The sequence below is a fragment of the Natrix helvetica genome (assembly GCF_964273705.1).
Source record: "Natrix helvetica genome assembly, chromosome: 2".
Classification (NCBI taxonomy): Eukaryota; Metazoa; Chordata; class Lepidosauria; order Squamata; family Natricidae; genus Natrix; species Natrix helvetica.
The window spans coordinates 106,382,265-106,526,443 of record NC_138552.1 but is presented as its reverse complement, the minus strand read 5'-3'; the positions used below and the strand labels follow the sequence as shown (position 1 = coordinate 106,526,443).

Below are 144,179 nucleotides of genomic sequence, written 5' to 3'. Positions count from 1 at the left end.
GGGGTGTGTGTTACACACACTTGAGACGCAAGACCACTGTAGTGGGCCTTTCCCTGCTGCTTTGCAGTAAATAAGCCAATGGCAGCAAAGCTTGGGTGCATATATTTAGCCGATGTAAATTGTCCCAAGGGCCAGTCATCATCAAGCTTTAGCACCCAGAGCATTCCGGATATCTCCATCTTTCCCCAACTGAAAACTGCACTACATATATTGCCAAAAGTATTCGCTCACAACTGAGTCTGATTATGTGGATGGGTAAGCGAATACTTTTGGCAATATAGTGTATTTCTTTCTCCATCATTCCCCAACTGTCTTTCTTACCCATACATTGGAAGAGAGGTTGGCCTCAAATACCTGTACAGCCTCTTCCTCACTTTCATCTGACTCCACACTCAAAATATTGTAAATAATGACATCCACATTTTTGAGGCTGCAGGCCCTGGATGCCCCCTGGCAGCCATCAAATCCTACAAATGGCAGTATTAAGACATAAACCCAAAGCTCTCTGCATCCCAACAAGATGGCTAAAGCATACTGCAGGGTGCATCCAGCCCCAGTGCCAACAGTAGGAGCATTTGGAAGCCTTATGGTTAGGAAGATATAACACACTTTCTCCCCCCCCCCCAAGGATTTAATGCATGATCGCCATCAGCCCCATTGCTAAACCTTTCTTTCCTCTGAAGTAAGAGTTGTATCTCCATCAGAAGACTTCTTCTCTTTGTTTTTTCTGCCCTTTCAATCCTGTCCAGAGAAGAAGGTGACGTGTAAGGACATCTAGCTAGCTTAGCCTCCCCTTTTTCGAAAGAAGCCAGTCAGCCTGTCAATTTTTTCTACTCTGCAAGGCCCTTGTGTACAAGCAGAGGTCTTCACCCTCTAAGCTGTTGCCACATTTCCTGCTTCAAATGATTTTCTGCTCCAAAGCCCTTGGACTGCTTGTCTTCTCCAAGGGTAGGGCTTCTTCTGATGAAGCGTAAAATGACAACACAAAGTTTCCATCTGTTGGCATATCAACAAATCCACAGAGACAAGGATGTGGAGCACCTTAATAACTCATTGGCGATCTCTAAAATCCATTCCACTCCTCTCATCTCTTGCCACAGATTGAAGGTGCCAATATCAAAACTAGCCATGGTCTGTTGGCATATTGACAAATCCACAGAGAAAGGGCTTCTGCTATTGCCATGGTGAGGAGCTGATAAGACCATAATAACTCATTGGAGGTCTCCAAAATCCACTCTTCTCTCATTTCTGGGGAGAGTTTGAAGGGGCCAATATCAAAACTAGCCATAGTGCATCTGTCAGAGTGGCCACATATAGGGTATAAGAAGCCTGCAGCTGGCCTGCCAATAGGTTTGCCCTGAGTAATTCCTTTATCAAAAGTAGATAGAGGGTAGTGATCTGCCCCTCTGCAAAGGTTTCTCCTATCCTTTTTTCTTTAGGGTTCTATTGCCGCCACTTCCTTGAATCCTTTAGCTGAGAGCGCATACCTTGTCAAATTGGGCAGGGATTTCATATCATGCTGGAGTTCTGGCCTATCCACTGAATGTCTGTCGAAATCTGAAAGTAACAATTGTTCATTTTAAGGTTAGAGTTCTCTGTATGTGGTGGAATGTTGTCTGGATTCCCAGAACAGAAGCTCTTCATTCCAGAGGGCAGAGACTGCAGAATTTGGAAAATGTGGTCGACAGATAGAGGGTCAAAACAGTCCCTCCCTAATATTCCCTAGTATTGTGCTCTCCAACTCATCATGGTCTTTCCAGGAATCCAAGGGGCTCTTATTTAATTTGCTAGGTTGGCCAGGTTCCCACAATGGGAATTCCTCTCATTCCCCCATCTGGTTTTGAGGCGTGAACCCCAGATATTACAAAACCGTCCTTATTCCTGGGAATGAAGATGTGTTTCCAGGATGAGAGTAGCCCTGCTGCCTACCCCATTTCTGTGCCTCTTCAGTCCATAGCAAAAGAAGAAGGTGACATGTCCAATAACATCCATTTAGTTCAGTCTTCCCTTTCTAAGACCAGACAGTCAGGCTGTCTATCATTTTTCCTTTCAAGACCCTTGTGGATAAGAAGCGGTCCTGGGGAGAGGCTGTTACCAACTCTGCAGCTCATAAATGTGTCTGATCATGCCCAGTGTTTAGGAGAAGGTCATGGTACTGTCAGGAGGCACCGGAAGGTCCTCTATATTGGTGTCCATGCAAATAAAAGCAATGAACACCTTTTCCAGACTTTCTGTGAAGAGAGGAGAGAACAGAGATAAATGTGAGCCAGGCAGAAGAGTCAGGAAGGATGACTTTCACCTTTACCCCATTTTCTTGGCATCTGAGATGGCCACACTTACTCCGAAAAACCTTCATGCTGCCATAACCAAGCTAGATTTTGGCATTTCAATCCATTAAGCAAATATAGGTAGCTGTGGCTTGGTGGCCTTTCTTCTCTGCCTTTCATATGTGAAGGTGTCTAGTCTCCAAGGTGGGGTGTGGGAGGAGTCACTGGATGGGTATTATCATAGCCCAATTGCCTGGAGACTGAGGTAAATCTGAGGACACTCCCTCTGCTCCTCCTTCTGACTCCCCAGATTAACCTCAGTCTTCGGCCTAAAAGGAGCTAGAAACTGACTCCGGATTTTTTTCTATTTTTCATTCAACGCCTAACTCTTCTTCCTGCGCCCTCTTCCTGCCTAAGCATGAGCTGCTTGCTGCATTGCTAAGGGCCCCGAGCCACCGGCACCCGGTGGGGGAGGGGAAACCCAACCCTGCGCGCCATGGCCTTTTTTTGCTTACCAGGGATCAACGCTGGAAGAAAGAAGAAGAGGACAACAGGATCGTCCATTTGAAGCGGCACGGCGAGAGGGGAGCGGCTCAGTCAGAGCCGCCCCAGGCAATCGGACCACGTGGTCAGCGGTCGTCATTTTGAAGCCGAGTGCGCATGCCCGAAGCATGGAGGCGTACTGGTTGCAGTCGCCGAGGCTTCAGCACCGCTGAAACAACTAAAGAGAGGACTCGTCGTGCCTGAGCTCCGCCGGTAATCCGGGGAGGGCTCATCCTAGCGGTGCACTGGCTTCAGTTTGGCCCGCAGATTGGCGGGTGGCAGAGAAGGAGCTCCAAATCCGCGCAATAGAAGAGAATCTGGAAGTGAAGCCGGAAGTGATCGGGAGAGATGTAGAGAGCTACAAGCCGTAAGTACTGCGATGGCGGAGGCCACCAGGAGCAGAGGAGCGGCTGCTCCAAGCTCCCCGGGGGGATCAGATCCAGGCGAGGAATGCTTCAGGGAAGTAGGCCCTGGGGCAAGGAGGAGATCCGTTCCTAGAAAGTGCTCCTCCAAGTCTTCCAGGAAGGAGGGGCCCAGGCAGGAGGCTCCCCTCACTAGAGCAGCTAGTAGGAGGGCCAGGGATTTCATTAGTCCTTCCCCAGCCAGATCACGTTCTCCCCGCAAGCCTTCCCCTCTAGCTGAGGAACCTGAATCTCCAGGCCCAGTGAGAAGCCCTAGGGAGGACAGCCCTTTATCTCCTCCACTATCTCCATCACACTCACCCAGAGGGAGGGGGGGACCCCTTTGGGTGCGGGAATACCCCCAGGCAACGCCTGGCCCCTCTATCTCCTGGCATCAGGGATCACAGGGAGCCCCCAAGCTTCTCTCCAGCCTACCTAGAGCTACCTGAGATCTTTCAAAACGTGCTAGCCAGAGCCATTGCTGGTGGCATTGTCACGATGTTAAAAAGTTTGCTAGGCCTGAACTGCCTGAATTGACACTCAAGAGTTAAACTAAGAAAGCTTTATTGCGCAGGTCATAAAACAAAAAAAGGGTTCTTATCTGAAAGTGATTTATTGCGCACGCGTAACACATTCCAAAATTCCTCTCTTCTTTGTTCGGCAGCCAACTTTGGCTAACGTAGCTTTCATTATCAAAATGTAACCAATTAGTTATTTTCTGTTTTATTTTATTATTAAAGTTTGTTTATTAATTAGAATATTTTTAAAGACTTATTTTTCTCAATATCTCAAAAGATATGCAGAAGGGAATCAGCCACGATCCATCGGTCTCTAACAGGGTGTTTTTTTCCCCTGACAACTTGGTAGCAGAGGTTTGGTTGACAACTTGGTAGCAGAGTTTTGGCTTTTGATGATACCAGCTGAGATGGTTACAATTTATGGCTGTATTTTCCCTTCATGCTATCTAAAGATAACCGACTAAGCCTAATTAGCAATGTCGGAGAAAAAGAAAAAAAAGAAAAAGAAAGATGGGGCGAGCACAGATGGATCAGCTTCCTCTGACAAGGAGGCTCCCTCGGACACAGAGAAGCAAGATCAAAACGTGCTTCAGGAACAACAAATTCCTTCAGGTGCCGAGCCAAATATGGGAGAAGGAGCTACAGGACGCGACATCCACGAAACGAGGTCAGTGGTTCCTCCTTCTAAAATATCTCCAGGAGATTATGAATTTTTGGGGGCCAAGCCAAAACTTCCCACTCTGCCAGAGCCACTCCATTCCCAGACCCTCGCAGATTATCAAACGATTGATGAATGGCAACTGCCGGCAGAGTTAAAATCCTCCCACGCAGAAAGCAGATTTTATAACATCTCCCCAGATGGTGAGCAAGAAATGCAAAGCTATCTATATCAAATAGAACGTTTAGAAAAATATGTTAGGGAGGCGAGAGTGTGTTTTGAAGAGATAAGGCGAAGTAGAAGAAGCTCCCCCACTCCCAAAAAGTCTGAGGACGCCATCTTGTCTTCTTCAAAACAACAGCCTAAGACACACCCCACAGAGTTCATTGGTCAATTAGAACAAAGAGACATGTACACGTCACCGAGGTCACGTGGTCCCTTTGAGCCCATTGAACTTCAGCATACGTATAGAAAGGAGAGGCAGCCAAAAAGTGAAGCTGCACTGCCATCTGCTGGCGGAGAAAAATTATTACAGCAAAAGATTAAGCAATTGGACCAGATTTTCAGAGATATGTCTATGAGTCCTTTAGAAGCCAAAACTTTGTCTCCAGAGGTTAAGTCTTCAATACCCCCTGGCGGTGTGGAATTCTCCCTAGATGGAAAAAGGCAAAGCCAGAGGCAAATTCGAGGAAGCCAATTTGATGTTGCCACGCAAAGGCCAATGATGCAACCCCAGCATCCCCTGGTTCAACAACCAGCTTTGCAACCAGAGCAACAAATTGTTCCTCAGCAGGTATTCACAGTCACCCCCTTGACTGGTGAGTCCAAATTAAAGGAGTCAGGAGAGAATTATAAAGCCTGGGTCAGTGAAATTGCGCTCTTGCTTCGAAGAGAAGGCACATATTCCATGGTTTTTGATCCTCCCCGTCAACCCTGGACGCCTGCAATAAGAAACCTTGAAAACAGAGCAATCACGACTTTACTCATGTCAATGGAAATTGAGATCCAAGGTATCTTTCCACCTGATGCAACTGCCCAAGAAATTTGGGCTATTTTGGAAGATTGCTACAGGCCCGTTTCAATTGAATCCTCATGTTTGCTTATGTCTGAGTTCCATGGTTCGAAGTTGAAACCTGGTGAACGAATTGGTGGACATTTGACCAAACTGAAAAGAATGAGAAGTGAATTGAGACAAAATGGCCATGTAATCGATGATATCCAAATGATTAGCATCATCATTAACTCATTGAATTATGAATGGAAAGATGCTGTTGCAAAGATTAACTACGTGCCTATTGCTCAACGCACAGTTAACCACGTTTGCAGACTTTTAGTGGAAGACGAAGCTATCAGGTTAGCTACCCCACATCTGCAACGGCCTCCAGCACCAAAGGCTCCAGCCAGACGTCCCTTCCGAGGAAGAGGCTACGCTCCAAGGATGCCAAAATGCTACACCTGCAACCGTGTGGGACATGACACCCGGGATTGTCCCCAACGAGTTCCAGCTCCCGCCACGTACCAGCCCAGAGGAACAGATTCCAGAGGCAGAGGTAGAGGCGGAAGACAAGGTCGTCGTGGTCCAAGGCGTGATTCACAAGCTCCGCTTGCAACACTGGCCATAACCAACGTTCCACAACCTGATCCAAAGTTCGACAGACGTCTTTTGTGGACTTTAGATAGTGGAGCAGCTGTGCACGTTACCCACAGAAGGGAACTTTTCACAGAGATGGGCGAACCAGAGCCCGAGTATCGAGAACTGTATTCCTTCACCAACCACACTTGCAAGGTTATGGGAAAAGGAACTGTTTACATTGAAGAGCTCGATACACACATCCCTGATGTTTATTACATACCTTCAGCAACCAGTAATTTGCTTAGTCAAAGTCACTTGTCTAGAGAGTTAAAGTTCCAGGTTCACCACCTCGAAAAAGCAAGTTACTTAGTTAAAGATGGTGATATTGTTGCTGAAACCATGCTGATTGGTGGTGTTTATTACTTAAAGCCAAAGCCTAAAGGGCAAGCACAGGCAAGTATGCAAACTCCAAAAAGGCACAACGCAAACCCAGAGAGAGTTGTCCCAGAGAGAGAAAGCGTTACTGTGCCAAAGGCTCCTAAAGCCAACAAACAAAGAAAACAGAAACAGATTGCTCAAAGCAAGCCTGAGGGTCCTCATGAAACTGTTAATGTTGAGAATTCACTAACTGGTAAACCTTTGCATTCCAGGTGTATTCACAAGTGGCACAGAAGATTGGGGCATGCCAGTTTCCGTGTTCTTAGAAAGATGCCGGAGTTCGCAAAAGGTTTGGATCTAAAGGGGTGTAAGGTGTTTTTGGATTGTGCCGTTTGCAAAAAGGCTAAATCCAAGGCGGCTGCAATTCCCAAACACGCTACACGCCGGTCAACACGCATTTTTGATTTGGTACACACTGACATAGTGGGTCCTTTCCCACCAACACTTGGTGGCAGAAAGTATTTTTTAACAATTGTAGATAATCATTCTAGATATGGATTTGTATATCCTATGAGAGAGAAATCTGAGACCTTTCAGATCTTTAAAGACTTTGCAGCGTTTGTTTCTACACAATACCAAGTTCGCATCGCCAGAATCCAGAGTGACCGTGGTGCAGAATTCATGTCTCAGCGTTTCCAGGACTGGATGCGTAAGAATGGAATTCTTCATCAGACATCTACTCCATATACACCGGCTCATAACGGAGTCGTAGAAAGAAGACAAGGGGTTCTACAAACCATGATGCGTTGTCTTCTAGAAGATGCCAATCTCAGTAACGCATACTGGGGTGAAGCAATCAAATATGCAAATTACATTGTCAACCGTACTTGGAGCAGTGTAATCAATCAAACTCCTTTCTACATGCTGTATGGCTACAAGCCTAATCTCAAGAACCTCCATATTTTTGGTTCATATGCTATGGTGAACACTCCTATAACTCAAGGACCAAAGAGACTAAGATTTATGGGTATTGATGATAATTCAAAATGGTACAAATTCATTGATACTAAACATGTGATTGTCATTTCACAATCTGCTAATTTTGAGGAAGACATTGACTGGTCCAGGATTCATTCCAATGATCCTGAAGTTTATTTTCCTAGAGATGGTGTTCCAGATGCCACGCAGCCTGATGACAATTCGCAGGCAGATGTTCCTTCTACCAGCTCTTCACAACCTGATGTTCCGTCTTCTCAAGCCGCGGATGCTGATGCTAGCGACAAACGTGAGGACGAGGATGATGATGATGAAGAAGAAGAAGACTGGACTGATGTTCCTAGACGCTCCAAGAGGGCCACAAAAGGAATCCCTCCACAACGTTATTCATGGCAACTGACAAAATCACCAGTACCTTTGATTTGCAACGTTACTCTTCCTCCAGAGACATTCACACAAATCAAACAGCTTCCTGATTCAGAACAAGACAAGTGGTATGATGCAATGCAGGATGAAATGGACAGTTTAAAGAAACTTAATGTATTCACACCTGCAAAACCTCCAGTAAACAAGAAAGTCATTGGCACCCGATGGGTCTACAGAATCAAGAAGAAACCGAATGGTGAGTCTTTATACAAAGCCAGACTTGTAGCTCAGGGTTTCGCTCAACGTTATCCTGAGGACTACACAAACACTTACTCACCAACAGTCAGAACTGAAAGTGTAAAAATTGCCTTAACCACTGCAACTATTCTTGGTTTAGAAGTTTTTCAATTTGATGTGGACACAGCTTATCTACATGCAGACCTAGATGAAGAGATCTACGTGAGAAGCCCTCCAGGATTCCGAAAGCAAGAAGGGGATACCTGGTTCCTGAACAAAAGTCTTTATGGTCTGAAACAGTCAGGTTTAATGTGGTATTTATGTCTTACTGACAAACTAAATTCAATGGGCTTTATTAAGTCCGAAACTGATGAATGCGTGTTCACAAAAAGATCTAACAATGCATATGAGATAATTCTTGTTTATGTTGATGATATTGTTTATATTGGTCCAAATAAGAAAATGAGTGAGATTTTTGCCAAAAGTTTGCAGAGATACTTCACACTAAAATCTTTAGGACACATTAGCACTTATTTAGGTGTTCAAATTGAAAAGACACAGAAGGGGTTTAGTCTTTCACAAGAAGAGAAAATTGACCACATTCTACATCATTGCAACATGAAAGATGCTAGCACAACAAAGACACCCATGCAAACAGATTTTCACAACTTAACACATGAACCAAGTCCTGAGTTCGAGGATCAAACACTTTATCGTTCAGTCATTGGTTCACTATTATACATTAGTAGTTGGACCAGACCTGACATCGCACTTAGTGTTAATCTTTTATCACGACACGTAGGTAAGGCAACACAATTTCATTGGTCATGCATTAAGAAGTTGTTGAAATACCTAAAACACACTAAGCACATGAAGTTATTGCTAGAACCAACACACACTGATCAACCAAAGTTGATTTGTTTTGCCGACGCCGACTGGGCGAGCGACAAGAAGTCACGCAAAAGCACTTCTGGTTACATGATGTTCCTAAATGGTTGTCCTGTTTACTGGCAAGTGAGAAAACAGAGTTTTGTTTCATGTTCATCTACTGAAGCTGAATATGCTTGTGTTTCAGATGCTTGTAATTCTCTAACGTGGTTTGATGCTTTGATCACAGATATCTGGACACGTCCGATTCGACCAATCACCGTGATGGAAGATAATGTATCTGTTGTTTATATTTCTGAGTCACATTTTACAGGTTCTAGGTCCAGACACATTGACATTCGTTATCAAAACACAAAGCAATTAGTTAAGCAAGGTTTTGTTAAATTGCAATATGTTTCTACACATGATCAGATTGCAGACATGCTTAACAAACCACTCGCCGCAAATCAACACGAATATCTGCGAAAGAAGATGTGCCTTAATTGATGATTTGATGATGTCAGCCCAGACTAGCAAAAGAAGGGGTGTCACGATGTTAAAAAGTTTGCTAGGCCTGAACTGCCTGAATTGACACTCAAGAGTTAAACTAAGAAAGCTTTATTGCGCAGGTCATAAAACAAAAAAAGGGTTCTTATCTGAAAGTGATTTATTGCGCACGCGTAACACATTCCAAAATTCCTCTCTTCTTTGTTCGGCAGCCAACTTTGGCTAACGTAGCTTTCATTATCAAAATGTAACCAATTAGTTATTTTCTGTTTTATTTTATTATTAAAGTTTGTTTATTAATTAGAATATTTTTAAAGACTTATTTTTCTCAATATCTCAAAAGATATGCAGAAGGGAATCAGCCACGATCCATCGGTCTCTAACAGGGTGTTTTTTTCCCCTGACAGGCATTGCCTCAGATATGCAATACCAGTTCCAGGGAACCAGACACAGGTCTACTCGTAGGGCTCCACGAGAACAAGCAGCCCAGCCAGGGCCCTCAGGCTCCAGGGATTTCAAGGCCCCCTCACCCCCCACCACTAGCGAGGGCTCAGAATCAGAGGGGGAGGAGCAGAAGGACATTGGGTTCTCAGAGGATGAGGATGCCATAACCCCAGAGGCCCCAGCCATCGCAGCGTTATTCCCCCCTTCCTTATTCAGTTCCTTGCTACGCAAGGCCAAAGCCACTGCAGATTTAGACCCTGTCTCATCTGCCAGCCAGGAATCCACCAGCCCCAGTACTAACGGGGGAAATAAGAAGGATCCTTTCCACAGACCCCAGGTGGAGAAAGAGGAGATTCCTTCTCCAGACCTATTCGTGGAGGTCCTCAAGTCCCAGTGGTCCAAGCCCGGTTCCTTTCCCACACCAGGCAGTAATGACCGCAGATATTATAACCTAAATGCCTCTTTCGCACAAGTCTTGCAGGTTCCTCCTGTGGATGCCCCAGTAGCAGCCTTAGCTTCTTCCTCTGCCGTGGTGACAGGGGATATATCTAACTGCTTGAAGGCAAAGGACAAGAAAGCGGAGCTGGTCATGCGCAAGACCTGCGGCCTCCAGTGATCCACCGCTTTCCCTCCTGGACCTTCCCACGGTGCTCCAGGCATTCCTGGAGGCGCCCTTTAAGCCCCTCAGAGAGGTCAGCCTTCAATTCCTCACCCTCAGGGTGGTCTTCCTTGTGACGATCACTTCAGCCAGGAGGGTGTCCGAGCTTAACGCTCTTTCTACCAGGGCGGATCTATGCATCTTTCACAACAACAGAGTTGTTGCTCGATCCAGCCTCCATGCCCAAAGTCAATTCTCCATTCCATAGAGGCCAGGAGATAATCCTTGTGGATTTCTGTCCTTCCCCTGCAACAGAGAGGGGCAGGTCCTGGCACCGTCTGGATGTGGGAAGGGCTCTGAGCATCTACATCAAGCACACAGCACCCTTCAGGCATTCTGAGGCGCTGTTTGTCTCCTTCCATTCCTCAGTTCGGGGAGCTAAGGTCTCCCCGACCACCATCAGCAAGTGGATCAGGTTAGCCATCTCCAAGGCCTACAAGGCTCGAGGGCTACCTGTGCCCCAGGGCATCACCGCTCATTCCACTAGGAGCGCAGCCACCTCGGTGGCCTGGGCCACCCAGGCCCCCATCGAAGACATCTGCAGGGCTGCCACCTGGTCCTCACTGTTACCCTTCATCAGGCACTATAGGCTAGATATATATGTGTTCTCGCACCCCCGGGTGCTTGAGATTACAGGACCCTGGTCTCCGGCTGGTGTCGCTTAACGCCAGGTCCGTGGTACATAAGGCTCCCCTCATTTACGACCTCATACAAGAGGGTAGAGCAGACCTGGCATGCATTACGGAGACCTGGTTGGACCATGAGTGTGTGTCTCTTAGCGAACTATGCCCACCAGGCTTCCGGGCGTTTCACCAGCCGAGAGCCCAGGGCAGGGGCGGGGAGTGGGGGTGGCGGTGGTTATCAGGGAAAGTCTCAGACCTCAGGAAGTCACTGTGCCTCAGATAGGCAGGTGTGAGTCCCTCTGTGTGAAGCCATTGGAGCCACGAAGACTCCAGAGGCAGCGAGAAGAGGAAGGAGCGGCTCAGTCGGAGCCACTCTAGGCATCGGTCCACATGGTCGGTGGTCGCCATTTTGAAGAGAGCAGGGCGCATGCGCGGAGCGACAAGGCAACTGGTCTCAGTTGCCGCAGCTCCCAGCACCGCAGGAAGAGGAGAATCGTCGGGCCCGAGCTCCGTGCCGGCGATCCAGGGAGGGCCCAGCGCAGGCGGTGCAGCGGTCTCCACTCGGTCCGCAGATTGGCGGACGGACAGAAAGGGCCCTGATCCGAAGGAGCTCCGGATCCACGAGGTGCAGGGAGACCAGACTACGGAGGCAGAAGGAGAAGAGAGGCAATTCACCAACCGTGAGTACTGCGATGGCGGAGGCCACGCGGAGCAAAGGAGCAAGGGCTCCCAGTTCTCCAAGGCCTTCTGATCCGGGCTAGGGACCCTCCAGGGGGCAGGCCCAGGGCCCAGAGGGAGCTCACTTCCTAGGAAGTGCTCCTCCAAATCCTCCAGAAGGGAGAAGCCTAGGCAGGAAGCCCCCTCTACCAAGGCTACCAGCAGGAGGGCTAGAGATGCCATCAGCCCTTCCCCAGCTAGGTCACGATCTCCCCACAGGCCTCCTTTGCTCTCACAGGAACCTGGCTCTCAACGCCCAGAGAGAGGCTCCAGAGAACGTAGCCCCCTGTCCCCGCCTCTATCCCCATCTCATTCTCCAAGAGCGAGGGGGGACCCCTTTGGTCGTAGGGCAGGAGGCTCCCCCAGACAGCTTTTGGCCCCTCAGGCCCTGAGTCCAGGGACAACAGGGGGCCCCCTATTCTTACCCCGGCCTATCCAGAGCTACCTGAAAGTTTCCAGAATGTGCTGGCCAGGGCCATAGCAGAGGGCATCACCTCAGGCATGCAGCACCAATTTCAGGGTGCAATGGCCCGATCTACCTGTGGGACTCCACGGGATCGCTCAGCCAGGCCTGAGTCTCCAGTCCCCAGGGACTCTCGGGCCTCATCGCCCTCCACTGCCAGCAAGGGCTCAGAGTCAGGGGGGGGGAGGAACAGAAGGATCCGGGGTTTTCAGAAGACGAGGATCTCTCCACCCCTGAGACCCCCTCCTTTGCAGGGTTGTTCCCCCCCTCGTTGTTTAGTTCTCCTCTGCGCAAGGCTAAGGCCACAGCAGATCTGGAGCCTCCTCCAGCTACTAGCCAGACTCCCACCCCTAGTACTAGCGGAGGGAAGAAAAAGCAGGGCCCCTTTTACAGGCCCCAGGTAGAGAAGGAGGAGATCCCCACCCCGGACCTTTTCCTCGAGGTGCTGAAGTCCCAGTGGTCCAAACTGGGGTCCTTCCCCACCCCTGGGAGTAACGACCGTAAATTCTACAACTTAAATGCAGCCTTTGACCAAGCCTTGCAGGTGCCTGTCGTGGACGCTCCAGTAGCAGCCTTGGCCTCCGCTTCCTCCGTAATAACAGGAGACATCTCCAGCTGCCTCAAGGCAGAGGACAGGAGAGCGGAGCTGGTCATGAGGAGGACTTTCCAGGCCGCCTCATGGGCCATCAAGGCAGCGGCGACCGCATCCTTTTTTAATAGATCGACCATCTTGTGGCTGGAGCAGATCCGGGATAGGATGCCTGCCGCAGATGTAAGGCTCCAGCAGGACATCACAAAGTCGCTGGCGGCGACCCAGTTCTCGGCCGACGCAATCCTGGATGCGGTAAAGTATGCCTCCAGGGCTCTAACATCCTCGGTGGCGTCCAGACGCCTTTTATGGCTTCATCATTGGCAGGCCGATTTCCGGGTGAAGTGGCCCCTGGCGGAGGTGGATTACACAGGAGGCAAGCTCTTCAGATCCGCTTTAGACCCCATCCTCGTCGAGGGTAAGAATAAGAGAAAGGTTTAACGTCCACCACCAGACGCACAGACCACCGAGCGGCACCATACTCCAGGAGAGCTTCATACCGACCACCGGAGCAGGACAACCAGACACAAAGGTACTCGGCTCCCAGGTACCCCAGACAGGAGGACAGGCAGTTCTCCAGGGAGAGGTTCAGACCCCAGCAGGCCGGTAAGCGGCCCTTTCGAGGGGGGGGCGCTCCTTCCGCAGGGGTAAGTAATTCAGGCTCGAATCTACCCATCGGCGGTCGCTTCTCCTTTTTCACAGACCGCTGGGAAGGCATCACCTCAGATGCCTGGGTTCTCCAAACCATCAGAGCAGGACTCCACCTGGAGTTCCGCTCCCTTCCACCCAGTAGATTCCGCACCTTTCCCTCCTCCAAGAACCCGGCCAAGTGCACCCTCATGCGTGAAGCCATCCGGCACCTCCTGGACATTAGAGCCATAGAGCCGGTTCCGGAGGAGGAGAAGGGTTCAGGGTTCTACTCACACCTTTTCCTAGTCCCCAAAGGTGCAGGGGGGTGGAGAGCCATCCTAGACCTCAAGGTCTTGAACTCCAGAATAGTTTACCGCAAGTTCAAGATGGCCTCCCTCAAATCCATTCTGGAGGGCAGGGGGATTTCCTAGCGTCCATCGACCTCACGGAGGCCTACCTCCACATCATGATTGCCCCCGATCATCGCAGGTTTCTCAGGTTCTCCCACCAGGGAGACCACTACCAGTACAGGGCTCTTCCCTTCGGGCTGGCATCAGCCCCCAGAACCTTCACCAAGGTAATGGCTGCGGCCGCGGCCTACCTCCGTTCCCTCCCAGTCCGTCTCCACTGTTACTTAGATGACATCCTAGTCCTAGCCCCTTCCGCTCCCCGCGCAGAGAAGGATCTCGCTACCACCATCAGTACCTTGTCTTCCTTGGGGTTCTCAATCAACCTCGAGAAGAGCCACCTGACACCCTCCACCAGCCTCCAGCATTTGGGAACCATTATAGATTCTGTGGAGGGTAGGGTCTTCCTCTCCCAGGAACGCAGGGACAGCATCGTGGAACTAGTCCAGGAGATTCGCAGGCTTCGATCTGTTCCCGTAGCTCTCCACTCCAGACTCCTCGGGAAGCTCATATCCTGCATCGGGATCGTCCCTTGGGCTCGTCTCCATGCCAGAGACCTGCAGTGGTTCCTTCTTCCCCACCAGAGGAACGGAACAGCCGACGCAAACTTCAAGGTCTTAGTGACCCCTCAGGTACTGCTCTCCCTCTGCTGGTGGAGGTCTGCCTCCCTGGCGAAGGGGTCTCTTTTCAGGGAACCGGACAGGCTGGTCCTCACCACGAATGCAAGTCTGTTCGGCTGGGGGGCCCATCTTCAGTCCCAGTTGGCCCAGGGCCGGTGGACACCGACGGACCTGCGAAAGAACATCAACTGGCTGGAGCTCAGGGCAATCCACCTAGCCCTTCGCCGGTTCAAACAGACGGTCGCGGGACAACACATCTTGGTACTGACGGACAACGTGGCGGCAGAGGCGCACATGAACAAGCAGGGAGGTACCACTCCATGGCTCTTCGCGATGAAGCAAAGCACCTGGGGTGCTGGGCAGAGCGGAACCTCCTGTCGATCCTAGCGGAGCACATCTCCAGAGTGGAGAACCAGCAGGCGGACTGGCTCAGCAGGGAGACGGTAGACCACGGGGAATGGCAACTTCATCCCAGCATCTTCGCACAGATCAGCCAGAGATTCGGCCAGCCGAGGGTAGACCTCTTCGCCTCTCCATCGAATGCACAGGTTCCGGATTACCTATCCCGGTTTCCCTCCCGGGGGGTGGTGGACACCGACGCACTACGTTGCAGGTGGCCAGCAGGCCTTCTGTACACTTTTCCCCCGCTCCCTCTCATACCAGGGGTCGTGAGGAAGCTAGTGACAGAGAGGGCAGAGATCATCCTAGTAGCCCCGCACTGGCCACGACGACCCTGGTTCGCGGACCTGGTGGAGCTGTCGGTCCTCCCTCCTTGGCAGATTCCACAGGAGGGTAGAGCTGCGCCAAGGGAGTCTGATCCACCCGGACCCGGAGTGGCTCAATCTGACTGCCTGGCACTTGAGCGGGAACAATTGAGGGTGTCCCAGATCTCTTCCAGAGTCATCAGCACCCTGGAGGCTTCCAGAAGGAGATCGACCACCCGCATTTACGATGCGACGTGGGCTGCCTTTGCCAGCTGGTGCCAGGCCAGGCAGGTAGAACCTTCATCAGCCTCCGTACCCCACAGGGGCATCACCTCTGGCTCCAGTCCAGCCTGCGGCGCTTGCAGCCCCCGCCAGCTCCTCCAAGGACTCCCAGGCTTGGCGCCAGAGCGCCGCCACGAGAGAGGCCGGCCAGGTTGCCCGGGCGGCGGCAGAGGTACCCTTTGTTCTCTCAGGCGGGGGAAGTGGGGGGGAGAGGCCTCCTCCACTCCGTTCGCGTCCCACCTGTGCTGCCCTCACCCGACAAGCGCCCCCCAGATGCCGCACAGCTCTGGTGGGTGGTGCCGTGGCTGAATCCCGGGACGGCAGGGAGGTCGGGCCGGACTCTTCACGGAGTGGCTGGCCTCCCCTGAGCTGGACCGCCTTGGTTGACCCCAACCGGAGGGCTCGGGTGCCAAACACGTGGTCGGGGGAGCCGGGCCGGCGCCGCTTGGCTCTTCTCTGCAGAGCGAAAGGCAGGTGGCGGCAGGTGGACGCTCAGAGCCCCAGGAGCCCTTTCGCCAAGCATGGCGCTCCCTCACAGCTCTTTTCGCCTTGTCTGGCAAGAGCCGTCGGCCCGAGAAGCAGCTGAGCTGGGGAGTCCTGTCCGGCAGTTCGGCTTCCAGAGCGGGCGGTGCGAGCGCCAGTGGGCTCCTCCGGGCTCCCGCCTTCCCAAAGTGCGTCCCTGTTTTTGTGGAAAGCAAAAGAATGGAGAAGAAACGGGGAAGCTTCGGGTATGAAATGAGGCCGTGGAAGAGAGTTTTGCCCTTTGCTGGTGAACGTGGCCTCATTTCACACCCGAAGCTTCCCCGTTTCTTCTCCATTCTTTTGCTTTCCGCAAAAACAGGGACGCGCTTTGGGAAGGTGGGAGCCTGGAGGAGCCCACTGGCGCCTGCACTGCCCACTCTGGAAGCCGAACTTGTGCCCATCCTGGAGGGATCCTACCCCGGGCTGGCTTTCAGAGACGTAAAAGGCTCTTTCCTCAGGCGGGCATCTTTTCCAGGCTGTGGAATTCTGGGAGTTGAAGTCCAGAAGTCTAAAAAAATCGCTGCCTCACCAACCTCACCGCACGTCACTGCTCTGAGGTAAGAGTTGAATCCCCATTAGGAGAGTTGTCCTCTTTCTCCGCCCGTCCTCTACCATTTCAGTCCTGTCTAGAGGAAGAAAGTGAAATGTTTAAGCTTAGCCTCCTTTCCAAGATGAGCCACTTAGCCTGTTCATCTTTATCTACCCTGCAAGCCCCTTGTGAACAAGCAGGGGTCTTCACCCTCTGAGATGCTACCTACTTTAATAGACAGGGACTCCATTCTTGCTGCATGTGTCTCTGGTTGTTAGCCTTATCCAAAGGTAGGAATTCCTCCTGTGAATCCTGAAATAATAAAGCAAACAATCTGTGGCATATTGACAAATCTGCAGAGAAAGGGCTTCTACTATTGCCATGGTGAGGAGTGATAAGATTTTAATAACTCATTGGAGGTCTCCAAAATCCACCCCACTCCACTCCATTGAAAATCCACTCCTCTCATTTCTGGGGAGAGAATGAAGGGCCAAAGATCAAAGTACACTCTTTTTTCAAGAGTGGACGTTTGGGGACTTTAAGAGGTCCACCAGCTGGCCTGCCAATGTGGTTTCCCTGAGTCATTCTTCCTTTAGCAAAAGCAAAAGTAGAGATGCCTCCCCTTGGGAAACATTTCTTCTAGCCTTTCTCTTTAGGGCAGCCTCCTTCTTGGGGGATTCAGAATTCCTCAGCTGAGAATACATACCTCCACAAATATTGAACAGGTGTCACATCTTCCAATCTTGGTTTCCAGGTGGTGGGACGAACACCCATGAAAACCTGAAAGTAACAATTATTCATTTGAAGGTATAAATCAAAGTTTTATGCATGTGGTAGGGCATTATTTAGATTCCCAGGAGGGAGGGGTTGCATTCCAGAGGACAAAGAGACAGCAGAACATGGAAAATTTGGCTGACAAGATTCCCAGTATTTTCCCCACCAAGCCATCAAGATCTTTTCATGAATCTAGAGGATTTTCTTGAGTTTGTTAGGCAGGCCAGGCCCCTCCAAGTGAGAATTCCTCCCTTCCCCCACCTGAGTTTGAGGCCTGAACCTCCACTGGCCATGTTGCAAAACCATCCTGGGAATGAAGATGTTTTTCCATGAGCTGCTCATCCTGTTCCTGTGCCGTCAGTCCTGATCAAAGGAAGAAGGTGGCATGTCAAAGAACCTCCATCTAGCTCAGCCTCTCCTTTCTAAGACTGGCTAGTCAGCCTGCCCATCTGCAAGCTCCTTGTGGACAGGAAGCTGTCTTGGGCAGAGGTTCTTACAGGCCCTGTAGTCCATCAATGGTGCCCCACCATGCCCAGGGTTTAAGGACAAGGTTGTGGTACTTGTCAGGAAGCACAGGAAGGTCTTCTACCTTGGTGTTCATACAACAGAAAACGAATGAACACCTGAGAGATTTCCAGAGGTTCTGTGAAGAGGAGAGGAATAGACGTGAGCCAATCAGAAGAGTTGGGAACATGTCTTTTTCCCTATTACCAGTTTCTTGGCATTTGAAATGGCCACACTTACTCTGAAAAGCCTTTGTGCTGCCACAACTAAGCTAGGTGTTGGCATTTCAATCCATGAAGCAAGAATGGGCAGCTGTGCACAGGCTGGTGGCTTTAAAGGCTAATTCACAACCTTGTTTCCTAGGCAACCAGGGAAACAATGACTACATTTTGTACTACACAAGGAGGGCATATCATATTGGACTAGAAATGGCTGGGCAACCCGGTGGCTGACTCTTGGTGGCCTCTGGCCTGTGCCTTTCATGTTGGAAGCTATCTGTTAAAAAAAGTGCAATCATTGTGGCACAAAGCACAGGTGGAATCAGAATCCTCAGGTAGAAGGGACTCCAACTCCAAAGGCAGGGTTCCTCATACCATCTCAGACAAATGATTGCCCAATCTTTTCTTGAAAATGGAGCACACACAACTCCAGGAGGCAAGCTGTTCCACTGCTTTATTTGATTTCACTGTTAGGAAATCCCTCATTTTCAAGGCTAGCTTTCCGATGAGCTTCCATCACCCACTGTTCTTGTTTTCTTTTGTGTTTTGATGAAGTTGTAAGTCATGCAGAGTCCCCTGATAGTGATCTGGGAGGATATAAAGTTGATTAAAAAATGATTGTTTATTGCAATATTGTAATTCAACCCCCATTTTTAATTTATTAATTAAAAGTTTGGAGGCATATTGGTCATTTTTATCAGGTTCTTGGTTAATTTTAATGTTTTCACTCTCTAAATGTTGGATCTTTTAATGTTTTTCCTCTACCTACGGTTTCACACTACATTTTTATTAATTAATGTAACATATATATTACTGTATTGGAAGTCATAGGCAGCTCCCGTCTGCATTCCAAAAAAGAAAAAAAGTCTGTTCCAGCTGTTTCCGAGTTCTTCATTTCTGTAGTCTGGATTATTGGGTGGGAGAGGATTGCCTTTGGTTCAGGGTTGGGATGGGAAATTTCTGCCACATGCAAGAGCTTGACCTGATGCTGGGCTCTTCTGGAAAGATCCCATGCCGAGAAAATCCAGGAGAACCCCAAGAAGATGAAAGAGCCTTTGGCCTTCAGCAAAGTAGTTGGCTAGGGAAACTATTGAATCCCCTTTGCTACATTGGTTTCTAATGAGATTCAGTCTCAGCATTACAGTATGATCCATGAGCAACAATCTCAGAAATTCACATCATGATTCAGGGCAGAAAATAATGTTCAGAATAAATGCTGACCAGAAGATATTTTACCTTTATTAATTGCTTTATTCAGATTTATTTACAATTTAAGCAAGGCAACATCTTGGATTTTCCAACAGGATTGCAATTAAAGGGTAATACTGAGTGTTCATTGCAAACTCATTCTCTTGGCAATCAGGGAAACAATGGCCACATTTTGAACCTAGGACAGTTCACTTTGAACAAAGAATGGCTGGACAGCCTGGTGGCTGACTCTCTTGGTGGCCCCTGCCTTACATGTGGGAAGCTGTCTGCTCACAAGAAGCACAATCATTGGGGCACAAAGCACAGAGGAAATAATAGAATCCTCAGGTGGAAGGGACTTCTAGTCCAACTCCGAAGGCAGGGCTCCTCATACCATCTCAGACACGATTGTCCAATCTTTTCTTGAAAATCTCCATAATGGAGCACACATAACTCCTGGAGGCAAACTGTTTCACTGCTTTACGGTTCTCACTGTAAGTAAAGTCCTCTATTTCCAGGTTTGGATCTCTCCCCCCCCTTTTTTTTTTTTGCTCTTGTTTGTTTGTTTATTAATTAATATAAGATACAAAAGAAAACAGTAGGAAAGATAGGGGAGGGAAAATGTAGAAAAAAGGGGGAAATGAAAGAAAAGGCATAAACTTCCGACTCTCTTTGTTGCAATAGAATAAGATAATAACTTGAAATCTCAACACAGAATAGAGGAAATTACAGATAGAGTCCCCTAGTTTGGGGCCCTCCAGATGTACTGAGCGAACATTTCCTTCACCAGCACGCTCATGGCTACATAGAAAGGTAGAGAAGGTTCAGGATACAGAAAACTGGAAGATTATAAATTTCACTATAGGGTGCTTCCAACGGTCTTTATCACATTCTGAATAATAATGATTTTTTACTGATTTGACTATGATTTGAAACCTTTTTTTGCCTTGTGCTGGCATGTTTTAGTGCTATAGTAATTGGAGCTACAGACCATTTAAATAAAAACTTGACAACTACTTTCTTGTTCTCTCAACCTCCATACTGTATACATTTCATTCTGGTTTGAAAGAATCTGTATTCACAGAGCTAAATAACAGAATGACAGAGTTTGAAGGGTCCTTGGAGGTTTTCTGGTCCAATCCCCTGCTCAAGCAGGAGACCCATTTCAGACAGGTGGCTGTCCCATCTCTTCTTAAAACCTTACAGTAACGGAGCATCCACAAGTTCTGAAAACAAACCATTCCACTGATATGTCCTAGAATAACAGGGTTTGTATATGCTGTCTGGGAAACAATTGGGAAACAAACAGAAAATAACAAAAATGGGAACAATTCCATTATTTTGCTCACACGTATTCAGTGACCTGCAGATCTGTCTTTCTTGCTCTTTTTGCTTTTAAAACAACAGAAATGAGATCAATTGTGGTCATAAACCAAGGACTACCTATAATCTGCTCCTACATATGATTTAAATCCACTTAGGTTAAAGGGGTGGTTGTGTGAATTAAAATTGCTTCTGCATTTAAAAATACATCAGGTTGTTAACCAGTTTAGTGCTAGAAATGGGTTGCTTTTTTTCTAATCTTGCCATCAGCTGAGATGCCATTGGTGGCACTATAAGGAAACAAAGTTGAAGTTGAAGTTAATACTCAGCAGGATCAAAAGTTGTATGGGATTTAATGGCGTTATCTTTTTTGTTGTTGTTCAGTTTCTGACCTCACTACAGAAAAGTGTAATGGAGTTAAGAAGCCAAAGAAAGACTAAATGGTTGGATGGATTCTATGTTAAGGATGATATATAAAGCTTTAATTCACTGAAATGTTCGTGGCTCCTTTTTTTTATCCTGGGAGAAGCATTAGAGCAAACATGCAGCATCACACTCTTGTTCTTTTTGAACTGTTAAAAGTTTTGGAAAAAAATGATAAACGGTAGCTGAAAACTCAACAATCTTCCAGTAGTGCCACTGTGGCAGCAAAGGAAGGCAGCAAACTGAAGAAAAACAGGTATTCTAGAAAATATTAAAAAGGTGAACTATTATACCTCCCTGGATGAGAAAAGGAGAAGCATGCTCTTGGAAAGCAGCCCCAGAAAGACTGGGCCTTTCTATTTACAAGACAAAAGGTCTTTAGCCAATAGGGTGATAGGATTAGCCCTCACTCAAGATCCAAAGCAGGACAAAGACATTAAACCGTAATATGAATTGTCCCACACACTTTCAAAGCAAGATTCAACCAAGCCTAGGACTCAAGACAACTTACAAAGTTACCCCTGCATAGCCCCATGGGACTCTGACTGCAACCATTAGGATAAGCTCACATTCAATAGGGTATAAATCTCTGTCTTCCGTGTGCTTAATTGCCCAGGACCTCAAGCCATGTGGTCATGTCCAGATTGAACCATCTTTCCAAACAGCCACCATGTTTCCAGTGTCTTTCTCCTACTTGGAACTGAAATGTCCAGATGGACATTTCTTCCAACAGTCGGATCCCTTCTTTGAATGTCCCACCCACATAAATCATTGAGCAGAAATCGTTGAACTAATTCCCGGCATTAGTCTAGCTGGGTTTTTTTTTAGAATAATTCAAAATATTTTAATCGTTGCACCGCGGTCAAGTGTTGCATCAATTTCCCTTTTTACGATCTTTTCTGTAACTGCCGGCTGCTCTCAGCCGATCTTTTGGCTGGTAAAACCGAAAGTTGCAATCCAAGAACCCTAAAAGTGAGAAGAGGTCTTGAGCGCCATCCAGCCCAACCCCGCATTTTTCCCGGTGCCAAAAGGCTCAGTCAAGCCTCCCTTGAGATAGCTGGCAAGGGGAAGATTTGCAAACGGTGTGCTACGTTGCGCAACGCCTCCGTGATTCAAGTCCAAGCGCCCGCAGCAGAACTCCTGCTTAAGAGGGCAATCGGGAAGACTTCTTGAGGAGAAGGCTGCTTCCTCGCTCTCTTTCCCGCTTACGGGACTTGGAGCCTGTTGGGCCGGCACTGCCTGGCACCGCCTTGCCCCGCCCCGTCAGGAAGCAGCTGTCTGATCGCCTTGCGTCGGCCTGCTCCGCCGGGTGTCCAAAGGCGGCTGCGAGCGTTGCCATGGAAGGGCGGCCACAGGCTGAGCCGAGGTAAAAAGAGCGGGTCGCAGCGGTGACGGTTCCGGGGGAACGGCTAGCGTGGACTATCGGGATGCCCATTAGGCAGAAGTTAACTTTTTTCACTTCAGGAGGGCAGCCGCCTTGGAATGTGCCGTAAAACAGGAGAAGCACAACGGTTGCTTCCCGGGCATTGCTCACCTGAACCACTCGCGATGTTTCTCAGGGCAGCTATGCTCTGAGGCTTTGACGCCCCTGATGCATAGCCTGTGACGCAGGAGTGGCCAAAAGGATATGCAGACAGGTAGCGTGGGGTAAAAAAAGAAGAAGAAAAATAACAAGGTTGGCATTTCATTGCTTTGCTTTGTAACCTGTCTTTTTTTTTTCCGGGAGCCTCTCCCCTCCCCCCCCCCAATATAATTCTGTGAGGTAGGCTGAGTTGAGAGGGTCAGTACAACGTACAGAATTTATCCAATGGCAAATTTCGCTTGAAAAGAAGCAGACAGATTTCTCCCCTTTCCTTTTTTTAAAAAAAATAGTGGGACCCCCACGAAAGGATGGGAATTCAAGGCAGCCATCAGTCTTCCCATTTATTCATTTTAATGATAGAATTCACAATCTCCTGGTTTCTGGCAGGAAGCCTGGTTTTGAAATTTTTGAGGTCTCCATTTTGGTTCTTTGGCATAGGGCAGGGGTGTCCAAACTTGGGAACTTTAAGACTTGTGGACTTCAACTTCCAGATGGCTGGCTGGGGAATTCTGGAAGTTGAAGTCCACAAGTCTTAAAGTTCCCAAGTTTGGACACCCCTGGCATAAGGACTGGGATGTTTGTCTAATAATACAAAATTATATGACAAAGATGATAGCGGATATCATAATGAAGAGAAACAAGTGTGCAAATCTGCAAATGTCATACTAATGCTATTAGTTCTTCTTGTATTTCAGAGGAGATGCAGGAGAGGATTTTCCCACTTCTGTTTCTTTTTAGGAACTCTTCCGATTCCTTTTAAGACAGGGCTGAGCAGTCTTTTGGTGACTAGAGGTTAAATGTTGCAACTTTGGAGAAGGCAGAAAGCTGTAATGGGAAGACTAGTTATTTAGAGTCATTGTAGTAACAACTTATATTCTCTAAAACATTTCTCCGTTGTATTATGTAATATTATGAATGTTCAACGTTCAGCTCCTATTTTGCCTAAACTTGTTGGCAAGAGAAGGAATTTAAATTACACCACATCCTCTTGTCTATACATTCTAAAACTTCCTGCCCAAAGAAGAATTCAAAATGTGCACACTTGAGCCATCTTCCTTGTTCCTAATAAAGATGACAGCCAAGAACATATTTAAAAAACAACATTTTTTTCTATTTATTTATGACTTTAGCAGAATGAATAACACCAATTTATCTAAATAAGGCAAATGGAAAAAAATCTTTTCTGCATTTGGCATTTGAAAAACATTATATTCTACTTGGAATTTCAGATAATCTTAGGTGATTGGTCTTAGACTGGTTATACTTTACTGTTCTTAACTGGTGTCTCTTTTCTCTTTTTTTGCAATTAGTATTCGACTATCAAAAGAGCTGTTGTTCAAAGAGCCATGAAATCAGATCATGAGGACAGAGAGGGTCTTCTTGTACCTGGGACATCAAACATGTCACCAGAGGAAAAAATGGCAGACACCAGGAGTAGCAGTTGTGATATCATCAGAAATGTATCTCCATGTCCTGAGGTTTGGAGAAATGATGATATAAAACCTAGCCAAGAAGCCTCCAGGAAAAAACTATGTGGTTACTTATATAAATGTTCTTCTAAAGCACCAATCAAGACCTGGAAGTCTCGTTGGTTTTGCTATGATGAAAATAAATGCTACTTGCTATACTACAGGACAGCACAGGATATTAATCCTTTAGGAAGCATAGAGATTTCCATTGCGAGTTTTGATCCGAAAGTGGGAGCAGATGAGGGTATTTTTGAAATCAGGACGCCCATCAAAGACTTTATTCTTAAGGTATGTATTTGCAGGAAGATAGGGTGGGTGGGTGGGTGGGTGTGGCCTGAATTGGGACCGAAGCCCCAATTGTACTAATACTGTCAGCATCTTGAGAGATATTTTCAATACTGTCCAAGTTTAAATTTGCTACACAAAACATTATAAAGTAAGAAACTGATTGTGTTCTTGCCTATGATTGCTAAACAAATACCCACTCAGTGCTAGAAATATTTAAAGAAACTTTGTATTGAAATATAGCTTGAAAAGTTCTGGCTAGCTGCTATGCTTGCAATTTTTTTCTTTAAAAAAACTGATGTGATATCTTTTTATTGACAATAATATGACATTGTTGGGCAACCTATTAGCTTATCTCTAAACATTCTCAATAGATAGCATTGTTATGAAACATGTCATTGTATGCAAATAAATGTAATTTTTTGCTGGGTGGATAAATATATTCTGTCCAGGACAATCATCTTTTTAAATATCACAGTAGCATAGTCCACGACTTACGACCGCAATTGAGCCCAATATTTCTGTTGTTAAGTGAAACATTTGTTAAGTGAGTTTTGCCCCATTTGACAACCTTTCTTGCCACAGTTGTTAAGTGAATCACTGCAGTTGATAATTTAGTAATCCAGTTGCTAAATGAACTTGGCTTCCCCATTGACTTTGCTTGTCAGAAGGCCACAAAAGGTGATCACATGACCCTGGAACACAGTAACAGTCATAAATATGAACCAGTTGCCAAGCATCTGAATTTTGATCACATGAACATGGGGATACTACAAAGGTCGTAATTATGAAAAATGGTCATAAGTCACATTTTTCAGTGCCGTTGTAACTTTGAACAGTTGCTAAATGAACTGTTGTAAGTACAATACAATACAATAGTAGAGTTGGAAGGGACCTTGGAGGTCTTCTAGTCCAACCCCCTGGCAGGAAACCCTATACCGTTTCAGGCAAATGGCTATCCAACATCTTCTTAAAGACTTCCAGTGTTGGGGCATTCACATCTTCTGGAGGCAAGCTGTTCCACTGATTAATTGTTCTAACTGTCAGGAAATTTCTCCTCAGTTCTGAGTTGCTTCTTTCCTTGATTAGTTTCCACCCATTGCTTCTTGTTCTACCCTCAGGTGCCTTGGAAAATAGTTTGACTCCCTCTTCTTTGTGGCAACCCCTGAGATATTGGAACACTGCTATCATGTCTCCCCTAGTCCTTCTTTCTATTAAACTAGACATACCCAGTTCCTGCAACCGTTCCTCATATGTTTTAGTCTCCAGTCCCCTAATCATCTTTGTTGTCAAGGGCTATCTGTAATTGTTTGGCATGCTATAGATGAATAAGATTCATCTATAAATCACTAGCAAAGTTAATCAACTTGTTAGCTAAGAGTGCATTATGATAGATTAATAAGATTTTTTATTAATGTCTATTCCTTCTTATAAGTTTTTTAGAATTACAGTATATCTTTGTATGCATGTACTGTACGTACAGTGTTTGTGTGTATGTATATATACATACACTGTATATACACATAGGTAGATATATACACTAAAGTTTTTTTATTTATTTAACCTTGTGTATTTTATATTTTTTTAGCTTTTATTATTAAGTGTTTGTATTTTATTTTTCTTATGCTGGTCTAGGAGTGTAATAAAGATTTTGATTAGTGATAAACAAGAATATTAGAAGTGGCATTCCCAACCCATCTGAACAGCAACAATTTTGAAAAAAAACTATTTTAGTTATAAAGACTATATCTTTTCTCTTTTGTTTTGATTTTAAATTGAATGACTGTACAGGCTGTCAACAAACAAGCCATGATGTATTGGCTACAACAACTGCAGCTGAAACGCTGGGAATTTTGTAATAAACAGGCAAAGGGTTTTGTTGAAACCATGCCATCTTTTCCTTCCATGCATGAGGCCCAGCAGAGCAACAGTAAGTAATAAAAGTACACTAGCTTGAACTTGAATTGCAACAGGAGGAGTACTCTTGTTAGAGGTTATGTAGCTCAAGATAGGCAGCTCTTCATCCCTTGACTTCTATGGTGGTACGCTGTTTTTGATTCCCCATCAGGCCACCAGATTGTGCTGCTCAATATCAGTATGACTTTGGACTGTTTTAGAAGAGGGATAGAGTGAGAGTGTTTGGCCCCCAAAGCATCCTGCTCCTAATTTCACTCTGAAAAGGATGGCTCCATCCCTTTTGGTGACATCATATCTTCCTCCCTCCCACCTCTAATCCAGTATCTTTCATACTGTAATCAGTTCAGCATAGCAACATTATTAAACAAATTAATATAAGGTTGCAGAAAGTGTGCTGCAGCCTTCTAAATGCATGGAAGGCCAAGCAGTAGCTTCTGATTCATTAAACTTATGCTTGTCCTGATAAGAGATCAAGATGACCATTGGCTACAGTTTGATTCCACATACTACAGGTCTCCATCATACAAGAATTCTAAATGCATATATTTGCTGCAAATTTTTTAATTGTTGCCCTGCATTTTTTTTCTGCTTCCTCCTTCTGAATATTGGTCATCCTGAACATTGTCCTTCAGTCTTGCTCCATAAACCAAGTAAAAGTTATTTTAAAAACATTTAGTTTGTCCCCAATTTATTGCTAATAGACAGCTGGAGTCTTTCTCAATCTCATATCCCACAATAAACAAGCTGCATGCTGCCTTCCTTGACAAGGATGCATTTTCTAAAATAGGTGTTAATGCCACAGGAGATGTATATACCTAGGCCCAATCCACATACCCCCAAGTTTCCAAACGGGGAAGAAAATATATAAAATCACACATTGAGTTCATGTGGTGTGCCCTGAAACTGATTTAAAGTTAGCTGAAACATTTGATGATGTTTATAATTTGGATTCTGATCTATATATTTATATGTGTGTGTAATAAACTTTGAATTAATGAAGTTTTGTTCACTGCTTTATAGCTTTCTGTTCTTTTCTATTTTATGTTCTTTAGTTCTGGTGTTGTATTTTGTTAAATTTTGAATTATTACAGTTGTTAGCTGTTAGTATAAGTATAATCTTTATTGTCATTGTACTTAAATACAATGAAATTGGTTGGGCCCCTTTTTGTAGAAAATGAGAATGTCAGTGTAATCAACAAAACAGAATTTCTGTATTTCAGCTATTGGAGGCAAAGTAAGAGAAGAATAGGTGTGCCCCTGCTTTGTCATTAAGCAAAAGCCAAACATAGGTTGCCCAACTGCAGGAAGGCAATTTGTCAGCAGCTGAAAGAAAAATGCAAGTTAATTTTAGGAAGTTAAAACAATCTGAGAACTAGCCAACATTGACTTCACCTTCTTAAAATACTGGATTTTACCCAGTCTGTTCCCTAGTAGAATAAAGATTGGTGGCCGGATTTTCCCTTCCCACAAAGCCTCTTTAGATACAGTCTACACAGAGTTGAAGGAGAAGTAGTTACAAGTCATAGGGCAAAGTTTGTTCAAGAGGCAGCTGCAAATACTGTGATGCATTGCAGGATGTAGCTGTGCCATGTGATCTGTAGATTTAGTTTGCCTGACTGCCAGTTGTTAAGCTTTATCTCTTTCTTTGCAGCTGAGGCAGATCAGGATTTTTTACCCCCAGTGAAAACACCCACAGATGTAGTTGGCATAAAGGCAGCTTCTCTACCAGCACCACCGACTTCTGTTGCTCTTCAGAACATCTCTCTCAAACATCCTTGGATTGAAATTCAGTAACTATTTCATTTGTTTGCATGCCAGAAAAATAACCATGCCAAATATATTGCGCTGAAGTAGCCATCTTACTTAACTTGGTGCCCTTTGGACATTATGAATAGAATTGCCAGTCCTTAGGCTATAGTCATGTATTCCATAGCAGAGAAATAATCTGTGAGCTGTCACCCAGTTTTCTTCCCTGTGCAATCTTGACTGGCTTCATCCACTATTATTCACCTCTCAACTGACTACAGTAGTCACTAGCTGAGTGGGGAGAGGGAGGACATACGTTGGTACCTCTGTTAGCAAGGCGTTGATAGTGATTGTGTGGTATTCACTTTTTTTGACTTCTGGCGATTCCCTGGGCAAGTCCTGCAGGTTTCTTGGCAATATTTTGGAATATTGCCCTAGCCCTTGCCAGCTTCCTAAGGTTGAGAGAGAGGGACTAGCCCCAGGTCATCCAGCTGTCTTCATGCTTAAGGCAGGACTAGAACCCAAGCTCTTAAGTTCCAGGCTGATGTCTTAACCACCACACAAAGTTTTTAAACATTTTATTTATTTTAAAACTGAATACTTGTCTTCATCTTTTTTTTAAAGAAAATAATTAATATAGAAATTCTTTTAAATTGAACACTTAAATAAAATGGTTGCTTTTGCCTAGAATTAAGTGCAAACTGACACAATTACAGTTTTAGAAATCCTGATTTCTTTAATTTTGTTCAGTTTTCACTCAGATTATTGTTAAATGCATGATCTAGCTCTAATGAAAACCATTAAGTCTAAAGCACTTTAAGAGGTTTTTTCCCCCTCTAATGTGAGGAAAATGAAACAAGATATGATTCAGCGGTCTTCTGGCAGTGAACAATTTATGCATAGTATGCCATTTCTGAAGATGGTCCTTGATTTATGACTCTGTCGCTTTTGATCATTCAAAGTTACAATAGATCTATCTGTGAGGTATTTATGACCTGGGTTTGAATTTCTGTTAGTCACTGTCCTGCAGTCACATGACTGCAGTTTGGTGGCTGTCACTAGTTACAGTTGTGCTAGGTAAGCCTCCATTACAGTCAGAACTCAAGGACCACCTGTAAACTCATGTAACTTAACCTACAGTTGAATAAAAGGATTACTAAATCAAATATTTGTCCATCACCAAGAGATTTGACGTTTATTTATGTAGCATATGGCATACCATACATGGGCTAGCAATACAAATTAACATTTCATTTGCCACTAAATTACTTTGTCAACAGATGTATCGGAATATGGTAAAATGATTGCACAAAACTCCCCCCCCCCCTTTCAAGTCCGTTTTTGATTCCTGACAACTGCCTGAACAGGTCTGTGCAGTTTATGTGGCAAGATTTTAGAAGTGGGTTGCCTTTGCGTGCTTCATAGGGCTGAGAAGGTGGGACTGGCCAAAGGTCACCTAGTTAGCTTCATGCCTAAGCCTGGACTAGATATCATAGTCTCCCAGTTTCTAGCTTGGTGCCTTAACCACTACACCAAACTGACAGTCTTACACAAAACTAGCCATGAAAATATCTATTTTCTAATATTTGATTCATTTGGACTTTGTTTATGTCGTAATTCAACAAGAGAGTGAGATGCTAGTTGCAGAGTACATGAACAGATTAACGAGCCCTTTTATTTATTAAGAACTGATAAATGAGAGCAGAAAGTGCTTTCCAATACTTTTGATTGTAATGATGTGCTACGTTTGAAAGTACATGATTACCTTTGGTTTCAATCCCAGAAATGAAAAATATTGCTGGAAAAGATTTAAAGTTGCTATTCTGAATTCTGCTTCTCTTTTACCAGGCAAGAAATGAAGGATACGTTATAGGAAATAATATAAAACACTTGCTTAATTTTTCAGCTCTTTATAAAGTTTAAACCTAAACAGCTAAACCTAACCACCAATTACTATAACTGCTGTTTCTCTGCTCTTGTATTAAAAGCAGATGAAATTGAGAAAACAGAAACACTTTGGACCTAGCAAATTCTATAATACTTTGATCTCAGTAAAGCAAACCACATCTTGCTAAACAAAATGACATTTGCAACTATTTTTTTCTCTAGCCTTTTCCTGCAACTGTAGGGCTGCTTTTTTTAGAACAAACAAGTGTTGATACATTGGTTGCAACAAGAATTGACTGACCAGCTTGTCATCCGCGCATGATGTAATGGCCTGAGAGAGTGTGATTGGCCCAAAGTCACCCAGCCAGCTTTCATGCCTGAAACAGGACTAGAACTCATATTCTTCTAATTTGTAATCTGATGCCTTCACTACTAGATCAAATTGGCTCTCATTGAATATTTTAACTTTTCACACCAGGTGGTAATTCATAATGATTTAGTGTTTCACTAGGCAAACATTTTTAGGCATTAAAATACCACATATTGGTTGTAAAAATCTGTCGATTCCAAATCAATTGCAAAGAGTTGGCATTTTCTGGCCAACTATGATGGTGTCTATATCTTTTTTGCCATTTGAGGCTTCGTTGTATTTTGCAGGCCACGCAGAGAAACCCAGTGTGGTTTTTATTTTATTTTTAATTTCTGCTTTTCTGTCTGCAGGGAATTTTTGGGGTTAGTTTGAAGGTATATTCTGACACATGAGTTTCCACAGGCCCTCTGAAATACTGCAGCCAGAAGTGCCTTAACCACTATAGTGAGATCTAGAATTTTGATCTAAGCATTAGTTTTTCTGTGCAATTTTCTTCTTTCAGAAACACAGTGCATAATCTGTGTGGCAGCCGTCAGAACCGAAGAGACAGTGGTAGTTTTGAGGATAATTTTGAAATCATTGTTGATGAAGAGCACCTAAAAGGAGAAACTGAGGATACAGGTACTCACTTTGCATTTATGATAATGTATAAAAGACATTTCCTGTTGCATTTTGTCATCGTATTATGAAGTAAATCTATGAAGGGAAACTCTGGGAGATGAACCCCAAAAAAATAGTTATACAATCTGAATGTTACTTAAAAATAAACCCCGCTACATTGAATGGAACTTATATCAGGGTTACCTCTAATGCAAATTCATTATTTCACTTTGTAGAAACAACAGAACATTTATCTATGGAGATTCTTAGTCATCCAGGTCATGGTTGTCTTAAAGGTGTTTTTGAAGAGGCAACTGGACTTTCTTGTTTTTCTTTGAAGACTTCTCATCCAGAGCTGAAGAAGCTTCTTGGATGAGAAGCGAAATGCCTTCAAAGAAAAACCAGAAAGTCCAGTTCCGCTTGAAAGAACATCTCTGGAACAATATTTACTTCTCCAGTGCCTATACTACATTTGAATTAGCCATTATTGCAAAAATACCTGGGGTGCACAAGACAATTTTATACCCTCTGCTGCTTTCATATAGTATCAACCCTATTACAACATACAATGTTGCCACATTCTGCACAGCAGTACTTAAAATCTTGAGAGAAAATGACCTGTATCACAAACTAATTTTAATGAGCATCTAGACCATTATTATTACCTATTTTATAATTGATTCATTGAATTATTTGTATTACATAGATATAGTTTATCATGTTTTATGCCCATTTATTGTTTTTAACTTCTCTCCATTTAGACTCGTTTTTTAGATTTTTATTGTTATATTTTTTTATGTGATTGGATTTTTGTTTTGTTTTTTGCTTTTAAATTACTTGTACCCTACCCTTCTTATGCTGATCTTTGATCGTAATAAAGGTTTATTTGATTTATTTATGTACTTCCTGATAAACATGCAGGTGATTGCTCATAAATCTCGTTACTTTATCTAGAGCAGATATTAATGTTTTACTAACTTTTCAGAATATAATTCTGAGATCTTCCATTGCAAGAAGGTTATTCTCTATTATTTTTATTTGTTTCAGTCATGGCAGAGATGCAGAAGGATACAAAAATGAGACCAAAGCCATCAACACTCCGAAAATACAAAAAAGCAAACAGCAGTTTTCATTATTTTGTTGAAGGAGCAGAACAGGGAAAAATAGCTTCTCTTCAGGACCAAGTTTTGATTCTTACAGAGGAAGTAAAATCTCAGAAGGTAAGCCTCCCCTTAAAATATATACCTAGTTTAGATCAATCAAAAGATTTTAATCAAGTATCCAGCCATGTAGAAGACAATGTTGGACTAGAAATTGTTTCCTGATACATTTCTAGTGATAATGCAGGTTGTTGACAAATGGAAAACAAAATTAAACTGGAAAAGTTTCTGGAAAAATGCCCTTGGACTGGCATGTTCTAGCCAGCAAATAAACCTGGTGTTTTTCATTGATAAATGTATTTAATCATCCAGGCTGCAAGTTGTTTGACTTTTAATATAAAAGAAACTTAGGTAGTATATTACTTAAGTCAGGGGTGTCCAAACTTGGGAACTTTAAGACTTGTGGACTTCAACTCCCAGAATTCCCTGGCGGGGAATTCTGGGAGTTGAAGTCCACAAGTCTTAAAGTTCCCAAGTTTGGACACCCCTGACTTAAGTATATTAAGAAGAAGTGTCATTTCTTCTTAATAGTATGCATATTTTATGTACTGTGTTAAATTATATATTTTTTATATTTCATGACTTTGGAGTGCTAAAAGGGAGTGGGGGCAGCAAAACCCAGAAGAAAGGAGGCAATCTGTTTTACACAGTTTGTTATTAATGTGTGGGAGAAAATCGAGTCATCCAGCTTCTCTTCTAGCCCCTTTTCCATTTCAAGATAAGGGCATTGGTTAGCATAAATGAGGCTAAAGCTGTGGGCAAAATAGTAACTTTGAACGAAAACTTAAAGATGTTAGACCAAGGGTCCCCAACCTTTGGTCCACGGTCCCCTAGTGAGCCATGAAGTACTTGGCCGCAGAAACGGTGGTGAGTGCAAGTGAATACACATCCCTACTTGCATGAGCAGCGGGTGAGCACTTCCACGTGTGCTCCATTTGTTACAACATCAAGTGCATGTGAAAGATGATCACACAAATGGAGCTGTGAGTGTGTGCTTGCCAGCGACTCATGCAGAAACATAGTCTCTCCCCTCTCCCCGGCTGGTCCGCAAAGCCGGAGAGGTTGGGCAACTCTGTGTTAGATCACCTGCGGGGTGCAATTTAAGGGAGCCAGTTTCCATAAAAAAGAACACTAGTAGGAACACTTTGAGGTAATTGAAGAATAGTACAGTTCAGGTTATGATGACTAACCTTTTTTGCTCCTGCGTGTGAAAAGCGTGTGTGCGTGTGTGACAGCCTGCACTGCATGTCAACACCCATAATCCCCACCCTCTATGCATGCGCACATGACCCCCCCCCGTGCTCCCCCTCCGTGCCCTGTTTTGGGCCTAGCAAGCATCCCTAATAAGCCTCCTGGGACCAAAAATGGGCCATGGGGGGGGGGGTTTCCTCCACCCCGCACTCTCCCCACCACTGCATATGCATGCGCTTCCCTGTGCTCCCCCACCCCCTGCACTTATGTGCATGCTCCCCCTGTGCCCTGTTTTGAGCCTAGCAGGCATATGCGTGCGCCCCTGGAATACAGCATTTTTGGCCTCCCGAAACCCCGCCCCCTTTGCAAAAATGGCTGTGCATAGCCTTTAGGAGGCTTGTGGAGTGTTCCTGGGGGCTAGGGAGGGCAAAATGAGTGGAAAATGAGCCGTTTTTTGCCGCTGCAGCCTCCAGGATCACTCCACAAGCCTCCTAAAGGCTATGCATGTCCTTTTTTTGACAAAAAACAGGGCCGTTTTCGTGAAAAATGGGCCCTTTTTGGGAGGTCTGCAGAGTTCAAAAACTTTTTTTTTCATTCAAAATCTCTTCAAAATCTTGATGCATCTTATACTCCGTTGCATCTTATAGTCTGAAAAATATGATACCCGTACTCAACAGGTGCTAAACAGATTCAACCTTTGAGAACTTAGTGTAACTTTCAAGCTGTGCTCCATAAAGGAGCTCTCCCTTTGCTGAAAAGTTTTACTTCAGCAGGAACATTCAGGATATGCTCCCTGGCCTGGCCTGGATAGCTAATCCAGTTTTAGATGTATTTTGTGGTACGTAATTTTTGTGAGTCATAGAGGATTACTCCAAGTTAGTCTAAATTACTTGTTTTATACTATGCTCATTACATTATCAGTTTTATGCTTGTACCTATATTGTGTTTTTTGTATATTTTGTATTGGTTTTTGTTTTATCTCTGTGTCTGTAAAATATGCTCTGGGTCATGCGAATCAGAGATGTTTCTATGAAGCTTTTTAACGATAGTGGAACTTCTTGTAGCATTTTTTCCCATCCATCGGGGGGGCTGTATCCACCTGGAAACAGCTGAGCTGAACTTTCATCTACCCTCCACCATTTTTGCTACCTTTGCCTTCCCCCTACCACCTGGGATATTTAATCATTTCTTGCCCTCCCCCCCCTGCCTCCAAGCACCAAGTACCACCTGGACACTGGAATATCCCCTACCCTCCATTGAGACTCTTCTATTTATTAACTTCCTACCCTCCACTCCACTGAGACTCTATTATCTACTAACTTTGCATCATCTGCACCCCTACCCTACTGGGACTATTACAACGGTTTAATTTATTCGAGGTCTGACCTGCTCCGCCTGCGGGAGGCCCCTCTTTCGCAGGTATGGCCCTTGGCTCTCTCAAGGGCCAGCCTTGATGACGGGTTTGTGAACCCCGAGAGGTGGAAGAAGAGGAAGCTGAGGGGCTTTTTAGCTAAATGTTTTATATTGTTTTTAGGGGGTTCTGGGAAGGGAGGGGGGGGATAACCAGGCCAGGAGGGAAGCCAGTGCCAGACGAACAGGTGAGTCCAGGAGGGAAGTGAGCGGAATGGGGGGGGTGAGGGAACAAGCTATTCCAGTAGAGGGTTGTTTTATTGCAACGGTCGCGGGGAGGGGGGGATGCGAGGACAAGAGGAGATCACAAGGTCGGTTGGGAGACCGTGGCTGCTGGCTACGCCCGGTCGTTTGTACCAACCCCCGCAACCTAGGTGGTCGGGAACTACAGAGACAGGGCCTGCGGCTGATGCTTTGCAATGCAAGGTCCGTGACTAATAAGGCCCCCCTCATTAATGAGTTGATCTCCGAGGGGGAGCTGGACCTTGCAGGAATAACGGAGACCTGGTTGGGTCGCGAGGGTGGTTTACCCCTCGTGGAAATGTGCCCACCAGGTTTCCATGCATTCCATCAGCCTCGGGCCCTGGGTAAGGGTGGAGGGGTGGCGGTAGTTATACAGGATGGCCTAGAGCCGAGGGAGTTCACTGTTCCTCAGATATCCGGGTGTGAGTCACTTGGTGTGAAATGGGGCCCAGGGAGGCAGTGGGGTTTGCTGATTGTATACTTGGCTCCTCGCTATACGTCAGCAGCCCTGCCCGAGCTCCTCGAGCTGATCTCGGAGACGGCGGTGGAGATCCCCAAACTTTTAGTTATGGGGGACTTCAACCTGCCGTCGACGGGAGCAGCATCCGAGGTAGCTCGGGAGTTCATGGCTTCCATGACAGCCATGGGCCTGACCCAACTAATTCAGGGCCCCACACACGAAGGTGGTCACACACTGGACCTTGTTTTTGTATCTGAGCAGTGGACCAGTGATCTGGGAATAGGGGATTTAGATATTACCCCCCTGTCATGGTCAGATCACTCATGTCTCCGGCTAGACTTCCCTGGCGCTACCCCCCACCGCGAGGAGGCGGAGCCAGTTCGTCCAAGCTGGTACCGCCCCAAGCGCCTGATGGAACCAGATAGGTTCCAGACGGAGCTTGGGCCATTACCTGTAGCCCTGACCCGCGCTCGGTCGGAGGACCTAGTGGCCGCCTGGAATAGGGCGACGGCTGGGGCCTTGGACCGGGTTGCGCCTTTGCGACCTCTCCTACGGCAGCGACTCACCCGGGCACCTTGGTATACCGAGGAGCTCAGGGTGATGAAGCGCCATAGAAGACGTCTAGAGAGCAGGTGGAGGTCCTCACGCTCCGAGTCTGTCCGAACACAGGTAAGAGCCTATTTACGGACCTACCTTGTGGCATTGAGAGCGGCCAAACGTAGACATTGCGCCGCTCTTATTGCGTCTGTGGATAACCGCCCTGCCGCCCTGTTTAGGGTGACCCGCTCTCTCTTGGTTCAGGAGACGCGGGGGGCACCCTTACAGGGAAGAGCAGAGGAGTTTGGAGAATATCTACAGAACAAAGTCGCTCAGATCCGAAGCGGATGGGCCCCCTCCAGTGGTCTGGACGGGCCGTCAACAGCGAGTCTTGTGAATCCACTCTGGGAGGAGTTTGACTCTGTTGCCCCCGAGGATTTAGACAGGTTGCGTGGACGGCTACGACCCACCACATGTTCATTGGACCCGTGTCCCTCCTGGTTGGTACTGGCATCCTGGGAGGTGACACGAGGCTGGCTTCTGGGCCTGGTGAATGCCTCGTTGGGGGAGGGATCCTTACCATCTGCCTTGAAAGAGGCAGTGGTGAGGCCCTTACTCAAGAGGTCTTCGCTTGACCCAATGGAGCTAGCTAATTATTGTCCAGTCTCCAACCTTCCCTTTCTGGCGAAGGTTGTTGAGAATGTGGTGGCGCAGCAATTTCCACGTCACCTTGATGAATCCGACTATCTAGACCCACGCCAGTCCGACTTCCGACCCGGACACAGCACAGAGACAGCCTTGGTCGCGTTGGTCGATGATCTCTGGAGGGCCAGAGATAGAGGTTATTCCTCTATCCTGGTCCTATTAGACCTCTCAGCGGCTTTTGATACCATCGACCATGGTATCCTACTGCGCCGGCTGGAGGGGATGGGAGTCCGAGGCACCGTTTTGCGGTGGTTCGGCTCCTACCTCTCCGGCCGGATGCAATATGTGTTGACGGGGGGGCAGAGATCGACCCTGAGGCCACTCTCTTGTGGAGTGCCGCAGGGGTCGGTCCTCTCGCCCCTTCTGTTCAATACATATGAAGCCGCTGGGCGAGATCATCCGTGGTTTTGGGGTTGAATACCATCTGTACGCTGACGACACTCAGCTGTACATTTCAACCCCGAGCCACCCCAACGAGGCTGTTGAAGTGATGTCCCGGTGTTTGGAAGCCGTTGGGGTCTGGATGGGGGACAACAGACTCAAACTCAACCCCTCCAAGACTGAGTGGCTGTGGCTACCGGCGCCTCGGTTCAGCCAGCTGACCCCATCGCTGGCCATAGGGGGCGAGCAATTGCCCCCTGTGGAACTGGCGCGCAATTTGGGCGTCCTCCTAGATGCCCGGCTGTCAATGGATGACCATCTGGCAGCCGTGGCAAGGGGGGCGTTCCACCAGGTTCGCCTGGTGCGCCAATTGCGCCCCCTTCTGGATCGGGATGCCCTACACACAGTCACTCATGCGCTGGTGACGTCTCGCCTAGACTACTGTAACGCTCTCTACATGGGGCTTCCCTTGGGACGCGCCCGGAGACTGCAGCTAGTCCAGAACGCGGCCGCGCGGGTTGTCATGGGGAGCTCTAGATACTCCCATGTAACACCTCTCCTGCGCGAGCTGCACTGGCTACCTGTGGTTTTTCGGGTGCGTTTCAAGGTCCTGATTACCATCTTTAAAGCGCTCCATGGCACAGGACCTAGTTACTTGCGGGATCGCATCCTCCCACATACATCCCTGCGGCCAATCCGCTCTCACAGGGAGGGGCTTCTCCAGGTGCCGTCCACTAGGCAATGCCAGCGGGCGACGCCAAGGAGTAGGGCCTTCTCTGTGATGGGCCCAACCCTCTGGAATGACCTCCCCCCCGATATCAGAACCACCACAGACTTCCGCTCCTTCCGACAAAAATTGAAGACTCACCTGTTTCGATTAGCTGGCCTGGCATAATTATAATTGTGACAACTGTTACCTCCTGGAAACATATTCTTACCTGGTTATTTATAGGGTACGGTTTTAAATTTAACTGATTTTAGGGTTTTTAGAACCAGATTTATATTCTTCCGTACAGTTCTTTTTAAATTTTTAACCTCCTCCTTATGTGTATTTATATCTGTATTTATATTTGTATTTGATACTTATTGTTTGTTGTGTGGACTGTACACCGCCTCGAGTCCTTTTCGGGAGAGGGGGCGGTCTAGAAATTCGAAGAAAATAAATAAAAATAAAAAATAAAATAAATTTCCAACTTTCCAGTTTGGCCTATAATTCTGTAGTTTTCTGGTGACTTCCATTCAAATATTAACTGGATGATGTCTTAGTTAGCTTTTTATGGAAGCTAGGTGCTGCAATATAATTAGATAGGAGAGGAAAGATCCAAATTAAAAACCCAATTTAGTCAGAACGTTATTCCTAAATAATGTTATTCTGAACCTAACCAACCTGACAGGGTTGTTTAGGAACATAACAATAATGGGGTGAATTGTGTATGCCTTGTAGGAAGGAAATGACGAAAATATTACGTTGATGGGATGAAGGTGTTTCTTGTGAAAGAAACATTATTTTACAAAAATATTTTTATGCTCCATAAAAGCATTCCCCCCTAAAAATATTACATCTAAAGTATGTTCCCTAAGGATAAAATGTTTCAATGTTATTAAAAAAAATTTAACAAGAGAAAAACACGACAAATTTTAGACCAAAAATAAAGAAAATAAAACATAGTGAATAAATAAGAAAGAAAAGAAGAAAGAAAATTGGGGGGGGGGGAGCAAAAGAGAAGAAAAGTTTATTAAAAAACGGCTTCCAATCTTCTTAGCAGCTTTATCATCTCTTTCCAAGATTACATCAACATTTCTTTCCATTCTAAACCATCAAATCCATAAATCATGAGTTCAGTTTTATTACCCTATATTCAGCAAGAAGTCCAAAATGGGTTTCCAGTTATTAGTAATAATAATAATAATAATAATATATTTATTTCTTAGCCGCACCCTCTCCCGAAGGACTCGGGGCGGCGTACAACGAAACATTCGAAATAAATATGTAAACAAAACAAACATATAACAAAGGTACACTAAAACATACATACATACATAAGGAGGAGATCGATTGATAAAAACAATTAAAATACTGTATTTAAAACCCCTAGAAATTAAATGTAATTAAAATACCCAGTTAAAAACCCGTCAGGAGCGATATGGTTAAATCAAAGTTGAGCCAGGCCAGCTGCTTGGAATAGGTGGGTCTTAAGCTTAATACGGAAGGAGCGGAGGTCAGAGGTATTCCTAATATCCGGAGGGAGGTCATTCCACAGGGCTGGGCCCGCCACAGAGAAGGCTCTACTCCTAGGCGCCGCCCCACGACATTGTCTAGCGGACGGCACCTGGAGGAGCCCCTCTCTGTGCGAGTGAATTGGTCGCAGGGATGTATGGGGCAGAATACGATCCCGCAAGTAACTAGGTCCTAAGCCATGGAGCGCTTTAAAGATAGTTATCAAAACCTTGAAACGCACCCGATAGGCCACAGGAAGCCAGTGCAGCTCGCGCAGGAGCGGTGTCACGTGGGAGTACCTAGTACTCCCCATAATTACCCGCGCGGCTGTAAATGAGACTATTTCCCTTTTCCTAATCAGACTATTAGACTCCTGTGTTTGGATGGAACACTGTAGAATCTTTTCACTCCCAGATAATTACAACTCCCAGATTAAGGCTATTTATTCATTTATTCATTTTTGTCATGTGTATATGTATCACAAGCTCTACAAGGATTCCTGATGTTTGATAACAGCCCACTTAAAATCCGTATAAATAATATATAAATCCAGTACAACGTGAAATCAGCCATCCTCCCTGATGTCCTTAATCTAGTAACAATCTCAGCTATTAGAAACTCTACAGAAAAACTGCTAGAATACCAGAGTGAGTTGATTTGTTCCTGTAATAAATTGCTGGGAGCTCAACTTGCTCAACCTAATGTTAAAAGAAGACATAACTTTGCAAGATATTGCATTCTGTAGTTCCTCTGCCAAAAATCCCTGTTGTGACACACTTCCTGCAAAACTACTTAAAACCACCCTTGTTCTTCATTACTTCATAAAGGAAAAAAGGAAGGAGTTTTTACAATATAAATCCTTTTGCTGCTGTTACTAAATACTATAATCATTTTGCTTTAAGAAAATGAATTTATTCACTAGACCCTATGCTATAATTTGCTTTGGTTCACACACATTGTAGTAAGTCTCTCTCTCACACACACATACACACATATACTTTACCCAACATGATTAATGCATTATTCCAAAATGATATCAAATTTAAATGTATGTTAACCCTTCAAAAGAGAAAGATTAGAGAGATAAAATAGCTATAAACATATTAAAAATCCTATACACAGCTATAAACATATTAAAAATCCTATACACAGCTCAGTAGTCCTGCTTTATTCACTAGATTTTCTAATTCCCTCATAATACAATCTTGAAAGAGGCTGTAAAAAAATGTACTTTGGCTAATTCGGCAATGAAATAAAATTACCGTTATTACTGCTACTGATACCTAAACACATATGCTTATAAAGTAGAAAGAACTTCTACTTAGAACTAGAAAGAGTGCAGAGAACAGCAACAAAGATGATTAGGGGATCAGAGGCTGAAACGTATGAAGTATAGTTGCAGAAATTGGGTATGTCTAGTTTAATGAAAAGAAGAACTAGGGACAACATGATAGCAGTGTTCTAATATCTAAGGGGCTGCCAAAAAGAAGAGGAGTCAAGCTATTCTTGAAATCACCTGAAGACAAAACAAGAAGCAATGGATGGAAACTAATCAAGAACTAAACTAGAAATAAGGAGAAATTTATTGACAGATGGAACAAGTAATCAGTAGAACAACTTTCCTCTAGAAGTTGTGAGTTTTGAATTGAATTGAAAGACAAAAAAGATAAGTATAAAAAGTGGAAAGAGGGGGACATAACTAAGGCAGAATATCAGCAAATAGCCCGAGCCTGTAAAGATGAAGTGAGGAAAGCTAAGGCTCACAATGAAGAAAGGCTTGCCACAAAAGTAAAACATAAAAAAAAGCTTCTTCCAACATGTTAAAAACAAGAAAAAAGTTAAGGAAACAATTGGTCCATTGCTGGTAGAAAGTGGCAAGAAGGTGACAAACAACAGGGAGAAAGCAGAACTATTTAACTCATTTTTTGCATCTGTCTTTACACAAAGGGATAAAACAGTCCAACCTATCAAAAACAGCACCACAAAAATCAGATTAGGAACACACGTTGAAATAGGAAAGAAAATGGCAAGTGAGCACCTGTCTACCCTAGACAAGTTCAAATCACCAGGACTGGACGGATTACACCCCAGGGTTCTGAAGGAACTGGCAGACGAGATCTCAGAACCACTGAACTATATCTTTCAGAGATCCTGGAGCACCAGGGAACTGCCAGAGGACTGGAAAAGAGCTGATGTGATTCCCATCTTCAAAAAAGGAAAAAAAAATAGTTCCAGGAAACTATAGACCTATCAGCCTGACTTCAATACCAGGAAAGATTCTGGAAAAGATAATCAAGCAATGAATTAGCAAACACCTAGAAGTAAACAAAGTAGTAGCCAAAAGCCAACATGGGTTTGTCAAAAACAGATCATGCCAGACTAATTTTATTGCATTCTTTGACAAAGTGACAAAATTAGTGGACCAGAGGAATGTCATCGATATAGTTTACTTGAACTTCAGTAAGCCATTTGATAAGAATGTGGGTTAGACAGCATCACCACCAGATGGATTCGTAACTGGCTGACCAACTGCACTCAACGTGTAGTTCTCAATGGAACTGCATCTACATGGAGGGAAGTTTGCAGTGGAGTACCCCAAGATTCTGTTTTAGGCCCAGTACTCTTCAACATCTTCATCAATGATTTGGATGAGGGAATAAATGGGAAACTCATCAAATTTGCAGATGACACCAAGCTGGCAGGAATAACCAATACTCCAGAAGATAGGCTAAAGATACAGAAGGATCTTGACAAACTTGAACATTGGGCACTATCTAATAAAATGAAATTCAATGGTGAAAAGAGTAAGGTTCTACATTTAGGCAACAAAAACGAAATGCACAGGTACAGTATAGGTGGTTCCTTGCTCAATAGTAGCAACTGTGAGAGGAACCTTGGAGTCCTAGTGGACAACCATTTAAATATGAGCCAGCAGTGTGCAGCAGCTGCCAAAAAAGCCAACACAGTTCTAGGCTGCATAAACAGAGGGATAGAATCAAGATCACGTGAAGTGTTAATACCACTTTATAATGCCCTGGTAAGGCCACACTTGGAATACTGCATTCAGTTCTAGTCGCCACGATGTAGAAAAGATGTGGAGACTCTGGAGAGAGTGCAGAGAAGAGCAACAAAGATGATTAGGGGACTGGAGACTAAAACATATGAAGAACGGTTGCAGGAACTGGATATGTCTAGTTTAATGAAAAGAAGGACTAGGGGAGACATGATAGCATTGTTCCAATATCTCAGGGGTTGCCATAAAGAAGAGGGAGTCAAACTATTCTCCAATGCACCTGAGGGTAGAACAAGAAGCATGGGTGGAAACTAATCAAGGAGAGAAGCAACTTAGAACTGAGGAGAAATTTCCTGACAGTTATAACAATTAATCAGTGGAACAGCTTGCCTCCAGAAGTTGTGAATGCCCCAACACGGGAAGTCTTTAAGAAGATTTTGGATAGCCATTTGTCTGGAACGGTATAGGGTTTCCCGCCTAGGCAAGCGGTTGGACTAGAAGACCTCCAAGGTCTCTTCCAACTCTGCTATTGTATTGTATTATATTGAGTGCTCCATCATTGGGGATTTTTAAGAAGAGATTGGACAACCTCTTCTCTGAAATGATATAGGGTCTTCTCCTTGAGCATGGAGTTGGGCAAAGAAAACATGTATAAAGTAATTTGCGTCATTTGTGTGATTACATATTTGACTTAATTACATAGTGTGCATGAGATTACATATTTGTCTAATTATACAAATGACATAAATTGATACAAATGATAGAAATATATGATGTAATAATGTCAAGTGGGTAATTAGGCAAATGATATAAATGATCTCAGTTCATCAATACTGTTTCAGAAAAAAACAGATTTTGCAGCTGAAATCTTAACCATATTTCATCCTGTGGCATTCAAAATCCACTGCATTGCATCCATAAAAATCAAGTTCTTACTGTTTGCAAACAATCTCTCCATTAACTGAAAGTAAGGATTTAGAAGAAACCATGATGAAAGTAAAACTGGACTGACAAACCCAGGTTGATACAGCGTTAAACATTAAGGAGACAAAGCAGAGGTGGTATTCAGCCAGTTCTGACAGGTTCTGGAGAACCGGTAGAGGAAATTTTGAATAGTTTGGAGAACCAGCAAATAGGCTGGCCCCGCCCCCAATGCCTCCCAGCTGATCTTCTTTTGTTGCCCTGAATAGGAGAACGGAGCTGGAAAGCAAATTAGTGGGATGGGGAGGGAATGGGGATTTTGAGGTATCCTTCCCCAGCCACGTCCACAAAGCCACGTCCACAAAGCCACACCACACCCACAAAACTACGCCCACGGAGCCGATAGTAAAAACTTTTTGGATCCCACCACTGAGACAAAGGTACTGTCAAGCAGTGAGGTTGGTGACTTCACCATTTCTCTTGAAGCAATAAAGTGGTAAACAGTTTGTTTCAATAATTGCTCATAACAATGAGGGCAGTGACATTCAAGATCATGAAAACAAAGCATATTGCAATGGCCAAATCCATCAGAATAGTTAAAGCGTTTTTCCCAATAATGTATAAGCTATGAAAGCTGGACACTTCAAAAAATGAGAGAGAGAAAAGTCATTTAGTTACATATTTGGAGATGGCTATCCCAATTCTGATATAAATTAATCCCCAATCACCGCAATCAACAAGTAAAAAACCACACGCAACCAGGCACCACATAAATGCTACACATAGAATTGCCCAAAGCACACATTCTGCCAGAGAGAAGTTCCCTGAGAATGAACTCTGAAAGCACAAGTCTAAAAGCTCTGGCCCTAGAGACTGACCCAGATTGGGTCCTGCAACATTATCCTGGGATATGTATATTTGCCTTCATTCATGATATAAATAAAGCCTAATGTGAAGAAATTATCAGCAAGCAGGAATTCATTGACTGTAGGCCATACTGGGGAATTATAGGAGCTGAAGTTCACACATCTTCAAGCTGCCAAGATGGAGAAACTCTGCTCTAGACATTAGGTGAATAAATGATGGGCAGGAAAAAGATGATAATGCTTGGCAATGGCTAAGGGGCTGAGAATGAATGTCATATAGGTAGGATTAATGAAATCACTGGAATGTCCTTGGATAATCTGTGGGTTGCTACAGAATAGAATACAGAATAACAGAGTTGGAAGGGATCTTGTGGGTCATCTAGTCCAACCCCCTGCTCAAGCGGGAGATCCTAAACCCGGGATGGCTAACCTATGGCACACGTCCCACAGGTGTCATGTGGAGCTATTTGTCAGGGCACACAAGGCATTGCCCTGTCAGCTGAGTTTAGCCTTTTTAAAAGCCATTTTTCACCCTCCCCAGACTCCAGAGGCTTTATAGGGGAGGGCGAAAAGAGCCTTCCCCCCCCCAAGCCTCCGAAGCACAAAAAAACTGGCCCTATGGGCAAACTGGAAGTTCAGGAATGGACTTCCGGTTTGCTCATAGGGTCGGTTTCAGCCCTCCGGAGGCTTCAGGAACCTTCAGGAGGCTTTCCTGAAGCCTCCGGAGGGCTTAAACCGGCCCTTCGAGCAAGCTTATTGCCATTTGTACCTTTTAGTGGAATGAAAATTTGGGTCATCCTTATATGAAAGAAATATAGATTCTTTCCAGATATGGAAATATTTGATTTGCATCTAGGTATGATGTTTCTGTGCTGCACCCCGAACAATTCTGAATGCTGTGTGAAATTGGAAGAGTCCGTGGTTCTCCAGAATGTTAGGCAAATGTGTGTGTGTTTCATTCCTGCAATTTGAGATGAAAGATGGCAGGAATTGATTTCAGCAGGGAGAGGGTCTTGCAACTGTACCAGTGCTCTGCCACTGAATTTTGTGCATACCCCAATAACTGTGACATTTTTATCCCCCCCCCATTCCTCTCCCACATTTTCTCAAAAAAAAAAAGGACTGAAAATGCAATGTTTTTTTCCGAGAATTGCACTAAGAGCTGGTTGTATAACAAACGGGACACTCCCAACTTTTGTGCTAGTTTTCCTAAGAGTTGTTATTTAATGTAACAACAAGTCACATCAAAGTGGCTCTCTGGGATACATCATATGAACATCACAAGCCCAGTGGCTACAGGGAACTTATGAATCAGCTGTATTATCTTAAGATGATTCAAGGAAAACAGAGAACTTCAGTCTGTGTTCTGATGACCTATAGTAACCAAGTCAGATGTACCATCTTTTGATATTGTAATCTAAAATCCTAAAATTGTTTGAGGTAGGTCTATGGCCACTGGAGATTTATACTGTCTTTAAGAATCATCCAGTCATTGTAGTGCCAAAATAATATCAATGAGAAAAGGCATTACATCATCCGAGTGACGGCTGTTGCTGGATTATGCTCAAAATCCCGTGGAGATTGTGCCAATATCTTTTCCCCCCCATCTTCCTGTCACAGCATGGCACATATGCTACTCTGCTATTTTATGTCAGTTTGCTTATGGTCTTAGAAGGAGGGAATGGAAAAACATTTTAAATGGGCCAGGTTCCTTGAAAAGCAAACCTGCCATCATGATTTTTTCTCACCTCACTTTAGATGAAGGTCTGCAGGAGAGCTATGAATTATATCCCTCTATATCTTGGTCCACAACATGATATTTAAGTGTATTTTGATTGGCATTTCACAAGAGTATCTGCTACATGTAGATTTTTTTTAAAAAAGAATATTCTTTTAATAAAAGGGAAAAAAGATAACATTCTGCAAAGCATCAGCTTCAAATGTCATTTATGGGGGCTTGGTGCTTTGTTTTGCTTTGGTCCTTTAAAGGACAATCTCCCCCAAGGTCCCTTCCAACTCTGCTATGGTATTGTAAATGATTTATTATTGTCTGTGCCTATCATTTCAGCCATTTTCATTTCAGCCATTTTCTTCTTAAAACATGCTGCCAAAATTCCAGTTGTGCCGTTAGCCCCATAAATGTAGATATCTTGACCTATGTCTGTTATATGTGTGTTTTTCTTTCTGTAATTAAAGAGTTATTTTGTCAGGGTGGAACTACAAAGTAATGTGTTTTAATGAGAGGAACATCAAAATAGCCCTGCTGAATTTGTCCTAAGCTTAACTAGCAAGTCTTCTGCATTATACATTGGCCCACCAGATGTACCTAAGAAGCCCTAAATGGGAAATCAAGAGATCCTTTCTTTCCCATTGTTGTTCTTTGGCTTCTAGTAGGATTGCTTCCATGGCTCCTACCCAGTTTAGTAGTCATGGATAGATTTGTTCTTCCATTTTTGTTTCCTCCTACAGGAACTGGTCAAACTTCTCCACAAAGCTCTAGAGGCAGCACAGCAAGAGAAACGAGAGTCCTGCAGATATCTGGTCACAGCTACGGAAAAAGACAGGCTGGAATTAGTACGTCACAAAGTGAGGCAGATTGCTGAGCTGAACAGGCAGGTTCAGGTGCTAGAGATGGAAAAGAAAAACCTGGAGCAGGAGGCTGTTTTGAAGGAGGAGCACCTCAAGGAGCTGAGAGAACATGCACAACTCTTGATGGACAAAAATGAAGCCAAACAACAAGTCATCGTCAAGCTGACAGAACAGCTCACTGGAGAGATGCCCCATTCGGTTACCAAGGCAGACCTCATCATGACCGAGACCTTGTACAAGCAACAGGAACAGATTGAACACCTAAAGGTACCTTTGAGAGGAATTCACAACTAGGCTCAAATTGTATAATCAGTGGAATATTGTTGCGTTTTGGCTATATAGCCTTTCACAATTTCATACTTATTGTTTTGCCAATGATATGCTTGTGCGTTGCATATATATGTAGACACTCCTAAAAATAGAACAGGATTGGGCAACAAATTCACCCTCCTAAAAACTACTGACTCATATTTAGTTTACAAATTTGCGGCAGTTACAATAGAGAAAACGTGTTTCAAATAGATGAACAATACCCGCTTGATTTTTGGGAAGCCAGAGATACCATTCAATTAAGATTTCCCTGTCTGACAATAAAAAATCTGATGCTATTGTAGTTCTTGGCTTTTCCCTATAAATGAAAAACAGAGAACATATTTATGTAAATTAGGATACACTATGCATAGTTGTTTACATAAAATAATCCATGTCATTGCACAATGAACTTTGTAAGATTCAGGCAAGCGGCACAGCTACGATAAGCTCACAATTCGCACCACTTATGTGCAGATTTAACTTTTATACATTTATTAGCATGGGGAGGGCATAGACTTAGCGGCTGCAGCCAAAACTGACAGAACTGATGGAAGTCAGTGTGGTCACATGACATCGTGCTTAACGACCTTGCTACTTCGCTTAGTGATGGAGTTGCCAGTTCCTATTGCAGTTGGTAAGCGAAGGCTATCTGCACCGTAGCCTCTTGAAATAAGTCTTAAACAGTATTTTAAATGAACTGATAAAACCTTATAGATTATAGATGCCTAGTGTATCTGCAGCAGTCCACATAAAAGGTTTCTTGTTGATGATCTAAGAATGTGATCTAAGAATGTGTTCCTCTTTGATTGGTCCTAAACCAGAGAAGGCTTTGAACTGTATCTATTGCGTGAATATCCATCAATCTGCCTTGAGTCCTCAGTTGTATGGGGCTTAGTTCTGTAAGTCATTGGTCTATTTATTTGTGTGACTTCAACATTTGTCAAAGTCTACACAGACACTAGAAGGGTGAAGGTTTATGTTACATTTTAGGCCTATGTTCTTGATCAATTTGGAAAACTAGGAAAGGGTCACCACACAAAAATAAAAAGAGCCTGATCCATCCTTCCTTCCTTCCTTCCTTCCTTCCTTCCTTCCTTCCTTCCTTCCTTCCCTCCCTCCCTCCCTCCCTCATTCATTCATTCATTCATTCATTCATTCATTCATTTCTTCCTTGTTGATCCTGGTGTCCATCAATTTATACCTAACTGCATGCGCATTTTAGGGAGAAGGTTACTTTACATGCTTTTTCATGTCTTTTTCTCAGGATGATCTTGAGGCATACAAGACTCAGAACCAATTTTTGAACTCCGAAGTCCACCAGGTTAGCAAAATATGGAGCACAGTGGCACAGAGAGAAAAAAACCTTCTGATGAAGGTAAGAAGCAAGGCTATTTGACTCACATTGGTGTTTTGATTTTCTTCTTCCGTTTTTAATTTGATTTTCAAATATATAGGAAGTTTTCTACTTGTCTGTCAGATACAGGAACTTTAGGAACTCTTTTTATTTGCTCATTTCTCATGTCTCTGGCATATGATTGTTCACATGATGCAGTCTGAGGAGGGCCACTTGATTGGCTTCACCCCAATTTTGGGTTTTGGGGCTAGCTGCGGGTTCAATGTTCACATGTGTTTACCCATAAACACATCTATGTGCAGATTGGTTCAGTGCGATTGCAACATTTCAGGATTCCCTAGATGTAGATAGACAAAATAAACTTGCCATCAAATTGCTGTTACAGTTAACCCAAATGATTCCAATTGTAACATAGTCAACAATAAATGATGCAGTCTGCTAAAAAGCCATTACTTTTGTTCATAAATAAGTACGAAACATGTATTTGGGGAAGATGTATTCAAGAAGAGCACACCTTTTGGGGGAAAAATCATACTAACAGCTAGGTGAATGTAAACTGGAAACCATCAAGTAAACTGGAAACCATCAGTGAATTCAGTGTTTTTCCATTTTTAATTTACAAAATTTGCAATTCTGAGAGGAACCAAAGTTGGGTTGAGAGGCACAACCCAATGGAGACTTATCAGTAAGTAGATACTTGAGTATAGGAGTTTCATGATGGTAAGAAATATCCATCTGTAGATAGCTGCTAATGCTTGTTTTCCCCTCTAATTATGCAATTGAGGCATAAATATCATCCACATATCAAATGCCTAGCCTCATAAACTGATGGTATGAACTATCATCTTCAAATAGAGACTGTATGGGCATCTGAGATAGTTTGACAGATGACCAAGGAGCCGTCACTGAGCAGGGGGCTGGACTTGATTACTTATAAGATCCCTTCCTACTCGATGATAGTATGAATTATCATCTAAATAGGCCCCTAGCATCACATCCAAAATGAGGCAATGCAGTTAAAAGCAATCTTGATGATTAGCGGATGGGATGATCAGTGGGAAAAAGAGAATCCTTAATTTAAACCAATGTTTTACTATCATTGACTGATTGCTAAATTCTTATGAAGAAAATAACATACTGCAGTTGTTACTTTTTGAGAAAATATTGCCAGGGCAGAATTTTTTTCACCATTCCTAAAGCTGACTGGCACCAACACCTGTTGAATTCCCACAGCATATAAAGTGTTGCAAAACCAGCAGTGTGGTGTGTCTCAGTGTTCTTTGCAATACCTCCCATGTATTCATCTCAGGTGGTCTTAAAATCACTTCTCTTCCAAAAATATCATGAAATCCCAATTCAGAAAAAGTTAACAGAATTGCAGATTTCTTGCAAAACTAATGGGGGAAAAAATCCCCATCTAATAAATATGCAAACATATAGGCATGCTACGTACTATATGAGGGGTGCAATGGCCTAGCAGCTGGGCTTGTCAACTGGAAGGTTGGCAGTTCGAGACTTAAATGCTGTGGGATAGGGTGAGCCCCCCTTCTTGCCCCAGCTGCTGCCCACCTAGCAGTTCGAAAGCATGCAAACGCAAGTAGAGAAATGCTACTTCGGTGAGAAAGTAACAGCATTCTGTGCCCCTTGGCGTTTAGTCATGCTGGCCACATGACCACGGAAATGTCTTCGGATAACATTGGCTTCCTCAGGTAGGAAAGGGAGATAATCACCGCCCTCTAGAGTATGGGATCGCATCCTGCCCCATACATCCCTGCGTCCGATTCGCTCTCACAGAGAGGGACTCCTCCGGGTGCCGTCCACTAGGCAGTGCCAGCGGGCGACGCCCAGGAGCAGGGCCTTCTCTGTGATGGGCCCGACCCTCTGGAATGACCTCCCCCCCGATATTAGAATAACTACTGATCTCCGCTCCTTCCGTAAGAAACTCAAGACCCACCTGTTCAACTTAGCTGGCCTAGCCTAACTGTAGTTTTGTATCCCTCTAGCCTGTTTTTTAAATTTTTAGGGGTAGGTTTTTAGGTTGTTTTAATTTTTAACGATACTGTACAGCCTATTATTTAATCTGTTTTTATGGGTTTCTAAAAATATTTAATTTTTGTATATTGTTTTTACTGTGGTTTGTACACCGCCCCGAGTCCCTTTGGGGAGAGGGGGCGGTCTATAAATTTAATAAAATTAAATTAAAATTAAATTAAAGCAGGGGAGTCCTTTACCTTTGCATACTATATACAGGTCAAATGAAGAACAGGACACATGAGTTTATACTAACAAGATCAGATTCCTGTATCAAACAATTGATTTCAATACTCCATATGTTAATCTGTAGATGGTTGCTTTATTCTTTTCAACAACAAAAAAAAACCTTAAAAATCAGAATGCATTCAGAATGAATCTAAGAGGCAGATGGAATAATCCTCTGTTTTGACAACTTTTTTTTCTCTTCGTGCGGCAGTGTGCTCAACTCCAAGCCCACAATTGCCAGATTGAAAGCAAGTACCTGATGTCACTACGGACCCTGCAGGGGCTGCCGGATTTGGCTAAAGAACACATGGCATTGGTGACGGGACTCATTGAAGAGGCGCTGCAATGGGATATGAAGGAAGAAACGCTGATTCCTATTCCGCTAAGCCCAGTCAAGTAAATTACTAATAGGTCCATTTATGGCATGCCTATGGATCAGTGATACCTTCAGTGGGGTGGGGAAGAAAGCAAGATTGGGGGCTTTTCTTCCTGTGTTGTAACATTGCACACTCCTCCAAAAGGGGCGGAGCTTCCAGTGCAATGCCACAATGCTACTTCCAGCATTCTAATGAAAGCCACCAGAGTCTGCAGATGGGATGGTTTGTATTTGCACCAGGGTCACTATGGCTGGAAGCAAGAATTTCAGATTCATTGTTTCAACTGATGGCCCACTGATAATGCTACATGGCCTTATGCTGCTTTTGCAATAACGTAGGTTAAGTTGAGGTAGGATAACTTAGCTTTAGTTGCTGGTTGTCACTTGGGTATTCAAACAGCAGACAAACTTAGATCACTTTGCTTGCCTTATTTTTGATCCGTGTTATTGTAACAGCTAAAAACAAGTAGATCATTAGTCTGACTAATTTTTATTGAAGTGCACAATTATCAAACGCTAGGCTTCCTTCCAAAAGGTGCCTCCATTTAAAAAAAAACATTGTTACAATGTTTGTACAGTATGCTTAAAGATAATTCACATTTTCACTGCCCACGTGGCCTAATAATTTGTCATTTCCCTAATTCTGTTCTTTCCACTGTTTAGTCAATATGATGATTACGGGTTTATGACAGTTCCTGAATATGAAGCTGCAGACTGGAAGCTCTTGGCCAAAATCCAGGCCCTGGAGATCAAATGCACAAATCTGAACAAGGAGACCAATGAGAAACCTCTCTCTGAGCGATGGAATAACCTTGGGGAACTGACTCCCTCCTCGGAACTAAAAAGCTTATTGCGGTGTGGTGTCCCATCAATGCATCGCCAGAGGGTATGGAGGTGGATTATCAGCCATCGGTTAAAGCAAACACGCTGTCCTGGTCATTACCACAACTTACTCAAGAAGTGTGAAAATGCTGAGCACCCAGCTTCCCAGCAAATTGAACTGGATCTGCATCGCACGCTGCCCAACAATAGACATTTTATGTCACCGACTTCCCAGTTTATTCCCAAACTCAGAAGAGTTTTACTGGCATTCTCCTGGCAAAATCCAACCATCGGCTATTGCCAAGGACTGAACAGGTGCCTGCTTACGTTTTTTTCTACTTCTTCGTTTCAGATGTAGCAAAGTTTTTTTAAAGAATCTTCTGGGTCTTCAGCATATTTTGTTGTTGTTTTCATTTTGCTGTGATTTTCAACATTGAAAATTCAGATTTGTGACCATCTGAAGTGTCACAGGTCTAATGTGTAATATGTTTCCTGGTTTTAGTTATAATGGTGTCTTACTCATCCTAGACTGGCTGCCATTGCCTTGCTGATCCTAGAAGCGGAGGAAGAAGCTTTCTGGTGCTTAGTGCATATCACAAATAATTTACTGCCTCACGATTACTACAGCAACACATTAATAGGCTCGCAAGTAAGTCTGAGGCTCCCTTCTGTGCTGAAGAACAGGATAATTACAGAATCTTATACTGTGAGAAATAAGTAATTTTGAGAATTGCTTATATTATAGCAGAATCTATTGGGAGGGTCTACAGAATACAGAATAATAGAGTTGGAAGGGACCTTGGAGGTCTTCTAATCCAACACCTTGCTCAAGCAGGAGACTCTATACCATTTCAGACAAGTTGTTCTCCAGTCTCTTCTTAAAGGCCTCCAGTAATGGAGCATCCACAATTTCTGAAGGCAAGCTGTTCCACTGGTTGACTGTTCTCACTGTTAGGAAATTTTTCCTTAATTCTAGGTTGCTTCTCTCCTTGATTAGTTTCCATCTGCTGTTTCTTGCCTTGCTGTCTGGTGCTTTGGAGGATAGGTTGACCCTCGTCCCCACTTATTTGTGGCAGCCCCTCAAATATTGGAACACTGCTATCATGTCACCCCTAGTCCTTCTTTTTCTGGACCGGCCATACTCAATTCCTGCAACCGTTCTTTATATGTTTTAGTCTCCAGGCCCCTAATCATCTTTGTTGCTGTTCTCTGCACACTTTCCAAAGTCTCAACATCTTTTTTTTTTAATATGGTAACCAAAACTGGATGCAGTATTCCAGATGTCTTACTAAGGTTTTATAAAATGGTACTAATATTTTTTGTGAACGTGCAACTCTCTGTTTATGCCACCAAGGATTGCATTACCTTTTTTGGCGGCGGCTGCACACTATTGACTCATATCTAAGTGACTGTCCACCAGGACTCCAAAATCCCTCTCACAGTTACAGCTTTTGATGTGTATACTGTATATGGATTTCATACACTAAAGTTGATCTTATTGCAATAGCTACAGTGTAAGACTGTATGTTTGTTTCAAAGTGCTGGAAATAATATTAAACATACTTTATATGGTTCCAGACAGGAGTAACTAAAAAACCCTCATTTTTCCATATAGATCTTCCTCTCTATAAGAATTATCAACCCCTTGAAACCATAGAAATTATGAATAGCCTTTCTAACATAGGTGCTTATCACTACGATGTTTTGCCAAATCCAGGTAGATCAAAGAGTTTTCAAAGACATCTTATCAGAGAAGCTTCCCAGGCTGACAGCGCACTTGGACCAACTTCAAATTGACCTGTCCTTAGTGACCTTCAACTGGTTCCTGGTTGTTTTTGTCGATAGTCTTGTCAGTGATCTCCTCTTTAGAGTTTGGGATGCTTTCCTCTATGAAGGTGCAAAGGTAAGAAAGTTATATTCATCCACAAAGTTGGTTAAGTGTCTTCGTATATTTCCCAGCAGCCAGACCCATTTTAGACCAATTTTTTGGATTCCTAACACGTTCATTGAATCTTTACTATCTTTGTAAATTATTCAGGTGTGACTATATCCTTCCAGTAATACAGTACATGAAATCAACCAAGTTTTCTTTTTGTCTCAGGTGATATTCCGTTACGCACTCGCAATTTTTAAATATAATGAAGAAGCAATATTGAAGATTCAGGACAATCTGGAATTCTATCAATACCTTCGTTTTTTCACCAAAACTATCTGTGACGGCAGGTAAACATGTTCTTAGAAGCCAAAGGCAGTTCAGGAAAACCAACGCAGATCAAGTAGTTTAAATAACATATAGCTGAGGCAAAAGGGGATTAATAACGATGGTACAATGGCATCTCCCAAATATCGTGTTGTGCATACTTGCATCTTGTCAGAATGCAAGCACATAATAACAGCATTTGAGAGATAATGTCATTATCCAGATGACACTTTTCCATCATCGTAGTTTGCTGCAGATGCTTTTGTCTTATATAAAGCTTCGATTAACTGCATATAATAAAAGCTTCCCGGGAAATCCGAATTAGTGTGAAATAAGAGAGGCCTTTGGCAGAACAGCACAAATACGTTGATCTTTGGACTGGCACTTTGCAAAACTGCTATATTTTGAAGAAGGATCTTTCTCTTCCAAATGTATGTTCAGCCAGAGTTACCAGGTTTCTATTTCTTCTTTGGCTCATGTAGTTCTCTTCTTTCAGAAAGCTGATGAGCATCGCCTTCGGTGATATGAATCCATTTCCCATGAAGCTGCTTCAGAATCGACGCGAAGTTCACAGGTTAAAAGTGGAAGCTGAGCTGAGAAAACTGGAACAGCTGAAAGCCCAGTATATGAAGGAACAGGCTGAACATGCTGACAGCCAACTAGATGGACCCGCGAGTGAGGAGGAAGAAGAGATGTAACTTTCATTTACTCTCTTGGCATCTCTAAACATTGCCTTGGTTTGAAACACAAAGGCAGCAGTTATTTATGATAAACATTTGGCACCTGGTGCAATGAATGCAGATGTACTGGATAGTTTGCAAGTCCACCACAAATAAGGGTATATCATGCCTTATTTTCATTATGTCTTTTCTGAATATTTTTGTGGTGCAGAAAAAAAATCCTGGATTGCATTCCACTCGAGATTTTCTGCTAGTCTGACTCTAAATCATTAGTATGATGTACGAATACAGACATTATGGTTTGTGAATCCTAATTTATGGCAGGCCTGCACAACTCGTTGAGAAGAAAGGACCATATTGATAAATTAAAAATAATTGCAGGTTGCATAGGAATACCTGATGCACTGATCAGCTAGCAGAGTGGCAGCAAGGCTGGTTGTTGGCAACATCACTAAAGCCTGAAGGCACTTGGCGGTGTGTCTTTTGGGAAAGCCACGGGAGATCCTTCGTGATGGTGATGCTTTTTTGGTGGCAGTGAATTTATTGACCTTTTTGAAAACGCTAGTGGACCTTCACGGCTGCTTGCCGGGCCACATATGGCCCACAGGCTGAAAATGCAGGCTGATTTTGGTTTACTAGTACCCATGGTGCATTCAAGTGTGGCTTTTTCAGCCAACCATGGGCGAAGCAAAATGTGGATTAACCCAATGTTTGATTCATACTTTTATTGTGAATATACTACATTTTCCCTTTTTTGCTTTCCTCATTTTATAACAGGCTTTCTAATCAATCGGCTTTCCTCAGAGATTGGACTGTTTTTCAATCTTAGCAACTCTAACTTCTTGTTGGTTGGGGAATTCTGGGAGTTGAAGTCCACACATCTTAAGTTGCTGAGATGGGGAAACACGGAACTAGGTGATTCTTGGGGGGGGTCCATTTAGAATTACCATTTTGGGATTCTATTACACAACCCACGACCCTTTAGGGTTGTTTCAGAGCTAATTCCTTACTACATTCAGGAATATTGTTTCAGAGATATTTCCTTAACACATTCATTCCTCGATGCCTTTAACAGTGGTGCAGCTTCTAATGTACTTGAACAGGTCTTAAAAATTCAGGGATATATTCAGAGATGTATCTGCCTTGAAAGTAACCCATATTGAACTGTATAGCACAGTCAAACATCCAGAGTTACCGACGGAGAATGTTTTATGACATTTTATATTATGTTTTATAAAATTTCACAAATTTCAATTCCATAGAAGTCATAGTCCCTGGATTTTGAATATATTCTATAAGGTAGCTCATTTGAGGTACCTTGGTTCAAAAAACATTGCCCTATGTGTGATGAACCATTCCACCTAGTCAAAGGTTACGAGAACGAGAATTTTAGTAGCATACAGATAGTTGAATTAGATTTTGTGGGTTTCAGAATGGGAAGGGGAGGAAAGTAACTACACAATCATCTTTCTTAATGAGATTTGGGGATATTTCTTCAGCACTTTGCTGAACAAATTTTCATGCCTGGGGCCAGGGGGGGTGGATTGCTGCCGGCATTACTGCCGGTTCGGCGCACAAAAAACATGTGCAACTTTGCACTTTAAAAGGTCTGCGCAGGCGCAAAACGTTAAAAAGGAAAAAAAATACACTTCTGCAATGAAAATTGTTCTGCGCATGCACAGAACCGAAAATCAAGATGGCAGCGTCGTAGGAGAACCGGTTCAGGGGCGTGTGGCAGGCCTGGGTCGCTGCCCGTTCCTGCGACAAAGGCCACCAAGTTACTGCTGGTTCAGCCGAACTGGTCCGAACTGGTAGGAACCCACCTCTGCCTGGGGATTAGAAAATAGAATCATAGGATTGGAAGAAGACCTTGGAGGTCTTCAAGACAGGAGGCCTTAGACTTAGACCATCCCTGTCAAATGGTTGTCCAGTTTTGGACAACCTCCATGATAGAGCACCCACAACTCCAGGAGGCAAGCTGTTCCATTGATTAATTGTTCTCATTGTGCATCTTCTTTTCCTTTTCCCCCGTTACTAATAGATAATTGTAACACTTGGAATCCAGGTCCTCACGCAAAGAGATAAGAGTCAAGGAATATGTTCCTTAGGTTAAAAGCAAGAATGCAAAAGGCAAGGGGTGGGGGTGAGGGAGTGCCTAGGTTAGGGTTAGCTCCCCCCCCCCTTTGCCCATTGTTGCATTTCCCACTACTAGCTTCTTCCTACAACAGCCTCGGTGGTGTTGCCTGCTGCTGCTTCTTCAATCCCGCACATCTTCCTACCGCCTTGTCACCATTCTGCACTCCGTCCTCTAAATCTTTTCAAATTCATTCAGTCATTAGGATTGAAGCACTTTATTTATTTATTTATTTATTTAAGTTGAAGGAGCAGCAAGTCCGGGTTCGCTCCCCAAAAATCCCCCCCTCCTCCTTTTAACAGAGTGGCCTTAACAAAGCAGAAGGACTTTGTAGTGTGACTTTGAAATTGATGAAAGACACAGGAAGCTGTTTCTGTGTCAGCTAAAAACGAATGGCATGAAAACTTGCAGGGCATTTATTGTTAAAAGTTATCTTCAGTGTCATATCTCCCCCTGCTGATAGGTTGTGGAACTGCGACAAAATACCCCTACAACTGAATAAAAAAATAAAATGGCTTCATTCACTTTGATCCCAACCTTGTCCATGTTTAGAGTGTTGCACATAGCATGCTGTGCAAAGTCCATCCCTGTGGTCAAACAACAGTGGACATAGGAAGAATATTTCTTCATAGTCTGCTCCCATGATGGAACCCTCTAAGGCAGGGGTGTCCAAACTTTTTGTGAGGAGGGCCAGATTTGGTGAGGTGAAAATGTGTGGGGCCGATCATTCAGCCTGACATTCTTTGAACCCTTAACATTAAATGCGAGTTAACTACCGTATTTTTCAGAGTATAAGACGCACCAATATTTTGAAGAGGCAAATTTAAAAAAAAGTTTTTGCACTCTCCCACGAAAATGGGCCTATTTTTTAAAGGGCATGAATAGCCTTTAAGAGGCTTCTAGAGTGCTCCTGGAGGCTGGGGGGCGGGGGGGGGGCAAAGTTGAGCAAAAAACGTTTTTTGCTCATTTATGCCCTCCACAGTCCCCAGGGGCACTCTGAATACCTCCTAAAGGCTATGCACAGCCATTTTGGTGAAGGGGCAGAGTTTTGGGAGGCAAAAAATGCTGTATTCAGTGTATAAGATGCACCCAGATTTTTAGCCTCTTTTTTGAGAGGAAAAAGATGCATCTTTATACTTCGAAAAATACAGTATTTTATGAAAGACTAAACAAATAACTCCAGTGGGGAGAAGAGGCTGCGGGCCGCTTGAAATTTGAAAAAGGGCCACATTTGGCCCCCGGGCTGCACTTTGGACATGCCTGCTCTAAGGGGATTTAACATCTCAAGAATTGCTCTTGTTAGCTTAAGAACCTATCTCTGTGTGTATTTTAATGAGGTAGTTAATTAAGTGGTGCATATCTGTCATTCATTTCATCCTCCTCAATTATGTAAACATTTGCCAGGGACTCCAATCTGAAATCTCCCATTCTATGATGGAGACTTAACTTAACAGCTGCAATTATCTGGGCTCAAACTAGCATCCTGTCTGAGAATGGAAAAGACTACAGAATAGGGCCTGAGGCAGAACTTTCTGAGAAGGCAAAGCCTTATGCAAGTCCTCCAGAATTGGCTGGGAGTTCTGTGCATATTTCAAACAAATCACTTAGCTAAACTTAGCTAAATCTGCTGTAAGCACAACCTTTCTCTGCTTTTCCTTAAAACTTATAGCTATTTGTCTGAAACGGTATAGGGTTTCCTGCCTAGGCAAGGGGTTGGACTAGAAGACCTCCAAGGTCCCTTCCAACTCTACTATTGTATTGTATTGTATTATAGCTTCTATTTGTACAGGTAAAAGTGCTTCAATTTTAATGATTTTAATGTGACTCTTAAACATCCTGTCCTAAAAAGGGAGTTGCTTTCACAGACCAGAAAGATATTGTTTTCTTGTGAGATATGAAACATTTCTTCCGATTTATTTTTGAAGTTTCCCCAGCCCAACTGATCTGTTGACTGAGCAAAAACTTCTGATTGTGCTAGCAAATTGTCTTCAAAAGACTAGTGTAGATGCAGGTTTATGACAGATATTTGTTGCTGGCTTAAACCAGCAGAGAAGAGAGACGGTAGAAAGAATTGATTTTCCTGTCTGGCCAACACTTTTTCTTACCTGGCATGACAGACGCATGGTATTTTATTATTGGCAACTACCAGAATAGCCCAAAAAGTGGCTGCAAAGCAAAATTACCAAAATCCTCCATATCCAGGTCAGTGTGATACAAAACTATCTGAAAAGAACGTAGAAGCAGAAACTAGATGATGCTATTAAAACCAGGCTGTGTGCTTTCCTTGTAACCAGCCATAGCTGATTCTCTATGCTGCTTTGTCATCTCTTGTAAGGGCACTGACTGTTCCTGAGCAACCAGATCAGAGTCGTCCGATGATGCTTCCTTCTTTCCAGAAGTTTCTAACGTTAAGGAGCTTTGCTTTGTGTTCTTATTTACCTGATGCAGAGAATGGATTCTTAAGAGATAGGCCCCGTAACGTTTGTGGCCCAGTGCACTTTCAGTTCAGAGTTGTGGGATATGAGAGAAGGCTACTACCCATCTTCCTGATATGATGTTGCTTTTCTCCCCTGTTTGAGCTAAATTCTATAGTTACATATCTTTGCGACTAACCAGTTTTTTTAAAAAAGCTTTAAATAAACAAATTATAGTTCATGTGTATCTTGTTGGTCTGAATGAATTTTGGCCTGCTTCTTTGCAAATTCCTTAGAGTGACATGTACTGGTCTTGCGCCCCTCTTTTCTGATTCATAAACTGAATGGCCTCCTTTTCTTATTCCATCAAAACAAAGCTAAATTTATTGTTGATTAATTAAAAGGAAAAGTGGAATGTAAATGTAACAATACTAACTATATTGTCATTTAAATGCATTGATTTGATTTATTAAACTAAAGACACTTTTTATTTAAAGTTCCCTTTTAAACCAAGATGGGTTATTTTGTACCATTCCTTGAGATATGTGGGGAGGAGGGTGAAGAAAAGCACTGACCTCCTGAGCTCATTAAAAGCCTGAATTAGGTTTCATTCCCAGCTACCTTGATCTTTGGTTTCAGGTGTCGGTTGAGAAACATAGGATTATCTTTCAAGAACTGCTTTATAAAAAATTGTCATTTAATGAACATTCATTCAGTGATCATTCAAGTTTACAACAGCACTGAACAAAGGATTTGTCATGGCTAGAATAACAAGGACTAATCATAACAACCCCATGATCATGTGAACAAAATCAAGGCTCATGCACATTTGCAACTGCCACCGCCCTTCCCCAGCTGATCTTTGTTAGCTTTGCCTATGTCCCCTCAGTTGGATTCACCACCTTGGCCTCATATGAGGAAGGTGCCTTGGAAACATTCTGCAAGCTCACAGGTGGATGCCATGATGCTTTTTGCCACTACCACCTGGGTTTTTCTTTTGGGAGTCATCTGGGACTTCTTTTCATGAAAGGTGGCTCTATATGGTATGTTAAAGGCCCCAGTGCCACCATTGCAAAAGAAGGACTCGACCAATGGTGGCATGCATGGGGCAGGGGCAGCTGAATGTAGTGGGTAAACGAGCAGCCAGAAGGGTAGAGATGGCCAGCAAGATAGTTAGATGTGGGAAATTTAAATGGAGGCAATCCCTTAGATCTTCCAAGAATGGGTTTCCATTTGGATGGGTCTTCGCCTAAAGACCATATAACATTCTCTCAACAACAGCAAGTGGGATTGCCAGAATTATGTCAATAAGTGGACAGTCTGTGATATTTCACTTAAGAATCATATCATTTAGTGATGGTGTTGCTGGTCCCAAATAGGGTCCTTTAAGTGAGGATTACCTGAATAGGAACAGAGATCATTGACTCATGTAAAGCAGATCTGTCTATTTGGGATGGCATCAACCACACAAATGCAGATTAGTCATTCCCGAAAATCCTTTTATTGTATATGGGAAAAATACTTTTGTTTCAGCTTATTTTGTTTGTTTGATTTGGTTGTAATACATTATCATTCCATGCAGCCATTTGGATAACAAGATGGTAATATACCTGACTACCTCTTACTACTGTTGCCTACAACTTACAAGTTCAACTAACCTGGGTCACATTGAATTGGAAGCAACTGAACACTGAATGAAAACTGAAGAATAATAGCAACAAAGAAATAATAAACTTACCTGTAAAATAAATCTTTTAAAAATCACACACTTGCAAGTACTTGTGCGTGTTTAGTAGTAAATGTTATTCATTAATTTTACATTCTCTTATTAACCATTGATAGTTGTGTTGTTGTTGTTGTTGTTGTTGTTGTTTGATTATCAATCAAAGCATTAAAAACTTGGTTGCCAACCTGGAAAGTGTTGCCGTGACCTCTTGTGCTCATCATTGGAACTCTACGTAGTTACCTAAAAAACCTACCATAAGGATAAGATTAAAAATCTGAATTTTTTTTCAAGAGGCATGAAGACATCAGATGTCTCTATTCTGACTCTATATACGTTCTTTTAGCTTTGGTGACTATTTGAATGTATTACTATTGGTGCCCTGAAGTGGTGTTGTGTGGTGCTAAAATGATTCTATTTAAATTATACTGCATGTGTGAGAGGCCAAAACAATAACCCCCGTTTTTCTCTAATATGCTGTCTTTGCCTTCTATAAGAAAGAAGAGTCAGAATGTTGTAGTGGCTGAGGTGTTATACTAGCACTAGGAGGAACTAAGCCCCTCTCAGCCTTTTTGATCCACAGATCACTACCTTATAACTTTCCATCTGATTTTTCCTGAATATCATCGAATTGCATCTTGTTGCAAAGGCCCAATGTTAAACCTGTCATGATACTTTTAAACCCTGAGCGTATCTTCTTAGTTGTTAGCATTTCTCCCCATGTTTGGGTCGCTTGCAAATCTGATAGCATCCCCCATCATCTAAGATTTATGAACACCATTGAAGAGCACCGCATCCTGCACAGAAACGCAAAGTGGGGGAAAAAAGGTTTCCACCTGACTAGATAAAACAGACAAATTTGGTCTGGGATTTCAAGGGTTCAGCAGACTACCTTGGATTTTATCGTTAAGCAAAGTCTGTAGGTAATATAGCAAGAATTTGGTATACACACATTGCTAGGAATAATCCTTTAGTACTTAATTTACTTATTTTATTTCAATAGCTGCTCATCTCAACAAGTAATTATGGGCAGCATACATCATAAAACATAAAAAAACAACTAAAAACAATTGAAAGAGTACACAATTGGAATATATGGCATCAAGTAAAACTGTTATTATGGATGTTAATACAGGCGGGAAATGGGCCCTTAACTGACTCAGGGCCAAGGTTGGGCATACAACCAAGTCATCACAGCCTTGTAAAAGATCAGGATGGCCAGGATTATGCTGATATTCGAAGACAGAATATTCCAGAGGGCAAGGGCTATGGCAGAAAAGGCATGTGTCTTGGTTCTTGCCAGTCAATATTCCTTGGCTGAGGGACCACAGCATGCCCAACCTGCCTGATTGAATTGAATGGGCAGAAACACCAAGGAGAAGATAGTCTGTAAGATAACCCAGCCCCAATCCATGAAGGGCTCTAAATATGATAACTAGCACCTTGAATTATACCTAAAAACATACTGGCAATCAATGTAGCTGACAAAGCAGTGATGTTACATATATTAAATAACTCATGTCCTTTACTACCTGTACAGTCACATTCTGCCCTGGTTGAAGGTTTAATTTTTGTTACCTCTGAGTCCCCAGCTACTGCTACTGCTTTTAATAACATCTGACTATTTTATGCAGGTTTAATTCTTTCCTTTGTTATTAGAAAGAATTGGGACAGAATGGTCTAGTCTAGTGTGCATTTCCTTGGCTTCAAAGACACACAAGTCTGCTTCTACAAATACAGTAATGGTACTATTTGAGACCTGAGATGTTCTCCCAGGAGATCTTTCAAACTTTTGTGGGAAACACCCAGAATTTCAGAGTATGCTTTTAGATTTGCAATCTAAATCCAGCTTCATGTGATATGAGAGCTAAAGCAGAGGAGAACAAATCTGACTCCCTGTAGACTTTTTCAGATGTCTTCCATAAGTCCTTGACCTGGAAACAGAAACTGGCACTGTAATAGCTAACACCAGTATTAGGAACAAGCTATCCTTACAATAGTTCATTGATTTCTCTTTGTTTGCATACACAGAGCTAAATAAATCATCATCCTTGCCAGTAAGTAGCAAGTTGATAGCTACCAAAATAAATGCTACTATTTAACATAACCCATCTTTACCAAGGTTAATAATGTACTATTCTTTATCTTGACCTAGGGCCTTATTTTGCTGACCCCAAAGACGGAGGTTTTGAGACAGGTATTGAGAGGTTTTAGAATCAACCAGAGACACTAATAATTTTAAAAACTTTTCAACCACTGGTTTTGTTGACCTGTTTATTTCAACCCTTTGTAACACTATTTAATAATTGTATGTATTTTCCTTAAAACTCAAGACAACCCAATCTCCTAGATGAGTAGACTACAACTCAATTCAATCCAAGGTTATACCGTATTTTTCTGACTGTAAGATACACCTTTTTTCCTCAAAAAAGAGGCTGAAAATCTGGGTGCGTCTTATACATCGAATACAGCATTTTTTTGCCTCCCGAAGCCCCGCCCCTTCACCAAAATGGCTGTGCATACCCTTATGGAGGCTTTCAGAGAGCTCCTGGGGCTGGGGAGGGCAGAAATAAGCAAAAAATGGGCCATTTCCCCCCCAGCCCCCAGCAGCATTCTATAAGCCTTATGCATGCAATTTTTTCGTCAAAAAACAGGCCTGTTTTGTGAAAAACGGGCCATTTTTTGCTCATTTTGCCCCCCCCCTACCCGGAGCATTCTGCAAGCCCCCCTAAGGCTATTCATGCCTTTAATTTGAAGAAAACGGGTCATTTTTCCGAGGTTTGCAGAGTGCAAAAAGTTTTCTTTTGGAAAGCTCTTTAACTAATGAGAATTACATTGATCAAGTGTTGTGCCAGCAGAAACAAAGTCTTAAGGTTTTTCATCGATTTCCTTCTCCAACACATGGATAAATACACCTGGAAACATCTACCTACCTACCTACTCTCTCTCTCTTTCTCCCTACCTACCTATTGCATTTCTCTCTCTCTCTCTCTCTCTCTCTCTCTCTCTCTCTCTCTCTCCCCCTCTCTCTCCCTACCTACCTACTCTCTCTCTCCCTACCTATCTACTGTATCTCTCTCTCTATCCCTCTACCTACCTACCTACCTACCTACCTACCTACCTACCCTCTCTCTCCCTACCTATCTACTGTATTTCTCTCTCTCTTTCTATTTCTCTCTCTCTATCCCTCTACCTACCTACCTACCTACCTATCTACACACAGTCTCCGTATCTACCTACTGTATTTCTCTCTATCCCTCTCCCTCCCTACCTACCCTCTCTCCCTACTTATCTACTGTATTTCTCTCTCTCTTTCTAGTTCTCTCTCTCTATCCCTCTACCTACCTACCTATTCTCTCTCTCTCCCTACCTATCTACTGTATTTCTCTCTCTCTCCCTCTATCTACCTACCTACCTACCTACCTACCTACCTCCTTTCTCTCTCCCTACCTATCTACTGTATTTCTCTCTCTTTTTATTTCTCTCTCTATCCCTCTACCTACCTACCTACCTACCTACCTACCTACCTACCTACCTACACTCTCTCTCTACCTACCTACTGTACTTCTCTATCCCTCTACCAACCTACCTACTCTCTCCCTCTCCCTACCTATCTACTGTATTTCTCTCTCTTTCTATTTCTCTCTCTATCCCTCTACCTACCTACCTACTCTCTCTCCCTACCTATCTACTGTATTTCTCTCTCTCTCCCTCTCCCTACCTACCTACCTACCTACCTACCTACCTACCTACCTACCCACCTACCTCCTTTCTCTCTCCCTACCTATCTACTGTATTTCTCTCTCTTTCTATTTCTCTCTATCCCTCTACCTACCTACCTACCTACCTACCTACACTCTCTCTCTACCTACCTACTGTACTTCTCTATCCCTCTACCTACCTACCTACTCTCTCCCTCTCCCTACCTATCTACTGTATTTCTCTCTCTCTTTCTATTTCTCTCTCTCTATCCCTCTACCTACCTACCTACTCTCTCTCCCTACCTATCTACTGTATTTCTCTCTCTCCCTCTCCCTACCTACCTACCTACCTACCTACCTACCTACCTACCTACACTCTCTCTCTACCTACCTACTGTACTTCTCTATCCCTCTACCTACCTACCTACTCTCTCCCTCTCCCTACCTATCTACTGTATTTCTCTCTCTATTTATCTCTCCCTATCCCTCTACCTACCTACCTACACACTCTCTCTCCCTACCTACCTACTGTATTTCTCTCTCTCTCTCTCTCTCTCTCTCTCTCTCTCTCTCCCTTTACCTACCTACCTACTCTCTCTACCTACCTACCTACCTACTGTATTTCTCTTTCTTTCTCTCCCTCTCTATCCCTCTATCTATCTACCTACCTACATTTTTTTTTAATTTGCCTCTTCAAAGCCTTGGTGCGTCTTATACTCTGGTGCATCTTATACTCCGAAAAATACGGGTAGTTCAAAATATTTAGAGGGTATTGTATTGTACTGTATTGTTCTCACATGTATTACACCATAATCTTTAGAGCAACCAAATAAGGTGCAATATGATTTTCGATAGCAGTATGCCTGAGAAGAGAATAACTGAATAAACAGAATTGTCGCTAATATGTGATTTCATTGTTAGTTCTCTGTAAGCATTTTTATCCTCCCTAATGCTTATGCCAATTTGCTTTTCTCATATGGATCACACTAGTTCTCCTTTGTATTCAATTTGAGGAATTTACTTTTTTTGGATAAAGCTGTTCTACTCTATGGTACTAAATACCACTTTTTGTTGAAGGAGTGAATGGAAAAGAACAATGTGAACAATTCAGTCAGAACCATTTTGAATCTATCATTTGAAGACCCCTGAATTGGCAAATTATATGTTAATTGTGACTAAAGTTTCATGATATGAGCTACTCCAGCCTTGACTTTTTGTCCTCCTTCTGATAAGTGGTTGTATAATTTGGACTTTATCACTGATAAGTTTGAAGGAGCAATAAATGCACTTAAGGAATCACTTTTATATATCTATTTGACTTGGAGGAAATCTCTATTTAAATGTAAACCATTGTGTAAACTTCACCAAGAATTCTTTCTATTTTGGTCTAGAAATGTGAGGATGGAATCTGATAAATTTTCTTTAAGAAATGAGTAACAGTGCCCATTTTTCCAAGATATTTCCTAGTGATATAGAGGTAATATACTTCCTGATTTATTTTATTTTTTAAAACAGGAAGGTATGGGAACCTGTGAAGTCCCTTTGTGTGAGAAGGACAATGCAGGTCCCCCCCCTTCTGCACTGAGTCTACACACTGGGGGCCCACTTTACTAACAGGAGGTACTATTGTATTTTTACAGTGAAGTCTCTGGATAATGACAATCAAAACAATTCCCTCACACTGTTTTGTCAGGTGACCAGGGGATAAAGATATTAAGGCATATGGGTTATGGGATCCAGAATGCCAAGAAACCTTAGAAGCAGATAAGGAGGAAGTATGAGCAGCATTTTTTAAAATTTATATTTTGGTTACCCGAGCAGCTCGTTTATGCAAAATGGAACTTTTATAAAACAGCAACACACAAAGAGTAACATTTAGAGTATTAAATATGTTTGTAATTTGTTGTTTTCATTTATGAAATCTCAATATGTTTTGTGAAAATTTTTCCCGATAAGAGTTTGCTCCTAGGCTGAAAGATGTGTCCTGGTGCTTCTCACCTGGAATGAAAAAGGATCAAATTGCAGGACAAATACATGAAGAAAGAGGGGAAGGGGGAGGAGGAAGAAAGGGGAAGCCTGAGCATCTCAAATATGCATAAAATTGAGATCTTCAAATAGGGGCAAGAAGATGGAAGAAAAAAGACAATGTATGAACTGGTGTATAGACATAGTGGAAGCAAGGATGACTTGCAAGATTAAGATCATTGAAAGTTATTGAAACTATTGTAGATATAAAGTAGATTAAAATACATTTCTCTACTTATTTGTCTCACGACCTGGCCTAAATGCCACAAATTAATTACATGGGAAGCTGAAGGACATTGTCTAAAACAGTATTATCCAAAGTGCTTGATATTGACTTCCAAGAATAAACGGGACTATCGTTTCTACACTGATTTTTCTCCATAGTACTATTAGTTAAAGTAGTATTTAATAATTATTTTCATATTAATAAATGTTTTTGGGTTGATGAACAATAGGAAACTTCATGAAGGCGTCAATAAGCAGCTAGTGAGTTTGGGAATTGCTTCTCTAAAATAAAATACAGGAGTTCAAACTGATAATATTAATTACACATTTAAATGGATATATATTTATAAAGCATTTACAAAGTTTTCACGAAAAATGGCCAGTGATGCTTTCATTAGATTTTCCCCCCTTAACTGGATGCTAGCATGAGAACCTAAAATATTTAATATTCATATTACTAAAATATTATTTAAAGTATTTTTTGTATTAAGGTGGAAAAAAGTAAGAATAACTTAAATAGTCTGAGATGTAAGGCTGTAATTTTTTAAGTGGGCTTATCTCAGTGATAACAGTTAACTGAACAAATTGACATTTTAAGAGGGGACTGGACTTTTAAAAAATCAATTTTAAAAATGAAACAAGGAAGGACTGGATGGTGTGGTAAATGGATGAAAATCAAGACATTAGATCCATAATCAATTTATATTTGCCTACATACATGTTGAAAAAACATCACTTAATATGATGACATGTTCAAGGGATTAAATATGATTTCAAACAGCTTTAGGATTTAAAAGCAAATGCCCTTCAGAAATGAGCTTGTGTGCAACCAGCTGAATATTCTACAGTCATTAGGAGGAGGCTTACTTGCTTAATAAATTGGGGAAAATGCCATTCTTGCACACTCACATTGTTGCTGTATATTTCAGCTTTCTTTGGTTAAGATGAATGCCCAGTTCACAATGGCTTTCCTGCCACAAGATAGGAAGCTCTATTCTCAAGATGAAGCTATTCCCAGGTAGCAATTCTGAACTAACTTCTTGGGAGTTTTCCTGTAGAATTTCTGGGCAGGGCCTCAAATGAAAAATGAAACACCCATCTCTTCAGCTGCAAAGCCACATCAAATGAATAGCTCGGCTGGTGCATGCCAGTTTCAAACATCCAGATACTTCACAGAGGAAGTGGAGGAGGTAAAGGAGAAGTAAAACTCCAGATATTTAAAAAAATAATGAGTACACGGCTAAAAGAGAAGTAAAACATGGAAGTTCCTAATTCCAACCACTCCAGTCTCCAACAAGTGCTGTATTCCATTTAGCAAGACTCTGAGTTAGTTAGGGAGGTATGATCAGCAGGGCAATGGGGAGGGAGATGTTTAAAACAATCATAGAATGGCAGGCCTGGAAGGCACCATGGAGATTGTAGGAAGAAAAATCTGGTTTATTTGGTTTCCAGAAATTTCAGTGACAGCAGCAATGTTTCTGGGGTGGCTGACCAAACGGCTGAGCGAGTGGATGAATCTTTACAGGATGATTGAGATGCTCCAGGAGGTTGTGCAATGTAGTGAGCCTTCTGTCTTTTGCTATTATAATGGTGGTGGGTAAATCTTATTATGTCCCAAAGGTCATGTCCCGTCTTTAGACCTGGGTGGGGAATATAGAATTTTTGTTTATCTACCTTTAATCCCTTCTGAGGGAGCTCTTGAGGGAACTTGTTAATGAATAGGCTGGCCTAGATTTATTAATGGGCACAAAATATCCATCTCCAAAGACTTTAGGCATCTACTGGAGGCAGGAAGACTGGGGCTGCTTTCTGCTTTTAAGAGCATGTTTCTTGCCTCTTTTAATATTAAGAATAACAAATATTTTAATCTGGAGAGAGGGAGCTTCCTACAAGATCTTCTAGTCTAACCCCCTGCTCAGGGCAGGAGCGTGCCTATATGACTCAGGCCAGATTTGGAGGTGATGATAATGGTAGAGTTTCCATTCAATGGAGATCTACAAAATCCCCCATTTAGAATATGTAAAAGTTTATTAATGTTTTAAGCAGCATCAGAGCCTGTTTTGTATTTAATTAAAGTTCCTTCACAGTCCTGAGACAGCACATTAAAGAAACGCCTAGTTCTTAGGGCTAGGAAAGTTATAACCAAGGCCCAGGGAAAATTCAGAATACGAAAATGGGCAACCTAACAGTGGCAGATTGGGATTGCACGGATTACCCTTATTTTCCTCTTCATAATTAACCAATCCAGGAATACTGAAATCAATAACCTTGTGCATGATTAGATAAGAAGCAAAGGGCAGCCTTGGATGGGAGACCCCCAAACAAAGTCTTGTTTTATTTTTAACAAGCTCTGCAAAACAGACAATGGCAAAGCATTGACATAGCGGGGCAGAAACCGCACAGCGATGCCAACAGGAAAGAAAGCCCTGTGGAGAACTGACTTCGGAAACTGCAAAATCTTCTGCGTGGCTCTTATTTCTAAGTCGCGCGCGCGTGTGAACGTGTGTCATTCTCAGCTGCAAAATTGTTTTTTTTTTTAACGTATTCCTGAAAGCGTCTGCCCAAACCAAGCGCCTTTTCTGGAGAAGGCCGCTTTCCTCGCAAAGGGGTCAAGGTCTCCCCAACCTGCCTCCCCCTCCCTCGGCCGCAGTGCCCTCGCCCTCCCCGTCAGAGCGTCTCGCTCGCGCACAAAAGAGGAGGGGAAGGGCGAGAAAGCGGCCTTTGGTTTCTTTCTCCTCTGGCTCCGCCCACCCGCTTTCCCTCTCACTCCCAGCTGGCTCGCTCGCTCGCGTTTGTGTGTGTGTGTGTGTGTGTGTGTTCCGCAGTGACTTCGCAAGCGTGCGCCCTGCCTATCGAGCGCGCTTGCTGCAAGCGGGCGGATCTTTCCTATTAGAACAGGCTGTCTTTAAAAAAAAAAGAAGAAGCGGGTGGGAGATTAAAAAAAAAAAGACTCTTCCCTGATTCCCCCCCCCTTTTAAACTGGCGTCTTGCGGTGCTTTGCATACGAAGCTGCGTCTCCAGGCGCAGTATAATGAATGAACGGGATTCTTTGAACGCGCAGCGACACCTGTAAGGGGAGAGAAAGCGCAGGCGGAGGTGTGGTGCAGACGGGATCGCCTGAGATCTTTGCTGCAGAAAGACAAGACTGGTACCAGACGGGCACCCAACATAAAACATTTTTTTAAAAATAAAATCCAGCCTGCATGACCGTCACGAAGGTAGGAAACCGTTGCAAAAAAAGGAGGAACTAAGACGATGAACCTACTCTTGAATTAAACTGCTTATTTTTTATTTTTTTTGCGGGCTGTAAACAAGAGCGGCCGATTTCACACCTCTCTTATAATACTCTGTAGATATAATATTCTTGGTGCGCTATAATAATAATTGTTAAGTCAGAAAGAGCTTCTGCTCCTGCAACTGACCGATATTCACGAGGTGGACAAGACTGCATCATTTTGCATCTGAAGGGCGGGGTGAGGAAAACAATCAAGAGAAAATCCTGACATTGAATTTACATATATTTGACAGCTATGGTCCCTGCGGTTATCACAAAAATATGGGTCTTATTTTGTGGTAGTTTCCTCATCCCAGCCTTTTCTAGACTTAAGAGAAACTGTCTACCAGGAAGTTCTTGGGTAAGAAATGTTTCTCTTCCTGGAAAAGAAAGACATATTTTCTATTATAGTCCAGAAATTAGATCAATCAATTAGACGCATTGATCTGTATCTGCATTTTTGCAGCTCTGATAAGAACTAGAGTTTATTTTTCAACATGGTTGTGCTTGGAGATGAATAACATTTGTTTCTAGCATCAGGAAGTAAAGAGGGTCATAGTTTGCTGAGGTTTCTTGAATTGGGTGGAGCAGGGAATTAAGTGAAGTTGGGCTCTGCTGGCAGTCTGTTCATTGCTTTTCAGACTGGTAGCTATCCTTTGCACCATTGCCTATGGCAAGGTAAGAATTTCCTCCAGGTAAACAGCCAGTGAAAAATCCTTTCATATTGGAAGTAAACTCTCCTTTTTCTATCACAATTTAACAAAAAAAGGACTGTAGCTTTCATGGACATATCTTGAATGTTGAAATATTGGCTTATTTCCAGAACTTTAAAAAAAGGGAATGCTAGCTGATGGATAGCCTTGGCCAGCTGGTTCAGTGATTAGGTCAACAAAATGAGATTTAATGCTGATATATTTTCCCATTTTAAATATCCTGCTTAATTTTTATTTATTTATTTATTTATTTTGCAAAATTAGGTTCTCTGTTTAGTATATGGCTGGTAGAGAAACTTTTCTCCCACCAAGTACCTCTTAGATGTGTCAGACTACAATTTGCATAATCCCAAACCAGCAGAGATATGTGGCTGGGAAGAGAATTTGCTTATTACGGTTATATCCCAGCTTTCGGGATAACAGTTTTCCCAAAGTGGCTTGCAAACCGTGTAAACAGTTGTAAATAAAAATACAGTACTACATCCACTTCTCTTTCTCCTCCTCCTCCTTCCTTTAAAGACGTTTCATTGACATATTTGAGGGAGACCAGAGGAAGGCTGATCTAAATAATGGGATTTGTTGGAGGTATAGATAGAGCTGTTGACGAATGCAGCAGAATGTGTTTATTGCTCTGCCTTTGCCCTGGGGTTTTCGTGCAGAAGGAATGTTGATGTGACTTTGTCCCTGGGTCCAAAGAAGCTAAACTGAAGTGTGCAAAAGGATTGCTTTTTTAAAAAAAAATTGTAATGAGACTTTTACTAAAAGAAAGACTCACACGAATGATGTTTATAATTTATAGATGATGAAAAATATTTTTGTGCTATGAGAAGCTTGTGGGTATCAGGTAGTTGTCGAAAGAGAGACCTTGTTTAGAGTCTTTGGAGGTGATTATTAACGGTCAGGTGACACTTAGCAGCATTGGAAAACATGCGACTTATTTGAACCTTGAAATGATGACTTGGTCTCTGTTTAGCCCAACATATTAGTTCCAGCACTGAGCACTTCTTCATGAAGCTCATAAGCAAAATATGAAGGTAACAGCTACCTACTACATTTACTCTTTACCACTTCCTGCAATTAACTGGAACTTCAGTAATGGATCCAAGAAATATTAATTTCTTTCTTTGTTAAGACATACTATGTTCTCACCCCTCTTTTTCTTTACATGTCCTACTTCTAGAGGCTGATGGCACAATAATAACCATTCTCAGAACATGATACAGCAATCCAGTAAAGTCTTTGATAAATAAAGCTTAGATGTTTACATCAAAATATGTTGTTTATGAAGTTGAACCTTCATTTCTTGAATTCCTACTGCTCCTTCGTGATTCTTGGCCAGCTGCTTTTTCAGATCCCCAAACCACCTTTTTCAAACTCCCTGCTCCTTCAGCTCTTCTTTTGGCCCATCTGTTGTCTGTGCTTGTTTTTTATAGATTCCGAGCAACTGTTCTGATGCAGGGGTAGAATAGCAAGGCTTCATCATTGTGACAGAAATGAGACTCAGTCATTCATCTCCATTATTATCCTTATTCTCTTCATATCCTCTCCTCCAGAAATATTGGCCTTCAGTCCCATAAACCATAATCTGTAGGGTTTGGAAGACACATTGCAGAAGGCTTCACTTCAGTTTATCCACATATGTCATCATCTGTTCAAACAGTATTTCTGGAAATTGCTCAGGATTGAACTCAGTAATCCTCAAGGGGAAGGGTGTTCCAGTTTTCTGAAGTAGCTACAGATAATACAATTTTTCATGGTTACTTGATGTCAGCCTAGGCAATTCCAGATGTTTTGTTTTCCCAGCTACGATAGTTGCAGATCTGGACATAACAGAGAGAAAAGAGACCTTAGTATGAGGACTCTTACCAGATTTGTATAATGGTTTCTGTCATGTCAGTGCTAAACTTGCTAATACTTTCAGACTAGCATAAATCAGTAATGTTTGGCTTGCTCAAGATCCACATGGAACTTGCATAATTCCACCTCCCTCCAGAGATGTAGTAAAGAGGGGGACCCGTAGGGAGGAGCCCCTATTATTCTTGACAATTGAACTAGGCTAGCCCTAAGGATTTTCTGAATTCTGCTAGAATCAAGAAAGTTCTGTTGCCTTTGGAGGTATGGATCAAAGACTGAGCTGTATCTTAACCATGTACTTGCTAAGTTATCAGTGGCAAGCTGGATATTATTATAGTATAAATTATTATTAAAGCCACAAAAGTAGTGCCATTTAACTGTTTAATATCATTAAAATATTTGAATCATATTCTTCATTTCATAGTCACCAGGCAGTATTTTAAACATGTTTTAAAATCCTAGTGGGATGTTTAGTAAAATAAAATTTAAAAAAAACATCAACTAAATCAATTAAAGGCAGCAAACACATCAAATATTCAGCACACATCAATCATCTTAATAAATTAGTTTCAAATGTCTAGACAAAAATCTGATTTGGATGCAGTGTTTTAAAAAATAGAGTGTCAGCATTGATTGGGTGGCTTCTTCAGAGTCTGGGTGCCACAGTAGCAAAGGCACAATACTTTTTCATCTTTGGCCACTAGAGTGGGAAGAGCAGCAAAGATGATTAGGGGTCTGGAGACTAAAACATATGAAGAACGGTTGCAGGAACTGGGTATGTCTAGTTTAATGAAAAGAAGGACTAGGGGAGACATGATAGCAGTGTTCTAATATCTCAGGTGTTGCCACAAAGAAGAGGGAGTCAAACTATTCTCCAAGGCACCTGAGGGTAGAACGAGAAGCAATGGGTGGAAACTAATCAAGGAGAGAAGCAACTTAGAACTGAGGAGAAACTTCCTGACTATTAGAACAATTAATAGTGGAACAGCTTGCCTCCAGAAGTTGTGAATGCCCCAACACTGGAAGTCTTTAAGAAGATGTTGAATAGCCGTTTGTCTGAAATGGTATAGGCCCTATAGGGTTTCCTGCCTAGGCAGGGGGTTGGACTAGAAGACTTCCAAGGTCCCTTCCAACTCTGCTATTGTATTGTATTGTGTGTTGATGTTTCATCCCCTGGAGTGCAGTGCGGAACTTTCCTATTTATTAATTATCATAGATAGAGCTATTTTCTTTAAAAGTTTCCATGTCTTTCTGAAGCTCAAATTATCAAGTGGTTAATTATGAAATCACATTGTGTCATCCTTTGGAAAGTACAATCATGTTTATTCGAGAGAAACACTGGGACATAAAAAATGTGGTTATATGTTATAGAAAAGAGGATGGCCCTGTGAACTAGCAAGCTTGGAGTATATCCAAAAGTGAATTTCCAATTGATGGATCCTGAATATTAGGAGTTGCTGTGATTTATGAAAATTGGATCCTTCTAGAGAAGAACAGTAGGGACAACTCCCTGTTTCAGCAGCAGTTTTATTGAGTTCTGATATATTTCTGTTTTCTTGATTGTGGTTTGGACTTTGGTCTTGTCTCTTGGACTTTTTTATTTTTTGGAAATAATATATATATAGTGAATATTGTATTGTGACATTGTATTGGATTTCAGCAGGGGTGTCAAACTCAAGGACTGTGGCCCTCTCCTCCCTGGACCTCTTTTTAAAGTGACAGAGGCTGCAGAAGGCTGTTGCAGCTGAAAACAGAGCTTGGGAGCCCATTTTCGCTGGGAGACCGCTCAGGCCACAGGCGCCCCCGACACGAGTGATATCAAGCTGGCCACACACCCCAGTCCCTCCAGTTCAAACACAACCCTGATGCGCCCCTCAATGAAATTGAGTTTGACACCCTTGGATTACAATATTACCTGTAATCTAGGGCTGTCAAACTCGATTTCATTGATTGTGTACATTGCTGGTTCTTACAACAGTTAGCCAATTATGTGCTGTACTGGGCTTGAGTTTACTCTAGGTTGCTCCTTTGCTCTCTGTATAATAGTGTATTACATCCACAATACAACATGGGTAGTGAATTGTGGAGATTTCAATAGAGTTTGTCTGTTTACTTAAATATATGAATTCTTCAGCTAGTTCTGTTCCGGTTAATGTGACCAGCAGCAGAATGTCACAGCTTCAGGGGTCTTTTGTAACCAGGATAAAGGCAGAATATAAATCGAACAAATGAATAAATAACCTGGAGACACCAAGGATTGAACTGGGGAACCAAACCATTGTGTTTATATTTGTCACTGAGTGTTTTTCTTTCCATGCTTTCCCCCCCTGTCTGTCAAAATTAAGGGATGGGATATAACATTATTGCAGTATTCACAGGCTGGCCTTGGTTATGAAATGACTTACTATTAAGGAACCTATCTGGTGCAAGATATATAGAATTGTAGCCAACGACAGTTTTGCAAAATGAACTATTGGTTTTAAAGGTTGGGAATTCATTTTTGGCAATTCCTGCTTCCCTGCTAATATGTGGAAATAGCATAGGTTATGGTAGGAAGGGTTGCAGTAGTTATGGGACAGCTAACAAACGAGGAAACTGCATTCTACACTGTGGTAGGCTAGGTGTCAGGGTTCCAAGTAACACCTCTAACGAAAGAAGAGGCTTGAGTTCCCTCAAAGTTCCATTTTATTAAAGATGTCGTATTGGCACATCTGGGAAAACCCAAATCTGAAAGCTTCCAGGTTTTCCCCACCCAATTGAAAGTTCAAGTCCCTGCCCAGCCCCCACATGTCCGTCACATGGCCCAATCAGACCCAGTCCCAACTGGAGATGCCTCCCAGTCACACCACTCCAGGTGCAGGACAAGATGTCCTTGACTCTCTGAGGAAGGAATGCTATTTAGACTATATATCCCCCATACTCCATATAATTCCCCCTCCCATTTTCCCACAGCATTAAGTGTAGCAGGACTGAAGGCCCAATGCAAAAGATGGCTTCCAGGCCTGACACTATGATTTACTTAACTAGGATTTGTGGCATATTTTCTGTTGACTGGCTTCCTATACTCAAAGTGAACACCAAGCACACCATGCCAAAGATCAGCATGTTGTGTTAATCCAGGTCAGGTTTCAGGTGCTGGTTAAATGTCATGTTAGATAATGGGAAATCTGTAACTTGCTGTTCCAGATCTTTTTAAATCAGAGGTCTCAGCAGTTGCAGCCACAGATATAGGCTGGTTCAAAGATCAAAAATGTTGGAAATTGCAGTTCAATACATGGAAGATAACATAGTCACTGTAAAGTCATTGTTAAAGATAAAGAAAGACCTCAACCTACATCCTTCCAACATTCCTTTCACTGTTTTGTAGGGATTACTACCTGTACACACCTATTTTGTAGGTGTGAGTTGGCGGTTGATCATGTTGGAGTGGATATTGTGCTTGTAGCTGTGGATCATGTTACATGATTTCATGTTTCATTATTTAGATCCCTGTCTATTAATCTGTACCAGCTCTAAGCACAGCTGGCTCTGTGGTAAACAAAGGAAAAATGCCGATTCCCTGATTGTTGCTGTGATTGAAAAACCACTGCTGATGTTGCCGTTTTACAATGTTGTGGGCTGGGCCTGTTGAGGAAATCTTAGGTTCTTGGTCAGCAATGACATGTTTGTCTCTGTTGGGAAGATAGAAGAAGACCAAGGTGGAAGATCAAGAAAATTGTGGAAATAGGCAAGTTCCTAGAATAGCTGTTTTCCTTTTTCTGGAAAAGTACGTTCTAAACGGATTGACTGAGTAATGAATGACTCGCTGTATGTTATCTTCTTTTCGGATTGATTTAATTATCAAAATGGAGACAGAGACTTTGGCAATGATTGCCCTCTTATTTAAAAAAAAAACCAAACAATCCACTCCCTCACAGCGCCCGTCTAATTTAATTATGGTCCTTCTGGAAAATGTATTACTCCAACTGTAAGAAAATAAAGTAAAGCGTAAACTAAAACACTTCCGTTTCACTACAATTTCCACTCCCCTTCTCTTCAAAGATGATCACAAATTGTTAGACTGAGAACAAAAAACAAAAAAAACAAAGATTATTCTACCTTTGAGTCACCACTAGCCCTGTAGTAAGAAAACTTTCTTCACTCTCACCCCATTAAACCAAAAAAAAAAAAAAATGTCTGTGCCCTCTTCCCCAGTCTCTTCCTTTATTTCACATTCCATGAATTTGTCTAGTCATATGGACAATAAAATAATAAAATTAAATAACAAAATAATAGAACAAACAAAATAAAACAAAACCCAAAGTGGTTGTTGCAAAAAGGGTGTTGATAAAAATGTCAAATATGATGAAGCAGCAGTTTATGAGCATTGAGAAACAGACATATTGCAAACAATATAGAGCCACAATTTTTTAGGGACAAAAAGTTTCAGATGCACTGTGACTGAGCTAGAAGTAAATTAGTTTACTTGATGAAATCACCTGACAAGTATGGGATTCTAGAGGTCCAAAGCTGCTTTGAAAATGTTGTGGCGTTCTCATTTGGAAATACTTATATTGCAGTGGTGGGTTCCGGATCCCGGTGCAACCGGTACGGTGCAATGGGGCCCGGTGTCTCCCACATGCACATGTGCGCACACATGCACAGTATAAACATGCGTCCTTACCTCTGCCAACGCCTCTGCAATGCTCCAGCTGCTCGGCGGAGCATCGCACAAGCGCCGTATCCTCCGTGCGCAGAAGCTCCAAAGAGTTCAAATACCCTCCAGAGCACCGTACTGGAACAGTACTCGGTGCTCCCGGCAGGCACCGGTACGCCCGTACCGGGGCATACCACCTGCAACCCTCCACTGTTATATTGGGACCATTGCGATAATACAATATAGAAGGTTTTTTTGAATGATAAAATAAATGGAAAATGTTGCTGACATATGTATATGCCAGTCTTAGTACCTCCCCAAAAAAACCTATTCCTAATTAAAATGGAGCAGCTTTAATTAATTCTTTGGTGGCTTCTACAGGTAGTTCTAAACTTACAACCATTTACTTAGTGATTGTTCAAATGACATGCCTGTTTTTCACACTTTACTTACTTACTTACTTTATTCATATTTCTAGACCGCCCCCTCTCCCAAAAGGGACTCGGGGCGGTGTACAGTCAATGGAATACATAAAAGGAATACATAAATACACAAATACTTAAATATTTAAATACTTAAATGCTTAGATGGAGGAGATTATAAAAACTGTACATTCAAGTAAAGCATTTAAAATAAAATATTTAAAAAACGACCCCTAAAAATACCCCAAAGAATTAGTTTTAAAATAGTTACCCCAGAAATTCCCAATTAAAAATATCTGCCAGGAGGTAAAAATAAAACTATGAGTGGGCCAAGCCGGCTAGTCGAAACAGGTGAGTCTTTAGTTTTTGTCGGAAGGAGCGGAAGTCGGTGGTAGTTCTGATGTCGGAGGGGAGGTCATTCCAGAGGGTTGGGCCCATCACAGAGAAGGCTCTACTCCTAGGCGCCGCCCGTTGGCATTGCTTGGTGGACGGCACCAGGAGAAGTCCCTCCCTGTGAGAGCGAATTGGTCGCAGGGATGTGTGCGGCAGGATGCGATCCCATAGGTAGCTAGGTCCTGTGCCATGGAGCGCTTTAAAGATGGTGATCAACACCTTGAAACGCACCCGAAAAATCACAGGCAGCCAGTGCAGCTCGCGCAGGAGAGGTGTTATGTGGGAGTACCTAGTACTCCCCGTGATGGCCCGCGCGGCTGCGTTCTGGACTAGCTGTAGTCTTCGGGCGCGTCCCAGGGGAAGCCCCATGTAGAGAGCATTGCAGTAGTCCAGACGAGACATCACCAGCGCATGAGTGACCGTGCGTAGGCCATCCCGGTCCAGTAGGGGGCGCAATTGGCGCACCAGGCGAACCTGGTGGAACGCCCCGCTTGCCACGGCTGCCACATGGTCGTCCATCGACAGCCGGGCATCTAGGAGGACGCCCAAATTGCGCGCCCCCTATGGCCAGTGATGGTGTCAACTGGCTGAACCGAGGTGCCGGTAACCACAGCCACTCAGTCTTGGAGGGGTTGAGCTTGAGTCTGTTGTCCCCCATCCAGACCCGTACGGCTTCCAAACACCGGGACATCATTTCGACAGCCTCATTGGGGTGGTTTGGGGTGGAAATGTACAGCTGGGTATCATCAGCGTACAGATGATACTCAACCCCAAAACCACGGATGATCTCCCCCAGTGGCTTCACATATGCGTTGAACAGAAGGGGCGAGAGGACTGACCCCTGTGGCACCCCACAAGTGAGTGGCCTCAGGGTCGACCTCTGCCCCCCTGCCAACACACATTGCGTCCGGTCGGAGAGGTAGGAGCCGAACCACCGCAGAACGGTGCCTCCAACTCCCATCCCCTCCAGCCGGCGCAATAAGATACCATGGTCGATGGTATCAAAAGCCGCTGACAGATCTAATGGACCAGGATAGAGGAACAACCCCTATCTCTGGCCCTCCAGAGATCATCAACCAACGCGACCAAGGCCGTCTCCGTGCTGTGCCCGGGTCGGAAGCCGGACTGGCGTGGGTCTAGATATTCGGATTCGTCAAGGTGTCGCGGAAACTGCTGTGCCACCACATTCTCTACAACCTTCGCTAGAAAGGGAAGGTTGGAGACTGGACGATAATTAGCTAGTTCCATCGGGTCAAGGGAAGGCCTCTTGAGTAAGGGCCTCACCACCGCCTCTTTCAAGGCGGTTGGTAAGGACCCCTCGCCCAACGAGGCGTTCACCAGGCCCAGGAGCCAGCCTCGTGTCACTTCCCAGGATGCCAGTACCAGCCAGGAGGGACACGGGTCCTTTAAACATGTGGTGGGTCGCAGCCGTCCACGCAACCTGTCCAAATCCTCGGGGGCAACAGAGTCAAACTCCTCCCAGAATGGTCTCACAAGATTCACTGTTGACGGCTCCTCTGGTCCACTGAAGGGGGCCCATCCGCTCCGGATCTGAGCGACTTTGTCCTGCAGATATTCCCCAAACTCCTCTGCTCTGCCCTGCAAAGGGGCTTCCTGCGTCTTCTGTGATAAGAGGGAGCGGGTTACCCGAAACAGGGCGGCAGGGCGGTTATCGGCGGACGCAATAAGAGCGGCGCAGTATCTGCGTTTGGCCGCTCTTAATGCCACAAGGTAGGTCCGTAAATAAGCTCTTACCTGTGTTCGATCAGATTCGGAGCGTGAGGACCTCCACCTGCTCTCTAGGCATCTCCTATGGCGCTTCATCACCCTCAGGTCCTCGGTAAACCAAGGAGCCCGGGTGGGTCGGTGCCGTAGGAGAGGCTGCAAAGGCTTATGATCATTGCAGCATCTCCATAGTCACATGATCAAAATTCGTGGCAACTGGTCCATATTTAAGACAATTGCAGTGCCCAAGGGTCATGTGATTACTTTTTGTGACCTTCTGATAAGCAAAGTCAATAGAAAAGCCAGATTCCCTTGACAACCATATTACTAACTTAAAACTGCAGTGAATCACTTAAGAACGGTGGCAAGAAAGGTCATAAAATGGGGCAACTTTCACTTAACAACTGTCTCGCTTAGCCACATAAATTTTGGGCTCAGTTGTGGTTCTAAGCTGAGGACTACCTGTATTTCCATATCAAGCCAAGTTTATTTAAAAACAATTCTGTTGAATGACAGGGTGGCCCATTGTTACTGGTTTTTCTTTGCTAGTCCCCCGGAATCGTCCAGCTTATCTGTGTTTCCTCCGCCCTCTATTCAGAACACAGAAACAATGAAAAAGCTCAGATTCCTCTATGATTTTTTTACTTTCTTTGTACCTTCAAGTCAGTGTTGACGCCTGGCAACTGCCTGCCTCTCAGTTTTCTTTGCAAGATTTTTCAGAAGTGGTTTATCCTTGCTGCTTCCTAGGGCTGAGAGTGAGTGACTGGCCCACAATTTTCAGCCTGGCATCTTAACTACTGTGCCAAGCTAGCTTTTCTTTTATGTACCTTTACCACTAGGATGAAGCTGATTGCATCAAGGATGCAAAGCATTTCTATGCTTCCCCTGGGCTTCCCTAACATGGGAAGTAACAGAAATAATCAGAACATTCTAACACCTTCATATCTGACTGGAGGAATCGGGTCTCAATCTCTTCCCTGCATTATGATTCATTGGTTGGTTGATTGATTGATTTGCCAACGCAAAATAAAATGCAGGCCTGAAAGGAAAAGCTGAATACCCGATGGCTTATTATTCAGAAGAGACTGAATCTCAAATTGTTGCAGTTTTAAAAATAGATAAAATCCACAGGAAAATCCATGGGAGAAAGAAAACTCAGCCAAAGCAATAGATGTTACTCATAGTTCCTGAGCATCTTCCCACTCATTAGACCAGGCATGTAGAAGCTGTGACTTTCAGGATCAGCAGTTTTCAAAATGATCTTCAGACCTTTGGTAATCCATGGATATCTGGCATGTGCCTGTTTCCCTTTCACTGCTGATCAGTTGACTACAACTCATTCACTGCCTCAGCCTCTGATTTTCAACGTTCACCCCCAGTCACTTGGTCAGACCAGAGCCCTCTTGCCACCTCAATCCCAACTTCTCCCTCTTCAACACGAATCAGCCCTTCCTTGAATGGATCAGTGGCTGAAAACTGCTTCATGAACACAGGAAAAATGTGCAAAAGCAAATTCAGAAAATGGCAGAAGTCAACAGCTCTTGAATCTCATTGACTGTGAGTCCACAGGTATTCTCTTACGTAGAACAGTGATCTCAGACAAGCAGCCTCAACAGAGACACATAAACTAAGAAAAATGATGATGAATAATGATTCATTATTTTAGATTAGATTAAAAGCCTTGGTGGTGCAGGTTAAAAAAATGTGGTATTGCAGGCAAGCTTTGCCCACAGCCTGGAGTTCGATCCTGACGGGGCTTAAAGTTGACCCATCCTTCCATCAGTAAAATGAGGATGTAGATTGTTGGCGGCAATATGCAAATAATGCTTGCCTCCCAGAGAGTGCTGTAAAGTGCTATGGGGTGATATACTGTATAAGCCTAAATGTTATCACTATTGCTAAAATTGGGATTTTATTAAATGAGAATCATCTTCCCTTCGTTCCTCAAATATTTCTACTGAAGGGCTTTCTTTACCAGCATATTTGTCCTAATAATTTTTAGGATGGCAGGGTTACATAAAATAATTTTAACGATATATAAATTCTTAATTGGGATTATGGCTGATATAGAATTTCATTTTAAAAGATCCTCTTAAAATAGAGGGAATGAAAAGACCTTCCCAAATGCAACTAGACCTATTATGATCGTCACTGAAAAAAATGTGAAGACAAAAACACTGGGAGTACTCAGGGCTGGGTGTTTGATATATTGTATTTGGTCTTCAAACTTTTCTTAGTCCATAATGGCATAACATTTGAGAAACACAGTTTTAGTTCTTTGGGAAAAATACCTGGCAGTTGTAGGCAGCAGGAGAAACAATGCTGGAAACTGTAGTATAATAAACTCTTGAAGACCACATATACCCTAGCTTATATCTATCTATTGATCCCAGTTTCTTACCCAAAACTCCTTGAGGCAATTTTGTCTGCAGATGGAAAAAGCCGATAACTCAATAATGCTCTTTGTTGACAAAGACCATTGTGCTGTCTCTGTCTCTCCCTCCCGCCCCAGTAATATTCATCAATTTAAGGAATTTCTTCTCCTCTGAGAATTACCAGAGTTGTGGGTGAGGTGCATTTTACTTTATGCACTTAGAAAGAAAACTTATGTCAGCAATTCTGCTATTTTGTTGATAATTTGTTATTTCTTTTCTGACTCTCCCCGTTATTTGGATGTGTTTTCTAAATTTTATTTCTATTAATCCTGCCTTTCTTTGCTTGGTGGGATTATCACTAGGGAATTTAGAAGTCATCCAACAATTGCATTCACATTACAGCAAAGAGGCTTTGTTATCGTCTCGTGATAGTTGATGATGGTAGAAGTGGCTATAATCACTATGGGGGAAATGGCTTTTAGTCAGTGGGTTTATCATACATCCACCAGCTGTGGCCCAAAGAGGCAGTGCTAACCATTTTTAAAGGACATGACCTTTGTTTCATACCCAGCTCACAGCAAAAAGCTTTAACTATTTCAGTTTTGAAGTAATGCTCGCCCTCTTTTCCCAACACAAGTCTTTTTGTGAAAATGACCTACAAGGCATCATCAAGAATGCGGGTGATGGCATGGTTAGCATCTGGGATCTGCCCAGCTCTTGTTGCATTTTAAGATACTGTGTTGGCATGCCTCCTCTCCTTCATGTCTGTTCAGCAATTTTCTCCCAGAAGAGCTATAATGATGTGGTGTCCAGTTGCCTGGATCATCTCTCTCTCCCTTTCCTTTCCCTCTCCCTCTCCCCTTCCCTCTCTTCTGTGTGTGTGTGTGTGTGTGTGTGTGTGTGTGTGTGTGCTGCTGGCGTTACTGCCAGTTTGCTGCACGTGTGCGCGCAGTTGCCTGTAAAATGTTCTGCGCATGCACAGAACATTAAAGAAGGAGAAAAATCCATGCCGGCAGCAACTGGGGAACCGGTTCGGAGGCATGGCCAGCCTAGGTCGCTGCCGGTTCTGCGACCCAGGCCAACAAATCCCTACCGGTTCGCCTGAACCGGTAGCAACCCACCTCAGGTGTGTGTGTGTGTGTGTGTGTGTGTGTATTCCTCTTTCTTTCTTTCTTTCTTTCTTTCTTTCTTTCTTTCTTTCTTTCTTTCTTTCTTTCTTTCTCATATCTATCTGTCTGTCTCTGTCTCTTTGTGTGTCTATATGTGTTTCGACAACTTGGTGTGTAAAGAGTTTGCTCCAGCTCTTGTCAGCCAACCTGAAAAACAAGAGACAAGTACTGAAGCTATTTCCATTTCAGTATCCCCAGGGCCTGCTAGTTTTTTTCTCTCCCCAACATGGGTTTAGTGCTTTTCCAGAAGAATGGTAAACCTGTGTTTAAAAATAGTCCTTTAAAAACAGCAGCGAGAGCAGTTGCATTGGTGAAGTGGGAAGATCTCTCACTGGACTGAACAATCCCTTCTCGTTGCCTCATGAAACAGCCTTCTCCACCTGAGGATCCGAGGCACCTTTACCAGGCGGGTTCTGATCAGTGGTGGTTGTGGGAGGATATCTTAATGAAATAGAAAGCCTCTCTTGGTAGGTAGTGTCTACCATCCCATGGATCAGTCGCAAGTCCAGTAACTGATCTACTTTTCTGGGCAGCCCTCATCTACTACACATAGATCAGCTCTCTGAATAATGTGCCAGGTTTTGACAGATAGCTAAAATTGAGGGTCTAGCCATCTATCAACTGGCTGCCCCAGGTTAACCATATTTAGGGTAACTGATTGATAAACATTTTCCTGCCAGTTAGCAATATTAGGTGAGAGGAGAAATGAAGCTTGGAGAGTCCATCAGTCACGTAATACCAAGCTCCTATGGTACAATATTTATTTCACTAGGATTAAGGCCTGGCCATAGGATAGAATAGTATTCATTGCTCCGATGGATGCCTTTCATTGAGACTTGAATATAGGAAATACAACTTTTTGGATCTTGCTTGACTTTTCAGCAGCATTTGGTCCTATTGACATTAATATCATTCTGAATTGCTTGTAAGATTCAGGGTTATGGTGTTTCTTCTCCTTCCTAAAGGAGCAGAGTGATCCTCCCAATGTTCCCTCTATTGTGGGGTCCTCTTCCCCCTTCCTGTTAATATTTAAATAAGTCCTGTCAGTTTCAGAGAAGTATGCTGATAATTCCAGTTGTACTTTGTCATCCAGGCCAGGCCAGAGTCTCTATGGTTAGTCTGGGCCCAAGTGCTTGGAGATTGTGGGGTCTGGATGAGAAGGAACAAGCTGGAAGTAAACCCTAATAAGATCAAGACAGCATTTGTCCAGGAGCCACTAGGCTCTGTGTCTGCTCTGCTTTTATCTTTGGATGAAGAAACAGCTCTTAACTTGAATGTTCTCCTGGACCCATGGCTTCTGTTACATTTGCAGGTGAAGGCTAAGTTTGAGGGGAGCTATGTTTGAGAGTGAACAACTTTGGATAATGTGCCACTTAATGCATTACCAGGCTCTGACAACAGTACTCTTGTTCTCATTAGTACCAGATCAGATTACTGTAACATGCATTGAATACTACACATACCTCAGTGGTACAGGAGGCAGTTCCTGCTATGGCATAGGTGAGAACCATCACAGCCATACAGCATCTAATAAGCAGGCATTACTCTGAATTCCAGTAATTTTTCTGATAGCACTCAAAATGTTGGTTTTGACTTTTGGAGTCTTACGAAGCTTGGCTTACAGGTAGGTATCTGCAAGACAATCTTTTCTAAGTAAGACTGTCCTGTGTAATTTGTTCATCTTGGTCGAGGATACTGAGTGGTACCCAAGTATGAACGGGGCAGTCTTTCTTTTGTAGAATAATCTTTAGCTCTGGCCCAGTGAGCACCTTTTCACAAAGCTGCCCCAACAGTTTATCCATGAAACACCTGATGTCTAATGTTGCTTGATTGTCAAGTTGGTATTAGAAAAATTGTATGTATTTATTGCTTATTTATTTTAATTGGTAGATTGTTGTTATTGTTTGCAGTTTTAATTTAATTTCTTGTTCAGTTGGCTTGTTGTCAACTGCTGTCAGTCACAGATTTAACTGAGTAAAATCCATTTCCCATTGTTGATATAGGCTGACCTATCACACACAGAGACAAGCAAGGAGTACTTTCCAGTAGTAAGGTTTCTAGCATAAACGGTGAAAAGGTCATAGGAAAACAGTTTTTTAGATCTCTGGCCAGAGTTGGCAAAAACTCTCTGTCCTCTTTTGTTTCTTTATAGGCATCATAATGCCTAGAATCTGATAAGTAGTGCTGTATAGACTCTGTACAAAGAAAATAAAAACAAAATAATCAAATGCACTGTTGCAAATCTGGATGTGCACTATATCCAGTTTGTGCTTTTGGTTCATTGATCAGGATAGGGTCACCTTTGAGTACTTCCATGTGAAACATTTCTTATACAATTGCTTAGGCTTGCTTGCAGAATTTTCTGTGGGTTGGGTGCTCGGTGATTACTATCTTCCATTTGTAAGTCTCCAGTGCTTTCCAACTTTTTCATAATGAAGAATCCTAAGAAAAGAAAGATGGAACAGTCGGGTAGAACCTCTGTTGATGCTAATATTGCAACCTCTTACCTTGAGCCTTCGTCTCTCAAGAGAATCCATACAAAAGCACAATTATCTGCACTCAATGGTCGACACCAATTGACTCTAAGTCTAAGGCAATAGTATATCAAAACAACAGAGGAGAATGTGTGGGGTTGTGATATTCAACATATACTGTACATTTTTCACTGGTGCTCTCTGAAATGTTTCTTTTAAGAGTTTTACAGCTGATGGACTCTAATTCATAACTCTTCCCACCTGGACTAAGTTCTTCTCTATCTTTGGAGTATCACTCTGCTTTTCTGTAGAGGTATCTTGACCAGGGCAAGTATATTATATTCCTCCAAACTTCAAGAAAATGACTAAGAAAGAGGAAAAGCTTTGTAAGCTGGGGTTTGCTATGTCATTGAAACTGAAGGTGCCTGATTACTTACGGAGAAAGCTGATAAGGAGCTATGGATTTTTAGCATCCAAGCAGCCAAGGTTAAAATGAAATGAAGCATTGTCTCTGTAGAAGGAGGATTTGGATTTTATTTAGTTTTAATGATTCTTTAATATTGGTCCAGAAAGCTGGAGCGTGAAAGGTGGCATTTATGCAGGGAAAACATTTGCAAGAGACATTCAGATTCTCATTCTGTGTTTTGCTGTACTATATCGGTATCTCATTGCAAAAACCCAATAGCAGAGCTCACTAATTTTAGGTAGCTCTAGGATTTATATTTAAAGATGTATGTTGGGAAGTATATCCAATCTCTTGGATCAAACTTTGGTTCTTTCTCAACTTGGCCTAGTTTTCCTCTTGACAATATATCTGCACTTCTCTAATTATGTAACACCACAAATCTAACATATTCTCCAGATACGTTCGACTACACCTCCCACCATGATAGCCACCATGCCTGATTTTCTGGTTGTATTGAGATGTTTACCTCCTTGCCTGAACTCTGATTTTCACATGAACACCTTTCTCAGTCTTTAGTGACAGAATTAGCCAAGGTGCAGGTAGTCCTTGACTTAAAACAATTCATTTAGTGACTGTTCAAAATTACAAAGAACAAAGTGACATGACTGTTTTTCACACTTAACAATCATTGCAGTATCCCCATGGTCATATGATCAAAATTTGGATGCTTGGCAACTGGTTCATATTTATAACAGTTGCCACGCCCTGGGATCATGTCGTCAACTTTTTCAAGTTTCTGACAAGCAAAATCAATGGGGAAGCCAGATTCACTTAATCACCGTGTTACTAACTTAACAATGGCAGTGATTCACTTAACAATTGTGGCAAGAAAGGTTGTAAAATGGGGCAAAACTCACTTAACAAATGTCTCACTTAACAACATAAATTTTGGGCTGAATTGTGGTTGTAAGTCGAGGACTAGCTGTATAAGCCTCTGAACTTGCTGTGGATTTTTACGACAACCTTGTTCTTTCTCAGTTTGATTTTATGGGCCTTTCCCTTCATTTGTTTATATTGATCTTTTGACATTTGCAGTTCCTTCGTTAGGTCACCATCCTGTTCTAAGCCTTGTAGAGATAACCAGGTCTTTAGCTCCACAGCTTTCCCAGCTCCACTACTCCTACCTCAGTATGACCTCAGGAGAACCTCAATGAAGATGATTCCTTCAAAGTGATCACCTATATCTTTCTAAAGACTAATTTCTAAACTTTGAGATAAGAAGGCAGTGTGGCCTCCAGGATGTACTTAGGGCTCTTAGTAAACATAGTATTGGAAACTATCTTCCTGCTGAACCACATCTGACTCCCATAGGTCTCCTCCACCATCCTCCACAGCCCCTCCTCAATGCATATTTTTCATTTCAGCATTTTCTTTTGAAAATGTTTTCTGTCCAGTTATTTGTATCCAAGCTAATAAGGAACATTGGGGCTTTACAATCTTGTCCTGATAGCTACAGCTCAGAATTTCCCCACAGAAACAACCCCAAGTGGTAGGTTGGACTGAAAGACTGAATGAGTAGGTGAAGGATCCAAATGTCACCTAGTGAATTTCCATGTACAAGAATGGAATTCACTCTGGGTCCTCCCCATAACTTCTTAACTACTATACCACATTGGTGGATATATGTATCTGTTAAACACATATAGAAATGTAGGGATTTCTGTAGAAAAGAATGGGAGGACCTGGGATGGGTTGTTCCCCAGTTCTCAATTCAAAATATAGCCACTTTAAGAATGTGTGTGTCATTTAGTTCTATTGCTATTAAGTAGAGATATCACAATGGGACTACAAAATATGGACAGCTTCTAGAGTCTTGTTGTACAAAGCTTAATAATTTGAGAAAGAGAACATTCCAGAGAATGGAATCTCAGTAATCTCATTCCCCCTCCAGACCCCCCCCTTTTCTGGTTTGAAAGATTTACTTCCAGAAACTGTCACACTACTCCATGTGTAGTCCAGTTCTGTATTAAGTTAACATTTCTCTAATAGGTTTAACCATTCAACCCTTGGATCATATGGAGCAAATAGCATTTACTGGGTTTATTATATCCATAAACCATAATATCATTTTTCATTTTTTTCCCCACAAGCATTCTGTGAACCCAACAAGATGTAGATGTAAACTATGAATTATGAACATAATGTGTGGGCTCAGATACCCTGATTTATTCAGCACCTGAATATACCTAAAATATACTATGGCTTAACATGATGTGTAGCTGCTTCCTAACCCACCTCATAAAAAAAGTGGTGAAGACAAAATAGGATAACCCTCAAGCATGCCAAATTGTACTGCTTAGAGAAATAACATTTGATCTCCTTTAGTAATGCTCAAATCCCAGAGTAATCATTTTATTGGGCCTTGAAAGAGATGGGTGCAGAGTATTATTTTAAAGGGCTTTCCTGACTAGTAAGTGCCCTTAAGTTGGCAGTGGACAAAGGTTTTGAGATAAGAAGAGTATCAATTATAGTACTTTGCTTTTATTGCTCTCCTTTCTCCAAGACTCTCTCTGCCAGTAATTCATCTTGAGGTGGGGAAACTCAGTTGTTTACTTCTCTGTTGATAAGACATTCTTCCTTTCTTTTCCCCAACTCAAGAATTAGAGTCAATTAAAGGCTATCTTTGCTACTAATCAGAGAGGCGCTTTTCTATCTTTGGAACTAGATTCACAGTCTGGGAAAAAAAGTCTACTGTAGGCAAGTGTAAAAGAAGTAGAAGTGCTATTGTTAGACCCCATCCTGGCTTAGTATGCAGCTTGCACCTGGCTCTCTCTCTCTCTCTCTCTCTCTCTCTCTCTCTCTCACACACACACACACACACACACACACACACACACACACACCTTTTTTTCTTTCTCTTGTTCTTCTTTAGACACTTGACTAGAAGTTTTCCAGAAGCCCCTCAGAGTTTCTTTGTTATAGAGTATGGGCTGAATGCCCCTCAATCAAGCTTCCCAGATGTGTCCTAGGATGTTCAGGAACCATCCTATCCAGTGGTGGGTTTCAATTTATTTTACTACTGGTTCAATCACATACTTGCTCGCACGATGCTTCTGCGCATACATCTGGGTGGGTGGGTGGAGCCTCCCACCACTACTGGTTCACCCGATCCGGGGGCGAACCGGTAGAAACCCATCTCTGATCCTATCCTGCTAAATGAATGTGTGAGGGGAAAATGACTCTTCAGATGGAATCAAACGTAGGCATCCATTTGAACCCACAATGATGTCACACAAACTATGACATTCTTGTGATGATGTCATTTGCTTTCTCTCTCCCCACCCCATCCCATATGGATACCTATGGTTTCAAGATTAATTTGTATGCTGCCCAGAGTCATGTCTTGTGAGATGGGCTGCTACATAAATATGATAAATAAGTAATTCATCTATAATGCCATATTGTAGTCCACTGCTAAGATGGGTTGACACATTACCCAAAAGTCAAAATTATTCTTGGCATCTGAGCTGGGTAAGTATAGAAATCAAATGGATGGATGAATGAATGAATAAATGAATGAACGAGAGAGAGAGACACAATGACTTGCTTCACACATCATGCTAAGCTATAAACCGTGGTTTAACGTCATATTGGGTGGGGTCAAGACAATGTGTTAAGTAAAATCAAAACAACCCACATTATGGGTTAATATTATCTGCAAATGAAGCTTTTTGTGACCTAGCTTAGATGTACTTTGAACTTGGAAACTACATTTTTCTTTCTTGGCTCTATCTATCCCGATTCAGCAAACTGAGCCTTATGGTTGTCCTCAGCACTTGCTCAATAGCATGTATCAATCTATATATTTTAAACCCTGCCTTGATATTTAAGGCTCTGGTTTTTGAAGCCCTGGGTACAGTATATATAGTGTTTTGTGTTAAATCAGAAAAATTGAAGATCACATTATGTATAAGGTTTAGAAGAGGCAGTGCAGTTATCCAAGAACCTTTTCTGTCTTGTTCAAGGAGTGCCAAACATTGATGAGATGCTTCAAGCTGCTTTCACAAACATTTCATGATTGAATTGCTTATAAACATGTACGTTAAATAGTGATATAACTCTTGCAGAGTTGTTGGGAACTTGACGTAGTAAAGTCAAAAACCATTCCTTCACGCTAGATCACTCGACAGGTGATAAAAGTAGTGTTGACCCTTGTTCTACAGAATTGCTACAGATGTAAACGGTGGCTGAATAGCCCTGAATATTGCTTGATTTTATGATGTAAGAACTGTGGGAATGCGTAAAGCGTCTAACTTTGAGAACTGGAATTATGCAGCTCAACAGTATCCTCACTTGTGAGAGCTTGCAGGATCTGTGCACCGCAGAGACGTCACAATGAATAACTTGGCTATCCATCGGTATTGATGCCTCGCCCAGCCTGTGGCTGACTCCTTAGCAACTCTGGTAAACAGAGATGATTTCACAGAACTTGTGGTTGGTTTATAAAAACTGCCCTGTCCTAGCTTCTAAGATAAAGTAGCTTCTAAGATAAAGAGGTTACCTGGTAACCTCTTAAGTTCCCAGGTGGGAGCTGGGCCAGGCAAGGCTCTATCAAGAACCTTTTAAAGAAAATAAGTATTGTGTTGATGATTTAAAGAAGCTTTAGGCCAGCCATGATTTTCATTTCCTGAGATAATCTATTGTGTTACACTAAAACCTTGATTTTATAAACACCCACTCAGCAGATTTTGGAATCAACACCAAGCTTTATCCCCAAAGAATGCATGTACAATTTGTTATTTGGCAACTCAGTTTGACAATTTTCTTATATTTGTGTAAATATATTTGACTTATTCTTGCCTGTGTAGATTAGGCAGAACCCTGGATTTGCAGGATATGCTGGATGGCAGAATAGCTATGGGTCTTGTAAGAATGTAAGTAATTTGAAGGGAATCAACATTTAGGCTTAGTTCTCACAGGTATGGATACTAGCTAACTTCCTTACAGTTGAACATTGACTGAGATCCATTGAAAACATTCCATTTCAGATGACAGTACAGAATGGAGGGATGCATAGATGGATGTGTGGATGGTATGGGTGGGATAGATACTTATGGTAAGTATCCATATGTCTTTTAAATAATGAGCAATATATACAACTATATATTATTCTGTGATATTTGGTCTCTAATGAACTTCTATCACCATATTTAATTTTATGTTTTATTAATAATGGATAAAATGACAATGATTCTAACAGGATTATCTAACTGTTGAGATCCCGTCGAGTCTTTCCTCCCTCCATGCCTCATGCTTCACAAACATACAACCCTTTCAAAATTGCTCTGCTGCAGGGTGTTGGACATAGGATGCAACGTTATGGCGCCTAGTTTTCTCTGGATGCTGGGAAAAATAAATGCCGTGTCACTTCCAGAGTAACCAATCAGAATAGCAAAAGATCAGCTATCTCTTCTGCTTCTTGAACGTCATTTTGGTGAGCCTTTGGTTTGAACCGTGAAACCTCACCACACTGACTCATTACACATTTTCCTTTTGGAAGCAGCAATATTATGCAAAATGCAGAAAAGAAGTAAAAAAAAAAAGGCTTGAATAAAAAAAAACATTCACAGCATTCAGCGCACCCATTGGTTCTGCATTATGCCTTTGTATCTTTACAAACTATCCTTGCTTCCATTTGTCACATTTGCATATCACTTCACATATTGCCTTTTATTCTTTAAATGTCCCACCACTCTTCTTTGTGGATCTCATTAATGCCATCCAATCATGACTTTTTTTAATCTCCTTAATCTGTTTGCTCTTGTTTCAGATTGTTGTTTTATAATCTGATGCTTATATGCCGTGTCTGTTTTGTTAAGCCATCTCAGTTTATTTTTTCCCCACTAGCAAACTCAGCTTTGTATTCAGTCCACATTTACTCAGCATCTGTTCAATTTTTACCCTCTCTCTTTTCTGTTAGGAAATATTGTTCTTAGGTAATGCACTCATTGCATTCTATAGTGGTGCTTAAAAGTTTGTGAACGCTTTTGAATGTCCAATATTCGATCTTGTTCAATATGCATAAATAAGACCTTGGAACACATCTGTTCTCCACAGTTCTTCTAAAACTAGATAAAGAGAACCCAGTTATACGAATGAGTCAGAAGCAGTATGTTTCTTAATCGATTTATTGAGGAAAATGATACCTCCTTGGCACTTCCTTTGGCAAAAATAAGTGAACCTTTATCAGTTTATTTGAAAGGAAAATTAGTCAGGTGTTCCAGTCAGTGGGATAATAATCAGATTTGAGTATGGAAGGTTTGGGATATTCACTATCCAAATATGATCTTCACAACATAGGTACGGAGAAGTGTGTCATAACTCAAACAAAGGAGATTTCTGAGGATCTCAGAAAAACAGTTGTTGATGCTCATCAGGCTGAAAAAGTTATAAAACCATTTCCACAGATTTTGGACTCCACCACTCCACTATCAGGCAGATCATTTGTAAAGGGAGGCAATTCAACACCACTGTTATCCTCCCCAGAAGTGGTTGACCAGACCAGTCAACTGCAATGGGTGTGGCACTCAAGTCTTCAGTGTTGGCAGGAAATGCTGCATAGGACATACACATAACCAATCTACACCTTTTCTATCTTTAAATGTGTTCACATGGTCAACCTTTGTGTGTACATCTGTTAGTAGCTATGGAATATGGATATAATATATGTTTGTTAATACATTTGGATATAAGTATAGGATGACGATTTACATAGATTACATAGATTATGTGAAATACGTAATATGGACTTGAAATGTAATGCAATAAAGACAATAAATGCTATTTGGTTTTAAAACAGTGCTCTCGTTTCTATTGATCTTGAAATGTTTTTTCATGATCAGTCAGCCCAGGAAGAATAAATCCAAATGAAATTTCTTTTTTAAATTATCCCTTTAATCAGGCTGATTATGAGCTCTCTATCAGAGACCATTAAGCCAGAGGAAATAGAGAAGCAAAGTATCTGTATTATACTGCTTCCTCAATTGAGATACTGTACACATTAATTTTTAGTGTTGTACAAATTTGTTTCCTGTTTTGAAATTTCTATATGAAATACTCAAGAAAGAAATTATTCATTTAGGTGAGCTGACTTTTCAGTGCTATTTGGTTTTGACAGTGAAAAGGGAAATACTCTAAGTCATGTACAAAAAATCCAAAATCAAATCAAGTTGTTTAAATATTGTACCTTGTTAGCATGTTTATTAAAGAGAGGAAAGTTAAAGGAAAATTTTTAATGAACAAATGCTGATAGAAACTTAGTAGTAGTATATGATATGTCACAAGGAATGTATGTTTGGCACAAGACGCAAAAATGGGTTCTGTCCACTTTGATATACAAAATGAAGTATGCTTAAAAGTATGTAAACCTTTTTGAATCCTTTAGAATATTCAATATTTCTCTATAAATATGGCCTAAAACGTAATCTACTCACCACACAAATTCTAAAATTAGATTTAAAAAACCCAATTGAGTAAAGGAATCAAAAACCGTATGTTTGTTCATTTATTTATTGAGAAAAATGATCCAAAACTACATGTTTGCTTTCAGTAATTGGTATTTATTACTTCTTTATTAATTTTTAAAAAGTTTTTCAGATTGATAGTTTTTGAGTGTGAAACTTGGACTGCAATCCCCAAAATCAAGTGGGCGAAAGCACAGCTTTAAATTAATTTAATTTACATTTAATCGGACTACAAGAATCCAGATAGTCAGTAGATGGCAGCAGAGAGATCCATCTAGTTGTCATCTTGGTTTTTATGGCCCAACTCTAGTAGTCTTATGGTGCAAAATCTGTCTCACCACCTGGTGATTTTATAGACATATGTTTTTCCTCTTGACAGTCCCTATGATAATCCATGAATGTTCCATAGCCATTCTTTTTTTAAAAAAATTAAAAGATGTAAATATATTTTCATTTTCTTTATTCCAATGATATACCTGATTCTTTCTGTTTGTTTCATCCACTGTCTTCTCCTTCTGCTTTTCTCAACTTGGAAAAGCGTAGACATTTTTTCTAACAAACAATTTACTCCTTTATTTAATCATTACACATTTCAGTTTGGTGTCCACTTGAGAGTTTTTCCCCAAGATTTTTCAGGGCACTTTGCTGTCATCCCAGGCATTATACTGCCAGATTATACAATGGGCCACAAATATTCCTAATGTAACAATTTTCCACTTGAAATTGCTTTTTTTTTCTTTGCAGGAGGAAAGGCAGGAGAAACAATGGACAATAAGCACAAGGAGAAAGAGAGATTAGAAAAGGAAAAACAATGCTCAAACAAGGAACAAAGAATTAAAACAATGCTCTCGTTTCTATTGACCTTGAAATGTTTTTTCATGATCAGTCAGCCCAGGAAGAATAAATCCAAATGAGATTTCTTTTTTAATTTATCTCTTTAATCAGGCTGATTATGAGCTCTCTATCAGAGACCATTAAGCCAGAGGAAATAGAGAAGCAAAGCATCTGTATTATACTGCTTCCTCAATTGAGATACACATTAATTTTTAGTATTATACAAATTTGTTTCCTGTTTTGAAATTTCTATATGAAATACTCAAGAAAGAAATTATTCATTTAGGTGAGCTGACTTTTCAGTGTAGGTGAAATGTCTTCTGTAAATTTCCCTTCATAATTTTTCTAATTGGATTATTTAATAATTAGTACTTTATGTTTTACAGATAATAATGGATAGCCCAACATATCACTATCTTGTTTCCCCAATTATAAAACTTTCTTATGTGAAATATTTCCAAGATGGGATACAGTCTTGAGGTAGATTAATGTAGGTAAAATTATATTCTCAATAACTGAGATTGCTCTTCATTGTTTTGTTATTCTTTTTACTTATTTGTAGCTTACTCATGAAATACACAATAAATTAATGAGTTTCATGATATTTCCTGAGTATTTTAAAATCGGTATGGAATAAAGAATTTGTTGAATCCCTTTCTGTAATTCTCTGATCCTAAATCATTTCTGCACTTCTTTCATATTATATGACCAATGTGATTTTCTTGGTTTTACATGTTTGATTTCTCAGTATGTTCTTGCAAATCAGGGGAATGATGTACAGCTATGTGTAAATGCAATTTTGATCCTGAAACATATTTTTCTCAACATTGCTATAAAAATGAGTTTCCATACCAACAAGGATTCTATTGGAAACCATTATGTCCACTGCAATGAAATGCAAACTTCTTTGTTATCAGTAAGAGACTTGCTTCCTTGCAGGATCTTGTGAAGGTTTTGGATAGAAAAAGGAGAAAATCTTCATCTTGATGCCCATAGGATATATTACTGTAGTTGTAAACTTAAAAAAAACCAATTCTGAAATTCTTGTAACCCACATTTTTAATTTCAATAAGTCTTGTTAAAGAAAACACCATGGGAATCTTGTTTGGAAAAGAATTACTGTATTTTTCAGAATATAAGATGCACCTTCCCCCCCTAAAAGACGGTGAAAATTTGGGTGCGTCTTATACACTGAATGTAGCCCTGCCTACCCCCCCCCCCCACCGTTTGGCCTCTGCCTCCCAGCAATTTACCTCCTTGCAGCAAACTGAAAAAATGGAGCTTGCGAAGGCTGGAAAAGGCTATCCCTGCAGCCTGAAACAGCTGATCATCGGGAGGCCCAGGCTTAAACTGAAATTGAAAGTGAAACTTGCTGTTTGCTGCAAGGAGGCATCAGACTAAACTGAAAGAGGCTGTTTGCTACTTGCTGCAAGGAGGTAAGTCAATAACTATAAATGTCTATAGAATGTTCAAATTATTAGACTTATTTTTTAAAGACTGCTTTATTATTGTTCTAGACAACTAACTAAATGAAGAAGCTTTTAAAATAAATGCTTGATCTGAAGAGCCCAGTGCTATTGTATCTTCTTTTAAATAGTAGAGAATAATATATACTTCCAGAAAGCCACATCAATTTTAACAGCATCTGAAGTCTGAAACGTAACACCACAAACAGTGTATATCTTCTGTACTGTTTGCTGTTTGCTGCAAGGAGGAAAATTGCTGGGAGGCAGAGGCAGATATCCCCCTCCTTGATTTCCTCCCCAAAAGCTAGGTGTGTCTTATACTTCGAAGCATCTTATACTCCAAAAAAATATGGTACTTTCAATTATAGATTGCTGCTAAAGAGACTTAGATGAGAAAATAGAAGGGGAATTTAGCAAATTTGCAGATGACACTAAGCTGGCAAGAATAGCTAACACCCAAATGGATCTTAACAGACTTGAACAGTGGGCGCTATCTAACAAAATGAAATTCAGTGTGGAGAAAAGTAAAGTCTTACACTTAGGTAAGAAAAACCAACAGTACACATGGGTACTGGGTGAAACCAGTCTTAATAGCAGTAACTGTGAGAGGAATCTTGGAGTCTTAGTGGACAACCAATTAAATATGAGCCAGCAGTGTGTGGCAGCAGCCAAATATAGGCAACACAGTCCTAAATTGCATTAACAGAGGCATACAGTCAAGATGAAGTAAGGTACTAATACCACTCTGTAAAGCCTTAGTAAGACCACACCTAGAATACTGCATCCAGTTTTGGTCACCACACTGTAAAAAGATGTTGAGACTCTAGAAAAAGTGCAAAGAAGAGCAACAAGATGATTTGCGGACTGGAGACTAAAACATATGAAAAACGGTTATGGGAACTGAGCATGGCTAATCTAGTGAAAAGAAGGACAGGAGAGACATGAGAGCCGTGTTCCAATATTTGAGGGGCTGCCACAGAGAGGAAGGGTCAAGCTATTTTCCAAAGCACCTGAAGGCCAGACAAGGAATAATGGATGGAAACTGATCACGGAGAGATTCAACCTAGAAATAAGGAGAAATTTTCTGACAATGAGAACAATCAACCAATGGAGCAGCTTGCCTTCAGAGGTTGTGGGAGCTTCATCACCGGAGGCTTTCAAGAAGAGATTGGACTGCCATTTGTCAGAAATGGTGTAGGGCCGTGATGGCGAACCTATGGCACGTGTGCCACAGGCGGCACGCGGAGCCATTTCTGAGGGCACGCGAGGCATTGCCCTGTCAGCTCCAGTGGGCATGCACCCGCTGGCCAGCTGATTTTTGATAGTTTTTTTTTAATCTCCGGAGGATTCCCTGAAGCCTCCAAAGGGCGAAAAACAGCCCAATGCAAACCAGAAATGAGGAGAGAGCTGCCGGAACGGGGGAAAGACAAGCGGCAAGAAAAGAGGCTTCTTTCACTCGTGCTGGCTGCTCTGTTCCCCCCTCCCCCCTGCTACTAAAAAGGATCCTGCCCGATCCCTTGAATCCACAGGGAAATGAGAGAGCTGCCAGCAGGGGGGAAAGACAAGCAGTAAGGAAAGAAGAAAAGAGGCTTCTTTCACTCAACGTGGCTGCTGTTGCCCTTTTCTCCATTTTAGTGCTATGGCATCGAGGTTGCCCCACACACCATCGCCCAGGTCCTTGCTTCTCCCAAACATTTCTTTGCCTACCTGATTTCTAGCTCCATCGCGTTTCTTGCCATCGTGTGCAGAGGAACAAAGTTTGTGGGACTAACACAAAACTTCAATCAATTACAACTTGGGGGGGGGGGTTCTCGCAAAGTTGGAATTGATTGATTGAAAGGAGTTTTTTTTAGTCCCACAAACTTTGTTTTCCTGTCCAAAACGGCAAGCAACACGATGGGAAAATGCTACGGAGGGGAAATTAAATAGGAAAAGAAATGCTTGGGAGAAGCGAGGACCTGGGCGATGGGGGGTGGGTCAGGCTCCATGGAGTGGTGCTGAAATGGAGAAAAGGGCAACAGAGCAGCCACCTTGAGGGAAAAAAAGCTGCTTTTCCTTATTTCCTTGCTACTTGTCTTTCCCTCATGCAGATGGCTCTCTTCCTCATTTCCCTTTGGATTGCAGGGACCAGGCAGGATCCTCTGTGCTAGCACGGGGAAGGGGGGGAAACAGAGCAGCCACCTTGCGGGGAAAAAGCTGCTTTTTCTTCCTTTCTTGCCGCTTTTCTTTCCCCTGTGCCAGAAGCTCCCTTCCTCATTTGTCTATTGACTGTAGTGCCCAGGATCCTCTTTAATAGAAGGGGAGAATTTAGCAACTGGACTCACACCTGCCATTGTAAAAAGGGCCCAACCTTTACACAGGAGAATGATAAGGGAAGGTTTTTTGACACAGGAGCACTTGAGCATCCCCCCACCCCCACCCCAATCTCTGCCCGTTAGTGGCAGAGCAACTTCTCCCCTCACTGGGTGTTATCCAAGTGGAAGCAGCCAGAGCAGGGAGTGGCGAGGAAGCCTTGTGCAAAAATGCACGGTCCACACAGGTGAGGGGGGACATTAAGTTATGTGGGTGGGCACTCGAGTTCGTGTGATAGCGCGCAAGCATGTGCTTTTGGCACCTGAGGCGAAAAAGGTTCGCCATCACTGGTGTAGGGTCTCCTGCTTGCTTGTGTGTGTGTGGACTAGATGACCTATAAGATCCCTTCCAACTCTGTTAATCTGTAAGAGATAACCTGTTAGTTTGATAATCCTTATGTAATCTAAAGAAAGGATCCTGAGAGAGGGAATTCTCTTAATGGTTATAAGTAGGCAAATCTGTATTAGGGACTGAGAAAGTGAAAGGTTCATCTTTCAAGGAATTCTAGTCTAACATGCTTCTGTGGCCCTGGAAGATGGCAATCATATGATGGGTAAACAGCTCATCCTTATAAATTTTATGGCTGGACAGATGATACTGTGCGAAGATGGTTCTAGAATATCAGGCCTAAACCATTCAAAGTGACAAGTAGCATCTTGAATTGCTCCTAGAAATCAGCCAACAACCAATGCAGCTTCCTGAATATAGAGTTATAAAAATGTTGCCCGATGCCGTGGCACCAGTCCAATTGAAAGGTGACTGAAGCAGGAATGACAATGAGTAATTCTCCTACTCCAAGAAAGGTTGTGATTGGTTCAGAGGATGGAGCTGCAGAAAAGCCCTTGTGGCTACAGCTGCCACCTGCTCCTTAAGGAGGAGTTGTGAGTTGATTCTCAGAATTACATTGTTTTCCTTCCTGTAATTATAGTTTGCCTCCATAGAAGAAAGCGGAACATCAGGGATGTTACTTTTCCAGTAAGTGTACCAATAATTAATTAGGAATTGCAAGTTAAAATCCTTAGCAAACCACAAAGCTTGCACGTTAAACCAAACATGTTTCAGGAGATATTTGTCTCCTAAGCCACTGAAAATTAGAGCATATATCATGCACAAGACCTCTGAGGAGTCCCATCTATGTTTCTTGGCCATGCTGGTGCGATGGAATCATGGTGAAGAGAACAGAATGCTCAAAAGAGACATGCCTTGCCCTCTAATCACTGTTAATTGCTATACAGACCAGAATGAGAACAATGGGTATTTGTATTTGTGGTTGGCAGTATGAATAAACCTCTTTGTAATAAATGCACGTCCGTCCGTGTGTCTGAGAGATGAGCCACAAGCTCTACTTATCAATAAGACCTGTTTTGTGCAATTATCCTTTGAGGGTCTTCCTCACTTTTAAAAAAAAATCATTTTATCATTTTTAATATTATTGCATAGTTCCTGATGAACACCTGAACTGCTCAAAGATGTATCAGTTATGGAGGACAGATTTATTTCCTTGACTTGTTCTGATAAGGTGAGGCATAAATATAACAAATTCTACACTGTAGTCTGGACAATAGGCTGGATTTTACAATTTGGGATCCACAGAGCCAAAATATACTTTTTAGTATATGAGGGGGGGAAACCCTCACTTGTTACTATAGAAATAGTTGAGTGGGCATCCCAGTAGATTTGATTTGTCGTCTAGTTTAACTGAATTAAGCATACATGCCAAAAGCAGAACCAGTGCCTTTTCCCTGGTAGCTAAGTTTGCACAACATGCTTAACTCAGTCGTGAACTAACCCATTCTCTGGGTTCACACAAGGTGCCACAAAGAAAAAAAATTAACGAAGATTAAAGTGAATGAAATTTAGAATGATGAGCAAATGAAAATTCTAAATCTTAAGTAACACTATCAAATAGGTTCAAGCATACAGGTGAAACTCGAAAAATTAGAATATCGTGCAAAAGTTCATTTATTTCAGTAATGCAACTTAAAAGGTGAAACTAATTTATGAGGTAAGACTCATTACATGCAAAGCAAGATAGTTCAAGCCGTGATTTGTCATAATTGTGATGATTATGGCGTACAGCTTATGAAAACCCCAAATCCACCATCTCAGAAAATTAGAATATTACATGCAATCAATAAAACAAGGTTTGTACATAGAAAAATATCGGACCTCTGAAAAGTATAAGAATGCATATGTACTCAGTACTTGGTTTGGGCCCCTTTTGCAGCAATTACTGCCTGAATGTGGCATGGCATGGAAGCTAACAGCCTGTGGCACTGCTGAGGTGTTATGGAAGACCAGGATGCTTCAATAGCTGGAAAATGAAGTCAGCATCCCCATAAAGCTCGTCTGCGGAAGGAAGCATGAAGTGCTCCAAAATCTCCTGGTAGACGGCTGCGTTGACCTGGACTTAATGAAGCCCAGTGGTCCAAAGTCCTATCACTCCTTGGTCCAAAGTCCTCTTTTCTGATGAGAGCAACTTTTGCCAAAAGCACCAAAAACTGGTTCAATGACCGTGGGATTACTGTGCTTGATTGGCCTCTCCATTCTTCCTCCATACTCTGGGTCCTTGGTTTCCAAATGAGATGCAAAAATTGCTCTCATCAAAAAAGAGGACTTTGGACCACTGAGCAACAGGACTTTGGACCACTGCACATCATTAAGACCAGGGTCAACGCAGACATCTACCAGGAGATTTTGGAGCACTCCATGCTTCCTTCTGCAAACGAGATTTATGGGGATGCTGACTTCATTTTCCAGCTGCCCACACTGCCAAAAGCCCCAAAACCTGGTTCAATGACTGTGGGATTACTGTGCTTGATTGGCCAGCAAACTCGCCTGACCTGAACCCCATAGAGAATCTATGGGGCATTGCCAAGAGAAAGATGAGAGACATGAGACCAAACAATGCAGGAGAGCTGAAGGCCGCTATTGAAGCATCCTGGTCTTCCATAACACCTCAGCAGTGCCACAGGCTGATAGCTTCCATGCCACACACCGCATTGAGGCAGTAATTACTGCAAAAGGGGCCCAAACCAAGTACTGAGTACATATGCATGCTTATACTTTTCAGAGGTCCGATATTGTTCTGTGTACAAACCTTGTTTTATTGATTGCATGTAATATTCTAATTTTCTGAGATGGTGAATTTGGGGTTTCCATGATCTGTACGCCATAATCATCACAATTATGACAAATCACTGCTTGAACTATCTTGCTTTGCATGTAATGAGTCTTATCTCATATATTATTCACCTTTTAAGTTGCGTTACTGAAATAAATGAACTTTTGCACGATATTCTAATTTTTCAAGTTTCACCTGTAGATAGAGGATATGTACCTTGTCCTGTTACTGTTTTATAATTTATCGTCATTTCCTTTAAGGTATAAAATGATGTCTGATAGTGCACAGCTCCAGACCCCATCACATTTTAAAGATGTTTGAAAAGGTTTTTGGGTTATTTAATCTTTTTCAGCTAAATATTTGCATCTGTTCTGGGGGATCCCTATAATAGTCTGCTCCTCACTCCCAAAAATATTATCCTTCAGATGTAAATCTGTTCTGAGTTCCTTTGGGACAACTAGATACTAAGGTGTTAAATGTAAGTAATTTCAAATTAACAATAGTAACAATGAGAAATTAGCCCAAACATGCATTTAAGAAGGAAAGACTGCATAATCAGAAAAACAGTTCTGTGACTAAGATATGAAAACATGCTGTTGAACATGGTGTCTTTGCTACAGTAACACTGATGACGTTACCTAGTTTAATGAAATATCTGCAAGAAAACAACCAAGCTTAATTTCTTTTAGTTTAACAGATAATCTGTGCTACCAAAAGATGCTTTTTCTTCTTAATTCATTCAAGGTAGATAGGGGGGAAGATGAGAACAGTTTGTGTGTTACCCAAACTTGGTAGCATCATCCGTGTCAGTAAGGAGTGAGGTTTGCTCTCATTTTATAGTCTAGTGCAGTGTTTCTCAAACTTGGCGACTTTAAGTCCTGTGGACTTCAACTCCCAGAATCCCCCAGCCAGCATAGCTGGCTGGGGAATTCTGGGAGTTGAAGTCCACAGGACTTAAAGTCGCCAAGTTTGAGAAACACTGGTCTAGTGACTTGCCCTTGTCAGTGTAGGTCTTGGAGGTTCTTTGGTTTGTTCACTGTTGGCCTGTTTAGCAGTTCCTTGATTGAGGTATTGCTTGCTTGCTTGTTGGTCTGATGTTAATCTTGGAATTAATCTAAGGTCATCTGGGTGGTGAATGCTGGTGGGAAGCTTGTTTGGTTTTTTGTTCCCTTTTTGGCTTGTTGATTGTCTCTTTAGTATAGATATTGTTTATCTCTATGTGTCTTATTGATGGCTAAATTGTCAGATTGCCAGGCTTCTAGAAATTCCCTAGCATTATGGGATTTGACTTTGTCTAGGATGGTCCCAATTTCCCAATTGAAACTATTGTTAAGTCTGTCCATATGTTATGAAATTAAAATAATTAAATTAAATTAATTAAATTCATGTCTTCTGATTAGTTGGTGTTCATGGGTGCATTTTAACGAAACATCGGCGCCTAGGAGTAGAGCCTTCTCTGTGATGGGCCCAACCCTCTGGAATGACCTCCCCCCCGATATCAGAACCATCACCGACTTCCGCTCCTTCCGACAAAAACTGAAGACTCACCTGTTCCGTTTAGCCGGCCTGGCCCATTCATAGTCTTATTCTACCTCCTGGCAGATATTTTAATTGGGTATTTTTAGGGTTATTTAAATATTGTTTTTAACTGCTTTGCTTTTTGTACAGTTTTATTGCCTCCTCTTTTATGTTTATGTTTGTATTTTCTAGCTATTGATGTGTTTTATCTGACTGTACACCGCCCCGAGTCCCTTTGGGGAGAGGGGGCAGTATAAAAGTCCAAATAAAAGTAAAGTAAAAGTAAAGTAAATCTGCAAGGAAACACCCATGCTATGCTTAGAGAGCATCAAGGACTCCTCATTTCAACCCTGAGCTACAAATATTCTTTTTTTTAAATTGGATTCTCATTGTTTGTCTTGGTGCTAAAATAATTTAATATACTTTGTTTTTTTGTGGTTAATTTCTCATCAGCAATATACTAAGCACTAATGTATAATCTTGATAATGCCTTATCCACTTAATAATAATAATAATAATAATAATAATAATAATAATAATAATAATAATAATGACTTTCGGATGATAATAATAATTACTTACTGATAATAATAATAATTAGTATCAACTAGGAAAAAAAAAACAAGCCACAATGGCTGATTGTACTCAATACACTAAAGCAAAAGCAAAACCATCTTTGCAATGTATGAAACACTCCTCTAAATGGATTTCTATGTAAAATAAGCCAAACGGGGGACTATGGTTGATATCTTTTTTTTATTTAACTTTTTGCAGTTCTAAAAGACATCTTTGGAATAATCATTATTTTTCTGCAAGGAAAGGTGGCTGATAATAATATTGTGGCCTGCCGTCTTACATTTCTTGCAGCTTGCCACTACACAAAAGGACCCTTCATTTAGGTAGGGCATCTAGTGTAATGTGTCTTGATGTGAATAGGAGGAGCAGATGGCAAGTGTCTGGCAATTTGTTAAACAGCGCAGCCTGTAAAGGAGTGGAATGGCAGCACGTTGCAGAGTCAAGCTGCTCGTGTCATGTTCTTGCTTCAAGTGGTTAAGCCAGCTGGATCCAGGGTTTCAAGACTGTACACGTAGCAGCTTCTACTTTAGCCTGAGATTACTTTAAAACACGGAACAACATCTCTTGGCCTGCCTGTGAAAGATCAGGATCCACACGGGGTCACTTTTTCTACTGGACCACTGCCATTTCGAAAGAAAGAAAGAAAACAGCATTAAGGAGATTTGTGGTGGTGGAGAAATTAAAGGAGAAAGACAAGGGATTGCAGATAATGCAAACTGCAGGTGATTTTACACTACAGCCAACTGTTTTATGTGTGAGGCTTATGACTAGGAATTGTCCGAGCTACAATATTAGTTGCTGAGGGTATTGGAAATTTTCTGTCTAAGAGCCGTAATTTTTCTTTCTTACAAAATTGCAGAGTTCCTTTTGAGGAGGGAATGCCCATATGCAGCTTAAAATTCCTTGTGTGTCCAATCAACATTGGCCAATAAAGAATTCTGTCCTGTCCTGTCCTGTCTTATCCTATCCCTACTCCTACTCCATTCTAACTATGTCCCAAATGGAAGAAGATGAGCATATGAGACCAATATTAAAAAGACAGGTCTGTTTTCAAACAAAGAAATTCAAAAAATTGAAATGTTCCCTTGTTTGTTCCTTTCTGGTATTTACACAAAAGGTGGTGCATCTTCTAAACAGCTTGGTGCCCCCTAGTTGTGCTATGGAACTCAATTTCCAGAATTTCCAGCCAACTGCCTGGGGAATGTGGAGTTGAACTCTCAAGAGAACTGAAGAGTACTAGGTTGGGAAATGCTGTTCTAAGGAGGAGGAGGAGGAGGAGGAGGAGGAGGAGGAGGAGGAGGGTGTTTAAAGGAGTTTTTCCAACTTCTCTTAACAAATGTCTTGGCATACAGATGATTTATGATACCTCAGTCCCCATCTTGATGGCAAAAGTGGTCAGAACTGACATCTGCAAAGTTCCTGTTGGCCGGGTTAGACTGCTGCAGGCAGTCCTCTTCCTCTCTTACCAGGAGGAACTATTCTCCCTGGGATATTTTGACTTGAGATGCAAGAGAAACCAGATACTTGGCTTCCGTAAAGGCATTAGCCAGTTCTGTGCCTGACCCACCCTTCACAAAGTGCCATTCGGACATTACGCAGGCTCTTTCTATACCAAGTACCCTGGTCTGGGAGTTCTGCTCCTACTTGCTCTTGCCTTAGTGACTTTTTGATTGGATTATTGCAGTAAAAAAAAAAAAAGGGGGGGGGAGCGGGCTGCTGATGTGTTGAAACTGGGAAGGAAATGTATTGCTGGTTCTGCTCCAAGTGTGCATTAGTGGTTTTGTTTTTGCCAACAGGGTTTTCGCATGGCTACTTTCTGCTGCCGTTATTGCTTTGGGAGGGAGGGGGGACAGTGGTATTTTGCGTACTCCATGAGATGCTTCCGGGTAATAGCCATGACTGCCAGCAGTGCTATTCCCTTGCATTATTTACTGTATGGCTACTGGGGATCCGGGACGAAATTGACAGGAGTTCTGCCAATTTTCCCATTTAATTCAAGTGTGGGAGGCCTGTCTGCCAGTCCTCGGGAAGAAGGGAAACCTTTGCCCCCAAATAACCCAGTTAGTAGGTTGGTGAGGTAGAGGATGACTTGAGAGGAAAGGAAAAAAGAGCTCACTCTCAGGGCCCGGTGCAGATTTTTCTTTCTACTTCATCAGTCGCTTTCCCTATTTCAAATCTGAACCAACCCAGAAAAATAATACCAATGCAGATTTCTGCAAAAATAAAGATACAAAATGTGATCTGTGCTCTTGCTATTTTATATTCCAAAGTGTCAGTTTGTTTTATATTATGATTTGCATTTCCTTTAGTACAAATAGTCCTCAACTTAAAGCTATTCATTTCGCGACTGCTTGAAGTTACAAAGGCACTGAAAAAACTGACTTACAGCCAGTCCTCCCAGTTACAACAGTTGCAGCATCCCCATAGTCAGGTGATCAGCATTTAGGCACTTGTTAACCGGCATGTAGTTATCACAGTTGAAGCATCCCGGGGTTGTGTGATCACCTTTGTGACCTTCCCAAACAGCTTTTGATGAGTAAAGTCAGTGGGAGAAGCCGGAATCTCTTCATGACCATATGATTCACTTAACAATTGCACTAATTTGCTTAACAACCATGGCAAAAGTTGTAAAATCGGGCATGGGGAAATTCTGGTCCCAGTTGTAGCTGTAAGTCAAGGACAACCTATAGTTAGTACTTTCTCTTAGGGGTTCATTTTGTTAATTTACAAGGTAAATTAATTAGGGAGTGAATATCCTTTCTAAAAGTATATTCTCTTACTTTATGAGAAGTGTACATCCAGTGGGATGAAAAGCAGATGAATAGATATGTTTGCAAAGGAAAGAGGAGATCTTGTGTGTAGAAGCCGATCAATTCATGAATGGTTTGAGAAACAGAGATAAACTTCTCTTCTCCCTCCTTCATTGAAACTTTGCACACAAATGAAACTGGTCCATCTAATGAGGCAGTCTGGTACCTCTTCCTTTCTGTAACATGTGATCGATTGCTACTGGCAGGAGATCTGTGGCGGATGGTCTGATGCAATCACTTTCTTCTAATGTTAACTTTCCCTTCAACTGACCTGAGGATTCTGGGAATTATAGGGATCATTAGATTAGGGAAAGCTGTTAGACCTGTTATTTTCTCCATAGGACGGTTCACAATAAGTATTACTTCATATTTATGGGTTGGCTTCACCACCATGTAGAGGTAATAGAGATTGTAAAATCCAGGCTGTCCATGGAACCTTGGGCAGAGTTAAATTTCAAATATTGCCCAATAATTCTTGAAGTATCTGGGTTGGGCAATTGGCAGTATGTTGAGATGAACCAATATCAAAGCCAGAAACTATGGATAATCCATAGTTTAGTTACCTCCAAGACCAAATTGGGGCCAGAGCAAGAACAAGGTGCAAACCAGAGAACAGATACAGTCAGATCTCTTTTTAAAATTTCCAGTAGAAATAAGAATTCTGAAATTCTACTGCTCTGTGGCCAAAAAGATGCAGTGATCAATCTAGGAGGAAAAAAGTCCACCTAGGACAGTCTTGGGCCCACCAGATGCATGGATTTCAAGACCCAGAATTCCCAAGCAGTATAGCTGAAATCCATGCATCTGGAGAGTGCCCAGGTTGATGAGGTGGAAAGTCTGAAGAAAGCTCACAAAAAAGGTTGTGTATAGTTCAGTGGTTTACTACAGGAAAGCACACAGAGATCTCCAACAGGAAGAACCTAACATTGTCTTAGTATGAATAAAAGTAAACACAAATCACATATTTTTCATCCTAGTCAGTACAGTAGTCCCAAAGGGGTCTTTTAAGAGGCAGCTGGACTTTCTTGTTTTTCTTTGAAGAAGTTTTGCTTCTCATCCAAGAAGCTTCTTTAGCTCTGACTGGATGGTGGGGAATGAAAGGATTTAGATTCCTTGCAGACAGCTGGTCATTTGCATCCTTTTTAGAGAGGCATGAGGCCACTTGGCCTTTTATAACCAAGTGTGGCATCTGGCCAGCTGATCACTCTGATACTGTGTTTCTCTGAAAATAAGCCCTAACGAGTCCTTTGGAGCAAAAAAAAATTATTTTCAGGGAAACGTGGTATAACAAAGGATCTTTAAACAAAAAAGAGGCGCATTTACTTCAATATGAAAAACAGTCATATTGTGAATACCTCATAGCCTCTATCCATTCTTTTAGCACTGACTTCATATCTAGATATGAAATGGGATATAGATCCAAATTTGGGTCAAATAAGACAATGTTAGATGTGATTGGCTGTTTTCCATGTGAATATCCAGTTGATTTTTTTTAATTAGATGTTACTCAAATAAAATTTGTAACTTCTGCCTGGTCATTCTACTGTATTATTCCTTGTCTGTCTCTTAAGTGTTTTGTCAGCTAGAATTGGAACTTCATCCCTGATGTTGTGTGATTAAAAGCTCTCCCATCTCTTGCTGGGCTTTGGGGCTGAATCAGCTTAGCAAGGGATTTATCAGAAGGAAAAAGACTATTTTAGAAATTTCAATGTTCAAAGATAGTTGTTTTGCAGTGGATACTATTCTGCTAACAACTTAGTTTGAAGATGCCTGTAGTGTAATTTGGGTGCCATGCCAACTCTTTCTTTCTGCATCCTTTATTTCACAATAATACTGAGACAGCCGTGATTTCCTACTTCCCAAAAGACAGGTTGCACAAAACACATATTTTTGAAGACTGTTTTTGCAAAAGAGAGTTTTGACCAGGAGAGGGCATTTGTCAGCCAATGGAAATATTCTTCTGGCAATGGTGAATCTTGCAGTTATTTTACTGCATTGCCTCTTAAGAGTGTGGTTACATCAGCAGGGTTTGCCATGAATAAAAATATCTTACCATGCCTGGTTCTTCGGTGAAATCCGGAAGAGGTGTTCCTGCCCCCCGCCCGCTAAGACGATGACTCTAATAGTACTGTATTTGTTGGAGTCTATGTGAGTAACATAAAAGGCTAAGAAATGAAAATTGATCTGTTCTGCCTGTACATGACAATGATTACCGGCATCTGCTGATTATTGGCATGTGCTACTGTCTTGTTTTCATGAATGTCTCGTTTTGCAAGCCCTTTACACGCATGCACGCACGCACGCACACACACACACACACACACATCTTTTCTCTGCTGCGGATGTGCCTTGCAGAATATGCTGATCTGTTACATTAGGTTTACAAGTAGTCACTCATTAAGAAAAGAAAGCATTGAGAATGGTTTTCGACAACTATTTCAAGGCAGAATCTCAATTCCGAGGAAATAGCCCTATGCTAGTATTAGGCTGACTGTTCCCAAAGCTGCTTTTTCAGGAGGCAACTGGACTTTTTTGCTTTTTCTTTTGAAGACGTTTCACTTCTCATCCAAGAAGCTTCTTCAGCTCTGACAGGATAGTGGGGAATGGAAGGATTTATATTCCTCGTAGACAGCTGTCATTTCCATTCTTTTATACGGTTCGGGCTTGAAGCACTTGGAGGGTCCTTGAAACACATTGAAACACTTCTAAAAGGATGCAAATGACCAGCTCTCTGCAAGGAATATAAATCCTTCCATTCCTCACTATCCTGTCAGAGCTGAAGAAGCTTCTTGGATGAGAAGCGAAACATCTTCAAAAGAAAAAAAACAAGAAAGTCCAGTTGCTTCCTGAAAAAAAACCCTTTGGGACAACCATGACCTGGATGACTGAGAATCTCTACAGACTATTAAACTGTCTTCCTGTCCACTGAAGTACAGAAATGACTTGTTGTCAGCATTTAAAACATCTTTTTTCTGAAGCCAAGTAAGCATCTTGTGGAAGAGTTCACAAGCAGAGGCTTGCTTCTTTTTAGATTACGCAGTACACAAGGTAGATAATAATCTAGGGTCTGTTTATAAAAAGATTTAGAGCAAGGGTCCTAGAACTACAGCCAGCAGACCACATACGGCCCATAAAAGCCATTAATCCAGCCCATGCAGGACCATGAGGCTGCTCCGCCCACATCATCCCTCCCACCACCACCCTTTGGCCGAGCGCAGGACTTATGTTCACAATCCCTGTGGGCTGGAACTGGAAGGTAAGGCCAACAGTTTTGGCTGCAGAAACATTCTGGAGATGGGGGGGATGGGGCACACAGATGCTCTGGCAGACCAAAAACAGGCGGTTTTAGCCTGGTTTTGGCCTCCAGAAGATAGAGATAGATAGATAGATAGATAGATAGATAGATAGATAGATAGATAGATAGATAGATAGATAGATAGATAGATAGATAGATAGATAATGATGATAGATAGATAGATAGATAGATAGATAGATAGATAGATAGATATAGATGATTGATAGATAAATAGATAGATAGATAGATAGATAGATAGATAGATGATAGATAGATAGATAGATAGATAGATAGATAGATAGATAGATAGATAGATAGATAGACTTGTTAATTGTAAGCTCCTTGGGACTGAGAAGAATTGCTGCAAAACTGAGTTTCCTGAAGTGAACCAGTAAGACTCCTAAACAACTGAAAAAACAATCTAGTAAAAAGAAAAGTCAATCAAAAGAACAACATGCAAACAAAAGCAAAAAAAAACACCACCAGGAGCAAAACAAATGAAAGTTTAATTTATGTGCATTGTTTAGTGGACTGTTAAATTGGTTACGCCCACCTGATGACATGACCACCTAGCCACACCCACCCAGCTGGTCCAGCCCCACAACAGTTTGAGGGACCATGAACTGATTCCCTATTTAAAAAGTTTGATTTATAGTGTCAGTAAAGATTGGATTTGAGTTGCAAAAATCCAGAAGACTGCTATGCAGCAACAGGAATTACATAAAACCCTTGCTTTTCATTGCTATTTATTTGGTGGCTGTTCTTGAGTTTTGCAGCCACATTTTGTGATGATTTTAATCCAGACAGATTATAACAGCCATGTTTTACATTATGCTATTTGCATATACCACGTCCTTCATTGGGCATTTTGTCATTCACTATTATGAGAAATCTATGGGCATTTCAGAGAATATTAGGACAGATTTTGGCATGTCCATGTAACTCACGCACAACAGTGGCTTAGAGTAGAGGATCTTATTTCCGCCTCTCCAGAATACTGTAATCTCTGCAAGATTTGTTGTGGTGGCACACAACTTTGCGGCAGTGTTCTCATTCTCTCATGAAGGAATTTTTAATGAACTTTTTTGGAACATCAGCCTTACTCCTAACATGATCACCAAGTTTTGCCAGAAAGCATCACAAGAATCCTTTAAAAATGTTATAAAATGAGCAAGTGTCCTCAAATTACAGATAAGGGATTAAGATTGGTACTGATTATTTTTCAGGAACAATGCAACATTTAATCTCCAAAGACTCCCTTCCTTCCTTTTACGATTTTTGAGGTGCATTAGCAGTCTATATAGTGTGCAAGCCAGCCTACTGTCAAAGATTTAGAAGAGCATTTTTGGTTCTCCGCCTCCTCATTTGGTATTTGATGATAGGTATTTGCTGAAGTGCAGATTTTAGTATTTTCTGGAAGCACTTGATGCTCACTCAAACCTGAGCACCTGGTAAAACTATTCCATCTATTTGTTCTCAGAATTATCAGAAAGGGAGGAGAGAGAGAGAGAGATTTAGGAGTAATGGTATTGCTTCTTACTGAATTTCAGTTAAGTTTCCCTACTCCCCTTTTTATAGATGTTTTGTAGATATGGTCAGGGGATTTGGAAATGATGATAACTTGGCCTTATTGGTGTTCCTAGATAATTGGGATACTGGAATTATAGTGGAATACTGAGTAATTTTTAATATATTAAACTATTAGTGACTCAACAGAGGACAACAAATACATTGAATAAATGTTATTGATGTTTAAATGTATTTATGAAGAAGTGACAAAGAACCATAAGGAGACAATGGTGTTGTTTAAAGACAAATATGTGAATGTAGAAGAACCCCAACAAATTGGGGGGGGGGGAGGGAAGATGAGTACAAATTGGGAAAATAGTATTACACACACTGATATATAATAGAATTTATTATAATTACAGTGTGCATGTTAAGGTTAGGAGTTAGAAGACTATGGTTATGTATATTTAATTGTATTATTATTGTTAGCGTTGTGTAAAAAGTATATTGACCCAGTCAAAACACTGACCACAAAATATGTATGGCTGTTAAAGGAAAATTACAAATAAAATGTGTGTGTGTGTGTGTGGGTGTTGCCCGCATATATACATACATATATACGTACAGCCTTGCTACAGAGAGAGGAAGGTGGAGAAAGAAAAATATAATGAAGAAGAAAGTGTTTAACATTAGCATGTGCCTGTCATAAAGAGAAAAATCTGTTTAATACAAGCTCTGGGAGATACACTTGGGCTTTGGCTGCTCCCCTCAAGAAGGTTAATCAAACAACGGGGTAGGTCACCGATACCCTGAGGTCACAGGTAGACATGCCAAGACTGCAAAATGAGTTTATTCAGCTGATGGTGAGGAGGCAGCTATGGCCACACCCCAGCAGATGAAGTTTCAGCTTCCAGTGATTTGTTTGCTTTGGACATAGTGGATGGAAGCACAGGCTGAGAGGAGACATGTGTAGCCAATGGGCATGGCTGACTCATTTCTGTCAGGATTGTTTTCATGGCTTCATTTGTTTTGTTTTTCGTGCCACCCCACATTTTTGCTTTCACGAGGGTGGCAGAATGCAACCTATGCAGGCGGTAGAAAGATTAAAGCGATTGTGAGCTGAGATCAAGTCAGTGAAAGGTAAGCATCCTTGCCAGGTACTGTTTTTGTTATGATGCTGGAGATATATAGTCCCATCAGCCTAATCTTGGCTGATCCAACCTGTGACCTCTCAGGTTAGACCAGCAGTTGTATATGGCAGCTCTCCAGGAAAATAAGTTGGGGGGTGGGTTCCACTGGCTTATCCTGAGATACCAAAGAATAAAACAGGTTGTTACACACTTAACAAGTTATACTAATGTGGCTGATTGGTAGGGTGTGCTCATTGATTGGCAACACTGCATGAAAAAACTTTACCCATTAGTAGCCAATAAAGGTGCAGTTAGAGGTATAAAAAGTGCCCTGCACGGACAGACCAACATGTCTATGCACAGATTCACATAAAAATATGTATGTAGAAATCACTTGCCTGCTATTATTAGCAGTGGTGGTTTCTGGATCCCGTTCCAACTGGTACGGTTGGAATGGGCCCGGCAGCGTCCACATGGACGCATGCAGCTCCCACATGCATCTTAGCACATCCGCGAGCCTCCGAGCTGCTCCGTGGAGCGTTGCGCAGGTGCTCTACACGCCATGCTTGGAAGCGCGGAAGCCTTAAAAGACAGGTAAGGAGCTCAGGCAGGCGGGTGGGCTCTCTGGAGCACCGTACCTGAACAGTATCCGGTGCTCTGGGCAGGCTCCGGTACGCCCGTACCGGGGCATACCGCCTGCAACCCACCACTGATTATTAGTAACCCTGGCTTGATTGGCAAATTACTGTAATTAATAACTGTTCTCCATGCAACAAGCATTTCTCCATGTCACTGTCAGACAATAGAGGGGAGCAGAATAGGCTTTATCTCTTTTCCTGTTGTTCCAATTATTATGCTTTGTGATGTGCTAAACATCTGTTGCAGAGGTGGTATTCAGCCAGTTGGATTGGTCCACCCGAACCGGTAGCAGAAATTGCGGGTGTGCCCATCCGGCCCACACATCCCACCCCGGCTCTATGTCGTCCTATTTAGATACGTTTTTGAGGCCGGGTGCATGCGTGGAAGGCCGGGCGCATGCACGGAGTTGGTAAGCATGCGCGCGGGGGCAGTGAACAAAACGGGGGTAACAAAACGTGAAAATCACGGCTGATCACTTTCATAACTCACATGGAGTCAAGCTCAACTGAAGGGTACCTTTTCTTTTTTTGGTATTTCATAGTTAAAAGTACCAGTAATTGGTGAAACCTTATATCGAAAACATAATATGCAATAGTACAGCAATGCATCCTTACAGACTTTGAAGTGTAGATACCTACGAAAAATATGTGCTGAATTAATGAAGGGAACCATGTCAACATATTCTGGAGCCAACAACCTACAGTATGTCTTTAAAGGGAGATAATAATCTCTTCTCCTTTAAATACCAGGAAATCTGATTGCTGAGTTAGTTCTCTCTCTCTCTTTTTTTTAATCTGTAAATAAATCACCTAAGACATCAGTTACAATGCATAAAAAAGGATTTAAAAGGACGTTAGAATTTAGCCTGAAGCTCTGCTTTGTAGAGTACTTGACCTTTCCAAGTCCTGGTATGCTTTGATATTTAAATAAATAATAAATAATAGCAAGATATTATGGTAAGTATTCTTAGCGTACAGTATTGTCTGCCCCTCTACCCCCCCTGCCTCTCTTCCCGCAGGATCTGGCAGCAACCTTACATTCTTTGCAGCTTCCTGGTTTGTTTTTGTAGCATTATATGTGCTTGCATTCACACAAGGCAGTAATCTGTCATATGATTTGTTTGATTTTGATATTATACAGTGTTGAGCAATTCAGTTGTTTCTAATGTAGCTGCCTGGGGTTAAATGGTACTGCTTGCATAAAAGAGATCTTCACAATAAAACTGTCAAAATCTAAGTGCAGATTAATATTTCATCAATGACTTTTCAATTCTAAAAGGTTCTGGGTTTCTTAGGGAGATCTTCCTCATGCATCTTTCCCAGAGCTTCCTCTGCCAAGATCTTATAGTGATCTTCCTATTAATTAACGATTGGAAAACTAATCCAGCTCAACCAATGACTTATTTAGGAGATTCCAAGCAGTCAAGCTCATCTTAGGCCAGGGGTGTCAAACTCAAGCCCCTTGGGATGGATGCAGCCAGTGGGCTGTTTAGATCTGGCCTGCAGGACCACCCTGGAAACAGCAAAGGATCACCTGCAGTGCCATAGCCAATGAAAATGGAGCTCGGGAGGGCCCACCCGACCTCCGTTTTCGCTGGCAGAGAGCTGCAGGAGGATGTCGCAGCCGAAAACGGAGCTCAGGAGCCTGTCTTCACCAGCAGAATGCTCTGGCCACCACAGGTGCCCCCAACACAAATGATGTTGAGTTGGCCATGCCCACCCTAGCCCCCCAAGGTCAGACGCAACCCTGATGCAACCCTCAATGAAATTGAGTTTGATACCCCTGCCTTAGGTTGTCTCAAATTTGTCTGAACTTCCACAGCATAGTTGGAAGATAACTTTAACTATAGGTCAAGAGCAGGGATCTCCAAGCTTGGTGACTTCAAGACTGGTGGGCTTCAACTCTCCGAATTCCTCAGTCAAGTCTGAAGACCTGTAGCAAGAGCATGGAAATTTCAAGCGTCTGAAGACTTCATGCTTGTATTCTCTTTCTGCCTTGCAGATGTCATGGAATCCTCAGTATCGGAGTTCTAAATTCCGCCACGTTTATGGCAAGGCCGCCAGTAAAGAGAACTGCTATGACAACGTGCCCATCACCCACAGTGTCTATGACAACCAGTTTTGTGCTGTCAATCCTCGTTTTATTGCCGTGGTGACCGAATGTGCAGGTGGAGGCGCCTTTCTTGTTATACCAATCAGTCAAGTAGGTATTTCCAAGCCTGTCCTATATAACTGGCTTATTGATGTGTGTGTGAGTGGGGTGGAGAAAGGCATGGGAGGCCAAATGTTGATAAAGCCCAAATCAGTAACTCGTTTTCAGTGAGGGCTTTGTTTTTACCCTGAATGGTGACTTGAAAAATTAGCACTATTGTCTGCAATAACTCCATAAGTTGATACGCAAGCAGTGAGTTCATTTATAGTCCTTGACTTACAACCATTGTTTAATGACCACTTGAAATTACAACGACACTGGAAAAAAAGAGACTGATGACTGTTTTTCACATGACTGTTGCAGCGTCACCATGGACACAAGGATCAGAATTTAGATACTTGGAAGCTGTCTTACATTTATGATGATTTCAGTGTCCCCGGGTCATGTGATGATCCCCTTTTGCAACCTTCGGCCAAGCAAAGTCAACAGCGAAGCCAGATTCATTTTACAACCATGTTATTAACTTAACAACTACAGTGATTGACTTAACTGTGGCATGAAAGGTCGCCAAAGGGGGCAAAACTCATTTTACTGTCTTGCATAGCAACAGGAATTTTGGCCTCATTTGTGGTGATAAATCGTGGATTACCTCTGTCCCTTTCCTTCCACAACACAATCTCCTCATGCTTTGAATTGTTCCGTTGTCTGCACCTCTTAAACCCAACCGAACTTCAGTTTCTGTCTGGTTTTGTTCTGAACTAGGCTTCCCAAAAGCATGAAGCCGACCCCTCATCCCGATAAAACCCCTTTTATTTCGTTTAAAGTGAATTCCTCTCCAGCAAAGTCCCAGCCAACGGTCTTTCAGGAGATTTCACAACTACAGAGCTTTATCAGGCTTGGAGAGTTGCCAGGCCGATATCTTCCAAATGCAACTCTGTAGTAGACAATACTTGGCAAGAAGTCAGGAACGGATCTTCACCCTAATGAATTGAACTAATTGTCTCCTGCGAACTCCCCTCCCCTTTTGCTCCTCTTTATTCCCTATGGGAGGGGCCATTCACCGTCTACCTGTGACTTTACTCCCGAGTTGACCATTGTTCCTTAGCTGTTCCTTTCTCCCGACAACTTTGCTCATGTGCACACTGGGAACAGGCTTCAGCTGTTCTGCTGTCCCACTGATATCTGACTCCCAAGGCAGCTGATAACTGTCAGAAGGCCCTGGCCGCACCTCTCCCTCTCAGTGACGTGCGGTGAGGTTTATGGCTGGTGAGGCAGCAATTTTTTTAGGCTTGTGGACTTCAACTCCCAGAATTCCACAGCCAGGCATGCTCAGTTCCGATTTAAAGCGACAGCATTTGTTTTTCTCCTTTGCGAAAGAAGTTGACTTCTTTCTTTTTCTTCTCCTTTCCCCTCCTTCCTCCCTCTCTCTCTCCCTCCCCCCCTCAAACACACACACACACACACACACACAAACACACATGTTGGATTGGACTATCTCTTCTACCCCCTTCCCTCTCTCTCATTCACTCTCTCTCAAACACACACACACACACACACACACACACACACACAGTGTGTAAGGGGGATGCAGGAAGCCAGTGAAAGAGCCATATTGGAGCACACACACTTTCCCCCAGCCCCGGAAGGATCCAGACCAGCTTCACTGATTACAGGTTTGAAAAGGCAACGTGGCTCTTCCTGCAAGGGAGAGCACAAGCGAGCCAGAGTCCTTCCCTCCAGCCTTTGCCCAAAGCCCCGCACCAGGAGGATGACGTTTGAATTCCTCCCCCACCCTCCGACCCACACATACCTTTTCCAGCTGTTTCAGAGAGGATTTCAACTCTGCTCTTGCCTCGGGTCCTCTGAAGAAGCCCCGCCCAAATGAGCGCCCTCTACTATGAGGCAGGAGAACTGGGTGCCTCCCCTACGTCAGGAATTTTTAGGCTTTTAACCCTTGCTTAACTTAAGGGTTAAAAGCCTAAAAATTCCTGATGTAGGAGCGGCACGCAGTTCTCCTGCCTCATAGTAGAGGGTGCTTTTAGAGGCTTTTTTAAACAGTTAAGCAGAGTCATCCACGGTGAGGCAGCAACTAGCGCAGCCTGACCTCAGCTCTCGCCTTTTTCCCTTTACATTTATTTTTCTTTTCATGATGACAGTGGTGAGGCTGTGCCTCCCCTGCCTCCCCTGACTGCACGTCACTGCTTCCTCTGATGCAGAGCTCTCGTCAGAGACTTCCCCAGACTCCCGAACTGGCCCATGTTCCTCCCCAAACTCCTCACTGGCTGCTGGCAGGCCAAAACGCTTTGATAAGTGGTATTCCAGGAGCCCTGGTGATATTTCAGCCTGGATGTAAAACCTACAAAATCTGGGAAAATTTACGACTGGGGTGGATAAAATCCTGTTCCTATTAGGGGTTGCTTGTGATGTCAATGTTATTTTATTAATCTCCTGGATTTCATTAAGTGCTGTAGTTGCTTAGTGTAATTTTGTTATAACAAATGCAAATTGATCTCCATTTACCTAAGGGCAAAGAAGAGTAGGGGCAGGACTCCATGGTCCCATACATACATGGTCCAGTTTGAAAGAAAGGATAGTTGTGCACAAGAGCAACTCACCTCAAGAGTGAGAAATCTTTCTGGGCCCATTCTCCTGTTCCTTTAATTTTGGCATGACCAACTCTTAATCCCTGATACTATTTTATACTAGTGACACCGATGCTAGTGACCGTTCAAAGTTACAACAGCACTATGACAGTTTTCACACTTACAACCATTGCATCCCCATGGTCACCTGATCAGAATCCAGATGCTTGTCAACTGACTTACATTTATGACGGTTGCAGTGTCCCGGGGTCATGTGATCACCTTTTGAAATCTGTTCAGCAAAGCCAATGGGGAAGCCAGAGTCACTTAACTGCCGTATTACTAACTTAGCAACTGCAGTGATTCACTTAGCAACTCCGGCAAGACAAGTCGCAAAATGGGGCAAGACTCGGTTAACAAATGTCTCATTTAGCAACAGAAACGTTGGGCTCAATTGCGGTCGTAAGTCCAGGATTACCTGCATTTTTTTTTTTTTCTCATTTCAAGTTTTAAGTTCCTCGGGTAAATAAGAGAAAAGCAACATCATTAAGATGTAGCAGAACGAAATACAATAGAAGGGGAAATAATATAAGGTGAGCGGTATCGATTGATAATTGCTATTGGAAAGAACAGGAAGCTCCTGTTTGTATTGCATTGTGTAAATGTGTTGTACGTCTTAAGTTTTGTGTCTGTGTATTTTACATGTTTGTTAATAAAATTGAAAAATAAAATAAAAAAAGATGTAGCAGAACAAAACTGTCCCTGGGACATGTTTGTTCAGCATTTAGGGAAACTTCACTTCACAGTTTATTCTTATGGAGAAAATAGGAGGAGGAAAGAGTATTACCAATGTTCGCCACCTTGAATTACTTATAAAGTGATAAAGGTGGGATAAAAATGTAATATAAATAAATAAATAAATGTGAAATAACCTGTATATGCTCTACATAAATAACTCATAAAGGAGACATAAAGTTTGCATATAGCCCTAGCCTTCAGTGCCAAGGTTCTGATACTTAATAGAAATGGACTTTGCTAGATGGCAGCCTTGCATTGTTTAATGTATTTGTTTTACAGTGTACTATGGGGAAGGACTTCTTTAATAACCATTAACTATAAGGAAGCTAGCAGTAAGACATACAGAGGCTGCTTTCTGCTCCAGCCACTCATGTCCCTTCCTCTAATCTACCCTGGTACATCTGTATGACTCCTTAGTGGCCTGGCTCTGCCACAATTTGATAACAGTCTTGCTCTGTGCTGCCTAAGTGTTACGTTTATAGTGAAGCTGTTATTTTTTTCTTATTTCCTTACTTTACTTACGCCCTACTTTTCTGCTTTGGCAAGTATTTAAGCTGGTGAACAAAATATGAAAACAAAACTTAGAAAGTTTCAAATGAAAAATAAAATTATAGATATCAGATTTTTTAAAATTAGTTATTATAACACTATATAACACTATTTTATAACACTAAAATTACCTGATTAAAAAACTGGGAACCCACGTGCATCTTTGCAGATGTTCTGTGGAACAGTGGGGTCCAGAGATGCATATCCAAAAGAGTATATTTCATGATTTGGGTACAAGACATGAGAAGACTCTCTTCCACGTGCTATAAATAGAAGCTTCTCTTCGTAGTGGGAGTCCTTGATCCTTGGACCTAGATCTGGAGATGGAACAGCCATGTATCTCCTTATTCCAGGGGTGTCCAAACTTGGGAACTTTAAGACTTGTGGACTTCATGCTGGCTGGGGAATTCTGGGAGTTGAAGTCCACAAGTCTTAAAGTTCCCAAGTTTGGAACTTTAAGACTTTAAGACTCTTCTCCATGATAACAAAATACAAAGACTACAAATAAAAATAGAACGATTGTGGCAAAGGCCAGTTCGCCCGAACCAGTAGTTCAAAAATGCTACCGGTTCACTCAAACTGGTAGTAAAAAAAAATGCTACCAGTTTGGCCGAACCGGTAGTTCCGACGATCAGCTGTGCGACAATCAGCTGTGCCGCGTGATTTATATTCGCTACAAATCAGGAAATCCTGCTTTCTAGCGAATCTAAATCATGTGGGACAGCTGACCCCCCCCGCTGTTCTACTTATTTTTCCAGACTCAGAAAAGGCTTCTCAATCTTCCTTTTTCAGCGCTGCGCGGTAGCGCCTGCGGTGCGCATGCACGCGAAGCAAACCAGTAGCAAAGCAAACCGGTAGCAGACTTCAGAGCATTTCACCCCTGGTGCAATCCCAAAACAATTGGAGCACCACTTGAACACCATCGGCATTGACAAATTCGCCATCAGTCAATTGCAGAAGGCGGCTTTACTTGGAACAGCTTACATCCGGCGGTGATATATGTAACACAGTCAAACATCCAAATCTGCCTATCCCAGGTCCTTCGTAAGGACTCAATAGGTAGACAAAAATGCCAAGCCCAGTCTGAACACCTGATTGATGATCATCAATAATAAATATGATAAATAAGCCTTTTCAGAGAATTTTTCATTGTAGAATTCAACTTTTCCATTTGTTTTTAGACAGGAAAACTTGACCCGCATTATCCTCGCATCTGTGGGCATAAAGGAAATGTATTAGACATCAAATGGAACCCCTTTGATGACTTTGTAATAGCATCGTGTTCGGAAGATAACACAGTAAGTCAGAGTTACGAACCTTTGCCTGAGTCAGGCAGAATACCGCCCAATTTCTTCACAAACAAAATCAGGAGCACAATCTCTCAAGTGTCCTTTTCTGGTTTGTTATTACAGTTAGTTAAGTCTTTACAGCTGGATAGCATAGTCTACTTCATGCCCATGGATTTTTAACCACCGTTGTGAATGGTGGAGGTAGCCAGATCAAATAAAATCTGATGTCACGAGGACAAATGATCACTTAGCAGCATTCCATGGACTCCATAAAAGTTTGTGTAGGATGTCCAGTGAGTATTGTGACATTGCAGTGCAAGCTCTGCCCCTACACATGGGTGTGTGATGTCATGATGCATGTTCAAAAGGGACAAAATATACATTGCAATTCATCATTTGCCTCCCCCCACCCCACAGATGCCCCATTATCCCTTTTAACTGTGAAAATGAAACTATGCAGAATCCATGTGCCAGATTCTGACCTCTTAATGCTATAGAATAGAATAGAATAGAATAGAATAGAATAGAATAGAATAACAGAGTCCAGATGATTAGCAGGCTGAACAATGTCCCACCTGCATTTTTCTAACATCATTTTTCCAAGACATTCCAAAAGATTGCTTAAAGTCCCCAAACAACGTTCTAGTTTTGGATTAGAAGTTTGGGAATCAGGTTCATAGGTGCCCTTGAGCAAGATTTGTGTACTCTCTCTCTTTTGGTTGTTGAGTAGCTAAAATGCCATGCTTTGGAGAAAAAGTGGCAAATAAATTGTAACAAAAAAGAAGTGCAAGTGAAGAGAACATTTCCTTTGGAATGAAACATTTTTGATACGAGATCTCTCTCCCATCCACCCACAAATGCAGGGGCTAAGAATAAGCAAATGCCCTTTTTCATTTTGATGGATGCCAAGGCCACCTTCTGCTATGTCTTTCTCCTTTTATTATTGGTAATCCTGTGTGTAGTACTGGAACATGAAATAACAAAGGACCTGGACACGGTGAAGGTGGGGAGGCACAAGAGAGTCTCTTGTTCCCTTCCCTTCCTTGATAATCATCTCTCCATTTCTGTAAGCTTAGCAGTTGATTAATGTTGGTCTTTCAAGCCACACTGGTCTACAAGGAGAAAGCCTTAGAAATCAAAGTAGCTTAATTTTACCAAAACTGGGTCACTAATAAAGGGAAATTAAGTCCTGATTATTCATTGGCTCCAGTTTCCAAGATACAGCTTCAAGTCAAAATTGCATCAAAATAATTCAAAATTATGAGGGGGATATGCGATTTGCTCCATAGGTTTTCTGCAAAATGTGATATAGCAATGAGAATGGTGGCACACCAATCATTATAAATTTATCTTGTTATCGATACCAATAACTTTCCATTCATTTCTTGGTTTTTCGTGTAACATTTTAGTGCTTTTTTCCTGAAAAACTATATTCAGTATCTGAACTGCGCTTTTTTGGCTTTTCTCTTGTGAACTACAGTAGGATCATCCCTGGGGAGATTCCAGCAGTAATCAGCAAGCATGGATGGACTTCATTTCCTTGGTATCTTTTCTCCATGCCTGCAATATCCTGGTGGAATCTCTCTCCATGCTCATCACTCACTGCCCCACAGTTCAAAGGGAAATAGTCTAAATGCGAGTATAAGAAGTGAATTTTCAGTGACATGTTTGCACCAAGTGTTTTATAGGATCTAAGCAAGTTTTCTGTGTGTTTTTCATAGACCTCTGCCCTGCTGTTCTCAAAGTGAAGATAAATTTATACACTTCCAAGTGGTACCATTTTCATTGTTCTGTCGTACTTTGTTGAGAAGTCACAAGGCATCATGATCATTAGATACCTCCCTCCCTTGTAGGCAAATATACTCGCCGGTGTATAAGTCTTTATTGTGAAATCTTGAAAACTGACCAGTACCTTTATCATCTGTTTTCTAATTCATCTAATCAAAATATGTAAAATGAATACATTGTATCGCAAAGGTTGATAATTTACCAAAATTTGTAGACCAGCGCTATTGCTCTTGAATGCTGCTGTGTTGAATGAGATAACCTGGGTTAATGGAGCCTTCTTGGATTGTGGCTGCATCTTCTGTCTTGTAGGTTAAGGTCTGGAATATCCCTCAGCATTTGCTAACCAAAAGCATCACAGATGCCCATAAGGACCTTCTTGGCCATTCCAGAAGAGTGGGGCTTATTGAATGGCACCCAACTGCAAGTAACATCCTCTTCAGCACTGGTTATGATTACAAAGTGAGTTGAGATCTTAGGAGCATTCATTTCAACCCTGAAATACTGCTAGGCTTCTGCATGAGAGTCTTGTGAAGGAAACTTGGGTGATAGAGGAAAAGGAGCATATATGCCACAGTGGAAGAATTCCATTCCAGTTATCCTATTTCCCTGAAAATAAGACCTCCCCAGATAATAAGCCCAATTGGGGGTTTGAGCGCATGCGCTAAAATAAACCCCCCACCCAAAATAAGCCCTCCCCGAAAATATTGTAGCACAGCAGCAGCCATGAGGTGACCCCGCTCGCTGCCTCCTGCACCTCAAAAATAATAAGACCTCCCCAAAAAGAAGGCCAAGCACTTATTTCGGGAGTCAAAATAAAATAAGCCCCAGTCTTATTTTGGGGTGAAACACGGTATTTATTTCAATATTCAGTGGTGATAAAGTGTACATTGGCCATGCAAAAGGAATCCAATCACTTTACATCTTGAATACGAAGTGTTTTTAGAGTCAGGCAGCACCAAAATAGAATTAAATAAATAATAAATAGTTTACCTTAAAAATCTATGAACTAGATCTATAAACTAAGTAAGAGAAAAAGGCATTCTTTGGTCATTTCTTTCCTTTGAAATCACAGCATTTGTGATATATCCTAGAACTTGACAGTCTATATCCGTGATGGCGAACCTATGGCATGCGTGCCACAGGTGGCACGTGGAGCCATTTGTCAGGGCACGTAAGACGTTGCCCTGCCAGCCAGCCAGCATGCATGGCCGACTGATTTTGGCCTTTTGAGGCCATTTTTCGCCCTCCAGAAGCCTCTGGAGTGCAAAAAAAACGGCCCAACAGGCAAACCGGAAGTTTAGGAATGTACTTCCGGTTTGTTCGTGGGGCCAGTTTTAGCCCTCCAGAGATTTCAGGAGGTTTTCCTGAAGGCTCCGGAAGGCAAAAAAACAACCCTGCGAGCAAACCGGAAGTGACTTCCGGGTTGCTTGTAGGGCCGGTTTTAGCCCTCTGGAGCCGTCATGGGCCTTCAGGAGGCCTCCCTGGAGGCTCCAGAGGGCAAAAAATGAACAACCCTACGAGCAAACCCGAAGTGACTTTGCAGGGCTGTTTTTTCGTGCTCCGGAGGTTTTAGGGAAGCTCCTGAAGCCTCTGGAGGGCCTCGGGGGGGGGCTGTTTTCACCCTCCCCAGGCTCCTATAAAGCCTCTGGAGCTGGGGATGGCAAAAAAGCACACCAAAAATGGGGGGGAGCGCTAGTCATGCGCGCAGGCGTGTTGGGGTTGTGCGCAAAGCATTATGGCGTAGCACACCCACGCGCGACCCCCCTGTGCTCCTCTACTTTTGGCATGCAAGCCAAAAATAGGCCGTCACTGGTCTATATACAGGTGAAACTTGAAAAATTAGAATATTGTGCAAAAGTTCATTTATTTCATGCAACTTAAAAGGTGAAACTAATATATGAGATAGACTCATTACATGCAAAGCAAGATAGTTCAAACCGTGATTTGTCATAATTGTGATGATTATGGCTTACAGCTCATGAAAACTCCAAATCCACAATTTCAGAAAATCAGAATATTGTGAAAAGGTGCAATATTCTAGGCTCAAAGTGTCCCACTCTAATCAGCTAATTAAGCCATAACACCTGCAAAGGGTTGCTGAGCTTTTAAATGGTCTCTCAGTCTGGTGCAGTAGGAATCACAATCATGGGAAAGACTGCTGACCTGACAGTTGTGCAGAAAACCATCATTGACACCCTCCATAAGGAGGGAAAGCCTTAAAAAATAATTGCAAAAGAAGTTGGATGTTCCCAAAGTGCTGTATCAAAGCACATTAATCGAAAGTTATGTGGAAGGGAAAAGTATGGAAGAAAAAGGTGCACAAGCAGCAGGGATGACCGCAGCCTAGAGAGGATTGTCAGGAAAAGGCCATTCAAAAGTGTTGGGGACTTTCACAAGGAGTGGACTGAGGCTGGAGTCAGTGCATCAAGAGCTACCACACACAGACGGATCTTGGACATGGGCTTCAAATGTCATATTCCTCTTGTCAAGCCACTCCTGACAACAAACAACGTCAGAAGGGTCTTACCTGGGCTAAAGAAAAACAGACCTGGTCTGTTGCTCAGTGGTCCAAAATCCTCTTTTCTGATGAGAGCAACTTTTGCATCTCATTTGGAAACCAAGGACCCAGAGTATGGAGGAAGAATGGAGAGGCACACACTGCAAGATGCTTGAAGTCCAGTGTGAAGTTTCCACAGTCTGTGTTGATTTGGGGAGCCATGGCATCTGCTGGTGTTGGTCCACTGTGCTTCATTAAGTCCAGGGTCAACGCAGCTATCTACCAGGAGATTTTGGAGCACTTCATGCTTCCTTCCGCAGATGAGCTTTATGAGGATGCTGACTTCATTTTCCAGCAGGACTTGGCACCTTCCCACACTGCCAAAAGTACCAAAACCTGGTTCAATAACCGTGGGATTACTGTGCTTGATTGGCCTGACCTGAACCCAATAGAGAATCTATGGGGCATTCCCAGAGAAAGATAAGAGACATGAGACCGAACAATGCAGAAGAGCTGAAGGCCGCTATTGAAGCATCCTGGTCTTCCATAACACCTCAGCAGTGCCACAGGCTGATAGCTTCCATGCCACGCCGCATTGAGGCAGTAATTGCTGCAAAAGGGGCCCAAACAAAGTACTGAGTACATATGCATGCTTATACTTTTCAGAGGTCCGATATTGTTCTATGTACAATCCTTGTTTTATTGATTGCATGTAATATTCTAATTTTCTGAGATGGTGGATTTGGGGTTTTCATGAGCTGTAAGCCATAATCATCACAATTATGACAAATCACGGCTTGAAATATCTTGCTTTGCATGTAATGACTCTATCTCATATATTAGTTTCATCTTTTAAGTTGCATTACTCAAATAAATGAACGTTTGCACGATATTCTAATTTTCCGAGTTTCACCTTTACTGTTCTATGACAGCTATAAAGTTTTGATTTGATTTGGATGTTGTGCAAATTACACTCCCCACAGAATTAAAGCTTTGCTCCCAATTATTTTAAACACTCCCTTTCTCATCCTTCTCTAATCAGCCATGGTGTTAGATTTAAATGAGATAGTATTTGTTGGTGCATCACATTTGGGGCACAGTTGCTGTATAGTTCTTTTGTAGTCTGCTTGGTCAGTGGGTGGAAAATTTAGAAAACATTCTCTGATACCTGTATTTTTGTCACAGGTCATGATCTGGAACCTTGATACCAAAGAACATACAATTCAGACGCCAGTAAGGACAATCGGCTTCCATACAGATGTCATCCTTTCCATGTCATTCAACACGGATGGCAGCCTCTTAGCCACAGTCTGCAGGGACAGGAAAATAAGGATCATTGACCCGCGAGCAGGAACCATCTATCAGGTAGGTTGGTTGGGGAGAATGATTGGCATGAACAGTAAGGCTGGTTCTAACTAGGAAAGAGGCTGTTGTTTGTGAGTGGGATCTACGGGATGGTTTTAGCCAGAAGGTGAATTGCCTCTTTCTTCAAAGCAGCACTGTTAGAGGCTAGTGGACTGTTGTGATCTAGAGATGGAGCTCTCGCCTCACAAGCAGGAGGTTGTGAGTTCGATCCTAGGTAGAGGCAGATGTAGGGTCTCCTGCTTGGGCAGGGGGTTGGACTAGATGACCTGCTAAGTCCCTTCCAACTCTGTTAATCTGATAAGAGGCAAGTTATCCAATTGCAAAGACTGGCTCTAAACCTGGACCAGATTTACAATTTTTGGAGAGTCAGACAAACCCAAATCTACAGCCATGTCATGTTCTAGAGATGGGAAGGACTTCTAAAAAAAACCACTTCCTGAGATTCCAGAATTTGAAATGAAATTCTTCCCTTGATTTATTTCAAATTGTATTAAAGAAAAGGCGCATTGAGTCTTCTAGCCTCATCTTAAATTCAAAAGATCTTTGCAGGTGATAACACTTGTTTTTCGTTAATATGGTTGCTTTTCTGCATTGCTAAGAATCGTGAGTCATGCATGTTAACTTTTTGTGTACAATTTTGTTCTCCACTCACATAAATCTGTACCACCTAAGAAAAAACTCACTTGCTGGTCTTCTTATAAATGCTATCCAAATGTTGCTAGATCTTCAGACCACAAAAATATCATGGTAAGGTAAAGGTTCCCTTCGCACATATGTGCTAATTGTTCCCAACTCTAGGGGTTGATGCTCAGCTCCGTTTCAAAGCCGAAGAGCCAGCACTGTCTGAAGACGTCTCCATGGTCATGTGGCCGACATGACTAAATGCCTAAGGCGCACAGAACACTGTTACCTTCCCACCAAAGGTGGCCCCTATTTTTCCACTTGCATTTTTACTTATTTTCTAACTGCTAGGTTGGCAGAAGCTGGGACAAGTAACAGGAGCTCACTCCATTATGCGGCTCTAGGGATTCGAACCACCAAACTGCCGACCTTTCTGATCGACAAGTTCAGTGTCTTAGTCAATGAGCCACCACGTCCCATATCATGGTAGTTTAATATTAATTGATTAAATTTATATGCCACCCATCTCACCAATAACGTAACTCTTCTCCAATAATTGTCATTGGGCTGGACCCACTATTTTACATCAGCATAAATAATTCGGGCAATGAGTTATTTCTTTAAAAAAATTGCTGGCCAACTAAAATGTATTTCTGTCAGAAGCACCCTTGCCCCATTCGATTGCTTCCCTATCGAGCCTTAAGGATTCCTTTGAGATCCTATCTCTGCAGTGTTAAACTTTCACTATGCTTTAGTTCTGAAATGTTTTCAGATACTTCCTCTCAGTCTTCTCTTCCATAGGAAGGAACCTATGCATAGAGAAGATCCCACGATCAATTATATTTGCTTTGGGTATGACTTTCAAGTATTAACTGGAAGCCATCAAAAGTCAAATTAATTGCACCAGAGTAGTGCACTTGATCTGATCTGTTACCTGACTCATGGATGCAAGATCTCTGTCCTGTTCTGATAATTAAATGGTGTAGAAGATGGGGCATTAGTAGGCCCATCCTTTGCATAATTTCTCAGTTCTGGTCATTCATTCAAGTGGTCTTCAATTCATAGTGGACAAAAAAGGTTTGATAGGAAGCCCCATGATCTAGGCCAGGTGTGTCCAATTTTTTGGGTTGCCTAGGCTGCTTTGAGTGAAGAGGAATTGTCTTTGGCTGCATACAAAAACATATAGCTAATGTATAAAAATGCACATAATGGTAAAACTTTACTATTTGGGGGGTGCCACATTACTAGCTGTCCAGGGCCATATAGTAGGTATTTCCAACTTTGGGCCACAGGTTGGAAATACCTACTTTTAATAAGTCTACTTTTTAATTGATCTGCTAGTATTTCTTCAAATACATTGCTGTGTCAACTAAATGTAACTATGCAAGGGAGATGAATTTGGGCAATTGTGGAGAGATTTCAGAAGACTGAAGCATTAACCAAGGTAAGCAGATTTCCATGAAAGGAGAAATATTTGGAGTATTTGATTTCCTAAAATTTAATGTCCTATGTCTTCTTACAGGAAGCAAGCAGCAAATCTCACCGAATGAATAAAGTTGTGTTTCTAGGAAACCTGAAAAAGCTGCTCACCACAGGGACATCCAGGTGGAATAATAGGCAGATTGCCTTGTGGGATCAGGTGAGTTTCATGGTAAACCGCCATAAGATCACTTCACTGATGTAGAGAGTAAGGAAGATGATTTTAATGGAGGTATACAAGCTTCATTGTCACGGTGGCAAGGAGTGAAATGTGTTTTAATTCCAGAATGTCCAGAGAACATTCTGAGACAGCCCAGAAAATCACGTTCCTAACTCACTAAAGTATAAGGGGAAGAGGTACAACTCAGTTATATTTGCAAGATTCTATTATAACAGCCAATCTCAATAAAAGTAGTTTTATTCTACTTGGGAAACGGATTTCCTGGTCTGGAGGTTGGGGCTGACAACCAAAGACTGCCTCAGTCATTCTTTTAGCTTTTCAGATGCGACGTGGTAGCAAAGCTTTGGAAGGATAAAGAGGATTTGCTTGTGTCAATCTCATCTACACTCTAAATGGGTGTGACGCTGGAACAAACATGCCCCTTCCTTTAGATGTATTTCTTTTGGAGGCTTCTCTTAGCCTGGTTTTATATCAGAGGGAATTTATGCTTATGAAGAAGCATTCAAAGGTGAAACTGTATCCTAGTGTCCAAAGCAGTGGTGAAATTCAGCCGGTTCTACCCAGTTCGGGCGAACCGGTGGTGGTGGGAGGCTCTGCCCACCTGCCCGGATGTCATCATGTCCTATTTTTGATACTATGCACATGTGTGGAAAGTCCTGCGCTCAAATTTGCAAACTGGTAGAGAAGGTAAGTTGATTTCACCCCTGGTCCAAAGTGGTTCAGGCTAGAAAAAGCTTGACCATTCAGTTGGGCTGATTGCCTAATCAATCAATTTTTATTATGATCATAGACCAGCATTACAAGTAAAAGCATTAAAAATAATAATAAAAAATAAATAAAAATGAAAAACAGAGAAAAGAATATCTTATGATTTGTGTAGATTATCAGTGGGCAATTAGAATCGTCCTAATTTTGCATACAGTGTAACACAATTTGTCCATATTCAAATAAACTACAGATACTCCTCGACTTACCATCACAATTGAGCCCAAAATTTCTGTTGGGAAGGGAGACATTTGTTAAGTGAATTTTGCCCCAGTTGTTAAGTGAATCACTACAGTTGATATGTTAGCAACCTGGCTGTTAAGTGAACCTGGCTTCTCTATTGACTTTGCTTGTCAGAAGGTCACAAAAGGTGATTATGTCACCCTGGGACACTGCAACCGTCATAAGTATGAGTCACTTGTCAAGCATCTGAATTTTTTTCACTTGAGCATGGGGATGCTGCAAACATAGTAACTCTGAAAAACAGTCATAAGTCACTTTTTTCAGTGCCGTTGTAACTTTGAACGGTCACTAAACAAACTTGTAAGTTGAGGATTACCTGTACTTCATGTGGATCTGATGACATGTGGTTTATATAGTTGTACATAAAAGAGATCAACATTTCCTGGGTATTTTATTAGGTGAGATGTTTTCAAGTGAGTCTTTATAGAAGCTACAGCATAGCAAGACATGAGCTGTAGTTTCAGTAGCTCCTTGTCCACAGGGGCATAATCTCAGCTCATGTGGTATTTTTTGTATCAGTCCCACAAAACTGCTGTGGGAAGCGCATTGCAGTGTGCTAAGGTTAATGCCCTTCAGATTTTGGGAACACTTATATAATACTGTACTGTAAGTCTCTTCCTGCTTTGAAAGGAGGCGCTGATTGCCTAAAGTGGTCCTTCGTTCTTGTGTTTGCTTTACCTTGGTCAGAATTTGGGTTAGACTGGAAAGTTGTTTCAGTTCAAATTAAAATAGAGATCTCAAGAGCTCTGTTTTGAAAATGATCTGTATCCCTTGCTGGCGAGATCTAGAACAGCATTCTGAATCCTTTAGTTTAATGATCCATGCTTTCTCCTCTTATATCACAGCCTCTGAAGGAGCTGGTTCCGTTGCTAGCTCACTTTTATACCCAGAAGGCCTGGGACACAATGGGGCCTTAATAGACTAATATTAAATATTTCCACATAATGGTCTGTAGGAGGTAAAAATGTGACATCCTTCTCATAAAGTACACATGCCCTAATAAATTTCCAAATAAACATGTGTCAGTCCAACAGTATGGTTTGCACTTAATTGATTTCTGTGCTCTGTGTCTGCTTGAATTTGAAAACTCTTACTGCAAATGCATATTGATCAGAACACTGTCGGTAATTGCAGATGAATCCTGGAACATTTCCAAAATAGCGAACTGCTCTAGGATTGTCTTTCGATGTTCAGTTCAAATGCTCTTATTTTTTTCCACTCTAGATTCAGCAGTCAGCTCTCGGGTAAGAGAATCACAGATTCCCTTACATATTTCCAGCAGAAGCTGGAAATACACAGCACTATTAGTTCACCCCTATAACACCACCAAGATCAGCCAGAGGTTCATAGTACTTAATTTAGTCCCTTAAACAGATATGAAGGAAAGTGAAGGTTCTGCTTGACATATATACTGTATTTTTTGGAGTATAAGATGCACCAAGATTTTGAAGAGGCAAATTTAAAAAAAAAGTTTTTGCATTCTGCAGACCTCCCAAAGACGCCCTCTTTTTCGTGAAAAAGGGCCCGTTTTTTGTCAAAAAGGGCATGCATAGCCTTTAGGAGGCTTATAGATGCTCCTGGGGGATGGGGGGCAAAAATGAGTAAAGAAGCGGCCCATTTTTGGCTCATTTCTGCCCTCACCAGCCCCCAGGAGCACTCTGGAAGCCTCCTAAAGGCTATGCATGGCCATTTTGGGAAAGGGGGCGGGGTTTCAGTAAGCCAAATATGCTGTATTGAGTGTATAAGACGCACCCAGATTTTTTTGAGGGAAAAAGGTGAGTCTTACACTTTGAAAAATATGGTAATCATAGGGTAAAAGGCCCATTCGCTGGTAGAGGCACATCGTATTTAAAGTGCCAGGAGGAAGCCAAGCCTGCAGAATGCCTCAAGATTTCACCTTTACACACCCCTGTCATATTTATGTCCTAGCGTTGCAGTTCTCTTTGCACTGCTTGAAATGATATTGGTTCCTCAGTTATATATCCCCCCCCATCAAGTTCCGCTAGGCCAGTGCTTTCCAATTATTTTCTGTCATGCCCCCCCTAGGAAGAAGAAAACATTTCGCGCCCCCCGCGCGACTGTAAATAGTATTTTTGCCCCCCCCCCCCCCCCGCGCTCTAAGCTTTGGAAACTCTCGCCTTTCCTTACCACGGAGCCTTGGAAACTCTCCAGACAGAGACGCATCCTTGAAGCCCGGCTAGGCTAGGCTGAGTTCTCTTTGTGATGGGAAAGTCTGCTTTGCATTATTTCTGGCAGAGCGGACTGCTAGGACTTCAGCACAGAAAACCTACAGCGCCATTTCTGGCGCCTGTATGTAAAAACCGTTTTAATTAGTTTGTTTGGAGTTCCTACCTGCAACCTGAAGGGTTTTTTAAAGCATTAATTCAAACATACCATGGCAGTGAGAATAGGGTCCATTTGACATTATTGTGGGGGTGGGGTGGGGATGCTCATTATTTGTGTTCTCTGATTTTTCTGGATACAGTGAAAACCTTATAGCAGTAATTTCTTTTTCCACGATCTGTCTATACAGGATGATCTTTCTGTGCCTTTACACGAGGAAGATGTGGACGGGTCGTCAGGCCTCTTGTTTCCTTTCTATGATACAGACACACATATGTTGTATGTCTTAAGCAAGGTGAGTTCTTAGCTATAGACCAAGTTGAAATAATTGGCTGTGACAATATGTTGTGTAGTGCAAAGCAATACAGTTGGTGCTGTGGTTAGTCATTGATACAGAGCAGTATTTCTCAACCTTGGCTACTTTAAACTCTGTGGATTTTAACTCCCAGAATTCCCAATGATGGATTGCCTGCCCGCTCTCTTCCAACAACACTCTTGTTTTCTAAGTCCTTCCGGCTGAAGATACGTAGGGGATGCTACTCAGATGTGCTGTTTGTCCAACATTGCAATTGTTCTGGTTCCCTTCCCCCTCCCTTTTTTACTGGCAGAATTTAGGATGTTGATGTGTTTTTTTTTTTTTTCATATTCCTCCTGACTGTCTTTTTTAAATTTTAAATTTTTATTGTATATTGGGTTTTTATTAAACGGGGCATGTTAATGGTTTTAAGTTGTCTAAATGTTTTAATTATTACGTCCTCCGTGCATGTATGTCTTTGTATATATGTATGTTTATATATGTCTTAGTGTACGCCGCCCCGAGTCCTGCCCGGAAGGGAGCGGCTAATAAATCCAAATTTATTATTATTATTATTATTGCTGTGTTTTGCTTATATAGCAGATCCAAGATATATAAGAAACTTAAAATGGTGCCAGTCTCCAAGACTGATTGCACTCATTATAACTCTCAAGGAAAGTTGAGTTTAGTAATATTTGTTACATGATTTTTGCTGATCTAGAATATGGCCTTGGCATATGCCCTGTTTCTCACCTAAGGTGGCTAGGTTCCTTAGGTGAGTAGGCAGAGAGTCATTGTGATGCAAATGTTTCAACTCTGAAATCCTTTATCTAGTGGGTCCTTTAAGTGTGGCCTCCCTGGTGACTATGTGAGGTAGTTAAGATTTAAGAATAACACAATAACAGAGTTGGAAGGGACCTTGGAGGTCTTCTAGTCCAACCCTCTGCTCAAGCAGGAGACCCTGCCATTCCAGACAAGTAGCTGTTGGAAGAAATGTCCTTCTGGGTTCGCCCCCAAGTGGGGAAAAAGACACTGGAGGCATGGAGGCTGCTTACAAAGATGGTTTGATGTTTTAATGGAGGACAGGACCGCATGGCTGGCGGTCTTGGGGAAAAAGGTGATCACATGCTTCCAGGTGTTGGGTGATGAAGAAGAAAAGGGAAGAAGGGTCGAAGAAGGGCTTGCAGGGCTTTTTATAATCTGTTCGGCCCCACCTCTCTGTTTCCTGTTCCTGTGTAAGAAATGTATTCTGATTGGTTTCAGACTCACATGAGCCCATGCAGGGGCAACTCTCTAGGCTGAGTTTTGAATCCAGGTTTGGTTGAGTTCTCAGATGGTCAGTTGAGTAAAGGCTTATATTATCATGCCTTCATTCCCATCCCCCTGGAGCTGAAGGGGAGAAGTCTTTTATTATGTAAAGTGGACTAGCTCGGGCTTTAATGGCTCATGGGGGCAGGAAGCTGCAGGGAGAGTTACTTTGTCTTTTTGAAACATGTTTCTTTTCACATCCAGAGAAATATTCTGCCTTTTCAATATTTCCTAGGATATTTCATTTTTCTGGAAGAGCGCTGGGTGATAATTTCCTACATGGCTGTCCAGTCTCTTCTTAAAAGCCTCCAATAAAAGAGCACCCATGACTTCAATCCACTGGTTAATTGTTCTCACTGTTAAGATATTTCTCCTAGATTCTTCTTCTAGCTTGCTTCTCTCCTTGTTCAGTTTCCATCCATTATTTCTTGCCTTGCCTAACAAGCCTATCCAGATGTAGGTATAAATGAAACCTCCCTGGAGGGCATATAAGGGAATCTTTTTTTTTTAAACGATGGCGACAGTGGCCGCATATATTTGTAGATGGTGCTCCAAAGTGTTGTGCAGAGAAGGTTTTGGAAAATTTGAAATGTAGACCATTGGTATATGAAAGTGGAGCAGTGTGTAGAGAGAAAAGCTAGAGGAAGATAAGCTTGATAAGTTAATTGAGAGGCTGGAACTTGTTGAAGAAACGGAGAGGTGAAGAAACAGAAAGGCCAAGAGCTTCAAGAGTTGGAAGATGAGAGGGAGCAGAGGAAGTGGATGATTTATGATTGTGTGGCTTCCCCATGGACTCTCCCTGTGGATTCCCCTGGCTAAAGCTAAACCCTGGTCAGAGAACCTAGGAGTCAGCAGCTGCAGCTCTGAATGACCACGTGGGTCATCCGAATGGAGGCAGAGCTGGCAGTAGAGACAAGCTTCACTGGCCTTTGTCGGCAGCTGGGCCTACTCGTGTGGTTAATATCGCTGTGGAGAGTGGCAGGCTGGCATTGGAACTTCCTGAGGTTAACTGGCAAGTGGGAGCTTGGAACTGTGAACTTCATGAGACATTGTAGAGACACAGCTGCTAAATTTCCAGTGCAGCATAACAGGCCCTCTGGCTATTTTTCTGGCTACTTTCTGCAATCTTGCTTCTGCAATCCTCTGAATGGTCTGTAGTCGGGCCTGAGAAGGCTGGGGAATCCTGGGGCTGGAAGGGAAAGTTGAGGGAGAGGCGAGTGTGTTGATCCCTCCCCCCCCCCCCCCCCGGGTGAGAGCTGAGGGGGAAGGAGTGGCTCCCTGCTTGGTAGGTGAGAGCGACTGGACACGGTGCCGTTTGTGCATTGAGTGGGTGTATTCTGAGTGTGTTGGGAGATAAGGGGGTGTTGGATGTGACTCTTCTGTGGCAATGAGGAAGGGGTGGTGTGAGTTTGAGAGTGCTGAGAGCAAGTGCTATAGTGCCTGTAAAGCTCACCTTGCCCCCAACAGTTTGTCAGTGGGAGGAGGTTCCCCCCCCTTTTAAGGAAAAGTGTTAGTGATGGGGGATAGAATGGTTCTTAGGGAAGGAAGAGGAGGGTGACCTATTTCAGTGGTGTCGGGTAACAGGAGATACGGGAGGCAGAGGGGATGGCACCTCGGTGTTTAGTACCTGCCTCCCCCCCCCCCCAGCTTAAGCTGCTCCCCTGGAAAGAATTAAATATTTCACTTAATAGGGAGAGGAAGTGAGTATACATTGAATTTGTATCTCTTACAATTATCTTTAGGGAGATGGGAACATCAGGTACTATGAAATAAATGTGGAGAAACCATACCTATATTACCTGACCGAATATCGTTCCCCTTTGCCTCAGAAAGGAATTGGTAAGTTTGCAGCAGTTTCATTGCAGTTTGTATGCTGGGGAACGTGAACAGTGTGCCTGTGAACCACAGATGCATTGAGGGAGGGGGCAGCTGGTTGCAGGCAGATAATAAGCATCAGCCTGTTTCCTCTTGCTTCACTTTTGTCATGGCTGCATAGCATTGGCTCATGACATTCATTTTCTGTGCCTTTATCTCTCAGGATATTGATTAAACCAGCCTTCCTCAACCTGGTGTTCTCCCAATATGTTGACTTATGGCTTCAGGTTATCCTCACCATTGACACTGGCTGCGTTGGCAGGAGGTGATGGAAAATGTAGACGAGCACGTCTGGAGGGACCAGATAGTGGAAGGTTGAATGAAAACCTTTGCCAGCAGGGCAAGAGAATTTTGAGAATTGTTTTTTTTCCACCCGCTTCCAACTCTTCTAAGGAGTTTTCATCTAGTCTACTTGAAAGCACAAGAGCAAGAAAGTCCTGGAAGACTGATGGTGCATATCTGCCAGTCCATGGATAGAAGGAGAGTGGATGGTTCCAAGCCTACAACTGTAGAAGTTCTTACAATTATATGGGTGCATCAATCTTCCACAAGCTCTGCCTTCTTAAACCATGAAACTGAAAGAGGAATGAATTGAAATGGCTGGAACTATAAGAGACAGAGAGGTTCTCAAGTTGTTACCTAGCAACTCTAGACAAGATCAGAAAAGGAAGAATCTTTTTAGTTACATTTTTTTAAAATTAAATTACAAATGGAAGTAATTTGTTCTCTTTTTTTAAAAAAATGGCTAGGCCCAGGATGTAGTGCTGGTCAGGGGAAAGATTTCAGCTTTCTCTGTTTCCTTCCTGCATGACTATCCTATTCTGCAGAGGTGAAGAGCAGCAGTTGGATTTCCCAAACCCATGTTGTGGCGGAATGTCGTATGAGCTGATCATAACTTGTTTTTTCTTTTGCTGTCAGGTGTGATGCCCAAGAGGGGCCTCGATGTCTGTGCCTGCGAGATCTTCCGGTTTTATAAACTGATTCCAGTGAAAAGCCTGATTGAACCCATTTCTATGATTGTACCCCGACGGGTGAGTGGATATCTCTTCTCTAGCAATATACCACGGAGGGCCTTCGTTTTGAGGATACTGTAGTTCCCCAGATAAAGAAATGGAACTCTTCTCTCATGTTTTCCTTTGTAGTCTGAATCGTACCAGGAAGACATCTATCCAATGACAGCTGGGGTACAGCCATCATTGACAGCACGAGACTGGCTGAATGGCACTAATAAAGGTTTGTGGTACAATTGCTTAAACTGTCAGAAACAAAAAATTTTGCTCATTTATCTATCTGCATCACGTTACATTAAAGGCAGAGGTACAGGCTGGAGGCCCAGAAGTGTACACAATAACAATATTATAATCAGGATCGCAGTGTTTAGAATTCTCATAATAAATTGACAATGTTCTTCAGCAATTAAAGCAATAACATAGAAGCTGTTTCCCTTTATCTCTATTCTAAGGTATCACGGCTAATGTTTTATGGTAGTTGTTTGCTGGAGAGCTGTGCATCTGAAGGACCCACACAATTTATTCAGCCATAAGACTGACATTGTAAATGTCACGAGCTCCAAAACAATAATGAATGAAGTTCAACTGTGAGAGGCATCCAAAGTTTTCACTGCTTCTTTTCCGCTCTTGTGAATTGTATGCCAATTACCATCTAATCTGTGGTATAGTGGGAAGAAGAGTACAGTACTTTGACCCATGATCTCAAGGAACTAGTCTGAACCTAGGTTGTTTTGAACATAAAATGAGTTCCAAATATCTTGGAAGAAGAGCTAGGCTCAATACTTTTTTTTTTAATTCAAATTTTTATTGGTTTTTAAAAAGATTTCAGGGAAAAGGGGTTATAGGGTATAAAACATTTTGACAGCTACATCGTGCGGGGAGAAGCCCCCCCCCCCCCAGGTCTTGCAACTTACAAACAATGATAGAAAAATATCAGCATTTACCTAAGTATTAGCAGTTTAAAGTTTGACACAAAATCATCAGTATGTTTCAATCATTTGTTTTGTATCACTTCCATAAAAATACATTGTAGCAACAATTACAATAGTTTTCCAAATCAGAGCTAGGCTCAATACTTGTGTAATAGGTACGGAGTAGAATTCTTCCTTCAGATCTTTTGGCAATGGCTTACCCCCTCCTCTTGAATTATTGTGGCATCTTCTATCCTGGTATCGTTGTATAGTGGAAAGGTATCAACTCCAGTCAATTTGATTGTGGGTTAGGCCTATAGCTGTATTTCACTTGGCCTTGCTCTAAACCAAAACCAAAATAATGCAATATTCCTAAATTTGAATTATTTAATGTCGATTGAGGGAATCAACTTGCTTTGAATCATAATTGTAATGCTTTTGTGCTGCGTACATTGTCCTAGCACACAAACTAAGCTAAATGCCCTTCTTGTAATTGAATGAAATTTTCTTTTTTTGCTTGCGTTTAGTGGCTTTAGGTTCTCAGGGTCACTCAGTACTAGTTGTTATTGTTCCTTTTTGCTTGGGACAAAATTGTTCTTTTCTGTGGCCTCTACAGGTCCTGTCTTGATGTCTTTGAGGCCAGGTTCTGTGATCTTGAGTTCTTTACCACCATTTCTTGAAAAGGAGATTGCCATGGAAGCAACTAAGCCTGTCCCGCGCCGGGACAGAGTGACTGATATCACCGAAAAGTTGAATGAGCTCCAAGAGAAATGGGGGACCAGGAAGACAGAGGAAAGACAAGAGCAAAACAGACAAATGAAGTTATCTAATGGTGTTGATACCTATGAATGTCCTCCACCTAAAACAGAAAATGAGGTATAGTGGTGTGACCGAGAAAAAAATATGTTAGTGAGTAAATGGGATAAAATAGAAAAAAATAGCTACTTTCTCAGGTAGTACAAGCAAGATAGGAAACGGGGGCATCCCTCACTGGATTTAATACTGACATAGAATTATTTCTTAGAAGCATCTCTCTTTGTGCTCAATTCACTGATTCTGTTATTGCTGTGATGTCTCACTTGAATAGAGGTCTGGAGAAAACACATTTCTACTCTATTCTTCCTCTCACTTAAATTCAAATATCGGATATTAGATGAGGAATGAATGGGAAGTATAAAGGATATTCTGCTGCAAGAGTAGCTGATGGGTAAACTGGATCTTAAATCCACAGATTTTCATGTTGGAATATTAGTGGAGTAATTGATATATTTATTGTACCATATTTTTTGGAATATAAAGTGCCCCTAAAAAATAGGGTAAAAATCTGGGTGCTTCTTATACACTGAATACAGCATTTTTGGCCTCCAGAAACCCCAGCGCGCGCATCTTGTTTTTCGCAAAAATGGACACCCACACTGTTTGGGAGGCCTGTAAAGTGCTCCTGGGGACTGGGGAGGGCAAAAACAAGTGAAAAATGGACCCACTTTTCACAAAATGGGGGTGTTTTCATCCTCCCAAGTCCCCAGGAGCACTCTACAGGCCTCCTAAACCCTCTGCACACCCCATTTTTGCAAAAAACAGACCTGTTTTTCGCCTCCCAAACCCCCGCATGTGTCGCATTTTTGCTCCCCCTGGCCCCCAGGAGCACTTTGCAGGCCTCCCAAATGCTCTACATGCCCCGTTTTTCACAAATTTCGCAATTTACCTCTTTAAAACCTTGGTGTTTCTTATACTCCGATACGTCTTATAGTCTGAAAAATACTGCATTTTACAATATTATTTAGCATGATCTGCATATGTTTATGCAGTTTAAGCACTCTCTTGTTTAGCCTCTCATTTTTATATTGGGATAGTTCATATGTGTGTCTAATCAGATCATACCTTTATTGTCAATGCACAACATGTGTACAACGAAATTGAAACTAAATTTAGTTTTAACCTAAATTTCCATCATAGTCATTTTCTCTTTCTTGACTCTGTAGTTTCATGTAGACATCAGATGATTTTAATGTATGATTGCACAAATGACATATGAAGTCTTTACTTTCCAGCTGCTACAGATGTTTTATCGACAGCAAGAAGAAATTCGGCGGCTCCGTGAAGTGCTGATCCAGCGGGATATTCAGATCAAACAGTTACAGCTGGAAATAAAAAACGTGCATGTGGATTCTCGCCGATTCTGACAGGCTATCATTTGGAGTCTCAGAACAGATGTTGCCAGAAATCACTATATTTTGGAGATTATAGATTAGAAGGAGAATTTCAGATTTATTGGCAAGTTATTGCCTACCTTGAGTGCCCATATCCTGCAAGCTGGAATTTACTGGAAGTTACAGGGAGGTTTTGTGGTGCTCTATTTATCGGACTCGTTCTTTGCAAGAAAGTCCATGTTTCAAAGTAATCCCATAATAACTCAGTTGGAGATGTTTCAAAGTGGAAGGCAGACCTGCCTGAGTACGAACCTCCTTTCAGTCCCCAGTAGACAACTGAACTTTGAAATACGGTTGCTTGGACTTTCAGGCTTTTTAGCATTCAACTCTTTCACATGGTGGTGAACCAAATAGAAGTTCTGGACTCTTTTTGTTCTGCATTCTTGGATGGATCAGAATGATTTTGCACTGAATTAGTTTTGTTTCTTATAACCAAGGAGAGTTTATGTGGGAATCGAAACCATCACCTTCTCTTAGTTTTATGAGTCATCTTCTTCTAAAATTGTATTCATGCCTAAGAGGTAAGGACCAAAGAAATAGGTGACATTAATTTAAAAAGGAAGTCAGAAATAGATGCTTCTGAGAGCCAAGCTTTGGAAATGAATGCTCTTTATTTGAGATGGAGAAAATAAGACCACTGCTGCTGAAGTGGTCTTATCAGAACTAGAGTGGAAGCCTTCTGTAGCCCTGTAGTCAATGTGTCTTCCATCTCTACCCATAATTTCTGAGGATCACTTCATGCCTTAAATCAACTAGGAGTTTAATTACTAATGTTCTTAAGATGGCTTCCTTCCAATTGTCTGAAGCTGAATTTTCTACTCACAGATTCTTTCCTCCTTTATTACTCTGAATATTGTATCAGATCTTATAGGTATACAGGTGAAACTCAAAAAATTAGAATATCGTGCAAAAGTTCATTTATTTCAGTAATGCAACTTAAAAGGTGAAACTAATATGAGATAAGACTCATTACATGCAAAGCAAGATAGTTCAAGCCGTGATTTGTCATAATTGTGATGATTATGGCGTACAGCTCATAAAAACCCCAAATCCACCATCTCAGAAAATTAGAATATTACCTTCAATCAATAAAACAAGGATTGTACATAGAACAATACCTCTGAAAAGCATAAGCATGCATATGTACTCAGTACTTGGTTTGGGCCCCTTTTGCTACTGCCTCAATGCGTTGTGGCATGGAAGCTATCAGCCTGTGGCACTGCTGAGATGTTATGGAAGACCAGGATGCTTCAATAGCGGCCTTCAGCTCTTCTGCATTGTTCGGTCTCATGTCTCTCATCTTTCTCTTGGCAATGCCCAATAGATTCTCAGGTGAGTTTGCTGGCCAATCAAGCACAGTAATCCCATGGTCAATCCCATTTGGTGCTTTGGGCAGTGTGGGCAGCTGGAAAATGAAGTCAGCATCTCCATAAATCTCATCTGCAGAAGGAAGCATGAAGGGCTCCAAAATCTCCTGGTAGATGGCTGCATTGACCCTGGTCTTAATGAAGCACAGTAGTCCAAAGTCCTGTTGCTCAGTGGTCCAAAGTCCTCTTTTCTGATGAGAGCAACTTTTGCATCTCATTTGGAAACCAAGGACTCAGAGTATGGAGGAAGAATGGCGAGGCCAATCAAGCACAGTAATCCCACGGTCATTGAACCAGGTTTTGGTGCTTTAGGCAAAAGTTGCTCTTATCAGAAAAGAGGACTTTGAACCAAGGAGCAACAGGACTGTTTTCATGAGCTGTACGCCATAATCATCACAATTATGACAAATCACGGCTTGAACTATCTTGCTTTGCATGTAATGAGTCTTACCTCATAAATTAGTTTCACCTTTTAAGTTGCATTACTGAAATAAATGAACTTTCAATGTCCAGAAGTGTGAAGAAACTTTTACTTAATTCTGATAATCCTCTAACATCCTGTTTATCACAAACAAAATTCCCACAACTGTCAAATTGCAATACTTTTTTTTCACTTTTCACTTTCTGTTTTGATGCCTATGACTAATATTTCAACTGATGTTTCATATTTGTTTCCTTGCTGATTTCTATGATAGACTATGCAAAGCACTGCCACCAACAATTGTTTGAGAGCAGGATCAACTACTCCAAAGATTATGAAGCCCAAGATGGAAAGGGGGAGGGGGAGATAGATGCCTTTTGCTAACGTAAGTTTCTCCTTAATCATGAATGCTGAAAATGTTCATGTACAAAATGGTTGGAAAATTTGAAGGGAAGAAAAAAACATACCTAAAGTTGCACCAGTCATAATAAAATTGTAAAATACAACTACTTTGATAGTTTGGGTTAAGATATTTGTGCAGGATTTCAGAAAATTCCCAAAAATAGAAATTGATAAGTGAGAATAACAGAAGACTGAGCTGTAATCAAACTGAAGAATCTTGTATAAACATTTAATACAGAAATACCCGTTCACCCCACCCTCTGTACTGCTTCTGTGTTTTATGACTTAACATTGTTTTTCTCTTACAGTTCTCTCTTACCCTCTTTTTCCTTCAAGACCGAAGTTAAAACATTTCTTTTAATCCATCATTAAATTGTAACATTCCCTAGTGCAGGGGTCCCCAGCTGAAATCGGGCCACACAAACGAAGCCCCCCATCCCCATCCGTGGGATGCAGACAGCATATAAAACCTACTCCTTCTGGTCCACAGAAAACTCTCACCACAGAACTGTTCCCTGGTGCCCAAAAGGTTGAGGGCTGATGACCTAGTGGATTGATAAAATTGCCCAAGCATGTCCCAAAGGTGCTTTTTCAAGAGGCAACTAGACTTTCTGATTTTTCTTTGAAGACATTTTGCTTCTCACCCAAGCGTCTTCAGCTCTGAAGACATGCCCAAGCATGTCTTTTTCTTCTCCATATTTTTTTTCTGTATTATTCCCCTTCACTTCCCCACTGCTTCCCCACCCATCTCATTGCCAATATGTACATACAAGAAGTCCTCAACTTCCAACTTCATGTGGTGACCACTGAAAGTTATAAACAGCACGGAAAACATTGACTTATGACCATTTTTCACAAGACCGTTGCAGCATCCCCATGGTCATGTGATCAAAGTTTGGGCGCTTGGCAACTGGTATGCATTTAAGATGATTGCAATGTCCTAGTGTCAATGGGGAAGCAATTTCACACCTTGTTACTAACTTAACAGCTGCACTGATTCACTTAACAACTGTGACAAGATCGTAAGAAATTTTGGGCTGCATTGTGGTTATTAGCAAAAGAATACCTGCATAGCAGAAGCTGCATTTCTTTTCTGGATTGTACTATTCAGATCTCACGGGACTGGATGGGGCGACTCTCAATTCAATTCAACTCTGAAAAACGGACTTTGCTATATACAAACACCTATGTTCTGGCTCAGCTTTTTCTGTGTCCAACTTAACAAACTGTCATTTAATGGATTTTGGATGCAACAGACCAAATTTATGTCAGTTTGGATTTAATGAATATCCTAGTCACGATTTTGGGTTAAAGTTAAGATGTACTAGGAAGAAAATTTATAGAGCTGTAGATCCCTAAGATCTCAGATGCTATAGCCCAATGTTACAGTTGGCGTTGCTTAAATATGCTTTTAAAGAAGTATTCACAATGGTACAAAAGACATAATGGAACTTCTATATTTACACCAAGCTTTATGCATATAAAATGAATTGGCCTTTGTAATAATCCCAGTATATCATATTAAGTGCTCGTGGGATTTTAATTAGTATCCTTTAAAACAACTGGTATGTCACAGTTATGATCAAGACATTAAAACAATTCCAATTATTTAGGAAATTAGCCAGATGAATTATAACATGTCTTGAAATTAAAACTTGGGAGCATAATTGCAGAGTCAGAGAGATGATCTTGGGGAAAAGAGGCAAGAACCGTTATCTCAGCAAAGAAGAGATAAAACATGGAGAAGTAAAACACAATCAGAATTGCAAGATTCTACTTCTATAGCAGTGTTTCTCAAACTTGGTGACTTTAAGTCCTGTGGACTTCAACTCCCAGAATCCCCCAGCCAGCATAGCTATGCTGGCTGGGGGATTCTGGGAGTTGAAGTCCACAGGACTTAAAGTCGCCAAGTTTGAGAAACACTGTTCTATAGGCTAATCACAAAGAGAATAGCTGCAACCTTCCTGTTAGGTCAGTTTCCTGATTTGTGCTACCTTGTAGGGCTGACAGTAATAGAATTACTATTTCCTGTAGCTAATCTCGGATATATGGTAAGATATACTCCCACTTCGTATTTTTGGGAAACGGCTGAATGTAGATTAAATAACTAATTGGTACAAGTCCATCTTTTGTTATTAATACATTATGAGCTGATAGAGAGATGTTTGGAAAACTACAGACGCAACATTTTGTGGCAAAAGTAGAAATGCTGCCAGTTAGGGAAACAAAAGGGTAAAATATATTCTTGGATTAAGGAGGATGATCGCTTGCAATTTGGAAATTTGTCTCTCTTATCTTGTTTACAGGCAAATAAATTATTTAAAGTATTTGTCAGCTTAAGATAAAGGGAGAGGGTTTAAAATGCATTTCTAAAGTGAGCTTTTTGATTTTTTTTGCATATTTTATGTATTGCTTTGATCAATGTTAGCCATTCATCAAAGGGGTTGAAAAATCCCAAATCTACTTGAAAAATGTATATATAACTGCTTTTTGTTCTGTTTACCAAGAAACTTGTATAAAACAAATTAGCACTTGAAAGTTATTTTTAAAAATTACTCGTTTTTAAAAACACTTTTGAAATAGTACATGCAGACCAAAATTTCAGTCATGTATGCTTTCAGAGGCAGAGGGAAAGAAAAGAAAAATCTATATACAGTGATGACAAACTGATTATGCTTTATTAAATAGCGCCTAACTATATTTAAAGATATATGGATGGTGGTATTTTTTTTTTCTATTACAGTGATTTAAAAGCAAAGAAACTGAAATGCCATTGGGGACATATCCCCATACGAAAGAATGACAAGG

The 144,179-nt window shown here is 42.1% G+C and overlaps 2 protein-coding genes across 6 annotated transcripts; both read left to right on the top strand.

The window, feature by feature from the left end:
* Positions 1–14,915: 14,915 nt before the first annotated feature.
* TBC1D2 (TBC1 domain family member 2) lies at positions 14,916–60,932 on the top strand. 4 transcript variants are annotated; one of them, XM_081942260.1, is made up of 16 exons: positions 14,916–15,010; positions 15,126–15,620; positions 16,446–16,527; positions 23,822–24,268; positions 26,057–26,195; positions 27,834–27,972; positions 30,688–30,806; positions 31,833–32,005; positions 46,360–46,746; positions 48,056–48,166; positions 50,616–50,800; positions 51,444–51,917; positions 52,131–52,251; positions 53,320–53,505; positions 53,704–53,825; positions 54,299–55,235. In XM_081942260.1, exons 4-16 carry the CDS (start codon positions 23,858–23,860, stop codon positions 54,498–54,500), a joined length of 2,769 nt encoding a protein of 922 aa, XP_081798386.1. In that variant the 5' UTR covers positions 14,916–15,010; positions 15,126–15,620; positions 16,446–16,527; positions 23,822–23,857; the 3' UTR covers positions 54,501–55,235. The 4 variants fall into 4 exon arrangements, 3 of the variants coding, with proteins under 3 accessions (XP_081798386.1, XP_081798387.1, XP_081798388.1); XR_014174458.1 differs by lacking the exon at positions 14,916–15,010 and adding an exon at positions 60,613–60,932 and having other exon boundaries at positions 15,524–15,620; positions 54,299–54,640; XM_081942261.1 differs by lacking the exons at positions 14,916–15,010; positions 15,126–15,620; positions 16,446–16,527 and adding an exon at positions 22,115–22,295.
* Positions 60,933–69,587: 8,655 nt separating this feature from the next.
* Positions 69,588–143,144, top strand: CORO2A (coronin 2A). 2 transcript variants are annotated; one of them, XM_081941686.1, is made up of 12 exons: positions 69,588–69,922; positions 114,923–115,123; positions 120,183–120,299; positions 122,388–122,537; positions 125,761–125,940; positions 128,084–128,200; positions 131,763–131,867; positions 134,918–135,014; positions 135,969–136,081; positions 136,193–136,283; positions 137,588–137,847; positions 139,023–143,144. In XM_081941686.1, exons 1-12 carry the CDS (start codon positions 69,908–69,910, stop codon positions 139,152–139,154), a joined length of 1,578 nt encoding a protein of 525 aa, XP_081797812.1. In that variant the 5' UTR covers positions 69,588–69,907; the 3' UTR covers positions 139,155–143,144. The 2 variants fall into 2 exon arrangements, with proteins under 2 accessions (XP_081797812.1, XP_081797813.1); XM_081941687.1 differs by lacking the exon at positions 69,588–69,922 and adding an exon at positions 112,101–112,292.
* Positions 143,145–144,179: the final 1,035 nt, after the last annotated feature.

Bases quoted from the DNA above. Each gene is read 5' to 3' on its own strand.
- CORO2A (XM_081941686.1), top strand. The intron at 136,082-136,192 runs GTGAGTGGATAT...TTTCCTTTGTAG, and splicing joins CTATGATTGTACCCCGACGG to TCTGAATCGTACCAGGAAGA. The intron at 136,284-137,587 runs GTTTGTGGTACA...TGGCCTCTACAG, and splicing joins GCTGAATGGCACTAATAAAG to GTCCTGTCTTGATGTCTTTG.
- TBC1D2 (XM_081942260.1), top strand. From the start codon at position 23,858: ATGAAATCAGATCATGAGGACAGAGAGGGTCTTCTTGTACCTGGGACA. The intron at 24,269-26,056 runs GTATGTATTTGC...ATGACTGTACAG, and splicing joins TCAAAGACTTTATTCTTAAG to GCTGTCAACAAACAAGCCAT. The intron at 46,747-48,055 runs GTACCTTTGAGA...TCTTTTTCTCAG, and splicing joins AACAGATTGAACACCTAAAG to GATGATCTTGAGGCATACAA.